At 36.2% G+C, this 124756-nt stretch overlaps 2 protein-coding genes across 7 annotated transcripts; both read left to right on the forward strand.

Moving 5' to 3' along the window:
- Nucleotides 1-6970: 6970 nt before the first annotated feature.
- Nucleotides 6971-36780, forward strand: SLC35G2 (solute carrier family 35 member G2). 4 transcript variants are annotated; one of them, XM_039837235.1, is made up of 3 exons: nucleotides 6971-7111; nucleotides 8240-8376; nucleotides 35336-36780. In XM_039837235.1, the coding sequence occupies exon 3, from the start codon at nucleotides 35354-35356 to the stop codon at nucleotides 36590-36592; it is 1239 nt and encodes a 412-aa protein (XP_039693169.1). In that variant the 5' UTR covers nucleotides 6971-7111; nucleotides 8240-8376; nucleotides 35336-35353; the 3' UTR covers nucleotides 36593-36780. The 4 variants fall into 4 exon arrangements, with proteins under 4 accessions (XP_039693169.1, XP_039693171.1, XP_039693167.1 ...); XM_039837234.1 differs by lacking the exon at nucleotides 6971-7111 and adding an exon at nucleotides 7152-7244; XM_039837237.1 differs by lacking the exon at nucleotides 8240-8376 and having other exon boundaries at nucleotides 6981-7111.
- A 5101-nt stretch (nucleotides 36781-41881) lies between these two features.
- NCK1 (NCK adaptor protein 1) lies at nucleotides 41882-118184 on the forward strand. Of its 3 annotated transcripts, XM_039837240.1 has the most exons (5): nucleotides 41919-42020; nucleotides 61276-61338; nucleotides 96262-96505; nucleotides 113779-114491; nucleotides 116621-118184. In XM_039837240.1, exons 3-5 carry the CDS (start codon nucleotides 96280-96282, stop codon nucleotides 116813-116815), a joined length of 1134 nt encoding a protein of 377 aa, XP_039693174.1. In that variant the 5' UTR covers nucleotides 41919-42020; nucleotides 61276-61338; nucleotides 96262-96279; the 3' UTR covers nucleotides 116816-118184. The 3 variants fall into 3 exon arrangements, with proteins under 3 accessions (XP_039693173.1, XP_039693174.1, XP_039693175.1); XM_039837239.1 differs by lacking the exon at nucleotides 61276-61338 and having other exon boundaries at nucleotides 41882-42020; XM_039837241.1 differs by lacking the exons at nucleotides 41919-42020; nucleotides 61276-61338; nucleotides 96262-96505 and adding an exon at nucleotides 98614-98783.
- The last annotated feature ends 6572 nt before the right edge of the window (nucleotides 118185-124756 follow it).

Consider the following 124756-nt stretch of genomic DNA (forward strand, 5'->3'; position numbering starts at 1 on the left):
TGCTTCTGTTCATCTAGATTCCAGGGGACTTTGGTTGCTGTTTGCTCCGCATTTCCATCCCAACTTTGATGTGGTTGCAAGAGGGAGGAACAAAGCCTCTATCATCTATGCTATTTGGTGGGGGGGGGCAGGCAGGCCCTTCTATTCCTTGTTTGTTGAAGGTTTTTCTTTTTAATCATAAATGTATTTACATTTTTAACAATCAAAAATTTTCTCACAAAAATTAAGACTCCTATTCCCTATTTAAAAAACAGAAGATCTTTCAATACCAGATTCACATTTCCTTATGTTCTCTGAAGCTAAGTTAGCAGATACTCTCTTTATATAGCATGCTCTTCAGACATGATCTCCATGTAGACTTTTTCACTCATTTTACTTATCCAGAGGTATTTACTTTTTGACCTCTGTAACCATAATAGCAAAAATTAATTTAGTGTTTACTTGGTGCCTGACACTGTCTTAAGCTCTTTACATATATTAGCTAATTTAGCCCTAATAACAGTCCTGAGTAGTAGGTTACGATTATCTGCTTTCCTGATAAGGAAGCGAATAAGTGGTGAAGTGAGTAAATGTGGTAATATACTTGTAAATTGTAATGAAGAAAAAAATTGATTGAGGGAAAACAGATATTTGCACTTATTATTGGTGCCCTTCATTTCATACACAATGTGAAGATGAAGGCAAGTGCTTGAACTTTGAAATAGCAAGTTGCCTCACTTATTTCAAGATTTGTGGTTGTGTGCCAGGTATTTGAGGTTGAAAGTAGTATGAATGCTTCTGAAATGGGGTGTTACTGTGTGCCTTCCCATGTAGGTATACAAACCAACTCTTAGTTGTTTAGCTCAGAGTGCTACAAGTACTGAGCTTTGTGTCTGATTATGAGACTGAGGTTGTGGTGGTGCTGATGGGGGAAACAAGTATTTTCACAATTGTAATCAGAAACTCTAGTAATGTCTTTGGTCTTTCAGGGATCTAAATTGTTTGCTGGGATCACAAAAGAGTCTTTATTTAAATAAAGGCTGTGTATATGTGGAAGCTCAAAACAAAATACATTTTAAAAATCTTTTCAGGTGCTCTTTCAATGGGAATAACAAGATATTTCACTTCATTTTTTAGGTTGAAATGTTTCCACTGCCTTGCTGCTCTTGTCAACGTGATGTCATCTTCAAAAAAACACACTAGTTTAGTATTAAAAATACTGAAAAGCAATATAAATCTTAGCTGAAGTTTCTTTGAGAGGTACCTATAGTCCTTTTTTCACCTGCCCATTATTATAGGTTTTTTTTTTAAAATAAGAGAACCCTGATTTTCCTTTGGAGAATGACCTCTCCGCAAGTCTCTGTCCCAGACTAAGGTATATGGTTTGATATAAGATCCAGAATTTGCTAATGAGACATACTCCCAAAATTTTATTGGAACTACTTGGAAATAAGTGTTCTGTTTCTACTGGAATGGTTAGGTATAAAGATGATATAAGTTGAACACTGGGGAAAGATGGAGAGATGGGAAGAAATCACTACATGAGAATAAACTTTTTGAAGTCAACAGAGAGTGACGTCAGAAGCATGGTGGAGTGAGAGATGTCCCCAGGACTCTCCCCTTGAAACGACAATAAGCTGAACATCTAAAACTTAACTAAAAATACCCAACCTGCACACAAGCATGTCTGAGCAAGGGATCTGTGAATAAGAGCTACCACAAGAATTGAAAAAACAACGACAACAACAACTAAATCAGCAGAATGAGATTTTTAGCAAGGAGATTGAAACCCTCAGAAAGAACCAAATAGAACTTCTGGAGATGAAGAACACACTGAAAGAGATGAAAACAGAAATAGCAAGCTTGGGAAATAGAGTCAACCAAATGGAGAGAAGGATCAGTGATGTCAAAGACAGAAATCTAGAAATAAATCAGAAAGAAGAAGAGAGAAATTGAAGAATGAAAAATAATGAAAGAGAAATACAAAAACTAGCTGATACCATCAGGAGAGGAATCATAAGAATAATGGGCATTACCAAAGGTGAGGAAAAGGAGCAGGGACTAGAAAGCATTTTCAGACAAATAGTGGACGAGAATTTCCCAAATCTAAGGAATGAGCTGGAGCGTGGAATTCAAGAAGTCAACGAAACACCCAATTATCTCAACCCAAAAAGGCCTTCACCAAGACATATTGTATTAAAATTATCAATGACAAAGAAAGAATTATCAGGGCAGCCAGAGAAAAGAAGACGGTAGCCTATAAAGGAAAACCCATTAGATTATTGTAGGACTTCTCAGCACAAACCTTACCCTGATACCAAAACCTGGTAAAGATAACAGAAAACAAGAAAACTATAGACCGATATCTCTCATGAACACAGATGCAAAAATCCTAAATAAGATACTAACGAACTGAATACAGCAACATATTAAAAAAGATTATACACCATGATCAAGTGGGCTTCATCTCAGGGGCACAGGGATGGTTTGACATATGCCGATCGATTAATGTGATACACTATATAAACAAATTAAAAAATAAGAATCAGATGATCATATCAATAGGTGCAGAAAAAGCCTCTGACAAGATACAGCATCCATTTATGATCAAAACACTTAACAAAATTGGTAGGAAAGTACCTTAACATAATAAAGGCCATATATGACAAACCCTCAGCCAACATTATACTTAATGGTGTGAAACTAAAAATCTTTCTTCTAAGATGAGGAACTAGACAAGTCTGTCCACTATCACAACTTCAATATAACATTAGAGGTCCTAGCGAGTACTATCAGGCAAGAGAAAGATATAAAAGGCACCCAAATAGGAAATGAAGAGGTCAAACTCACTATTTACAAATAACATGATTCTCTATATAGAAAACCCTAAAGACTCCACAAGAACACTACTAGAAACAATAGGCAAATACAGTAAAGTTTCTGGATACAAAATTAATGTTCAACTATCCATAGCATTCCTAAACTGTAATAACGAAGTGTCAGAAAAAGAAGTGGAAAAAATAGTTCCTTTTGCAACTGCAACAAAAAGTATAAAAATACCTAGGAATAAATTTAACGAAACATGTGGAGGACTTATATAACAAAAACTATAAGATCCTATTAAAAGAAATTGAAGAAGATACAAAGAAAGATATTCCGTGTTCTTGGTTTGGAAGAACCAACAATTAAAATGACCTTATTATCTAAAGCATTATACAGATTTAATGTAATCCCCATCAAAATCCCATCAGCATTTTTTAAGGAAAGAGAACAAAAAAATCATCAGATTTATATGGAAGCACAAAAGACCCCAAACTGCCAAAGCAATCCTGAGAAAAAAGAACGAGGCTGGAGGCATCACTCTGCCTGACTTCAAATTATACTACAAAGTGACAATAATCAAAACGGCATCGTATTAGCAGAAAAACAAACACACGCGTACCAGTGGAACAGAATCGAGAGTCCAGAAGTAAACTCATGTTTATATGGGCAAATAATTTTCGACAAAAGAGCTGAAAACATACAGTGGAGAAAGGAAAGCCTCTTCAATAAATGGTGCTGGGAAAACTGGAAAGCCGCCTGCAAAAGAATGAAAAAGGACTGTTGTCTATCAACGCAAACCAAAATTAACTCAAAATGGATTAAGGGCTTGACTATAAGACCCGAAACAATAAATTGCATAGAAGAAAATATAGGATAAGCTCATGGACCTTGGACTTAAAGAAGATTTTATGAATTTGACCTCAAAGGCAAAGAAAGTAAAAACAAAAATAAATGAATAGGACTACATCAAACTAAAAAGCTTCTGCATAGCAAAAGAAACCATCAATAAGGAAACCATCTGAATGGGAAAATATATTTGCAAGCAATGCCTCTGATAAGGGCCTAATATCCAACATATACAAAGAACTCATACAACTCAATAACAACAAAAAAACCCCCAAACAATCCCATTAAAAAATGGGCAGAGGACCTGAACAGACACTTTTCCCAAGAAGATATACAAATGGCCAACAAACATATGAAAAGATGCTCAACATCACTAGATATTAGGGAAATATATATCAAAAATCACCTGTTAGAATAGCTCTAATCAACAGGACAAGTAATAACAAGTGTTGAAGAGAATGCAGAGAAAAAGAAACTTCATACACTGCTGGTGAGACTGCAAATTGTTACAGCCACTATAGAAAACAGTATGAAGTTTCTTCAAAAAACTAAGAATTAATCTACATATGATACAGCAGTCCCTTTACTGCGTATTTACCCCAAAGACTTGAAAACATATATCTGAAAAGATATTTGCGCAGCTATGTTCATAGCAGCATTATTCACGGTAGCCAAAACATAGAAGCAACTGAATAGATGATTGGCTAAAGAAGCTGTGGTACATATATGCAACGGAATACTACTCAGCCATAAGAAGAGATGAAATACTGCCATTTGCAACAACATGGATGGACCTTGAGATAATCACGCTAAGCAAAATAAGCCAGACAGAAAAAGTTGAAAACCACATGATATCACTTATATGTGGGACATAAACCTAAAAGCAACAAACAAACAGGACAAACATACAGAGACTCATGGACATGGACAATAGACGAATGGTTACCGGAAGGTGTGGGGGGAGGGGAGGGAGATGGATAAAAGGGGTCTGTGGTGACAGAAAGAATTCTAACTACGGGCACAATGCAGTAATATATGCCTTACTGTTGAATTGTACAACTGAAACTTACTGGATTTTGTTAACCAATGTCACCAAAAAAAAAAAAAAAAAAAAAAAAAACCTCTGGAAAAAAAAAAAAAAATGAAGTCATCAGGAGAGAAAAGGAGAGACAATGCCCTGATGACATTGTTTTCACCCTGGATCCAGCCTTCCCCAAAGATATCTATCCATGGACTTTTCAGTTAAATCAGCTTGAGTTTGAGTTTTTGACACTTGCAAGAAAAAGCCCTCGGTTATAGCACAGAAGAATTCCACTTCTTATATGTAACAAACATCTAAAAATCCTCTCCCCTGTTTCTCAGTATCTCTGTCATTCCAAATAGCAGTTGTGCTAAATTCCTAGTCTCATTCTCTCAAATCTCCCAGAAACCTTCTCTCCTAAACTCAGATCACTCTACATATTCATTTTCCTTACTCCCATCCTCAAAGCATTTCTGGCTCTCTTCCTCTCCTACTTCCTCCAAGAGAAACAAAATCTAGCTGAGCTTTGTAGTTCAGTCTAGCCTTCTGAGGCCCCTTTTCTGTATCTCTACTCCTTATGTAGATCAGTACAATTAAGGTCCAGGATGCTTTCTGAACAGCAAAGGATCCTTCCTCTTCGAAAGGGTGATAGGCTGAAAATACATGTAAATTTTCTGTTCTGGTCTCATTTGTATTCCATACAAATAGTGTGTTTGCTTGGATATTAATTCTGTTTGCAAAAAGCTACTCCTGGGGTTCCCTTTGGGTATGTTTTGCCAAGATAGTGCCTTAGGGTTTTGTTTTATTTTGTATGCTTTTTGAATGTGTGTGTGTTGCGGAGAGGGGGGGAGGATTAAACTTGTTTGGTTGTTTTTGTAAGTCAGATACAGACCAAGCTGATACGGAGTGGTAGAGGCAATTTAACGACTGTCACTCATTCTATTGCCTTTTATTTCTCTCCTCTCTGGGAACATTCTTTGGGTTTTCTACAGAAATAGCTGGAGACTCTCATGGACAATTGCCTCACTCAGCAGCTTTTTCATAAACACATATTTTAGATACTGTGCCCAGGACTCTTTTAAGTGTCATAAGAATATTAACTCATTCAAAAGCAGCCTAGCTGCCGTTGGAAGAGTACCAGTACTAGCTCCATAAAGATCTAGATTGTCTTTTCACATCAAGAGGCATCCAAACTTTCTATTATGCTGGACACTCAGTTGATCCTCAGCCCCTTTGTGAATACATTGGTTCTGAGTGGTCTGAATCCCATTCTTGGGTCTACTCAATCTGTCTGTGGTGCCTTCAGGCTGGGGGACCCGTGGGGACACCACCTAGCATGATGGCTGCTTAGAGTCCAGGGAACTGTGTCAAGATGACTCTGGGAGACATGTCACCTTTTAAAAGCCCCATCTTTCTTTTACACATTTTTCTCCTTCTGCATCTTCCCAATCACAATAAAGTAAAATATATTATAGTGTCCTGGAATGGTAGGAAAAAGATGGGACAACATATCCAAGAATATTTGAGAAGAGTTTAATGAAGGTACTATTTTAAAAGGCGTGGATAGGGTTAAAGGCCACTTCTGGGAGCCATTACCAGTCCCAGGCCTGAAGGGGCAAGGGCAGAGAGTGGTAAACAGAACCAAGAGAGAACTGTAGGAGAGGGCCACAGGGTTGGAGCAATGGCATTCAGGTGAAGAATATAGCCACTGCTAAAAGAGTGGCCCTCTGGGCGTATAGAGGGTGGTCCTGAATAATACCCTCCTCTGTAATCTCCTGCAGGTGTCTCCCATTGGCCAAACCAAGTAAAAGTCTGCAGACCTTTAATGTAGCCCACAAAAGTCAGCCCTGAGTCACAGAGCAGGGTGGAGAGTGGATTTGGAGGGACAGAGGTAAAACCAGCAGTCACATCCTATCTTTTCCCACAGCTATCACCTTGGTTCAGGCCTCACCCTTTTTTGCCTGGTCTAGGGTTGTTCTCTTGATCCATCTAATCCATTGGTTTGATGACCAGGTCTGTTCCCAAGAGACTACATTTATTCAGCACGGAATTGGGGTATATCAACCTGCGTCCAGGAACCAGCTCTGCAGTGTCACTCTCTCCAAGGGTACAGGCCAAGGCGGCCCCAGCAGGCAGTTTCCCAGCGCCTTTGGACCCTCCCACCGCACGGGTACGGGAAGTCCCTCAGTCCAGGCACAAATCCAGGGCGCCCCCCGCGGTCTTCAACGCCTGCACCGCGGGGCCGGTAGGGAGGTGGGCAGTGGAGAGCGCAGGCGCAGTGCCCGCACCCACGGCCCCTCTCCCCGCCGCGCCTGGCATCCTCAGTAGCCACCGCCGCCGTTTTCCTGGCGAAGAGCGCGGAGCCCTCAGCGGGCTCCGAGGCTGTATTTAGGAGCGCAGCAGCTAGCAGCCCCGGCGTGCCTTCCTTGCCGGGACACTCAGGTAACCCGGCCCCGAGAGCCGATCGGCAGCCGCGGACTGGGACCTTGACCCTGCCTGCCCAGCCGCCCCACCTGGAAGGGGTGGGAGAGTCCTGCGAATCCCACACGCCCGCTTTTAGCCGTTGCATCTAAAGGTCAGAGTATCTCTTTCTGGGTTGGGCCAGCCAGGGGCAAAGCGCCCCGCCCTCTCCACAAACCTTTGTGGGGGACTGTGCTCGACGCCTGAAAGGCCGTGGGGACCCCACTTCCCTGCACTGGTCTTTTGGGGAACCAGGACTTGGGGTCAGTACGGTCAGCATCAGCTACGGCCTCTACGCCCCCACTTCCTGCCGCCGTCGCAGGTATGGGTCCTTCCCCAGCCTCTATGATAAAGGCCAAGGGCTATTGCTTTCCTCTCTCCTAGAAGCCCACCCAACAAGGGTGAGTCCCTATGGCGTCATGGGATCAATTTCAAATACAAACTTTTAAGAATGCTGAATGGTTTTAGAAATATGGCCAAGAATTAGTATTTTCTTTTACTCTCGTCTAATGTCTATGTTTCTCGAACGCATCTAAATGGGTTGAGATTTTCGTGGAGAATAAACGGTTCGTAGAAATCTTTCCCCAATAAAAGAGGAGGGCAAGGAGTAGTGGGTCAGGCTACGGCCGAGTATGGAAGCTGGAGGCGCAGGGCAAGTCTACTCAACCTTCCCCAGCCCACCGTAGAAAAACGGAATCCTCCCTGACCAGCCTCTGGGCGCTGTAGCATTTCTACGCCACGTGCGCCGGTTTGGCCTCTTTTGAGAGGAAGAGTAGATAAAAGGGTGGCGTGGGCCAGCAGGAAGACTTGTGTTGGGGCGAGTGGGGGCGCTGCACGGATCTGCATTTCCGTCCAATCTTTGGCGGGGCTTGGCTAGGAGCGGGAGGGAAAGCACGCTGCTGAGTGACGACTAAGGTCCCCGAGATAGTGACGCACTGGGTGGAGAGGGCTGTGGGCGGCTAGGGAGAGGGCGGTCTCCACTGGCTATTCCGCCGGAAAGGACTTTGATTGGGGCTGCCCGTGTCCGTGGTGCTGAAGTGCCTCAAGAGCCTCCGTCGGCTTACTTTGGGCCGCTGCCTGCCTCACGGTTCTACTCTGCAACTTTGCCAGAAATAGCCCATCTCCTAGGCCGGTGGCCAGAGTGGAGCCGGTCCAACACTGAAACCCTTTGCAGATGGGTTGATGTCGGTTTCCTGAAGATAACATAAAGGCAAATGTGGCTCGCTGATGCTGACCCTACATAACAGATTTGATTTTCTACATGCAAGTACACACACAGTGAGCATGAACATGAATCTCACATATGTATATGTAGGATACACATATGTGAATACACAGGCAAACATAATGCACATGTAAATACACTCCTGTTTTTAACGCCATCACACACTACAAGTCACACATTTTTCCAGAACTTTTGAGTAATCCATCGTTATTTTTTTTGATACCTCTAGTGTTTCTGATCTCTGCAGAACCATTAATTTTCATAATCATCTGTTCCCAAATCACAGAACCTGTGGATTAAAGTGCTTGGTATTTTGCCGAGCAATTAAGTATTTATACATGCAGTATTTTAATAGCAGAACAAAGACAGTCTAGAAAGATAGAAAATTGATATTTATACAAAATAAAAGATGTTCCTCAAGGAAGTTAAAAAGAATTAATGAAAAATTTATAGATAATAACCTTATGGAAAGTTATAATCTGAAGAAAGTATGACTGAGATGTATCATAATGCTGGCAATTTCAAATATACTGGTATTATATGGTTTGCGAACTTAAAGTTTACGTATATATCTTTCAAAACATTGATATCTGTTTTTTCTCACAAAATGTATGTTCATTGTAAGAAATTTAGGTAATAGAGAAATGCATAAACTAGAGAAAAACCATTGTAAATAGATTTTCTTTTAGATAAACACACATGCATTTTAAATGGATTGATCTTCTGTTGGTTGAATTTTCACTATAGAATTTATCATTAATGTCTTTCAAACCAATACACATAAAACTAGGTCATCATTATTAAAGGTTGAATAATATTGTACTATGTGGATAGAATGTAATTTATTTAAACAATCTCATAATAATGAACATTTATGTATTTACAATTCTTTGCTATTATAGACAGTTCTGCAAACAATATTTTTGAACAAACATCTGTTTACTTGTTTGACTATATTCTTAAAACAAATTCCTAGAAATGAAATTGATGATTCAGCAGGTAGATACATTCTATTTTTCATTTATTCGTTCAATTATTTTCTGTCTCCTCTCTTGTCTGTTTTATTCTTTACTATGTTCTCAGCATTTAAACAGTGCCAGTGTATTCAAGAAATATTTATTGGGAGAACACTATTTCCAGATTGTGCTACAGAAAAAGTGTACCGATATATACCACTATAAACACTGAATTAGAATGTCAGTATCCCCACACTATCACCAAAATTAGGTTATCAGATTTTATCAACCTTTTAAAAATATTTTCCAATTGAATAGGCAGAAAAGAACATCTTTTCATATATTTATTGGTTATACTTATTTCTTATACTATTTTGTGAACTCATATCCTTATTCAATTGATGTGCTTACATTTTTTCTTATTTATAAGAGCTCTTTGTTTCCTAAGGAATCGGTTACATATGTTGTAATTTTTTTTCTTAATTTTTTTTATTTTTAAATTTATGATATTTTATACTGTATAGAAAATTTCAATTTCTATGTAGTCAAATATGTATTTTCTTTACCATTTCTGTCATTTACATTAGTCTTTCACTTCTCTATAATAAAAGAAACTACCATATTTTTTATTTTATAAAAAAGATTACATTTTAAACTCTAGGTTTATACCCCCACTTCCTTTTTTAGTTAAATTCTTTTCATTTAGTAAAATTCTATTGAAGATGGCTTTAAAGAAGTAATTATTTATGTTTAACCCACACACATATACATAGGCTTGTCCTCCATGAGGAATAACATGTAACCCTTCGATGTGCTGTATTTAATTTCTAAATATTTAATGAAAGTGTTTTTACTTAAAATGCTGTTTAGTCTGTAGTATTTTTTAACTGTTAGTATGCAGTCTTTTTCAAAAGGAGCTATTCTTTAGAGTATTTTTTTGTAGATGAAAGAAAATATAACACAGTCTACCTTTAGCCAAATTAAGGAATTCATATCACTGAGGTTCATAAGAATGTACACAAATAAGGTTGGTCAAATACCTTAAAAAACAAACAGTTTTTTTTTTTTTTGACATCCATTATGGATCAAAATAACTCTTTCCAAAAACTAAAAGAATGATTATTCAGGCATTGATGAGCTATTCTGTAGTATTTTCTTTCAGGGGTTTAAAAACATTTTAGAACAGACAAATGGGAATAATTTTATTGTTTTAATAGAAGAAAATTTAAAATATAGCTGATTATAAAAAATGAAAACAACACCAGAATAGAAGATAAAACCCTCTAATAAGTCATTCTCCATAGGTAACCACGAATATTAATTTGTAACAAATACTTTTAGATCATTAAATTAATAAATAAATATACATTTCATTGAATGTAAGATGTTATTAATTGTAAGATGCATTTTGACTTGAGAAATTTGAAAAAAATGTGCATCTTAAATTTGGTGTATCATAAATAGAATCATATTATATCTATTTTTCTATTTTTCCACATAAGATATGGATATCTTCCCACCTGATAATATAAATATTGAATTAATCAATATTTAATTTAAGTACATTTAGATTATTTACAATTTTGGATAATAAAAACAATGCTTAGTGAATATTCTTTTAATATACCACTGTGTTATGGTGTTATTTCTTTAGAATAAATTCCTAATTGAAATTAGGAAATGGGTTAGGGAGAATGTACATTTTACATTTTGGTACATATTGTTTGCCCTCCAAAAATCTTGAACAATTTGCTCTGCAACCAATAGTGCATGCTGTTCTAGATTCTTCACTCACTTATGTTAGATATAATCAGCTTTTTCCATTTTCCTTACCTAAGAGGAAAAAGTTATCTCACTCTCCTTTTAATTTTTGTGTCTGTTTATAGAAATTGTGCATCTTTCCGTGTGTCTATTGGGTTATTTGTATTTCTTCTTTTGTGAATTACCTATTCATAGCCTTTGCCCAATTTTCTTGAGTTTTTAAGAGCCCATTTGGATGAAAGTCGTTGACTTTGTTGTTTTTAGTTTGTCACTTAAAATTATTTTTATTTTTATTTTTATTATTTGTTTTGCACAGAAGATTTAAATTTTCATGGAGTCAAACCTGTTGATCTTTCCTTTGTGATGTTTGAGTGGGATTTGACACCACTCTAATCCCCACCCCAAGATTATAAAACTATTCTCTAGCGAGAGAAAGAACATGATTAAATTTACTAAGGACTAGAACCTAGATTCTTATTGTCTTTAGATAGTCACCAATTCTGTTTCTAAACAGGATCTAAAAGGCTTTGTCTATTTGTTTGTAGACCTGCCAATCAGCTCTAGCTAAGGGGTGGGGTAGTTGCAAGTGGAGGGGCTCAAACTGAAGAGGGGCAATGATCGATCACACTGGCTGACTTATTTAATTAATATGGCTGACAATTCTGTTTTAGCTATTAGAAATGGGAGTTAGTGAATTTAGTCACATGAGAAAATAGTATTTGGGGAGATTGGCAGAGAGATTAACAGATTAATCATAACTTTTTTCATACTTTTACATAATTTAGAGTCTTTCCAAAGACACAGACTTAATGAAGTGAATATGTATAGAATATCTTAATTTCAAATGGATAGCTGAATTCCCTAATACCTTTGAACTTGGATAACATTGCTATCCACACCTCAGATCTCCTAGCAGATCTCAGCATTTGTTGGTCTATCTAGGAACCTGACAGTTTGTGGTTATTATAATGAAGATTAGACCTTCCCCCAATTATTAGGTCCTTGAGGAATCTTTACCTCCTGGTGAGCTAAGTAGAAATATACTCTTTCAGTCTGGGATTGGAATTTGTTGGTGAGGAAGAAGATGATGGCATTAATCATATTCTAACCAGGACCACTTTTTTTCTGAGCACTTTAAAATATTTTGCTGGTGATGAGAATAGTGCTTCATTGTCCTTGCTGAGGCCACCTTGTACCATGAATGATATTCTTAAACACTCTGATAAGTCACGGTCCCAGGATATTATGCACCACTGTTATATCTTCCTTCTTGTTTCATATTTCTCTTGCATTATTTTGATTATAAAAGCAAGCAAAGTACCCTTCTCTATCACTACACATTTTTTTTCCTGCCATTCTGCCCTTAGCATTAGATTCTCCAAGTAACCAAAGTGTTACATTAATAGTCACTGTCTGCTGGCCATTGAGTGTGAGAAGGAGAATGATAATCACTCTAGTGCCTCCTCCTTTCTCACTTTTTATCTATCTACCTTGTGGTCTGGACACAGGAAATACCCTTCTACGCGGTTGGAAAATGTCAAAGACTAACTGAGATCACAGAGCTTTTTATCTTCTGTGGACTAAAACTTTATTTTGCCTTATAAATGTTAATACATATATATAATTTTCAAATTTTGGCACTTATATAACATTACACATACTAAATTATTTATTCTCTCTTGTTTCTCTTATAGGCAGTGCTGTAGTGGAATTATGTGTGACCAATGGGCCTACTTCATGTGCAGTTAACACTATTCCATAGTTACGTTATATATGAACTCAATCCACATGCCTGTCATCTTTACTAAAATTTAATCGTTTTCTCACTTATCAAAGGCACTTGCTTTGTATCTCTTTTCTTTTATTTAAGACCCCAAACTATCAGCAACTTTACTGAACTCTGACTTTTACTTTAAGAACTTGACGAAGGAAAGTAGAAATCTAATTTCCTATTTATTTTGCTTCTGATCTCTGTGTAACTCTGGCCGACCTATTCTATGTGGGGGTGAAGATCCCAAAGGCGAATGAGGCTGCTGAGGGTGGTGATGAATTAAAGCCAGATACTTACTTTACTTCTTGGATTCCCTTAGAGTTAGGAGATAAAAGATAGAGTTAGGTTGCAGAATTGTGGCGATGAAAGGACTGCTTCACAACTACTTAGACCTAGAATTAGAGGTTCTCAGTTAAGAAGGTGACTTTCTCCAAAGCAAGCCAGCTATGCTAGAGGACTCATTTATTCTCTCAGCATTCCTTGAGTCTGGCAATGCCCTAGGACCTGTGGATACCAAGAAGATAAGGATATAATCTCTGTTCTTGGAGCAGTAACACTTTATCAGGGGTTAGTGTTACATATACAACTCACAGTGATACTGTATCAAGCACTAGAACAGAGCCCTGTAGAAACTGTTATTGAGCCCAGAGGAGGAACAGATTGTTCAGTGAGTAGTCTACCAGGATGAGTGTGGGTATGTGGGTAGGAGTTTGCCAGAGATTGCTTTGTTTGGTCTCAAATTGGGCTGTAAGGTTGGACAGCTTGGATTTGAAGCCTGGTTGCACCTTTGTAAGCTTCACTTATTGATTGATTGATTGATTGAAAAAAAAAAAGGTACTAATGTTAGTTAGTTCCTACCTTGTTTGGGTTGTTGTGAGATTAAGTAAGATAACACCTGTAAAGAATTGGTATAAGTCTGGTGCATAGTAGTCTAGTTGGATGTGTGAGGTTTTTTTTTTTTTTTTTGCCTTCCTATAAAGTTGAATGTAAATCACTCTGGATTATTGATCCTCTTGTCAGAGCTCTCAAGGTTAAAAAAAAGCTCTGTATAAATGCTTTATGTCTTCTAAATCTGTATGGTAATGCTAATCTGGGAGTTTCTCTTCTAATGTAGTTTAAATCTCAATCTGCAGCTTTTTGCCAATTCTCATGCTATCCCCCCCAAAATAGGTCTGGAATTGTCATTATTTTTGCTTTGCTCTTCAGTACTCTAATGTTAAAGCAAATACCTATTTAATTGTATAATTTCCTTCCTTTAATGTATATAACACTTATGTCTCTTTTGTGGCACTTGATACCATATTATCTTTTTCCCCAAATGAACATGTACGTCTTTAAGAGAAAGCCTGTCTTCTTAATTTTATTATAGGCACTCAATAAATACTGACTGAATGAAGGAATAAACATGAATGCATGGGGCTGCCATATTAGCTGGTGTGATCTCAGGCTGCCCTCATAGAAACAGAATCTCCTCAATAGGAGAGATTACAGAAACCAGTGTATGTTTAGAAAAGAGTGGTTAACATTGTGAGGAGATTGAAAACCATGATTATACATGGAATAAATGAAAAAAGGGAAGATTTTCAGTTCAAAGAAGAAAAAACTCATGATGAGACATCTGAGAGGATAGGAAATAAATAGTAGTTTCTGATATTGAAAGGTTGTCATGTGGAAGAAGGACTGAATTAGTGGAAATATGTAAGAACAGCCTCTGGAAATTATATGGAGAAAGATTTCGACTCAATGTTAAACATAATCTTATAATCAGAGTGACTCCCAGGTGGCTACCTTGAGAAGGAGTAAGTTTCCTGTCATTGTAGGTGTTCAAACAAACTGTACTATTTATTGGGAATGCTGTAGAGGATGTAGTTACTTGCAAAGGAATTGGAGAGGATGTAGTTACTTGCAAAGGAATTGAAAAGTTTTTTTCAATTCTCATGGTCTTTAATTCTATGTATATTATTATAGTATGTATATGGTTGTCCTATATTACATGTATAAATTATATATGTATATCTATAAAGACATATAGATATATATATGACTTTTCTATTCTCATTATCACCATTTTGCTTAAGTTAATGAAGGGCGAAAATTACTTTTCAAAAAATTAATCTCGATTATTTAAAAAATATTACTAACATGTTTATGCTTGAGGACACCAGTTTATAAAATACAATCCTACATGAACACTGTGTGCTTAAACTGCAATAAACAAGTTTAATAATGTTGTTAGCATTTCAAGTGCAAATAAGTATTATTTCAATTTCTAAATTAAATCTAAAAAGAAAATAAGTGAGTCAGAGTCCACTTGTCTTGATTCAGATGAGTTGTGGTTTAAAGTTCAAGGCTTCATCATTACTACTACCATCATTACTACCACCATCATCACTAACATTTATTTAGCATTTACTATGTACCTAGCTTTGTTTTAAGCACACATATTAACTCATATATGTCTCCCAACAGCTCCATGATAGATACTGTTATCTCCAACACATTTTTAACATTTTATTTAGAAATAATTTCAAACTTATAGGAAAGTTAAACTCATAGTCCAATTAATGTCTTGGGTGAAGGATAATTCTCATATATCCTTCATCCCAAGTTCTCTAATTGTGAACTTTTTTTTTGCAATGTTTGCTTTATCATTCATTCATATTCTTTTTCTCTTTTTTGAGCCAATTGAAAGTAAGTTGCAGATGTGATGCCTAATTACTCCTAAATACTTAGATGTTTTCCTTAAAGACAAGACAGTCTCCTGTATAATCACAGTATTATCATCAAAATGAGTAATTTAACACTGATATAATTCTACCATCTAACCCACAGACCTAATTCAAAATTAGCCATTTGTCCTAATAATTTACTCTTTGGGAAATGTTTATTTTTATTTTTTTTATTTCTAGTCTAGTATCAAATCCAAGATTAAGAATTGCAGTTAGTTGTTATGTCTCTTTAATCTGTAATTTGTGACAGTTCTTCATTCCTTTCTTGTCTTCAGTTGACATTTTTCAGAAGTTCAGGCTATTAGTTTTGTAGAATGTCTCTCATTTTGTCTGATGTTTCTTTGTAATAAGGTGCAAGTTATACATTTTTGGCAGGTATATGATAGAAATGATATTGTGTTCTTCTCAGTGTATCTTATTAAGAGAGTCAAAATTGATTTGTCTTTTTGCTGGTGATATTAACTTTGATGATTTGGTTAAGGTGATACTTCTCCACTGTAAAGATATTATTTTTCCCTTTGTAATTAATAAGTATTTTGTGGGGGGATACTTTGAGACTATGTAAACATCCAACAAACTTTCAGTCAATTATTTTATGATGATTTCAGTCAATTATTTTAGGATGATTCTTTCTTGAATATATTATTACTATGATGACTGTCAAATGGCAATTTTTCCACTTTCAACATTTATTTTACATTTACTAGTTGGTTCTATTATAAGGAAGAATTTTCTCTTTTATCATTATTCGTTTATTCATTTAATTATATCAGTATGGACTTATGGATTTCTGTTTTATTCAGTGGATTTAACTCATTATTATTATTATTATTATTATTATTATTATTATTATTGATTTTGATGCTGAAATTATGACATATTTGGCCATTGGAACTCCATTCAAGCTGGTTGTTGTGTTCTTTTGACATTTCTATATTATCCTTGGAGTACTTTCTGGTGTAAGGTGTTTTAGGCTCATCTCGTATTTTTCCTGCCCCAACCATTTTAGTCATTTCAAAAGCTATTTCTCTAAGGAGCTTTCATTCCTTTTAATAGAGAGTGTTAAGATCTGGGTGCTAGGTGTGGTCATTGCTATTGGGGTGCTGTTTCTTTTGGGCCATTGTAGCTGACAGAACCAGGAAACTGACAAACACATATAAACATATATCTCTACTTCTATATCTATTCATCTATTTATATTAAAACTCATGAATTTACTCTAATATCTCCAACTCCATTCCAATACTACAGGGTTCATTCTAGTCTTCACCCTTTTTTTTATTTGTAACTTTCTTCTCTAATGGGGAGAAATCTTCCATATATTTAACTATTTGCTCATTTTCCCTTTATGTAACCAATATCCTGACCTCATGGGCCACCTCCTTGGCTCAGGCTCCTCCTCAGACCCAGTCCTCTGACTCCACCAGCCTCCTTATAGCCTTAAGTTATACAGCTAGAAAGTGGTGGAGCAGAATGAATGCAAAGCTGCTAATTACTTGACAGAGAGCCCTTTATTGGGTCTTCAAGCCCAAGGGCATTTATTTGTGAAACTCTTCCAGTGAAGATGCTCAGGAAAATGGGCCCTTGGGCTAATGAGATAAAGATTTAACCAGCAGAGTGGCAGCCCGCAGGGATGTGCCTTTCCTGAGAAACTTGGAGAATGAAGGGTGGAGGCACCTGCCAAATGCTGCCACCTGCCAAAAACATTTTTCCAAAACTGGTACGGTTAGTTGATCAGTCAACCAGTACTACCAGTGCCACAAATATCCCACTAAGTTTTGATACTGTATGAAGAGCACGTTCCATTAAGAGAGGAACATATCACCGTGCTGTATTTCTAGAGAGGGAAATATCGCTTTTATTAGCAGCTTCTTAAATTGAAATTCTAGGAGATGGATGATAGTGTCTGTTTTTTTTTTAGTGTTGACATAATTTCTTAGTCCAGAAGATCAGAAATCTGTTCATGTTTTAGAAAACAGCATGAGTTCCATCTGTTCATGTCAGATTTTTCCACATTAACACGTAGATTTATGGAGTGGTAACTTATGTAAGAAAAAACAATGGTAATTATATTCTTTGCTGCCATTTGGAATCCACATTATTTTTTTTTTAGTCATGAAAATATAGTAATATGCACATACATGCACAATGAATTAATTCTTTCAAATACTATGTATGATAAAGGCATCCTCCTTAGTTTATGTAGTGTTTCACCTCTGTTTTGGTTTGGGTTCTAGACACCATCGATTCAAATCTCTCTGTAATATGGCCTGTTTATCCACAGTTTTCCTTTTGACAGAAGGCACAGAAATACAACAGCTACATTTGGCTTCCTAGGTGACTATTCTGGTCTGACTGAAGTAGTGTTGTTTTTTTTTCCCCCCTCTGATGAAAATAGCCTAATTTTTCCTCCTGATTTTTAAAGTAAATACATGCTTATGCAGAAAAAATTTTTAAGTAAAAAGAATATTGAAAAATTGAAATTCTACCATCTATAAGTATAGATAGAAATGTCACATAAATAGAATCATACCATGAATAGTTTTTTATACCTTTCTTTTTACTTAGCAATGTAACATGAAAATTTTTTTATGTCAGTATATAGACACATACATCATCTTTTTGGATGACTGCATAATATTGCTTTGGTGTTTTTATTTAACTAGTCTCCCATTAAAGGACAATTATTTCCAATTATTCATTGTGTAAAGAAAGCCATGATGAATATCCTTGCATGCCATCTTAGTGTAGTTTACTAGTGATTTCCTCAGGATATATTCCTGGAAATGGCATTGCTAGGTCAAATAGTTCATACATTTAAAATTTCGATACATGTTGCCGGTAAAATTAACTACTGACAAGATGGATTATGTGATGCTTGTCCTTCACATGCAATGTCTGTGCCAAGGACAGGACTTCATAATGTCTCTTTTCAGCTTTGCAGTAGTATTACACACACACACACACACACACACACACATACACACAAACACATTCATTAAAGGAGTGATTTTTTAATCTAGGTATGCCATTTAACCAACCAGGTGTTGTTAGTTTCATTCAAAATCTGACTTATGGTTTGGTCTGAAAAAAAGATGGCATCTGGTCACCATTTTTTTAATTGCTTTATCTTATTTGGGTTTAATGAAATGTGGTATATAGGGAGATGGGACTGAGATGTAATTTCATTGAGTGATGGATATAGTGTGAAGAATCAGTTATGATCAAATGAAACCAAAATTTTTAAATTCTGAACTACTTAATTTGGCATTTCCATAAATCTTGGCCTCAAGAGGGATTTCAGGCTTGGCTTTCTCATGGATAAACAGGAGCAGGAACAGGGCAAATGTGAGCAGGGGGTATATGTAGTGTTTGAGAGATTTGAGAGTAGACTGCTGATCCTGGGTATTCCTTTTTTGTTCAGGGATTGCTGCAAGTCCTGGGGGGGTTGGCAGACTTCTTTGAACACAGTTGGGCTGTTTGATCCTCTCTCATGAGAGTTAGGTAAAGGATAAACAACCAATAAGTATGACTTTAATAAGCATATCAGAACAGCCCTGTAATTTGTTTTATATTTAATTAGCACCTAACCTAATTGGTGATTTAACCACTTACATACCTACAAAAAAGATCATGGAAATAGAAAACGATCATTTTACTCCTACTCCTCCCCCTTTTAGCAATGACTTCTTGCTACTCTTAACAGTCACACAGCACGGCTGTATTTAAAGGCGCTGATTCACAGCAAACTGATTCTTTTTTTTTTTAAGACAGTAGGAAAGTGAGTGGTAGATGATAAATATATGTTCATTGAGAATGGCATATTTTATGCAAATTATAAGTCCACTACTTCAGAGATTAGAAAGGCTCTTTCCTGGAAGGAGAAGTGTCAATTTTAAATGGTGCAAGACTCTTGCATTCAGTAAGTTCTTAGCTGCCAGCCGACATGTTCATCATAGTGTGCCAGAATGGATTTTCAAATAGTATAACACAAATTGCCCTGCTCCAAATCTGGCTGCATTGCCTTCGCACAAGCCAAATCAACTTTCTTCTTTGAAAACTGTCGCATAAGGCTTCTTTTCAACCCCAGTTAACCTTTTCCAGTTAACTAGTATGCACAGTTTATTATAGTTTATTAAAGTCATTAACCACCTTTGAGTATAGAGGAGCCAGGCTTCTTGCTTGATTTTGCTTACACAGTAATAGACCCAGTTTCTTCCAAGCTGATGGCAAGAGAGAATGTTTAGTCCAGCTCTAAATGGACTGATAACTCCCATCCCTTTTCTACCCCTTTCTCTTTTCTACCTTCTGCTCTTATTCAGTCCTTTCCTTTTTCTCTTTGTTCCTCCCAGAGCCAGCTGTTGACTCCTACCATCTCCTGCACAGCTGACAACTCCTGGCTATCCATTCCCTAACTTTCCGCCCTAGATCTGTCAGCTGAGTCTCCAGCTCAAACTTGGACTAGGCCTCCTGTTTGGTGCACTCCCACTTCTCCTTCCCACAAATCCCACAACCCCCCACATATTCCACAGATCTCTCTCCTTCCCTCGCCTTATTTCCAAGTCCCTTAGCTATAATTCTCTCCTTTCCTATAATCCAGACTGACATAGCCCAGCAAAATCCTCAGGCCTCTCTCCCATTCTCCCACAGCCCAGCTTAGCCCAATTCTTTTTGGACCAATTAGACCACTTTCCATTTTGCTCCTCCAGCCTGGCCCACTCTAGAATCCAATACCACTGCCTTTCTTAGTTCAACTAAGCAGCCTTCATCCTCAACTCAACCAGCCATACTTCCAGCTTCAGCCTTAGCCAGCCCCATCAAGCAGCTCTGACCTATACCCTCTTGGGCAGCTTCTGCTTTTCAGCCCCAAATAAGAATTCTTTCTCACCTAAGTATTCATCTTTTTCAAGCTGATGTTAGCTAACATGCTGAGAGGCTTATTATTCAGCCTAGTATGTCCCAAATCTCTTCTAGCCTAGAATGGGTAAGCTGTTGTGAGTCCTGGTGTTGTTATGCATCTGTTAGCACTGCAGGGAGTGATCCTCAAAGAGGATGTCACCACTGACCTGTTACCAGCAAAGTACAGTGATGATGATGGATTTGGACTGATTCATCCACATTCCTCTCCATTCTTCTGAGTAAGAAGATGCATTTGCAAGATGGTTAGCAGGATCAGGAGGCTCATTCAATGGGTGTGGAAACAGAAGCTAGCTATTGCTACAATAATGCAGAATGAGCCCCATCTGAGGGCTGGATTATCAGGGTTAGAGCACCAAAACCAGATTCCAGAATGCAACAAACTTGCCATTCATTCCTCAGACTCAGAGTAAATTTTTTTCCCCCTCAAGATAAAGAAGCTCATGGATAGAGTGAAGGATTTCACAACCTACTATTTTTTTTAGCTAAATATCAGTTTCTTACTGGTCAATAATGTGGGTAATAAAGATCATAATTTATCCCTGAATACTCCTTTTAAATTGGCTATAGCTGGTTCCGCCCCCGCCTCACCCCGCCCCCCCCAGATGATTTGTGGATATGACTAACGGTGGTAACTCTTAGGTTTTTAGCTTTATTTCATCTTGGGTAAGTGATTCAGAATCTGTTTCAAATGACAAGGAGGTATGATGAATGAGGTTTCAAGGCTTTCCTACTTTTAGGCTGAAAGTTCTCTAGTGATGTAGCTCAAATGAAAGTTCTCTTAATCCAAGAACTTTGTAGAGATGCTGACCCCTCTCCTAGGAGAATCCTGGCTGGATTATTCTGCCAATCCTGGGCCAGCATGGGACCAGCATAGAGTCCAAGGACAGGCCAGACTAGGAGAGGGGTTCCTTAGGGATCTGGAACCAGTGTCCCCAGCACAGAGAGTCTGATTGCAGCCGAGGGACAAAGATAACAGTGTGAGAACAATTTCAAGGGTGAAACCGGGATAGAAATGGGAGAATAAATAGCAGAGACTGTGCTACCTGATAGCAAGATAGAACAAAGTTCAAGGAGAATTGTAGAAAGCAGGTCAGGACTAAGTCTTTAGTTTTGTTCAATCCATATTTATTAAATGTGTCTGTGTGCCAGGAACACAAATATGAATGAGAACTCTCTTGCCTTCATGAAACTCACCAGGCCACAATGGAGATTGTGACTTGGCATGCTCCCTTTAGATGGTGCTTGAATCTGTTGAAGAAGTGGACATAGCAGATTAAAGGAGCCACCTTGGGCTGTGCACAACCCAGAAAACTTAAGATGTGTTGACTAGTCCTATTCAGCAATGGTTGTGGGAGGAGGTGGAGTCATGCTATGAGGGCTCCTGACTTCTCTGTGAAGCACTTAATAATCAGCGGTCTAAGAGAATGTTAGTACTTGCCCCTTGGCCTGACATTTGCTGGATAGGCCTAGATGAAGATTTGCGTAGACAGGGTTGGGAGAATGGACAGTGTGTGCAAGGGAGTTAAATGAAAACAAATTTGCCTTGATAATTGCATTTCCAGAAAACTTAGTAATCACATAAAACTAAAAAGGTTCCTAGTAGAAGATAGCTTGAATGAGTTGTTCAGATTTTGTCCCAGTCGGCAGTCCTAAATCCATATTTACCACAACTGACATGCATTTCTTCAGTATGAGCTGTTAAGGACATCTTACGTTATTATTATCTCAGACTACAAACCAATCCTAGGACATTCTTTCAAAAATCTATTCTAGCTTTCTTGATAAATTGTAGGCTATGTTCCTCAATAACTACAGGACAAAATGTAGGCAAATTGTCTAGTATGAATTACTATTATACATCATCCTATCTCACCAAGGAAAGAGTTAATAGCAATTTAACACTGTTAGCAGAGATCACCAGCATTATCTCTGGTCTTTGATTCATTAGAACAACATTATGTGTGAATGAATACTCTTTTATAAATTTTAATGCAAAATATTAATGCTTTATTGGTATTTGTATTAAAATAACATCATTAAAAATAGAATAGGCAGGAGAGGTTCCTTGATTGATAGGATTCTATTTGAAATATTACACAGAATACCAGTGTGCTGTATATGACAAGGTTTAGTTGCAGATATAACAAAAATCACTCTAGCTTTTTCGATCAGAAAGAGGTATGATACAAGGAATCAGAAGGAGATATAATACAAGGAATTAGAAGTTTCTAAAGTCATTGAAAGAGCTGGAGGAGCAGATTTCAAGCTGGGCCTCCAGGCATATTTCCTAGAATGCGTGATTTTATCCTTTAAACATTTCCTAATCAAGCAATTTATACACTGTATATAAGCCTTCTTGCCATGGAAACAGAGCAGAGAGGAAAATAAGCATTTCTTCTATACTAATAAAATCTCCATAGTATTTGACTAATATGAAGGAAGCAAACTAGTATTTATTGACCACCTGCTATATGCCAGGTATTGTTCTAGGTTCTTTTGCTCTATCTTTTTATTAAACCCTTATTAATAACCTTTTCAAGTTGGCAATATCAACCCATCTTACAGATGAAGAAGCTGAAGTTTAGAAAGGTTAAGTGTTATATGCACAGGTAGATAATGATAGAAGCAGAACTCAAATTCAGATCTGCCGCTTCCAGCCAGAACTGATTAAATTTGCTGTTTAGCATTGGTTATTAATCCAAAATCCTATTTGGTAGCATCCAACCAAAGTTCTGATTCAGTATTTAATAGCTATATCCAGTAGGGCAGTTTACTCAGCCATTGAGAAATGTTTTCTCATTAACTTTTTTCTAAATGATCCACAAAGATGTGGTTCCTAAAAGCAGACATTTCGAACAGTATCATAAGGAGCAAGCAAGACATCAAGTAGTTTCTACTTCAGGCTGAAATAACCTTGTTGATATCACTTGACCCAGAACTTTGCAGTCTCATTCAGTACTTTTCTACATCTTAAAAAGATGAAAATTTCTTTTCTAGGGAAAATCATGGATTTACATACAGGCCATTCTTTTGTACACAGCTGTATGTAGGTTTTCTAAGAATACAAATTTGATCTTTAGATGTTCATAGAATGATGATATGAATTTTGTTTGCTGTTGTAACAAATTACAACAAAATTGGTGGCTTAAAATAACACAAATTTATTAACTTGCAGTTCTGTAAATCAGAGATCTAATATGGGTATCACTGGGCTAAAACCAAGGTGTGGGCTGGGTGTGTTCCTTTCTAGAGACTCTAGGAAAGAATCCATTTCCCTGCCTTCTCCATCTTCTAGAGGATGCCCACATTCCTTGGCTCATAACTCCCTTCTATTTTCAAAGCCAGCAACAGCAGGCTGAGTCCTCGAATTGGATCACTCTGACCTTGCTTCTCTTGTCACATCTTCTCTGAGTTTTCTGGTAATGTCTTCCATTTTTAAGGACCCTTGTGATTATATTGGGTCTAACCAGATAATCCAGGAGACTTAAAATAGTCTCCCTATTTTAAGGTCAGTTGATTAGCAGCCTTAATTCCATCTTCAAGCCTAATTCCCCTTTGCCATATAAGGTAATATATTCACGAGTTCTGGGGAATTAGGATGTGGGCATCTCAGTGAGGGGTGAGGGCATGGGGAGCATTATTTTGCCTACCTTGGATGGTTACTTTGCAGTATAGTACAGAAGAAAGGGCTTGGGAAGGGAGACTGGGACCTGACTCTTGTCCATACCATTAACTGGTTATGTTACCCACTAACTTGCAAGCGACCCAAATTCCTAGAACTTATTCTCTCAAATTAAAATGGAGATTATTATACCTACTTCATAGATTTGTTTTGACCTTTAAATGAGAAAATATAGTTGTTGGTTATCTGCCAGACACAGAGAAGGGACTAAATAAACATAGTTACCATTTTAATTAGAGAATGCAGAACCATATTCAGGACCAAGCAATCCAAGAGAGCATATCCCAGGTGCTTAGAAGCATCTGTGCTTGATATTTCCTGTGGTTTAATTTTTCCTTTAATTCTAATTGAATGGTTTCCTCAAATCCTTTCAAAACCAATGTATTGATCATAAATAAATACACAGAACATGAGTGAAGACACACTTTATTTCGCTTTTAACCTCTGCTAGTTTCCCTCCACAGATGACATTGGAATGTAGAACAAAGGGATAACATGAATACTCTTGATTTAGCTCCTATTTGTTTCTTCATAATCTTCCCCTGGCCATCAAAAATCATGTATTCATTTACATTCAGTGGGACAACTTCAAAATTGTTTTCTGTTCGTTTTCACATATATAGCTTTTCCTGTAATAATTATGGATCTATCCTTGCATAAAGGATTAGAAGCAGTTGGTCATCTCATTTGCCTTTCAGCATGCAGAAAGCTGAAATTAATGATTGACTATTATGTTCAAAGCCCACTGTTGGATCCATACTAACTAGCCATTAAAAGTGATGTTACAGAAAATTTAATAACATGGAAAACTATTTACAAAGTACCGATAAGAAAAATGAGAATGTTACATTGTAAGATATAGTGTTTGATACCATTTTTGGAAAAATGTTCACAAACAGAAAAAGGCCTGAAGGGGGTCAATAGTTATCTCTGGGTACTAGGTTTATGAAAGGTTTTTATTTTCTTTACTTCCCCACATTTCTGAATTTTCAACAATAAATATAAACTGGTTTTGCAGTAAGCATAAACAAAAAGTCTTTTTTTATTTAGAGATCTGATGGTAGTAAATAGCTCCTGAGTCAGAAGCTTGTCCTGAGCTAGCCCAGGGGAGCCTGATGAAAAACTGCTGTGGACTTAGTGGTGGGACTCACTTGACTGGGCCAATCTGTGCGGTGTGCACTGGGAAGCAAGGAAATAGCAAATGAAGTTCATCTCAGTGGTTCTGAAAGACATATAGCTCCAGCACCCTTCCTAATTGATTGAGAGTGGTTTAATTAAGAAAAACAGATAATATTACTTAAGGAACAGGTCCAGTTATACCTGAGGAATTTAATGTTAAAAGAAATATGGGAGACCTAGCAGCAGAAATGGACCTGGCAGTACAGAAGATAAATACACAAACAGCATAGCCTAATGTTTATTATTCTTGCAATATTATTAAGGACTTTAAAGTGTTTTAATGAACAAGGCTCCCTAGTTGAGTTATTAGCCACTTAAATCCATTATTTATATTATTTATATTTTTTTAATGAAATTTGCCACATTGAAAAAATAGTCCATTCATTCATTTAACAAACACTTACTAAACACCCATCTCATGCCAAGCACTGTGCTAGATGTTGCAAATTCAATAATTTGTAATATCTAATTTTAATATGTGTAGGCTTAAAACCTTCACAGGTCTAGTGGAAGAGACAGACAAAAGCACAGCTGCAATTCAATGCAATAAATTCTATAATTGAAGGTATAATGAAAGCACTCAAATGGGCATCTAACTCAGATTGGAGTGAGAGGTAGCCTAGGAGACTTTTCCAGGGAAGGTGATATTTAATCTGGGCCTTGAAGAATGAGTAGAAATTTATCAGGTGAAAAAGGAAGAGAGTATTCTATAAAGAAGAAACAGCATATGTAAAAACACAGAGACATGGAAGAGGATGATGTATTTAAAGAATTTCCTATAGTTAGGAATAGCCAGAACTTTTGTGCATGTGGAAGACAAGCAGAGAATGAGTCTGTGATGGTTAATTTTATGTATAAACTTGGCTGGCCAATGTAATTTTAGATGTTTCTTTGAATGTGTTTTTGGATGAGATTTACATTTAAATTGGTGGATTTGAGTAAAGCAGATTGCCTTCTATAATATCAATGGGTCTCATTCTATCAGGTAAAGGACAGAACAAAGCAAAAGACTGACTTCCCCTGAGCAAGAGGGAATTCTGCCCCAGACAGCCTTTGGACTAGAACTTTGGCATTGGTTTTTCTCTGGGTCTCCGGCAGACTTGCTAGTCTCCGTAATTGCATAGTCAGTTCCTTAAAATAAATCTCTCTCTTTCCTCCTCTTCTCTTTCTCAATCTCTCATATATACACATATACATACATCCTATTGATTCTTTTTCTCTGGATAACCCTGTCTAATACAGAGGCTAAAGGCAGAGGACAGGGAGAGTTCCTTTAAATATTTTTAAAGTTTGGATTATCAAAGGAAACTATAGGTTTTCAGTTACCTAAGATTACTATTGATTGAGCAGTGATACCAAGAGAGCAAATGTGGCTATCTGGGCCTATAAGATCTTACAGAAATATCAGTAATCTTAACATCATTCCCCATACTTTTCTATGTTTCTTTCTTCTTGGTTTTCAAATCCATTCCATTCCACCCAACATTTATTGAGTGCCAATATGTGCCAGGCACTGTGTTAGGGGCTGATGATATAATGGTGAGAAAGCCTGCTGATAAGTAAAATGAGAAAGTTACATTGTAAGATATAGTGTTTGATACCATTTTTGGTATCAAAAAGTATAGAAAGACAGTATATAAACACATGAATGCAGGGACATTGGGGCACAAAGATGGGAATATTTTGTAAAAAAGGAAACAACACTGAAAAAACCACTGAAGCACAAATGTGAGCTCTAAACATACACAAGAGGAGACTGGACAAGATGGCGTAGAAAGTAGAAGCTGTGCACACCTCCTCTTGAGACCACACCAACTATAACAAAACTACAGAGCAACCATGCATGGAGTCACTTGAGGTCTGGCTGAACAGAAGACTACAACTAGTGACAAAAATAACAGGTTACCTCAAAAAGGTAGGAGGGGCAGAGACATGAAACAACTGCATGTGGCTATCAGAATTGAGAGGGCTCTCTTGGCTACAGAGCCCCATCCTCCACCTGAGGAGTGAGGGATTCCAGCCCCACATTGGGCTCCCTAGCCCAGAGTTTCAGCACCAAGAAGACAAGTCCCCACAACCTCTGGCTATGAAAACGAGTGGAGGTTGCGGCTGAGTGAGAGGGAGGGCTTTGGGAGTTACAGATGTTCCTCTTAAAAGGCCCACTCCTGGCCTCACTCACTGATGGACTCAGTCACTCTGAGATCCAGCACTGGGGCAGCTGCTTGAGGAGCACCAAGGACCCGGGGAAGTGCTGAATTGTCAGGCTTCAGGACGAGGGTTGGAGGGGTGGCTTTCTCCTGGACAGAAGTGCTGGCAGTATCCATTGTTCCTTTGCTGAGACCTCCCCCTCCCATACTGCAGACACAGTCACCCCTGTATTTGAATTGCCATCAACCTGGATAACACAGGTCGCTCCATCTAGGGGATCCCCTGAAACTCTGCCTCTGCCAACTTGTGGGCCCACCCAAGCCTCTTCTAGTAGTTTATTCCACATAAATATGCTGTCTTGGCTCCTGCCGTGGACTTTCCTAAAATCTTTCAAAGGTCCATAACCCAAAGAAGCAGCATCTGCCCTCAGCGTGCCCAGTACCTCTTGCTGATCAGCCCTAAGCCCTGCACTAGCAGCAGCCAGCCTTGGTTTCTGACTTGGCCCCTTGGGGCACTTATAAGACCAGCATGGGTGGCAGCCACCCATGGATTGTTTAGTGACTCTTACCAAGTGGCTCCAGAAGTGCACAGACTGCAGCTGAACCTGGCCTGCAGCTGGACCCCTCCCTTGACTGTGCTACTGGGCCCCACAGCAAACCTACTACATAAAGCCACTCTACTAAGACTGGGAGACATAACAGCCCTACCTAATACATAGAAACAAACACAGGTAGACAGCCAAAACAGGGAGACAAAGAAGCATGTCCCATATGAAAGAACAGAACAAAGCTCTAGAAAAAGAACTCAACAAGATGAAGATAAGCAATCTACCAGATGTAGACTTCAAAACATTGATTATAAGGATGCCAAGGCACTAGGGGAATAGGAGATTAACTCAGTGAAAACTTTAACAAACAGATAGAACACATAAAAATTGAGATGATAAACATAATAGGAAACCAGTCAGAAATGAAGAATATAATGTCTAAGATGAAGAGTACATTAAAAGGAATCAACAGAGTGGATGAAGCAGAGGATTGAATCAGTGATTTAGAGGATGGGGTAGCCGAGGACACCCAATCAGAACAGCAACAAGAAAAAAGAATCCAGAAAAATGAGGATAGTTTAAGAGGACTCTGGGACAGCATCAAGCACACCAACGTTCGTATCACAGGGATACCAGAAGAAGAGAGAGAGCAAGGAATTGAAAACTTGTTTGAAGAAATACTGATAGAAAACTTCCCTAACCTGGTGAAGGAAAGACATACAACCCCAGGAAGCATAGAGACCCTCAAACAAGATGAAACCAAAGAGGTCCACACCAAGACACATCATAATTAAAATGCCAAAGGTTAAAGACAAAGAGAGAATCTTAAAAACAGCAAGAGACAAGCAATTAGTTACCCAAAAGGGAGTTCCCGTAAGACTGTCAGCTGATTTCTCAACAAACTTTGCAGGTCAGAAGGGATTGGCAAGGAAACATTCAAAGTGATAAAAAGCAAGGACCTACGAACAAGATTACTCTACCCAGCAAAGCTATCATTCAGAATTGAAGGACAAATAAAAAGCTTCCAGACAAGAAAAAGCTAAAAATGTTCATCATCACCAAACCAGTATTATAGGAAATGTTACAGGGTCTTCTCTAAGAAGAAGAAGAAGAAAAAAAAGATAAAAAATATGAATAATACTATGGTAATAACTACATATCTCTCAACAATTACTTGAAATATAAATGGATTAAATGCTCTAATCAAAAGACAGGGTGTCTGAATAGATAACAAGACTCTTACCTATGAAGGCATAGCTGTATCACATTTTATGACCTAGCCTCTTGCTGCCTACAAGAAACTCACTTCAGATTGAAAGACACATACAGGCTGAAAGTAAAGGAATGAAAAAAGATGAAAATGGAAACAAACAAACAAAAAGCTGGGGTAGCAATACTTATACCAGGCAAAAAAATTTAATGAGAAAATAATAAAAATAATTTTTTTTCCTCCTCCTCTTTACTTGATTTGTTACATATGCCTAAATTCCCAATTTGGGCATCCTTTCCACCTGGAAACCTCCTAAGATCCCCCATATTGGGGTTAGTTGCCCTTTTATGTGCTTCGGCAGTCTCTTGTACTCCATGTAGTTGCTTGCATTAACTTATTAACATATTAAATTTGACCTTACTTGCTTTCCACTAATCTGTAAACTCCGTGAGTACAGGGACTATGCCTGCTTTATTTATCTTCGTATCTATAGAGTCTAGCATGGTGCAGGGCATATGGTACCTCAATATTTATTGAAATTCTCACATGTTGAAAGATTTATATGGGCAAAAATAAAAGAACTGCTCAAGATTCCAAGTTCTTTTCAAGAATTGTATTAATGAAGCCTGAAATTAAATGAAAACTAGAAAGATTGAAGAAGATTCCTTCAGTGTAAGACAGTTTTGCATCAGTGGAACACAATATAATATTAATAGTGTTAAGAAATGCTGGAATATATTATTGACTAATCCATTGACAGAAATGAACAAAAACTGCGCAGTGCAAATAACAGTTTAAAGTATGCAGTTGGATTAGGATTAAATACACTGATGTATGCCTAACAGGATGTTGAATAAAACTTTCCTTTTACCTCAGAATTAGTATCCAGGATCCCACAATAGAGGACAAAATAGCCCACTTTCAAAATGCAATTAGCACCAGATATGAGGTCTTCAATTCACTGAGACCACTTCTCCTTCCCATCTTTAAAATACTGGAGAAGGCAATGGGCTGTACCTGTTACCGATGGCAGGTAACAAATCACCCTCAAGTTTAGTGGGTTAAAACAATGGCAATCGTTTTATTATCTGTTATGTTTTCTATAGATATGGAACTTGTAAAGGACTTGGCTGGGCGATTCTGACTCAGGGTCTCTTATATACTTAAAGTCAGATGGGTGGCTGGAGTTGGAAGAGTAAGGGGCTGGAGCAGCTGGGGGCTGACAAGGCATTCTCTCTCTCTTCACGTAGTAGTCTCAGAACCTCTCCAGTGGTTTTCTTTCCATGGGCTAGTTTGAGCTTCCCCAGAGCGTGGTGGCCTCAGAGCAGTCAGAGTGCCTAACTGGTTCCTTAGAGCTCCAAGTATAAGTCTTGCAGCTATGAAGGCATAGCTGTATCACCTTTTATGACCTAGCCTCAGAAGTCGTCATGTCACTTCTGCTATACTCTTGGTTGAAACAGTCACAAAAGCCTACTTACTTTTAATGGGAAGGGGATATAGACCCTTTTTCTCTACATAATAACATCAAACTCATTAAAGTATATAGTATGGGAAATACTAGATTAGTGGTTCTCTTTGGAAATAACAATCTGCTGCAGGAATCATTTTATCTGTTTTAGGTCTTTGGTCTAAGAATTTTGTCCTTTTTCCTTATGGAAGAGGAGATAGGGATGTTCTCCCTTAAAGTTGACTGAGGGTGAAGGTTTTGTTGTTGTTATGTGCTAACAAGTCACCTCTGACTCCTGGCGACTCTATGAATGAGTGATGTTCACTGTGTCCTGTCTTCACCAGCCTTGCTCAACTCCTGTAGACTCATGCTTATGGCTTCCTTTATGGAGTCAAGTATCCATCGCATACTTGGTCTTCCTTTTTTCCTGTTGCCTTCCATTCTCCTCAGCATTATCTTTTCCAAAGAACCCTACATTCTGATGATGTGCCTGAAGTAGGATAGCTTCAGTTTTGTCATTTTTACCTCTGATGATATTGCAGGCTTAATTTGCTCTAGGACCCATTTGTTCATCTTTCTGGCAGTCCAGGGTATCCATAAAGGTCTCTTGTAATTGCGACACCATATTTCAAATGAATCATTTTTTTTTTCCTATTGGCCCTCTTCATTGTCCAACTTTCACATCCATACATAGTAATTAGGAATACAAGTGTATGGATGATCTTAGACTTCATCTCTGACACATCTTTGCTCTTTATGATCTTTCCTAATTCTTCTATTACTGCCTTTCTGAGTCTCAGCCTTCTCTTGATGTCATGGCTGCAGTCTCCATTTGAATTGATGACTGAACCGAAGTAAGCAAAATCTTTAATACTTTTGATATCTTCATTGTCTATGTTAAAGTTGTGTATTTCTTCTGTAGTCATGATTTTTGTCTTCTTAATATTCACGTGTAGTCAGGGGAAACGTTACCAGATCATTATTTGCAACGACTGCATGTGCCTTCTCATTCCTCAATTTGAAGTCTGCTTAGACAGCACATTTTAATTTGACCTTTGCATGCTTGAGCTGAGAAAGAAAACTGGAGGGAAAGGGCAGTGGTGAGTGGCCTGAATAGTCATTGGAGTGGTAAGAGTATGTGAGTTTCAAGGAGCCAGATGAACACTGTTGGTGATTGCCCAAGAGAGTCAAGTAAGAAGACCAAGTAGCGAAAATCTGTGGGCCATAAGCTCTAGGAAAGGAAGCTTTCCTACATCAGGGATCTGTGCACCAGGGAAGCCCTACAGAATTTACCCAAGGTAGCTTGCATTACGATGCCTGCAACCTAAGTGGTATCGATGGCCTATCAGAGTTAACAGAGAAACAAAGACAACAGAGAGAGAATTCTAACATGTACCAGTCAGAGTTCAATCTGAGACAAAAACCAGTAGGAGATTAATTACAAGGAATTGGCTTATGCAATTGTGGAGGCTGGATAAACAACGGCAGCCAGGAAAAAAGATCAAGAGCATGTTGGAACCCCATGTGCACAGGCTGAAATTTGTTGTCTACAGGCAGTAAGGAAAGGAAGATCATGAGCAGGCTGGAACCTCGAGGGCTTGAACTGTTTGGAATCTCCAAGCTCTAGGAAAGCATAAGCCCACTTTTAAAGGGTCAGGCCCACCCAAGATAGTCTTCCTTTTGATTAACTTAAAAGTCAACTGATTAGGGACTTTTATCATACTTTAAAATATCTTGACTGTAGCACCTAGGTTAGTATTGATGAAATAACTGAGGAATGTAGTTCAGCCTAGTCCAGTTTGTACACCAAAAAGCCATAATATAACAGCAGCCAATACACCAGGGGAGCTACAACCTAGAAGAGAGAGCTGGAGGAAGTGTCTCATAAGCAGACCACATTGCCCTCCCACAGATTCTAAAGGGAGGCAATGGGAGAAGTAAAATAGCAGACCACATCCTCTCCCCATGCATGCCCCTGGAGCTACAAATCTGGCGTGCAGTGGGGAAGGGGAAAGCTTTTAATGGGTATAAGTCACAATTTTAACAATGGATAGCAAATGGTAAGTTATGGGATCTGAGATGTCATTAAGATACTTGCTGACCAGCAAGGAAAGGAGATTTAACATAGCAAATTTGTGTACGATGACTGGAGACAAAACTCCACTGAGTTGAGACAACTAAGAAACAAAATGATCAGATTACAAAATTAGAAGAGCTACTGCAGATGTTAAAGAAAAAATAAGTGGCTATAGTGGTCAAGGAAGGCCTGCTTCTAAAAGGCAGAATTTGGACTCAGCCCTCTTAAAAGATGAGCAGCATGTAGAAAGTTAGAACAGAGGAGAAAGTGAGAATAAAAGCTTAGAGAAATGATAGGTACATGTGGGGAGCGAGGAAAAGGGAGGACACTGAACTGATTGAAAAAAGTATATGTGCTAAGGAGGCAAATATTGAAAGGGGATAGACTAGGCAGGATCTTGAGAGCTAGGCAGAGGAGTTGAAATTTGATGAGGTAGTCAATAGGAAATCACTGTAGGTTCTTGAATGGGGAAAGCTGGAGGGAAGTTTTTGTTCTGTTTTGAATCTTTTAAAGACAGATTAATGACACAGTGGTATAATAGAGATGGATTTTAGGGAAGAAGGACTGGGATTCAAGGGGGCTAATTAGGATGGTGTTGTAATATTCTAGATAGGAATTCACAATAACCAGATCTAGAATCATGAAGGTAAAAATGGAATTGGAATTGGAGAAAGGGAAAATCTGAGAAATATTTCAGAGACAAATACAGTAAGATTGAATACCAAATGGAAATGTGATAGCAGAAAAGATAATTCAGAGTATTCCTTAGTTTCTAGGTTGAAGAATTGGAAAAATGGTGGTTGCAAACATAAATGAAGAAAAATACCTTTGGGAGACCAAGACTATTAATTCATCTTGGCATTGTTGAAGCTGAAGTCATGATTTGAAGTGGAAATATCCTGATAAAAGTTGGGGGAAAAAGAACATCAGATTAGCCTGATAGCAATATGTAGGAAAGACTGCAAGTGGGAGGTCCAGGCTAAGAAACTGAAAGGCTAGGAGGCATAGGTGGTCTTTTCTTTAAATGACTTCTTCCAACTAAAGGTAGTGTCCTTTAGAAGAGAACGGAGTAAATAGGAATGGAACAGCTGGCTACCCAGCTGGTATCGAAGAACAAAATAGGATTTGATTTCTGGATCATGGTTTAAGATCCTGGACCTGATGAGTTTTTGGCAAGGAACAGGGAGTATGTCATGAGGACAAAAAAAATTTTAGAGGAGAGTGAGGGAGGAAGCATTTGGAAGGAAATTGTTAGTGGATAGATAGATAACAAAGAAAAACTGAACAAATACAGGTTTCAATGAAAGAATAATATGTTAGAAGACACCCAGCTTTTCAAAAGGAAGCTGAAATTATTGTTAACATTTACTGAGAGTTTACTATATGCCAGCACTGTGGCAAATTCTTTATGTGTATTATCTCGTATAATCCTTACAAGAAGCTTAACGTTTTTCCCGCCCGACAATGTGTCATGGACATCTTTCTATGTCAATAAAAATCTACATTGTTGTGTTTAATGGATGCATAGTATTCCTTTGTATGAAGGGTCATTGTAGTAAGTAAGCTACAAAAGACTTTCCTATTCATATTTCCCCCACACTTTTTTGTATGCTCTTTTTCTTCAATAACAGATGCACATTTTGCTTTAGCTTTTAATTTTTTAACAATATCATGGTCCAAAAATAAAAATATAAAAAGCTATACTGTAAAAAGCCTTTCTCTCAGGCTTTCTTCCATTCTTGTTCCCTGTCCCACCCCAACAATTATTAGTTTCTTTGTATTGTTCCATAATTTCTTTGTTATATAAACAAATATGTAAATATGTATGTTTTCCTTTTTTTTCTTCTTACACGTAAAGTAAAAAGCATCTTGTGATCATGTCTTTAGGGTAAAATCTTAGAAGTGGTATTGATGAATTAAAGGGTAGTTTCAGTAAAATCTCAGTTAAAAGACATACATTGCTCAATTGCGCATCAGAAAGGTTGTACACACCAATTCATGAATGTCAGTAAATCAATTTTTTTGAGTATATCTATGTATCTGAAATGTATGAGGAGCCAGTATAAATGTTTAAAAAATCACTATCATTTATAACATAAGGCTAATTCTGGTACTATACAGAAGTGGTTACACAAAAGACTTTAGACTTACACATTTACATTTCTAATGTAGAAAATGGACACAATGAGAAGGTTTGATCTAAGTTGTAATTTATTTTTTTATTTTTCTTATGGGGGAGAGACAGGTAGTAATGAAAAGATGGAAAAAATATCAGTTGATTGTACTGTAAAGATAGGAAATAGAGCTGAATGAATCAAGAATAAGCAGAATGAAAAATAGGAGCAGACTTGAGAGTGAAAAAGGGTAGATTATTTTGTTTGGCCTCATACATCTGATAAGGCATACTGCCAGATCATTTTTCTCTATTACTTTTTAAAAAAACTTCTGTTACAACTTCTACTTCATTATTGAATTGATATATGTGATTATAATATAAATTAAAACTAAATTTCCACTGAATATGTACATTTGTCTTTTTTTTTTTCTTAAATAGAATTGATTATCTGAAGAAATGGATACTTCTCCTTCCAAAAAATATCCAGTTAAAAAACGGGTGAAAATACATCCCAATACAGTAATGGTAAAATATACTTCGTATTATCCCCAGCCTGGGGATGATGGATATGAAGAAATCAATGAAGACTATGGAAATTTTATGGAAGAAAATCCAAAGAAAGGCCTGCTGAGTGAAATGAAAAGAAAAGGAAGAACCTTTTTTGGAACCATGGACACCCGACCTCCAGCAACAGATGACCCGATGACCAATGAGATTGGACAATTTCAGAGCTTTGCAGAAAAAAACATTTTCCAGTCCAGAAAAATGTGGATAGTGTTGTTTGGATCTGCTTTGGCTCATGGATGTGTAGCTCTTATCACTAGGCTTGTTTCTGATCGTTCTAAAGTTCCATCTCTGGAACTGATTTTTATCCGTTCTGTCTTGCAGGTTTTATCTGTGTTAGTTGTGTGTTACTACCAGGAGGCCCCCTTTGGACCCAGTGGATACAGATTACGACTCTTCTTTTATGGCGTATGCAATGTCATCTCTATCACGTGTGCTTATACATCATTTTCAATAGTTCCTCCCAGCAATGGTACCACTATGTGGAGAGCCACAACCACAGTCTTCAGTGCCATTTTGGCTTTTTTACTTGTAGATGAGAAAATGGCTTATGTTGACACGGCTACAGTTGTTTGCAGCATCTTAGGTGTTTGTCTTGTCATGATCCCCAACATTGTTGATGAAGACAATTCCTTGTTAAATGCCTGGAAAGAAGCCTTTGGATACACTATGACTGTGATGGCTGGACTAACCACTGCTCTTTCCATGATAGTATACAGATCCATTAAGGAGAAGATCAGCATGTGGACGGCACTGTTTACCTTTGGTTGGACTGGGACAGTCTGGGGAGTATCTACTATGTTCATTCTTCAAGAACCCATCATCCCATTAGATGCAGAAACCTGGAGTTATCTTATTGCTATATGCATCTGTTCTACTGCAGCATTCTTAGGCGTTTATTACGCCTTAGACAAATTCCATCCAGCTTTGGTCAGCACAGTACAACATCTGGAGATAGTGGTAGCTATGGTCTTGCAGCTTCTAGTGTTACACATATTTCCTAGTGTCTATGATGTCTTTGGAGGGGTAATCATTATGATTAGTGTTTTTGTCCTTGCTGGTTATAAACTTTACTGGAGAAATTTAAGAAGGCAGGATTATCAGGAAATACTAGATTCTCCCATTAAGTGAATCTCTGATTATTATCATGTTAACCATCAGTTATTAATAGGTACATTGCCATTTTAATGTTTACCTATATCTTTTGTGTTGTATAACTGACAGAGTGCTATATATAAAATATATAATTAATATATGCAGATGTAGAAAAATTTATTCTAGTCTAATATATTAAAAAACAAATATTAAATATGTGAAATGTCACGATCCTGGAGTCTTTATTGTTATTAATAAAAGGTAACTGTGATAGGAGAATGGTAACTTTCATCACTAAAGAACATAGACGTGAAGAAGTGACTCTTTTTAGATGGACCTTCTGTGTTCTTAAAGTTCAAAAATTAGAAAAATGTTCATGCCCAATGCTCTACAAATGTTCAATAAAAATCCTTCAATATTCAAAAATCTTCATTTGTGAAAAGTACAGTATAAGGTGAAATGCTGAATACAAAGCCCTGTTTTGTTATTATCTATTTGCATTAGGAAACTAGAGGTGATTGGGCTGGGTAAGGGAACTTCAGTTAAGCAAGAAGGAGGGAACAAGAGAAAGGAGCTTCCCCTTGCTATGGTCACATTAGGCAATGCATAGGAAATGGAGGTAGGGAGAAGCCTGAATTCTTGCCAGCTCTACTTAGTCTATACCATTTGGTGCCTGATGGTGGGAGGCCTAATGCTGGGACAGGGTCTGCTTATCCTCAGTTATAGGATCTCTTCCAAAATTGCCCTTGTTTAGATTTTTGTAGTAAGTACATGTATGAGCTTCAGTAAAGGTACTCCATACCCCTGAAAAAGACATTAGCAGTAATCATAGTATAAGCAGAAAACTGTCAAAAGAGATTCTTGTCAAAAGGGATTAAAAGTCTATAAAAGCATATAAGGTGGCATTAATTTGGGTCTAATTTGAGCAATTTTGACTAAGCTCAAACCAGTGTTGATATGGTACTGGTTATTACACTATTGTTATTGAGCTATCTCAGCTCCAAATTTACCCTTCTATACTTTCCTCTGTGATGCCATGGTCAGACCCTGCAAACTACATTTTGCCTATGCTAGCTGATGCCTCGCTAGATTCCACCAATAAAGGGCATTAGAGAGTGACTGGAAGACAGGAGAGGGGCAAAAGGGCTTCTTCTTTTCTGATTGAAGTTTCTGTCATTGTTACCTTAGCAATAAGCAATGGTCCTTTGTTCTAGCAGGAGTGACTGATTTCAGCCTTGAGCTTCTTTTGGCTCATCTCCACCCCACCCCCACCCCCACCCCGAACTGGTCTCATCCTATCCTTCAGTAGGACCAGCTGGATAGCATCTTCTCAGGGATCTGAGCTATAGCTCAGCTGGGTCATTCCTCTGAGCTTTTGAGACCTGATAGTCCAACCTTGATTCCTCTTTTTCACTTGCTTTAGGGGAGGTAGCTGCTACCTCTGGCCTACTTCAGTGCTTCCTTTTTGCTTTTTCAGTCCATCAACACACAATACTAAATTCTCTGTTGTAATATCTTGTGCTTTCTAGTTTCTTGACTATTATGTCTCCAAACCTTCCCCCAAAGGAACCCATAGTCATTAGCAGAGTATCTATGCTTTTGGGAAAATGTTAACATTCAGATTTTCCAGGAATTACTAGATACTGGCTCACAAAATAAATTATTCCAAATTGAAGTACAGAAAGAAAAAGATTTGGAAAAAAATGAACAGAGCCTGGAATGACCTGTAATAAGGACTAAGAAGTCTGGCAAAAGTATAAGCATAGTCTCAGAGGAAGAGAGAGAGCAAATGGAGTAGAAAAAATAGTTGAAGAAATACTGGCCAAAAGTTTTCCAAACCTGATAAAAGGAAACAACAACAACCAGCAATCCACATATTCAGGGAAATAAAGGAACCCAAAGTGGATAAATACAAAGAAAAACACACCTAGAAACATAGTGTAACTGCTCATAAAGACAAAAACAAAAAACAAAAAACAAAAAACCCCCAAAAAACCAAGATCTTAAAAGCAGCCAGAGAAAATATGACCTTCAGGAAAACAATGATCATTACAGCTAGCTTCTCATGAAAAATGGAGGCCAGAAAATAATGGTATTTCAAAGTGCTGAAAGAAAACCCTTTGATGGCTTCTTATTGACTATAAGATAAAGTTTAAGGTCCTTAACTTCCATAACCCAATATTGCTTACATTTCTAGTCATCTTTTGCTCCAGCATATTATGTGATTGTGTAATACCTTTTTTTTACACAAGCTCCTCCATGTGGAAAGGCCTTCTTTTTGCCTACTTAATTGCCTGACTAGCCTGACCACATAACTCCCTTCTTCCTGAGGCTTAATGTCCCCTGGACATATCTATTGTTGTACTTACTCTATTAAGTATCTGTTTAAATCTCATTCTGACACTGGATTGAGCTCTTTTAAGACTGATCTTCAGATCTCCAGTACCTGTTGTAGTGTCTACCACAGAATGAACTCTTAATAAATTTAGTTGAATTATTTCTCATTAAAACATAACAACACTCAATCCAGAAATTAAATTTAGTTACCAGGGTCTACTAATTTCTATACCTCACAATCAAGCCTGTGATTAGTTACTTCTTGCTGATTAGTAGGTAGGGTTTTCTGTTGTTGTTGTTGTTGTTGTTGTTTTGTTTTGTTTTGGTCCTAAACGGTCCTGTCTGACAGTGATGCTAAACCAGATCATTGTCTCTAATCACTTCTAACTATAAGCTACCAAGAGTTTCCTGGGAAAGACCTTGAGACATGGAGGCTCCTTTTTCCATTCTTTGTCTTTTGAAATCCTTTCAAGATTAATGAAGTGAGCTTCCTACAAAAGTTTTTATCTGAGAAAGATTGGCTACCATATCAGAAGCCCCACTTCCATTCCACAGGTCTTAAATTCCGACTGAAATTTTCTTGTTGCCTGATTCTGGCTAGACCCTGGTCCATTCAGCACTAATTACCAAGGGTGATTCCTGTTTTGGTTTGAGTTCCGCTAGAAGAGGAAAAAGAAGCCACATGCATGTTTATATTTGGAAGTTGGGGAGACAGGGTGTGTGAAAGGAAGTCTCTGGAACAACTCCCACCACATAAGAACATGGAATTCATTCCTTCTAAATATACCATACTGCAGTTTCATACATGACTTTTGGCCTAACTACCCTTCCACCCAGTGCTTTCCTCTATTAATGCTGTTTCCTTATTTATCTTTTAATTTCTCTTTTTTATAAAAATTTTTAAAAGAGTTCCTGGTAAAAATGGATGAAGAGAAAACAAGGAAAACAACAGGAAAAACACATGTTTACGAGGAACTAAAACACTTTTAAATCCCTTAATTCTATTGCTTAAAGAGGTGGCAGACAGGAGTCGTCAAAAGATCTGCATCAAAATCTTGTGAAAAGTCTGTTCAGGTCATTGGCCCATTCGAAATATGTATTCCCTTACAAAATAAAATCCATGGCTTTAGTATATTTTTTCTGGGTTTATTTTCACCACTTAAGGTAGTGGTATAAGCTACCTGATCACAAAGACTACTTTACCTGTTGTTTGTATTCACACTCCCTGACCCATCACATGTTAAATATGTAACTAGAATTGAATTGAGGTAGATTTTGTTAACAGTTCACTGTGTGATTTTAGAGAAATAGTTTTAATCTCTGAATAATGGTTTTTCCGGCTTCGAAAATAAATATCTCGATCCATAAACTTTTTAAGATGTATCGACAAATAAAACTATTGTATTACTTGGCTCAGGCCGCCATAACAAAATACCACAGACTAAATGCCTTAAACAATGGAAATTTAATTTCTCAGTTCTGGAGGCTGGAAGTTACATATCAGGGTGTTGGCAAGATCAGTTTCTGATGAGAACTCTTCCTGGCTTGTATGGCTGCCTCCTTACTGTGTCCCCCCATGGTGGAAAGAATAAGCTCTCTGGTGTCTCTTCTTATAAAGACACTAATCATGTAGGATTAGGGCCCCACTCTTGTCACTTCTATCAACTTCAATTACCTCATAGAGCCTCTGTCTCCAAATACAGTCACATTAGGGGTGAGGGCTTCAATATATAAATTTTGATAGGACACACAATTCAGTCCATAGCAGCCATGATAAAATATGCAAAGGTATTTAGAACCTTAGAATAAATTCAAAATTCACTTGTATTATTCGCTTTGGATGCTAATAATGGGATGTAGACATGGAGTAGCTGTTGCCCAGTTTGATGATGTACTTGCACCACTCAACTTGGTGATTTGTGCTTGACTTTGTGATCCTATATATAGCAAGCAAACCACATACATTTATCACCACTCAAATAAGTAATTTTAAAGTTAAATACAAAAAAGTGTGACCTCTTGGGACTCACAGTCAGGACTAGGATTAAAGAAGGGAAAAGATGTATTAATGCCTTCAACAATATTTACTATCCATCTATCACGTGCTAGGCACTGGGGAAAAACTAAAAACTGATATGGCTCCTGACTTAATGGAGTTTACAATCTAGATAGGGATATGGGCAAACTATTTCAACAGCTTGTATAAGGAAAATACCCGTGCTCCAGAAAGAGTACCTAACCCAAGCAGGTTTCCCTGGGGAGGAAAGCCTAAGCTGAGCAAGAAAGATGGTTAGAAAAGAAATGAGGAATGTTGTGGGGGGCTGCAGCCCTGGCGTCGGGAGAACTAACTTCGTGATGACCCAGCAGGTGGCTGAGGCTTGACCCCTAAAAGTGGGCAGACCTAACACCCAAGGTCACTGTTCTTCCCAATAAGAGCATGACTACCGCAAACGAGACTGGAAGCTACTTATGCGCCAGAACACTTCGAAGACTCTCAGACTCCGCTTATTTCGGTTTGTGGCTCAAATGAAGCATACATCTTTACATTTTTCTCTCAGGTCACCACCATTTCCAGGCATTTTGGTTTGTTCTTTTTTGCTCCTCGCCCCTAAGAACCTTCATCTGGCGAAACCCTCTTCAGGTTAAGAAATCAGGAGGAAAATCCCAGAGAAGTTGGGGCTGACTTCGAGAAGCAGTCATTTTTGCCATGGAGTCTCTCCTGCGGCGCAAAGGAAGGCCCAAAGTACTCAACGAAAGAGAAAAAAACAACGTAAATCGGGCACTTCTTACCCTCTAACTCTCTTTCTGCCGCGCAGCCTCAGCTCGTTTCACGCCCAGCACAGCGCTCGATTGACAGTCAGGCTCGTCCAATCCCAGAGCGGCGCAGACCGCTCTCGCGTCAGAGATGGAAGGGAAGGGAGCAATTGAACCTATCAAATTGGACCAGGAGGGGGTTTCCTGCCCGCGCGGATCCGCCCACGGCCTCACGGCCAGTCGGCACTGCAACTCCGCCCGCCTGCCTTTCGCGCCCCGCCCCTCTCCCGAGAGCTACGCGGCGGCTGAGCGGAGGCCTCGTGCCGTAACGGCCATCGCGGCGACCGCGGCGGCGTACCGGTACCCTCCTCAGGTGAGCTGGGGCCGCCGGGGCTCGGCAGAGGGAAGGAGAGACAGCCCTGCTGGCAGGCAGACTCACAGAGAGCCTTTCTTTACGTTCACACAGCCTGTTATTAGCTGCGTTGCTTCCTCTTCCCTAGTGAAGTTGGCCCCGGGGGCGCCGTCTGCGGGCCCAGAGCTGAGCTGGAGGGGGCGGGGAGGCCGATCGGCCCCGCCTGGGCGTTTGCGCCGTGGCTCCGCGCGACCCTTCGGTCACTGCCCCGCGGGGAGCGGCCCCGCGGATTCCTTGTTCGGTACCAGAGCCCCAGGTGGGGATGACCGCCCCAGCCGGCGATCCCTGAAAGGCTGGGTGATCGAGTGTGCAGCGTGCCTGCTTCTCTGTTTCTTTTCCACTCGGGAAAGTCTTTTTGCCTGCTGTGGCGTAATGCAAAGCCAGGAAGTTAGGGACTTGTTAGAGGAGGGAAGGGGCGCGCTCACATCCAGCTGGAGAGATGGGAAGGGACCCTGGTCCTGTGCGGAAGGTGGACATCCTCGGGATGCGCCCTGTGCCCCTCCCCCACCCCTACTGTTTCTCTGGTTCTTGGTAAATCTGGATTATTTTAATTGTGTGGCCCTGCTGTAGATTCGTACGTGAGTTGCTTGGGCTTTGAGCTTTTGAATTGAATTGTAATATATCCAGAAAAAATATTTCAATAGATTGGTTTTGTAACTTTGTGTTTTCATAAAAGTTAAATTGCCGTTAGAAGCTTGGGGAACAGGGTTTTGTTCAGAGCTGAGAACCATAACATTATAGACGCTCAAGTAATGTCGAACTGATGAACTGATCACCTAAAAATAATTCTCATTAGATTTGGTAAGAAACCTTAGGAGTTAAGAAAGAGGGAAGGAGAACTTTCTAACCCCATCTTGGGTGATGAGCAAAGAAGCTTAGTGTCCGGTTAAAACGGGTAGGTGTTGCAAGAGCAGCACTATTCATTTTTAAAATCTTACTTTGGTAGGTTTGTGAAAAACCAACCATATATTAAGCACCTGGAAAGCACTGTTCCTGAAGTCTCCGTTTTCAGCAGGGTCACAAAGTAAATGGGGAAATAAGTCAAGAAGGTTTTGTTTGGTGGTTGTCAATAATGTTCAGTTTTTAAATAGACATCCCATTCACAGTTTGATAGTAACTGAAGAAATACGCATCGGTTGACTAATATTTTCATTCTATCTCGATTACAAATTCTTTCATTTTCTTCTTTGGGAAAACTGATCTGTAAGAAATAGCTATAATATCTATAAACACTATTTGCAGAGTGTTCAAGATACCTTAACTGGGCTTGTTCACGTTATGTTAAATTTTTGCTTTATTTATGTTAAATGTTTGCTTTATTTTTCTAAGCGTTATCTTTTAGTCCAGATTTTACCATTGCTTTCAGGTCCATGTAAACAGAACCTGAAGCATACATAGAATGTTTTGTTAAATATTAAATGATAATTTATGCCTCTGAATTTATTTTTCTCTTGGACCTTTGAGAACTTTCCTGTCAAAGTTCAAGGTAGATTTGATGTGATTGTTATAAATCACTTGTCAGGAAGACTTGATTTAATAAATACAGATGTACATTGTTTTCTATCATTGTTTAATAACTTTTACAATTTACTCATCTTTATAAAATGGAAAAATACCAAATTTTTTTACCTACACCTGAAGACTAAATGATTATTTAGTCAATACATAAAATTGGAGGAAACTGTGAAATCACTAAGGATTTAACAATCTTCATAAATATTTTGCTATGCAGTTTTAGAAGACAACTAACGGCAAAAAATGACAATAAAGATTATTTAATTAAGTCAGTAATTCTATTGGGATGACCCTATTTCAAAGGTAGAATTTATAGTCTTTCCTTCAAAACCGATTCTATATGCTGACTGTTTAAGTGATACTATGTTTTCAATTACCCAGTTTTATCATTGACTTCCTCAATCCACATAACATTGGCCAATTTTTGTCAGCCATTTTTTGAAAAAATTTTCAGCTATCTGTTCATTTTTACTAGCTTTTAACTAGGTTTTCAGTCTGCCTTTTCTTCCTACTCAGTATGTCCAATCTTCTGCCTAGTCTTAAAGTAATGCTTTGAACATATCCCTCGCTGTTAAACCAGCAATAGCTCCCCTTTTTTTTTTCTAATGACAGCACTATTTCTCTGTAGGAGCTGTCCACTGCCAACAAACCAGTCTCTCCTCATTTAGCCATTGTATTTTTCTACTTTTTTACCTGTTGAGATTTGAATGTCTATGTATTACCTGCCTATTCTTTAAAAGAAAAATTTTCTCCTAAAGTACTCAAGTAGCAAATTAAGTCAAATTTTGTTGAAGTTTCATTTTTACTCTTTCAGTACAGCTTTCCAGATCTTTCTGTTCCCTGTGTTGTTTTGTTTTGAACCCATAATCCTTACTGTTTTTGCATTCCTTTGATTTTTATTCTGATGTGGCTTGTATCATAATATCATGGAACAATACTGTGGGAAAGTTGGAATCTACCCTTCCATTTTATAGGTAGAGAAAATGCAATCAGTACGGAATAACCGCACTGAAATTCACACATCTTGTGATGGTGGCAGAGCTGAGACTCAGCCCTTGATGTCCTAACTCAAGTTCTGTGTATTTTTTATGAAACTGTACTACTCATCTCTTGCAATGTTATTTTGTGTTCTTTGCTTCACATTACTTTGCATTCTGTATATGTCTTCTTAAATTCAGAACTTTTATATGAGGGCAGGGGAACCTTCACGACTTGTTTAAATTATTTAAACAGTGACTTAAAAGTTTACATATAGTCTTTTTCTGTGTTTGTTAGAAGTATCAGCAACATTAACAAAAATAATATCTCTACAGTTGAGTCTTGTGACCCATTAAAAAGTGAATGAATATCTTATAAATTTTACTGTTGGAGTTTGAATTTCTCGATAAGGAAACTGAATCTTTGGGGGTCTTGAAAATAGATGGGAATAGTGTAATGGTTTGGGGGAAACCCCTAAGGGCTTATCAGTTAACTAAATTTAATGATTTAGCTAAATGTTCTTTTTCTCTTTTTGATTGTTAGAACGGTAACATTTTGCTACTTTATCATTTTGTTCATCTGTCAAGAACCAGATTATTGAGTGACTGCTTATTGAGCAAAACATTCTGAAAATCATTTGTTCCATTTGGGGAGTTAGAGCTTTTATATATTTGTTCTTCACATTTTTTCCCTCTTAACTCTAAATTAGTTTCTGTTAATAGCAGCAGCATTGAGTTGCCTTGGTATTTTTCTCATATTTATGTAGCAAAAGTTGAATGGTGTAAGACAGGTAGCACAGAAAACTATCAAGTGAAATGTCTCTAGAAGGAATGCTGTACTTTTTTGGTCTGAAACATGTTAGAAGCTATTTCTCTTTTAATGTTTGGTTGTTTATAATGGGTTGGTTTTATTTGTTTAAATAAATTATCTGCTAAAATAAACTGTTGAAATGCTGATTCTCTTTAATCTTGAAATTGTACTTCAGGATTCCTAAATTGAGCGTAAATATGGTATGGATAATTTCTGTTGTTTATTTATTTATTTCCCCCCCACACAGACCAGTTGAATAAAGCAGTAAGAATATGGCTTGGGGAAATCTTTAAAAAAATGGATGCATCTAAAAAGGGTGCTTTTTTTTGTTTGTTTGTTTTTAAAGACTCAGCCTTCCAAAAAATTTCAGTACATACTTTCAAATCATGTTGTATCTAGATCATCTCAAGTAATAGATAGAGCAAATAATTTATGGGCCTTGTACTTTTTAAGCATTCTAGCTGTATTAAAAAACGTTTTATTAATTAAACAAGGTATTGGGAAATTTTCCTTGGAAATACTCAATCACCTCTAGGTTTACATGTTCTTGAATAATAACATTTTTTATTTTTGAAAATATTTATAATACTTTGTGTACAACCTCTTCTCCCCAGAATTCTGCGCTCTAAGACTTTTTTTTTTTTTTTTTTTAATTGTTCTTAAAAAGGCCTCTAAGGCCTACATGTAGCTTCATCCCTTGCCATTTTTCTTTTCTTTTCGGCTGCTTTTTGGATCTTGAATAGTCAAACTCTTTTTTGCCTTGGAATTTGTGAACATGCTCTTATGTCTAGGTTATGGCTCCCTTAGGTTAATTACTATTAAGTTTGACTGCTAGTTAACAGATTGATGCTGAATAATAATTTTTCTCTCATACCAGAGAATTCCAGGGTTTGCATGGCATTCATTTATTGTGTTATTTCCAAGGTTTCCCCTGCCCCCCTTATTATAAGTAACTCTTGAAATATAGATCTTTGGGTATAATACCTTAAAATTTTTCTCCTTTTGGTTAATTTTTGTTGTGCAATTTAATTGAAAATCTCATTAATTTCTTTAAAAACTTGTTTTGAGAAAATATTGTTAATTTTTTTTTAAATTGCAGAGTGCACAAATTTTACTGTATACCTCAGTGAATTTTTGCATTTGTAGACATTATATACCCATCACCCAGATCAAGGTATAGAATATTTTCCAGTGCTCCAGAAGGCTCACTCATGCTTCTCTTCAATCAGTATCTTAGCCTACCCCCAAAAGTAATCATTATTGTGACTTTCATAGGACCATAGGTTATTTTTGCCTTTTTTTGAACTTCATATAAATGGAGCTTTTTTGTGGAGGGTTGCTTTTGCTTAACATCGTGTTTATGCGATTCACCGATGATGTTTGGTGTAGTAATAGTTCTTTTTTTTTCTTTTTGATGGTAGTATTCCATTGGATGAAATTTAAAAAAAATTCACCAGTAATGAATATTTGGTTTGTTTCCAGTTTTTGTTTTTGTTTTTGTTTTTGCTATTATGAACAAAGCTGCTATAAACATTTACTTAGAAGTCTTTTAGGAGACATACACACTCATTTCTTTTGGATATGTATACCTGGGAGTAGAATTGCTCTGTTCCTATCTACCAGTTTTTGTATCGACTCAAATCAGCTTTCTAGGTGATCCATAGTAGTTTCTGGGATTTCTCCTTTTACCATAGAACTGGTGACTCCCTTTGCCGGTCTCCTGTGTTAAATCTCCTTGTCTCTGTGAATCATGTAGTTCTTTGGGTTGACCCTTCCTTTTGATGGAGTATATTTTGTAATGGATTCTTGTGAAAGGTTAAGATCTTGCATTGATGATTTTTTTTTTTTTGGTCTTCACACTTGATTTGGTTGGATAATGAATTCTAGGTTGGAAATAATTTCCCTTCAGAATTCTGAAGGCATCTCCATTGTTTTGTACCTTCTCATCCTTTTGAGAATTCTGAGGACATTCTGATTCCCGATTCTAATGTTTTTTGGCTTTCTGGAATTTTGTATCTCTTGTATTATGAAATTTCATGAGGTTATGCCTTGGCATACATTTATTTTTGTGTGTTTTCCTGGATATCATCAGGCCCTCCAAATCTGCAAAATTATATTCATCAGTTCTGGGACCTTTGTTCTTGGATTATTTCATTGATGGTGATATTAGTTTTCTTGGGCCATCATGACAAAATACCACAGATTGTGTGGTTTAAACAGAAATTTATTTTCTTACAGTTCTCAAAGTTAGAAATTCAGGATCAAGGTGGTAGGTATCAGAGTGGGTTTTTGATGAGATCTCTTTCTGGTTTATAGACAGCCGCCTTTTCACCGTGTCTTTACAAGGCCTTTCTGGGGAGAGAGCAATATCTTGGGCTCTCCTCTTAGGATTTGGTCCTTTTAGATTAGGGCCCCACCCTTATGACCTCATTTAACTATAATTATCTTCTATTTTCAAATACAGTCACATTAGGGTTTTTAGGACTTCAACATGAATTTTGGGAGCAATGAAGTTCAGTCTATAACAAAGATTTCCTCTCCTATTTTTTCCTCTGTCTGAAACTTCTGTTATTTGTTTGGATCTCTTAGACTAGTTTTCCTTTTTTTTCTGCTGTTTTTCATCTCCTAATCTTTTTGCTCAATTTTATGTGGGAGGCTTCCTTAACTTAATTTCCTAACCCTTCTGTTGAAAATTTCACTATTGCTGTCAAGATTTTGATTTCTCAAGAGCTCTTTTTTGTTCTCAAAAATTTTTATAGAGAACATCTGTGCTTGTTTCATGGAATGCACTAATTTCTGAGGCTATAAATGACTTTTTTAAAAAAATACGTTTTCTTTTTTGCAGACTTTGTTTCTTCTATATTAGTCTCTAACTTTTATGTTGGAACCTTAATTACTTCAAGTGTCAGTGATCGTTGGATGTTATTTGTGACAGAAAACCCGAGTTGTGGGGACTTAAAGACTGAACTTCATTGCATGGTGATCCAAGTGAGCTCTTTTCTGAGAAAACCCTGATGTCTGGGAGGTGTTTCCTCTTGAATCAGGTTCATGAGGGGAAAACTCAATCTGCTTGAGGGCTGAAGTCTTGACCACCAGGTTTTTTTGTTTGTTTGTTTTTGTATAAGGGACTAGAATTCTCAGTCTCCCACTTTTGGTACAGTTTGCAGATCTTCAGTTATATCTGGTGACCTTCAGTTCAGAGTTGAGTAGCCAACTATTTGATTTGGGGAGGAAACGCCTAAGGATTTAACTGCTTCTCAGATAGCTTTCACCCAGTCTTCCTTATTTAGCCCTTTCTTCTCTTAGTTAAAGCAATACCAGGTGCTGCCAGTTCCTGAATCTTTTGTGAATTCCAAGGTGTAAATTGGGTTTTTCAACTCCTTTTTAGCAGTTAGGGTTAAGCTTTACCTTTCTAGAATTCACTAAATGAATTAGTTACTAGTTGTTCATTTGTCTTTTAGCTTCCAAAATTTTTTTAATATTGTTTGCTTTCCTGTAGGTTTTGCCCTGTGCTGATTTCATTAAAAAAAAAAAACAAAAAAGCCAACTTGTATTTAATCCACTATTTTAATTAAAACTCCTCAAAAACTATTTGTTCTGTCCTCAGTTAAGAATGATTTTACATTTTAAAGTGTTACAAAAAGTGAATATGTGATGGAGACTGTGTGACACTTTACAGAAAAGGTTTTCTTACCCTGCCTTTGTTATAAAGTTTCTGATTTCCTTAAAAAAAGCTGTTTCTGGCCAACTACTATTTTTACCTAGACTCAAGCTTTACAGTCTTGAAACTTCCTGGAGCTATTTGTTTTAACTTAGTCTAGTGCATATCATGGAAGTTATGACTAAGAATTGGTAGGATATACTCTATTATCAGAGGTGTGAGATATTTTTAATGTAGGAAAGCAAAATGTTGAAGTAAATAACAACACATAATATGTTTATGTATGCATTGTTTTTTGTCTTGTCATCTAAGTCCAGAATATAGGTGCATGTACTTTGAAGAATGGGGAAAGGGGCAGCTATCATATTGAGAACAGGCCCAAGTCATATTTTAAATGAATCCTTTTCATTAGCCTTCTCTATAGTTGGTAAATCATAGCTGGCAGAAAAAATTGGCTGCAGGTAAGAAGTTGTTCCATGCAGTGATATACACATACATATGTGTGCATGTGTATATATCCACATATATACACATATATGTATGGTTGTGTTTTTCTATCTGATATCAGTCAGAAATGATAGGGAGTATAAATGTGAGCCACATGTCAGAGTGGGAGAAACAGGAATTAATTGTCACAGGAAATAAAATGTCTTTTCCTTAAAGGCCTAGCTGTGGACAGACTCAATTGTGTTTAGACTTAATGTCTCATCAATGGCAGTATACATAAATTTAAGTATTGTGGAGTCAGCTTGAATTTCAGTATGGGCTTCATGCTTATTCGTTTGAGCTTAGGGTTCTATAAACCTTATTCTTCTCTGTGATATGGGATGATACCTAATCAGAGGATTATTATAAGGTTTAAATGAGAATTCATGAATCCATTTTACTGCCACACAGTACTTGGTGCACACTAAATGTTAGAATTAATTTCTAGATGTAAAATAACTGGGTTCAAAAATATAGATGTTTAAAATGTTGCTGTCACCAACCTGCTGTTCAGAAAACACATATCAGTTTATACCTTTACCAGCAACTAGTGTTCCTTCACTCTGCATCATCATTCTAATTTTTGCCGAAGTGGTAGACAAAAGCTGACAGAACTAAAAGGAGAATTAGACATATCTGTAAGCATAATATGGTATATTTTATCATACTTCTCTGAGTAATTAGAACAATAAGAAAAAAAGTTAAAAGAAAAGATTATGAACATAATTAACAAATGAGTCTAATTGACATACATAGAACAATTCACCCGGCACCTGCAGAATAGACTTTTTTTCAAGTGCCTATGGAAATTTTCTTCATATGCTGGGCCATAAAAAAGATGAAAATAATTAATTTTAGAGTGTGTGTTCTGACATGTTGAAATTAAGCCAGTAATTAATTATAAAAAATAACTAGAAAATTGTCAGCTCTTTAGAAACTAAACAGTGTACTCCTAAGTAACCCAGGGATTAAAGACAAAGTAACATTAAACTCTTTTGCCCTGAATGATGCAAATATGACATAACAAGGGATACAACCTTTAAGTCATGCTTAAAGGAAAGTTATAGTCTTAAAATGCATATGTTAGAAAGAATAAAGGCTTAAAATAATTAAAAGGACTTCTGGATAAAGATAGATAAGTGAAAGATACATTTACTTTTACTCCCTTACAAAGCCCACCATGATGATAATAAAGGATACTTTAAAAAGATTTGAACTACACAAGAACAGAGAATGGTATAAGCAATTAAATTTGGAAGCTGGAAAACAAACAGATTGATAGAAACTTCTTAGTAGAATTAAAAGAGTTTAATCCTACACTGGCAGTAGGAAAGTGGAAAAAAATCCTCAGGCTCAGGAATTGGTAGCATCAGGCTACCAGTTTTGTCAAAGAAGGAGTTAGAATGGTGCTAAAAATAGAATTGCTTGAAACTGTTTTAAGAAGCAGCTCAACCAATTATAATAGCCGGAAAAGAGGAAACAACCCAGATGCCCACCAACTGAATCCATGGGTAAATAAAATACATATCCACACAGTGGGGATATTACTTGACAATAAAAAATAATGAAGAACTGACACATGTTATAACATGGATGAACCTTGAAAACATTATGCTAAGCAAAATAACCAGTCACAAAAGAGCACCTATTGTTATGATTCTGTTTGTATGAACTGTCCAGAAAATACAAATATGTAGAGACAATAAACTAGCGATTGCCTAGACTGGAAGTAGAAGAGATTCTAGGGAAATGGGAAATGACTGATTGACTATGGAGTTTCTTTTTGCTATGACGAAAATTTTCTAAAATTGATTGTAGTGATGGTCGCACAACTCTGAAAATACTAAAAACCATTGATTTGTACACTTTAAATGGATCAATTGAATAGCATGTGAGTTATATCTCAGTAAGCTGTTACCAAAAAAACCCCTGCTTGAACCTAGATCTCTTTGGTCAATTTGTGTAGCTAAGTGACTGCCCTTTGACTGCCCTAGCAGAAGACTGGAGATTTATCCTCTTCAGGGGACTGCATAAAGTATCTCAGAGAGGAGCAGGAATTAGACATAACCAAAGGCCAGGTGTCCTACAGAAAATACTTGGATTAAATGAGTGTACTCAGTTTGGGGACCCTAATTGAGGCCTCTTCTCTCTGGCTCCCAGAATTCTGGTAATCAGATAGGAACTTAGAGGATGCTTCTCTTACTACCCCAAAAAGAAAAACTGTAAGTTATTCATAATCAACTTTTAGGGCCCTACTTTTAAATGTGAATAGACAGTTAAGGATCACCAGGTGCATGAGAAAAGCTTTTAATATAGGAGACTAAAATAAATAGAAAAAAAAGAATTTGGATCAGAACAGCAAAAAAAGCTCTTGAAAATTAAAGCATAATAGCAAGAAGAAAACACAACAGAAGAATGGAAGTTAAAGTAGAGGGGACCTTTCATAAAGTGCAGGAAAAAATGAAAAATAGGTGAAAAAGATAAAAAGGTCAGTTTAGGAGATCAACTTCCAAATAACAGAAGTGCCAGTGAAAGAGAACAGGGAAAGGAGCAGAGAAGAAATAGCACTTAAATATATATATTTCAATTCCCAGAGTTGAAAAGCATCATTATGAAAATTGAGAGCCCTCTGGGTACTTAGGAAAATTGTTCAAAGATACATACTTTCAGTCAAGGTCTAGTCAGGAAAATGAAGATCATGCCACATATTATAACAATTTCATAATAAGACTTGTTTAGCCAGATGTTATGGGTTGAATTGTGTCTCTCCAAAAAAGATACGTCCTAACCTGTAGTATCTTAGAATGTGATGTTATTTGAAAAGAGTCTTTGTAGAGGTAATCAAGTTAAAGTGAGATCATTAGAGTGTGCCCTAATCTAGTATAACTAGTATTTTTTAAAAACAGTGGGGAAATGTGGACACTGACACACACACAGAGGGGGAAGGAAGATGACCATCTATAAGCCAAAGGATGCCTCAGGATTCCAGAAGCTAAGAGAGAGGTCTAGAACAGATCCTTCTCTAGTGCCTTCAGAGAGCATGGCCCATACCTTGATTTCAGACTTCCGGCAGCCACAACAGTGAGATGGATTTCTGTTCTAAGCCAAATCAGTGTGTGTTACTTTGTTACAGCAGCCCCCCCAGAAACCAGTACACTACATAATTGGAGTACCGAAAAGGCAAGAAGGGAACACTCAGGTATGAACAGAGACAGTAACTGTAGGATGTATAGCAGGTCCTCAAAGTCATTGAATAAAATTATTTTGTTCAACCTTGTTTCCTTATAATGATGAGAGGTACTTAAGTCGTTTATATGAATTAGACTATGGTAAAATTGGTTTAGTTATTCACTTCACTTACAGAACTAATCAACTATGTTAAGTGAGAATTTACTGTAATTACTAGCCTGTAGAGCTGGGAGAACAAGAAGAGAATGGGATTATTAGAATTCAGAAGCTTGAAGAATGGCCCTGAGGAGCTGAAACTCAGACTTCTGAGGAGTTGCTACCTGTTCAGGAAGTAGATATCTTAGGAGACTTATTGAGGCTGATCTGGGAATGGCAGGAAAGACACAAAAGCAAAAAATTGCTAACTTATAAGCAATTACTTCTCCTGGAACCATTCCTATTGCCAGAGAGAGAGTTGTTGGTTGATGCTGAACTTGTTCCCTCCATTCTTCCATTGTCTTTCTAGTGTTCCTTATAGGCAGTCTAACAGGGAGCCATCTAGCAAAGGAGAAGTGTAATTTGCAGGGTTCCAGCTTCTCAGCATTACAAAGCAGAGTAGAGTGGGTTTGAAGCCAGGGACAATTGCTTAATAACCAGTACACACAGACACTGAGGTGTGTCATTGTGAAATTTTGGAATACAGAGACAAAGAAGATCCTGTAAACTTCCAGAAGGGGTAAATGGGCCACATTACAGAAATTCAGTATTCTCAACTGCAGCCTCACAAGCTAGAAGACAGTGAGCAATGCCCTCAAAATCTGAGGGAAAATGATTTCCAAGCTAGAATTTTTTACCCAGCCAAATTTTAAGCATTAGTATAGAATGTAGACATTTTAAGACATACAAGGTCTCCAGAAAATTTCTTTTGCTCACTTCCTTTCTCAGAAAACTGTTGTGTGATTTGCTCTACCCACTAAAAGGAAAGAGTAAACTTCAATGAAAGAGGAAGATGAGAGATACAGGAAACAGGAAATCAGATTCTAGAGAAACAAATGGAATCCCTTAGGTGATAGTAAAGAAGATTATCTGAATGCTGATTATGAGATTAAAAAAAAAAACAACAACAGTAAGACCAGGTTTGAACAGATGAGAAGGTGCTGAAATTAATTTTGAATGAAATTAGTAGTTTTTGACAATGAAATTAATAGAATACTTGATGTCTGTATAATCTTAATTTAGGCAATTGTCCAAAAGAGTTTGGAATTGAATTCGTGATGTCTTTTATTTGCTTAGTTTTTACATGGGAGTTTTAGAGCTTCATTATTCTCCCTTAGGTGATCTCATTCAATCCTATGATTTTAAATAGTATTGGTATGTGGCTGGTTCACAAATTTATGTCTCTAGGTAAGATCTCTGCTCTTAGCTCCAGTCACATATTGTATCCATTATCTACTGCTATGTAAAAAAATCACTCCCAAGCTGAGTGGTTTAAAACAATAACTTTTTTTTTTTTTGCTTTTGGATCTGTCACATGCATTTGGGCAGGACTTTGGTAAAGGTGGCTTGTTTATATTCCATGTGGTTCTCATGGAATAGAATATCATTATGCAGGCTAGAAGAATTCATTTTTAAAATGGCTTGCTTACATTATTGACAAGTTGGGCTTCATCATAGCATGATGGTTAGGCTCTAAGAACAAGCATCTCTGGAGTGTCTGGCAGAAGCTCTAACTCATTTTGTGCCAGCCTTTGAAGTTGCGTATCTTCACTTCTGCATAGTAAGAAGCTACCCAGATTCAGTGACTATCCCTCCATTAAGAAGTGGGGGTCTGAATCACACAGAAAAGCATGTACAATGGGGGATACTATTTCAGCCATCTTTGGAAATACAGTATGCCACACATATCAGGCTGTTTTCTTAATATTGCCACTTGAATATCTCAAAGATATTTTGAACTTAAGACAATAAAAACAAAGTCTTGATTTCCTTACTCTTAAACTGCACCTCCCACTCCCATTTGTCCATTCCTCGATCTTTCCCATTTCCTTAAAGGTATTGCCACCTATTCAGTAGCCGAAAGCCAGGTATCATATCTGATTCCTTTTTCACCTCTCACACTTCTAGTCCATCATCAAGTCTTGTCTCTTCTGTCTCCAAGTACCATTTGAATTCTTTAATTCTCTATCTGCATGGTCACTATACCACCCAAGTCCAAACTACCATCATACCGTCACTTGGACTGTTGGCATTGTTGACATCTTAACTGGTCTTTTTTTTTTTTCCCCTGGATTGGTGATTTGTTATATCTTGTCATTTTCATTTATTTTATTGAGATAACATTAGTTTCAGGTGTATAACATAATGATTATGTTAACTGGTCTTTTTATTTTTTATTTTTTTGCCTCTACCTCTCCCTATTTTTTAATTGTGGTAAAATATACATAACAAAAAATTTATCATCCTAACCATTTTTAGGTGCACAGTTCAGTATTGTTAACTATATTCACATTGTTGTGCAACCAGTCTCTGGAACTTTTTCATCTTACAAGACTGAAACTTTGTACCTATTAAACAGCAACTCCTCACTTTCCCATCCTCCTAGCCCCTGGCAACTACCATTCTATTTTGTTTCCGTGAATTTGATGGCTCTGGGTACCTCAATTAGTGTAATCATATGGTATTTGTCTTTTTGTGTCTGCTTAATTTTGCTTAGCGTGATGTCCTCAAGGTCCATTTCATGTTGTCTTGTGTCAATTTCCTTCCTTTTTACATCTGGTAATATTCCCTTGAATATATATATCATATTCATCTGTTGATAGACACTTGGGTCGCTTCCACATTTTAACTATTACGAATAATGCTGCTATGAACATGGATGTACAAATAAATATCTGTTTGAGTCTCTGCTTTCAGCAATAACTGGGTCATATGATAATTCCGTTTAATTTTTTGAGGAACTGTCATACCATTTTCCATAGAGGCTGCATGATTTTACATTCCCACCAAGAGTGCACAAAGGTTCAATTTATTCATATTCTCACCAATTCTTATTTCCTTTTTTCCTTCCTTCCATTCTTTCTTCCTTCCTTCCTCCCCCTCTTCTGTGTCTTCTCTCTCTCTCCTTTTCCCCTCCCTCCCTTCTTACTCCCTTCCTTTCTCTCTTACCTTCTTTCAAAATAGCCATCGTAATAGGTGTCAGGTGATATATCTCTTTCTGGTTTTGATTTGCTTTTTTCTTATCGAATTGTGATATTGAGCATCCTTTCATATGCTTGTTGACCACTTGTATATCTTTGGAGAAATGTCTGTTTGAGTCCTGCTTTTTAATTGTTTTTGTTGTTGTTGAAGTGGAACATATCACTTTTGCCCACATTCCATTTGTCAGAACTGAGTCACATGATCCCACCTAACTATGGAGGTGGCTGGGAAATGTAATAAAGCAGTGTGCTAATGAAAAAGAGAACACATATTAATGAGCACTAGCTATCTCTGTCACAGTGTGTATTGTATTAGAACTCCCTTGCTTTAAAAAGAAATCTTTTAGTAACTAATTGTTGAATAAAATTGGCCTTTGTCTTTGCCAACCTTACTTTGTACCACTTTCCCCCTTAGTGTTCTCAAGCCACATTAGACTAGATCATATCCCATAACATGCCAAGCTTTTCCCTTCCTAGAACCTATGTGTTTTGTATTTTCCTTTTCTTGGAGCACTCTGCTTTAAATATTTACACGACTGCCTCCTTTTCATCTTAGTGTCAGCCTAAAATCCATCTCTAACTAGAATCCCTAACTAAAGTAGCCCTCCTATTCTCTGTCGTTTATGATAGCACTGTGTTTATATCTATCACAGCATTTATCACAGTCTGTAATTTTATTTGAGAAAATTTTTGTTTGCTTTGCCTGTGTCCTTTGTTAAAAAGATATATCTTTCTCACAGTTATATCCCTGGTCGCACCCATTAGTCTTTCAGTAAATTTGCTGTACGAATGAATGTCTGATATAGAACAGACTAAAGTGGAGACACTGGATTGAATTATAACCAAGAGCTCTTATGATAATTTATGTGAATTGCCGAGGGTTTGGGTTTTAGTGGTGGCAGTGGCAACGGAACAGAAGAAAATGAACAAGACATTTTTCAAAGGAAAAAAACAAATTGCTGTGTGACTTAAAGGGAGAGTCTGGGTGAATAGGATGATAGTGATTTGTAATTAACAGATTAGTAAAGAGATTAGTAAAGAGGATGATTGGCTTTTTAGAGATAATGACCGAATTGGGATTGATGTGTAGGACATTCAAGTAGAAATGTTGAGGAATGGTAGCTTGGATTAGATAACACAATTGGAACACAATTGGAATTATAGATTTGATAGTCATCTGGCCAGAGTTGATAAAATGAAGTCATTCAAGTGGATGATCTTTTGAGAGAGATATATATTGAGAAGAGCAAATGGCTTAAGGGGAAATAAAAGAGGAGCCAGAAATGGAAACCAGGAGTATATGGAGAGCGAGGAAGGAGAACCAGCTTCATATAGGGTTAAGGAAACCAGCAAAGAGTTTAAGGAAAGAGGGATGGTTAGATTGGCTACCTCTAGTGTAGCTATTCCTTGTGATATGCATTTGAAGGTTCTGAAATGTTACCTTTTATGAAGTTTATAAAATGGTGCTATTAATATCTGCTTCTGTAAAGTTGCTGTGGGGATTATTAACATTGTACTAAATGCACTTGGCATACTTGCTCTGCACTAAGTGTCCAGTAAACATTTCTGAAGTGAAATATAATGAGATAATATAATTAGGCATCAAGAAGTCATTAAGTTAGACATTAAAGAGTTTGTAGAGGGAGAAAAGGCTTCTGGGCTTGTTGCAGCAACTTTTCTTTAGAGATAACATTCCTTTCAAATGTTATAGTAAGTTAGAATTGTACTAAAAACTATATAGAGGTAATATTTATGAATTTATTTTGAAATGTTTTTAGTAGGAATTTTATGATCTGAAAGTATACATAATCATAGCAGTACAATGGCAGTTCATTTGTATATGCTTCTTAACCACATCCTTTTACTGAATCTTATTCCGGAAGCATTTATAATGCAGGTGCCCCTGCATTATAGGCATTGTCCTTTAAAGTAGTTTGAAAGTAAATTCTTATTTAACATTGACATGAAATGAGGGTATATTTAAATATGGAAGTATAGTTTAATATGTCAGATTGGACCAATACCAACTTCTTAGAGCATCTGACTTTTTTTGGTAGTGGAACTTGGTTATGGATAGTATGGAGAAATTCCAGTTTCTCTTTGTGGGTGCCACAGGATTCTGCTTCCAGATAAACAAGTAAGAGAACCACCAACACTAGGGAAGGCAGGAGCTTTCTTACATTCCTTATCATTCTCATCTTTTTAAAATGTGTTCATCTTTTTGTTTAGGACACTTTGGTGGGTTAGCTGGGCAGAGTTTGAAACTGTCCCATAGTTTGCATGATCGACTTTTTAAATCTTAACATGTGTTATATTGGAAAATAAATTATTGTTGCCTTTCTCATAATCAACAACAGTCTAAAAGATTAAACAAAACAGTTTGGAATAAAGGATAAGGTAAAAAGGCAGATAGGTAAGGAAAGAAGTGTTTAAAAATGAAAGGGAGGAGAAAAAGTTGAGAGAAAATTGGTGAAAAGAGCTATCTGAAGTTGCCTTGGGTTTCAACTTGCAGTGAATTAGCAGTCAAAAATTGCTTTGTGAGCAGTATATAATTGCTGACTTTTAGGTTATTTGCTACCTGGAATAAACATAACTTCCTTATCATGAAATTCAGATGTCACTATCATTAAATTTATATTTCCATACAGTTGATGGTAGAATTTTTAGTATTAAGTAAGAGGATAAGGCAGGGAAGGACAGTTGTATAGTAGGTATTGTACTAACTGTTTTACATATTATTTTGTTTAATCTTTACAACAGCCCTGTAGGTAGATGTTACCAAAGCACAGAGAGGTTAAGAACTTGCTCAATGTCACATACATAATAAATGGCAGAGCAGGAATTCAAACTGTGGTGTTTCTATTTTCTTGTAGTTATCTTTTATTCATCCCTTTGTTTCATTTTATAATTCCATTCAGTCATTGAGTATTGTTGGCTTAAAAAAAGTGCTTTATTGAAATGTAACTCACATACCATGCAATTCTCCTATAAAATATATAATTTAATGGCTTTAGTATTTTCACAGAGTTTTGGAACCATCACCACACTTTAGAAAGAAACCTCACTCTTGTTAGTCATCCCTCTGTAACAGCCCCTGTCCCCCACCCTAGGCAACCATCAATCTACTTTCGGTCATTATAGATTTGCTCATTCTGGACATTTCATATGAATGGAATCATACAATATGTGGTCCTTTGTGAATGGCTTCTTTCACTTAACATAATGTTTTAAGGTTCATCCATATTATAGCATGTTTCTTTTTCATTCCTTTTTATTGCTGAGTAATATTCCATTTTATAGATATGCCACATTTTATTCATTGGGCATAGTTTATGGACATTTGGATTGTTTCTCTATTATTAGTACTGCTATGATTTTTTTTATTGTGGTAAAATATATATAAAATTTACCATTTTAACCATTTTTAAATGTATAGTTCTATAGCTTTAAGTACATAGTTGTACAGCCATCACCATCTATTTCCAGAACTTCTTCATCTTCCTCAACTGAAACTCTGTATCCATTAAATAATAACTTCTCATTCTCTCATCCACCCACACCCTGGCAACCACCATTCTACATTGTCTCTATGTATTTGACTGCTCTATGAACCCTATATAAATGAAATCATAGAATATATGTCCTTTGGTGATTGGCTTATTTCACTTAGAATGCTATCTTCACAGTTTACCTGTGTTGTAACATGTCAGAATTTCCCTTTTAAGACTGGTAATATTCCATTGATTATATATTTCACATTTTATTTACCCATTCATCTTTCGATGGACACTGGTTGCTTCTGCTTTTTGGCTGTTATGAATAACGCTCCTGTGAATTTGGGTGAGCAGATACTCATTCAAGACTTTGCTTTCCTTTCTTTTGGGTATGTACTTAGAAGTAGAATTGCTGAATCATATGGTCATTCTGTTTTTAATTTTTTGAGGAACCACCTGTTTTCCACAGTAGTCACATCATTTTACATTTCTACCAGCAGTGTACAAGAGGTCTATTTTCTCTACATCTTCACCGGTACTTGTTATTTTCTGTTTTTAATAATAGCCATCCTAATTGAGTGTGATGTGATACCTCATTGGGGTATTGATTTGCATTTTCCTAATGATAGTGAAGTTGAGAATCTTGTGCTTCTTGGCTATTTGTGTGTATCTTCACTGGAAAAATGTCTATTCAGGTCCTGCGCCCATTTTTAACTGGGTTGTTTGTTTTTGGTGGTGTTAGATTGTAAAGATTCTTTATATATCTGGTTATCAATCCCTTATTAGATACAGGCTTGCATATATTATCTCTTATTTTATCGTGTACTTTGATGGACAAAAGAGTTTAATTTCGATGAAGTCCAATTTTGATGAAGTCTGGTTTTTTTTTGTTGCCTATTCCAGATCTAAGAAATTTTGACAAATCCAGTGTCATGAAGCTTTTGCCCTATTTTTTTTCCCCTAAGAGTTTTATAGTTTTAGCTCTTACATTTAGGTTTTTGATGAATTTTGAATTATTTTTGTATATGGTGCAGTGCAAGGGTTTAACTTCGTTGTATGTTTTAATGTGAATATATGTTTTCATTTCTCTTGTTATGTAACTGGGAATGGAATTTCTGAGTTACATGATAACTGTGTTTAACCTTTGAGGAACTGCTACAAGTGGCTGTCCCATTTTATATCCCACCAGCAGTGTCTGAGGAGTCTAATTTTTCCATGGGTTTTTGAATCCAGACCACATTACCTTCTGACTGTCTTATTTCAACAATTTTTTTTGGCTGGCCTCTTTGGTGATAATTTCACTACTCTGTCTTTCTGCTGTCCTCTTTCACCAATCCATGATGCTGTTTATTGTGTCAAAAGTTTACAGGGGAAAGGGGCTATGGATAATAATGGAAGTCAAGCCATTCATTTTATAATTGATAAAACTTAGAGAAGAGATTTGACCTAAAATCCTACAGTAATAGTGTCAAGACTAGATAGATACCCTGCTATGTATATAACTTTCATTTTATTAAATCATTGTGTTTCCCTTTTCTGTCTCTAAAACTTCTTTTACCTGACTGTTTTATGTAGATATTCTCCCCATCTTTTCCTCTAAAATATAGTCTAAAAGCAAAGAGTTGTATGTAGGTAATTTACTTGGCAGGTGATCCTAGGGAACAAGAGCAAGGGACCAGGATGAATGAAACATGAAGAAAGCCAGTAGAAGAGTGTGTTATCAAGTTATTCACTGCTATTACAACTAGGACTCACTCCAGTGGGAACTTACGAGGATCAAGATGCATCTCAAATTGTCTACTCCTGCATGGGCAGGAGTAAACCATTATCATCTGCTCTTGTTCTCCACCAGTTGACAGTTGCCCTGGGGGGGTATAAATTCTCTCTCCTTCCCTCCCCCACTTTAGGGCTGCATACAAGAGCCTGCCAAGTGAGATCCCAGTTCCTGGGCAGAAAGCAAATGAATCACAGTGAGTACTATGGGGAAAGTAAATCAAAACTTACCTGGAACCATTAGCCTAAACTAATGACTAGTGTGGTAGGCAGATTAATGGTCTGCCAAAGTTGTCTACATTCTAGTCCTCTAAACCTGTGAATATGTTACCTTGCATGGCAAGAGGGACTTTGCAGATTTTCCTGGATTATCAATAAGCCCAATGCAATCACAAGGAGCCTTATAAAGGGAGGCAGGAGTATAAATCCAAGAAAAAGATGTGGCAGTGGAAGCAGAGGTCATGATCATGTGGCCAGGAGTTGAGGAATTAGACAGGGAATGGAGTTTCCCCTAGAACCTCCTGAAGGAATGCAGACTTTGATTTTAGCTCCCTGGAACCTGTTTGGACCTTATCTCCAGAACTTTAAGATAACATATTTGTGGGTTTTTAAATTAAATTACTTTCCAATTACAGTTATATTTGTTTTGTTTTGAGCCACTAAATTTTTGGCAGTTTGTTACATGGTAGTATGGAAGATATACAGCTAGAATCAAAGGAGAGGCCATTAGCATGAAGATGAAGTATAGCAGATTTCTAATCGGTCTGCCTCTTGCTGCTGGCCTCTCCTTTGATTCTAGCTGTATTAATTTCCTACTGCTGTGTAACAAATTACCATACATCTACCTTTGGCTCTGCTCTGATCTGGTTGGACCCTAATTTGATTCTAACCCATCACTGAGTCACTGTAATCTCTTCAACAGATTTAAGAAGGATTAGTGGTGTATTCTAATGCTACCTGCTGCTGCACCTGGTGTCAAGGCAGGAATTAGTATTCATCATTTTCTTCTTTTACAAATACCCATTTCAGAATTCTCTTATGCTGGGTCTGCAGTTCAGCTGCTCTAGGTTGCTTGTGACCTCTAGACTTTCATCCTTGAGGGAGTGAGTCCTTCATTGTCTTATGTTTTTTGGGTTATGTTTGCTGCAATTTCTTGTTTATTGTAGTACCAGGTATGGAAAGCCCTGAGTTTCAGACAGAATGCTCCCTACCCCCATTTTGTACAACAAGTCCTAATGATAATCAGAGTGAGTTATCACTGCTAGTATAGTTATTCCTTTCTTTGCCCGCTAGTCTATCAGCATTAGGAGCCCAAAGTGACCAAGTGGTGGTTGTAGCTTTTAGGCTCAGTGGAACCCATACTGTGTCCTCTGGTGGAAGCATTACCCTCAGGACTTCTAATACAGAAGAAGCATTACCCTCAGGACTTCTAATACAGAAGAAGCATTACCCTCAGGACTTCTAATACAGAAGAAGGTTTCCCATCCCCGCATTCCACAAGTGACTTACTGAGATTGGTGGTGAAAGGTTTTACCCCTTGGTTTCTGGATTCGTGCATTCTAGATATTAGGCATATAACACCACAGCCATTGATTCAGGACATATACTGCATCCTGGAAGACCAACAGGGTGACTTTTTAGTTGAGCCTTTAATATGCCATTCCATTATTTTATTAATCTGGCAGCTTCCTAGTAATGTGATCTATGGTGGGAGCAGTGAATGCTATGATCAGATGGTTATTACTACAGGCATACTGCATTTTATTATACTTCACAGATGTTGATTTTTTTTTTTTTTTTAAACAAAATGAAGGCAAGACCCTCCACCAGCAAAAAGATCATGACTTTATTGCAATATTTGCTTTATTGCAGTGGTCTGGAACTGAACCTGTAGTATCTCCAATGTATGCTTGTATTTCTCCTTCACCATTAAATGCGTCCCTAGGTTTAAGGTGTTGTTAAGATAGATCCGATTTTGATAAAACAAACATTTTGAAACCACTGGGTGGTGGTATGGGTCAGAAGTACTGTAAACATTGAGGAACACTTTGGTCAGGGAAGACAATCCCATTTCTAGAGTAAAGGTAAATTTTGCTTCTTCCCAGAATGCAAGAGTTCCAACCCCATCTTGCCACCTGTTCAGCTCTATGTCTGATAAGCTGCTCTTTGTATTCTGTAGTTATTCTGATCCTGCTAGAATTTTGTCTTTTTTAGTAAGGTGTTTTTATTTTATGATAATTTTTAAAAGTAAGTTAATGACGTTGTTGATAATAGGGAATATGACGAACAGAAGTTTTAAATTTTGATATGGTCAACTATGTGATTCCATATTTAAGGAATTTAAGAAAAGACAAACTGTATAGTGACTAGAGAGCCCATCAGTAGTTGCTATGAGGGAGTAGTTGTAAAGGGGCACAAGGGAAATTTTGGGGGGTGGCGAAAATGTTTTAGATCTTCATTGCGGTGCAGGTTGTACAATTTTATACGTTTGTCAAGACTCGTTAAACTCTACAGTTAAAATCGGTGAATTTTGTATGTGAATTAAATTTCTCAACTGATTTTAAGGAAAGAAGAGGATTTAATGTACTCATTTTTCAATCTTTATTTATTTATAGTTTCTGCTTTTTGATTCTTATGTTTGAGAAACTCCTTGGATTTTATTTTATTTTTTTACAATTTTTTCATTTTATTCTGCTTTTTAGCGTCCCTATAGTCTTAAAATGTACCCAGGATTTGTTTTAATCGTGTAGAGTAAGACACACAGACATGGAATGACTGTAATGAAGGAAAAAGTTTTTACTCACAGTTCCCTAGAATCAGGAGGCCACTGGAGGCCATGCCATGCCGCACAGGGCCATGTGGGGAAGCACCAAGATTGGTCAGGAGGTAGAAGGAGCAAGGGGATAACATGGGCTGGAGCCTTTATTGTGGTTTCTGTGGAAAGGAATGGATGAGGAGGGCCTACCTTTGAGCAAGGGTGAACAAGTTTAGGATTTGATAGTTTGAATAATTTATAGCTCTGGGTGATAGGGGTGGTCTCTAGTTGTGTAGTACCTGACCCTGGGGGTGAGGGCAAGGAGAATATAGGCTCTGGATTGGTTGGTTGTATATCAAAGATGTACTCTCAGGTAAGTTGGTTGCTATCTCAAGGAATTAGGTAACTAGGCGTGACAATCCCTCCCTAGGTGCAAAGAACCCTGCCATTTAAGAGCATCATAAACTATAGAAAAAAGTTATTGATGCACTTGTTTCCTTTAAGTTTATTCTGTTGTCTTTTTTCAGTTTCTTGATAGAAAATGTATTAGTTAAGCATATTCAGTCTTACTGTTTTGTTACAAATGCATTAAGGCTATAATTTGAGTTGAACACCACATTTTGATAGAATAGTATTTTTATTGTTATTTTTTTATTTTGTAATTTCTGTTGTGATTTTATTTTAATATTTTGTTTAGGAGTCCATTTTTAAGTTTACAGACATTTAAAAAATTTTTTATTGGTTAGTTCAACATATTGTGGTCAGAGAATATGGTCTTAAATATATGTTCTTTGAAATTTTTTTTTGTGTCTTTTGTAACTCTTAATACATGATCAATTTTTAAAAATATTTCATGTGTACTTGAAAATAATTATATTCTTTTGGGGTGGGTCTTGGAGGGTTCTCTATATAACTATTAGATTAAACTTACTAATTTTGTGGATCATGTAGTCTGTGTCCTTATGTTTTGGCTTTCTGATATGTCAGTTTCTAACATAATAAATTAAGAGGCTGCACACTGGTTAAAAATTGTTTTTCTTGTAATTCTATGACTTTCTGCCTTATTTTAAGAGTAAGATATGTATAAAGTTTAGGTATTTTTTGAAGTTTATTACTTTTGTTACTATATATCGTCTCTCCATATCTATTAATATTGCTATAATATTGTTTTATCTGATTAAAATGGTACATCACCTTTTTTCGTGTTGGTGTTTGCCAAAATATTTTTTTCCTTTATTTTCAGTTTTTCTGTCCTATAAGTAGCTTTAATTGAATTTTGTATTTATTTTTATGTCTAATCTGATAACTTTTAAAAAGTGAACTAAACTCATCTAATTTATGATATTGCTGAACCTTGAACAACATGAGTGTTAGGGGCGCCAACTCTTGACACAGTTGAAAATCTACATATAACTTTTGACTCCCCCAAAACTTAATTGTCTGTTGGTATCTACAAAGGATTGGTTCCAGGACCCCCACAGGTAACCAAAATCTGTGGATGTTCAAGTCCCTTATATAAAATGGCATACGTCAGTGCATGCAGTGAACCCTTCACATCTGTGGACTTTCAACCATGGATTGAAAAACAGTACAGATATTTATTGAAAAAAATCCATGTATCAATGGGCCCACACAGTTCAAACCTGTGTTGTTCAAGAGTCAGCTGTATAAGTAGGCTTATTTTTTCTTGTTTTGTTTACTACACTTTTTCTTTCCTCTCTTTTCCTGTCTTTTGATGAATTGATAATTAAGTACTGCCCATGACTCAGATATAACAAAGTAGGAATGTAGAATCTTAACTGTTGCCCCTCATTGCCACAGATATATCCATGTGGCATCAGCCTCAGTCTTGTATGCCTTATATGCTAGGAACTGATGATACAGTGAATATACAAGGGCAGCAACATCCTTGATCAAATATTTTGTAATTTAATTTCTTCTGGAATATCGTTTTTATCCTAGTACTGATGGTGTTCCTGAAAGTACTTGAAAGTAGAATTGGAAGTTTTTACCCTTCAAAAGTACTAAAATAAAATAAATTATAATAAAGAAATAGTGGATGATAGGTATGATTTTCAGGGAAAAAAGTATATATCTTTATACTAGCAAAATATTCTGTTAATTTCTTTCAGCAGTGTTTTGAAGTTTTTATTTTGCAAGTCTTTCACACTTTTGGTTAAGTTTTTTCCTAAGTATTTTTTTCTTTTTCATGCTATTGTAAATGGAATCGTTTCTTAATTTCCTTTTCAGATTGTTCATTGTTAATGTTAGAATGCAACTGATTTTTGTGTATTGATTTTATATCCTGCTACTTTTGCTGTGTTTATACCAACTGAACTTTGATAACAGAAAAACTGCTCCTGTACAGCTGCATTCCACCTCTTTTCAGTTATCGATGTCACAGAAATAGGTCTTTAAATATTGTGTGTCTGAAAACATAGACTAATAATTTTTTTAATGAATTAGTCTCTTTCATTCTGTAGAAAACAAAATGTGGAGTTACAAACCAAAGTTAAAATGATACTAGCTTTTAGACTAATAATTGTTTTTTAAAATTGTTTTTTATTCTCTTAAATCATATAAAACACAAAAAGTAGAATTACAAACTGAGGTTTCAATAATTTCTTTTATAATTGCTCATGTATTTACTTTTATTCATATAGCTTTCAGTTACTGTTTATTATCATTTCATTTCAACCTGCAGGAAGTACTTCCTTTACATTTCTTGTAGGGCAGATCTAATGGTAATGAACTTCCTCAGCTTTTGTTTATCTAGGAATGTCTTAATTTCTCCCTCAATTTTGAAGGAAGGCAGTTTTGCCAAATATTGCATTTAATTGACAGGGTTTTTTTTTCTTTCAGTATTTTTAGTGTATCAACGTTCTATATTCTATCCTGCAAAGTTTCTGGTGAGAAATCTGCTGATAATCTTATTGAGGATCCCTTGTATATGATGAATTGCTTTGCTTCTCTTGCTGCTTTTAAGATTTTGTCTTTGTCTTTCAGTATTTTCATTATAATATATCTCAATATGGGTCTCTGAGTTTATCCTACATGGAGTTTGGTGAGCTTCTTGGATGTTTATATTTATGTCATTCATCAAATTTGGGCTGTTTTCAGCCATTATTTATTCAAATAATCTCTTTGCCCCTTTAGTCTCCTTTTTCTCCTGGCACTCCCACAATGCATATGTTGATTCTTTTGCTAGTGTCTCACAAGTACCTTATTCTGTGTTTACTTTTCTTCAGTCTTTTTCGTGTATTCCTCTGACTTGATCATTTCAATTGCCCTATCTTCATGTTCACTAATTCTTCTATCTGCTCAAACCTATTTTTTGAATCCCTCTGATGAATTTTTCATTTTTGTTATGCATTTTTCGGTTCCAGAATTCGTTTTAGTTTTTTAGTTATTTCGAACACCTTCAAGTCTTGTGTAGATTTGTCCTCTGGTCTTTCTCTGGGACGGTTACTATTAGTTTATTTTTTCCTCTGAATGGGCCATACTTTCCTGTTTCTTTGTATTCCTTGTGATTTTGTTGTTAAAAATTGGACGTTTGAATCTCATAAATGGTAAATCTGAAAATCAGATTCTCCCTCTTCCCAAAGTTTGCTGGGGCTTTTGTTTATTTGTTTTGTTTTATTTTGTTTTTGATTGTTATAAGCTGTGTCTGTGCCAGGAATCACCCTGAGATAAAAACTTAAGCTCTTCTCAGGCCTTTTCTGAGCTTGTGCCTTTTTCTGAGTATGTATGGTAACTTTCTAAATTCCCCTGTTCCTACTTCTTTAATGTCTGGCTCCCAAAAGAGGAAAAAGAGAAAAATGAAGTGAGAAAGGTAAAAAGAGGCTGCAGCCCTTTAGATCTCCAAGATCTCCTTGAGGGAGAGGGGCTCATATAGTTCGTGGGGAGAGTGCATGCAGAAAGTGCCTGCCTCTGTCAGCACTTCAGTGATCAGAAGCAGCAATCAGCTGTCAGAATACAGATCCTTTATTTCCCAGCTTGGCTCCCATAAGCTACTCCTGAAACTAAGGCACAGCTGACTGGCATAGGACTGAGGGGTGGAGGATAGGTAGTCATTGCCAGGCTACAAGCTGAAATTGATGGAAATGAACCAAAGTTTATATACTAAGCCTTTCCCTGGAAGTTTCAACTCTTGGAATAAACTCCAGAGTTCTGACATAGTTATATCAGACAGATTTTGCTAGTATAATTGTTTATGTGGTGAGACAGGTTCTTAGTGCTTCCTACTCCACCATCTTCCCAGAATCTTCTCATGACTTAAAAAAAGTTTCATTATAGTTTAAAAGAGTTCTTCTCTTTTTCTCCTGATTTTCAGGAACTCTAGAACAATAAGTTCATTGTGATTCAAAGCAAATGCATTTGAGACCTTTCATTTATCTTTCAAGTCTAGATAGCAGGCATTTAAAGGAAGAAGTCATGTTTCTGATACTTTTTTTCTCCCTAAGAACAAACAGAAAGCTTCAAACTGGAAGAAGGTGAGACTGGAATTAGACTGCTTAAAGGAAGCAAATGCCTTCATTACTACTAAGGTAGTGGTAATGAGATTGGAAATAACTGGATTTATTTCAGTCCTATGAAGGAGGTAAAAAGGTCATGACTTGAGATGTGGGGGTTGACTGAGTAGGGTTCATTAATTCAGATAATTGGATTAATGGTAGTACTCTTTACTGAATTATAGAACACAGAAGCAGAAACTGTAGGGGAAATTAGTTAAGCGTGAGGTGCCTGTGGAGTAGACAAGCATAGTGCTTTACAATTTAGAAAGCATTTTTATGCCTAGGGATTTTGAGTAATAGTATACTGGTTTCCTATAACTCCAGTAGGTCTTGTGGTATGCATAGGCCAAAAGGATAATGGGAGGCACAATAAAATTTAGTAGGGCTAAGTGGTAAAGTCCTAAAACTATTTTTGAATAGAAATTAAATAAACACATGGAGGGCATGAGGGGAGATTAGAATTAAGTACAGCAATTAATGTGAAAAATACTCAAATGTTGATTAGTTGTATCTTAAATATATCTGGGATTTCAGGTGAACACAAGTTTGGTGTGTGTCAGGAGAATATGATTGCTAAAAGTGATGGCACGATCTAAACTTTATTTTTACTGTACAGTATGGAGAAATGATAGTTCTGCTGTTCTCAGTGCTGTGTGTATTATTTTGGGAATATGTACAACTTGGAGTGACACTTAAGAGATAACAGTAATTAGAGTATAAAAGAGTAAGTGGCTTGGGATAGCAATGGGTTAATATAATAAAGAAATTAGAAAGCACAATACAAATCTGGTTTTGTTTAGTTCAGAAAACTTAAGGGAGAACTTAGAGCATAGTTTTAGCATTCAAGAGAGACTTCTTGATATTATCTGATTCAGTTCTCTTATTTAACAGAGTTTCAGGGAGGTTGATAGGACATTACCTGGGTCATAGCTAATGGCAGAGCAGTGTCTGGAACCCAAGTATGTAGATAGAAGGGAAATTGAATGTATCATAAGCATATTTTATTTATAGAGACATTGAAGCACGGCTGGGACTAGGGTGAGGTAAGCAGGTTACCCAGGGTATATAATTGAAGGAGACAGTTACTTCTAGGTGCAGACTCTGTGCTTGCAAGATCTTTATTTATCAAAATAATATATGAGCATGGTTTAAAATGTCAAATAGCGCTAAGATTAAGGATAGCTGGAGGAACCTATATGCAGTGGCGGTAGACAAGAATTATCCTTTAAGACCTAGCCCTGTGTGTGCAGTAATCTAACAGTTGGCAAGAACCTATGGAGCATTGCTTCACTTTATCTAAGAATAGTGTGAGGTGTTCTGTTCTCAGGCCTGGTTCCTATTCTTTTTCTCTTGAATCAGATCTTAGACAGATTTTCTTCCTTTGTGCTTGTAAAGCTGTTTTTTAAAAAGAAAAGAAAGCTGTTTTCTCCTACACAGACCCTTGGGGGTTCTCTCAATCTTGGCTGAAGAGCTAGAGAATCTAGACACTCCTCATTTCCTCTACTTTGCAGCCTACTTAGCCAAATAGGGAAGCAATTTAGAGGTAACAGTAACAGAAATGAGAAGTGACCCTGTTCTTTAACTTTTACTGTCTTGGCCTCTGGTGTCTAGTTTCTGACTCCTATTTATTTTTAAGGATGGAGTCACCTAAATTGGTTCCATTCCCCTTAGGTAAAGGACATGTTTCTTTATGAGGGTTCTTTTCTCCAGTACTTAGGGGTTGGAGGCAATCTAGGCTGGATAAAATACCTACTTCCATGTCTCAGAAAATAGCTTGTATTTCCCAGAAACTCCAGGATAGATGACACTGGGAGTAGACAAGCTATCCTCCAAGTATTAGTGGTTCCCTTTTTGGCATTACCCTATCTGAGGAGAATAAAACCAAAATGCATAGCCTCTGTCTTAGAACTAATGAGTATAAATTTGTTTTGAAGCTTGTCTGGATCTGCCCTGTTTTATATCTAATACCTAGCTTGCCTCTTTAGGACCATTTTATATTTTTTTCTTGTTTAGGCCTTTGGAGTTCAAGACAGTCCATTTGTTTTTATGTTACATTTTAAAATAGGTGGATTCTGGGAACTAAGATTTTATAAAGTGAAAAGGCCGCTGATTTTATTGGTCCAGTCAGAGATAGTTAAATGTACAAACAGTAGCAGTACATTGAACCTAACTTACAGATGCAATTGGCATAGTTTGTGATGCTAATGGGAAGTGAATAAGTTTAAAATAAGTCAGCATTACAGATAAAACAGTACTAGCAAAGAAGTAGAACTTTGCCCACTAGCTCTTCCATGACAGCTTTAGCTTTGCGATCTGGATAGCTCATACTGTGCCTGGACAAAGTAGGACCTCAAAAAATTACTGGTAAACATGTTTGTAAGTGATAGCTTGATAAAAATCAGTGATTTAATTGCTTATAAACCCCACAGTGTTCAGTGTTAGCTTTCACTAAACCCATCCCAAAGTGTTTACACACACACAGTTGTTAAATTGGAAAATGTCTGTATTTGCTAGTTTTAGGATTTCCTTAGTCTCCAACTAGCTTTTTTAATCCTTTTTTTTTTTTGCTCATTTTTCTTCCATCTGCACTTTCTTATAGAGTATTCTTTTCTCCTTTAAATTCGATAGTCTTTTTTTCAGTCGTTCAGATACCTATTATCCTCTTATATATTGGCCCTATTTGTTTTTGTTTTAACAGAAAGTTATTTTTTTTTTTGTTTATGAAATGAGAAGTCCAGGGATAGATTCTGGATTGAGGATTGATTAGATTTGGGGGCTCAAAGAATGCACTCTAATCTCTGTTCACCTCTCACTTTCATTTTCAGGTTCTAGACATGGTGACATTAAAGTCTACATGCTCTGAGGTTTAAGTCTGTTGGAAAAAGAGAGTGCCTTCTTAGTAACCCCCATAGACTCTAGGAGTCTTTCTGAATGAGCAACTTGAGTTTTAAGTCCATTCTTGAACTAGTCACAAGAATTAAGGGAATTTAATATTCTGATTGGCCGTGCATGGATTGCATATATTACCCCTGAGTTGGTGGAACTACACCTGAAAAATGTCTAAATAGAATTGTTGGGGTGGGGGTGAGAGGATAGTTTCTCAGGAGGAAGTTGAGATACTGTTACAAAAAGAAGGGAGAATGATGCTGGTAGAGCTTACAAATCAGCTATTCAATATTTTGATTGAGTTAATTTTTTATTTTTAAGAGATCAATAAAGTGTTCTAAATTTTTTAATTATCAAGGTAAGATATGAAACATAGTTTAAAATGTCATATAGTGCTAAGAGGCCTGTAACAAAAGTAACAGTCCTTTGCTCTTTTCCACATTTTCAGCCCCTTTGCCTCATGAGGTTAATCACTTTCAACTTTTTTAGCTGTTTCTGAAAAATACCAGACAGCTAGAAAAGTTGAAAGTGATTACCTTTAAAGGCAAGGTGATGAGAAAAGGAGGAGAGCAAAGGACTGTTACTTTTGTCATAGGCCTCTTAGCATTATATGACATTTTAAACTATGTTCATATATTTACTTCGATAAATAAAAATATATGTCTGCATTATCTCTGATTCATTAATTTTAGACATCTACCTGTCTTCTATTAAGATAAATGAGGACATTTGTTTTCTTAACCTATTTCTCAGCTCCAGTCTTGATAAAATTATATATTCATATTCAGTATTTTTTTATTATGATCATATAACCATGCACATATTTCTTTATAGCTGACCCACCTCTTGTGATTAAATTTCCTTTCTCGTGTAACTTATTTTTTCTTGAAAGTTAAAAGAAATTTATAAGGTTCTCATTTAAAATTTTCTTTGTTTTCTTTGAGTTTATAGCTATGTCTTCTCATATTCTCCAATAATTCTATAAAATTTATATTTGTATAAATGTTCTCATAGTCATATCTGTCAGATAATTCATTTTTTTTTCTTTTTTCTTTTCCCCTGGAAGCCTCTTCTAATTTGGAATTTTTATTCTAGACCTGCTTCAAAGCTAAATTTATTTATTTTTGGCATCCTGGAATTTTGTTTTGCCTTTATTGGTTTCCCTGCTTCCTAGATCCTGTGTCTTCTTTTCTCTTGCTTTGCTCCTTTGTTTCCTGAGTTAAGGGTACAATATTTTGAGAATACATGTCTGAAAATAACTTTATAGGGATTATCGTTTTATGGATATAGAGTTTCAGCTTTGCAAGTTGGAAGTTGTCTGGAGATGGATGGTGGTATTTGTTGCTCTATTGAACTGTACACTTAAAAATGATTCAGATGAGAAATTTTATGTGTAGTATATTAATTAGTTAGCTAGGGCTGCCATAACAAAGTATCACAGACTGGTTGGCTTCAGCAACAGAATTATTGTCTATAAATTCTGGAGGCTAGAGTCTGAGAGAGAAAGTTGTTAGCAGAGTTGGTTTCTTCTGAGGCCTCCCTCCATGGCTTGTAAGTGGTTGCCCTTCTACCAGTGTCTTCATATGGTCTTTGCACTGATGTGTCTGTGACCCTAGTTGGCTCTTCTTATGATACCAGTCATACTGGATTAGGGCCCACCCTAGTGACCTCATTTTACGTTAATTATCTCTTTAAAGACCTTATCTCCAATTACAGTCATAATCTGAGATACTGGAGGTTGGGACTTTCAGTGTCTGACTTTTGGGGATGGGGATGGAATTCAGCCCATAATAGGTATTTTACCACAGTATAAAAAATACATATAAGGGAATATAGTCAATATTATAATAACTGTGTATGTTGATAGATGGGTACTAGACTTATTGTGGTGATCACTTCGTAAGGTAGATAAAGGTCTAATCACTATGTTGTACACCCGAAACTAATATAATATAGTATGTCAACTGTAATTGAAAAATAAATTTAAAAAATTTTTTAACAAAGAATGAATAGTGATATGAAGAACATTATGTATCTTCCAGAAATTGCAGTTAAGGGTATTGTCCATTATACTGTATAGAATATAAATATATGTATAATACTCAAAGAAATATAAAATAAAATGCCATTATAGTTAGTTATCAACCCATTTATGTTTAATTGCCATGTAGAACAATAAGGATTAAATAGTTAATGTGTTTGTTTGTTGTGTTAATTATGACATTAAATTCTTCATTATACTTTTTTCATAGTTGGTGGTTTATACCATAATCATTTGCTTATAATTTAGCAATATTAACAAGATTATTTTATTGCTTTTACTTTGGCTGTAACATATAATGGCTCATCTTTAAATTATATAAATTGGTGATATGTTCTTAATGTGTTCTTGGTGGAGCTTATCGTAATTCAGAGAGCGTAATAAGAAAAATTTTGTGAAATCTAACAAAGTAGTCATATAGAGAGTAATGCCTTGTATATATGATATAATTAAATAAGTTGTTGAAGAAATAGAATATTAGTTGCTATTTTTGAGAGCAGGAGTTTTGCTACATGTGCCTTTTCTTACTCTCAGGCCTTAGCTCAGTGTGCTCCAAGTCTGTAATAACTACTTGATAAAACATTCGTCAAATGAGTAAGTGAATGAATTTTGGTATGTACAGAACTTTTGTCCTTGTCATTTTGTGCTTTCTCACATTGGGGATGTTTTCAGTGATATTTCCAAAAGTGAATAGTATAAGGTGCATTTTATTTGATGTATTGTTTTTAAAAAGTGGAGGGGGCCTTGATTTTAAGTAGCATTTATTTCAGATTAGCCTGTAATTTTAAATTTTCCCCATGATGGGATTCTTATCCATGTTGTTTCAGTGGTAAGAGTATTTAATAATTAAAATGACTTGACAAAATAGTAAGGTTTTAATATTGAATGGAGTAAAATTATCTTAAGAATTGCCTTGTCTTTTTGCATTGCTTATAGCATATCGAAGTTAGTTATTTGGGGATTTTTTTTCCCTCTTAATTGTTTACTGAGAGATCTGTAGCCCAACCAAACTTCCGGAGTTAGTCACTTGGGTATTGTCACTTGCTGATTTTTATCAGAAACAGGAAATTGTCAAGTTATGTGTTAAAGTACAGCAGATTCTAAAATTGCATTTGTACTAGCATGGAGATTTACTTTTAGAATTTTTTCTTATCACTAGCTGGTTCCTTAACTTTTTCCTCAGAATATAACAACTGGTTTGCCAAAAATGGTGATATTTATTATGACCTATATACATAGCAAACAGTACCCTTCCTCACAGAGTACATATCATACACACTATGGTTGGTAAAATGATTTGGCGAACAGTGTCATTAATACATAGATACACATAATGAATTTCTATAAGAATGTTGAGGAAGAACATGTTTTTAGATGTCTGGCCTGATGTTATTCTCATATTTAGATTAGCAGTTCTATAAGGGATCTTAAAATGGACTTTTTAGGGAGTCTACAGGGCCAAAAACTATTTTCATATATTAAGATGTTAATTTTCATTTTCACTCTGGAGTTTCCAGAGGCTGCGTGAAATGCAAAGATATTTTATGAGATGTAAACATTTGAAAGATCCGCAAAACTCAGTGAACGTATATTATATGATGACACATGAATAAAAACAAGTCCATTTAAAGTATAAGACAGATCCAATGAGTGTTTTCTGCTGTATATTTATTTTAGTTTATATACAGTAAGATTCATACTTTTGGAGGTGTGAATGAGATTTGACACAGAATTATGTGATCACTACCACAGTCTAAATACAGAACAGTTTCTTCGCTCCCTGTCAAGAAAATAAAATTCCCTCATGCTTTTGTAGTCCCACTTTCCTCTTATCATTAATCTGTGAAAACCACTGATCTGTTTTCTTTCCCTATAGTTTTGCCTTTTCCAGAATGTCACACTTAACCTTTTGAGTCTAGCTCAATGAAATTGCTGAGCCATATGTTAAGTGTATGTTTAACTTTATAAGAAACTGCCAAACTTATCCATAGTCGCTGTACTGTTTTTGAATTCTCACAAGCAGAGCTTGAGTTCCAGTTGCTCTGCATCCTCATTGGCACCTGGTAGTATAAGGTGTTTTTGGTCTCCCTTCCCTTCTTTTCCTTTCTTTCTCCTCCCTCCCCTCCCCTTCCCATTCTCCCCCCACTCTCTCCCTTGTCTTTCTCCCCCTCCTTTCTTTTCCACCTCCCTTCTCTTTGTAAGCCATTTAATGGCTGTGTGGTGATATCATTTTGTGGTTTTAATTTACATTCCTGTGACTAATGATGTTTGAGGGTCTTTTCATGTTCATATATGCTATTCAAATATCTTGTTTGGTGAAGTATCTGTTCAAATATTTTGTCCATTTAAAAATATTAAATATTTAAATATTTTCCTCCCATAGCTTTGCTGAGTTCAGCCTGAGGCTGCTCTCCCCAGGCTGGAATCACATGCCAGGATCTCTGCTGGTCTGGCTCCCACAGCCTTGGGTTGAAACCCAGGTGATGAAAAGGAGGAGGCAGGCTTAATGATCTCTGAATTGCATTTAGGATTTTTCTTTCCTTGTCTTAAAGAATATTGGTGGTCCCATCTTGTAAAATCTAAGAAGGAATGTGACTAGCTTTTCTTTTGCCTGCTGTTTCTTAATAATTAACCATTTTAAAATAATCCTTATGCCTAAGAGATATTTCAGGGTGGCAAATTTTGCTCCTCTACAGTGATAATGTACTTTTTCTAGCGTGCACCTCCAGACTCTTCAAGCCTCTTCCCATTATAGAGTTCAAAAGGTGTTTCTACAGTTTTAGATATTTGTTACCGCAGTACCCCCACTTCTTCATATCACTTTTCTCAGTATATTTGGACTTCTATAACAAAATACCGCATATGGGTGGCTTATAAATAGCAGAAATTTATTGCTCACATGCCTGCTAACTGAAGTCTGAGATCAGGGTGCCAGCATGGTCTGCTGTGGTCCCTCCTTTGTGTTGTATACTTATGTAGTAGAAGCAAAAGGCTACAGAACTCTTGAGATCTCTTTTATAAGAGCATTGATCCCGTGAGAACTCCACCCTTATAACCTAATCACTTCCGAAAGGCCCTTCCTACTAATACAATCATCATCTTATGGGAGTTAGGATTTTTAATGTCTTTGGATCTCTAATGATATATATTCTCTCATTTCAGAAATTGGTAATTTGTCTTCTTGGTCATTCTTGCTAGAGATATCAATTTTTTTTTATCTTTTCAAAGAACGTCTTGGTTTTGTGGGGGAGGAAGAAATTTTCCTTTACTCTTCTAGGTTCTTCCAGCTGATCTAATAATTAAATCAACATGAGACTGGTTAACAAGAGAAACCAAATTTAATTAATTATGTCCATATGAGAAGCCCACTTACATGAGAGAGTCATGGACCCCACATACATGAGAGGTTCCAAAACAGAAAGTTAAAATCAAGTATATATGGTATTCTTAAGAGAATACAACAATCCTTATCCTTGGCCAAGGATAAGGTAAGATACCTTGGGGCTTCAGAGGTCATTTGCGGGATAAGAAGAGCAGATGTTCAGTAATTAGAAGTTTGCCCTGCCCTATAGATGAGTTATAAAAAGTTATTTCTGATAATAGCTCTTAGGGTGGGCAAGGCCCCGAATTTAAATTCTTTAAGAGATAGGTAAAAGTTTCTGGTAAACCTGCAGGGTCTCAGTTGCCTTCAGCTCAAAGTAATTCGCATGCCAAAGTGGCACATCTAGGGGAGACCTGTTGTGAACCCCTTCAGTTTCAACGATTATTCTCTTACGTTCTGTTTCAATCTCACTGATTTCTGGTCTTTATTATATCCTTCCTTTTGTTTCCTTTGGGTTTAATGTGCTTTTCTTTGTCTAGTTTCTTAAGGGAGAAGCTTACATTATTGATTTGGGACTTATTTTCTAGCATTTTTATTAGTAACATTTTAATGCTATAAATTTACTTCTCAGCACTCTTTTAGCTGCATCCAACAAATTTTATATGTTGTTTTCATTTTAATTCAGTTCAAAATGTTTTCAGATTTCCCTTGAGAAGACTGACACATGAACTACTTAAAAGTATATTGGTCAATTTCCAAATTCTTCTACTATTGACTTTGTCAGTACCGAGCTGATGGAGAAGGGAAGGTTCGATGGTGAGATGCCCAGTAGGAAGAATGCACAAGAGGCCGACATGAGAATGAAACGAGAGGCTGCAACTTTATTGTGGAGAGTGCAGTATTGCGTGTACTTCTCCTGCTCCCCTTCTTGTGCTGCCCTTCTGCTTTCCAAGGGACAGCATGGCTCCACACATAGCAGAGTGCAGTAGTGACTGGCATTCAGCCACACATGCGTGATACAATAAGATGAAATACGTTTACATATTTTAGGCACAGACGCCCTACAACACTGATGTAACATTCTGAATCTGGAGTCCTATTACTAGCCATGAGCTTGGATCACAGCCAGACCTGGAACCAGCCAGGCCTGGGACCCACAGTCTTCTAGTTTAATTTCATCATGGTCAGAGATCATATGCTGTGTAATATCATCCCTTTTACATTTATTAAAGTTAGTTTTATGGTCCAGAATTTAATCTATCTTGGTGAATATACCGTGTGCACTTGAAAAGACGTATATGTTGGTTGCTGTTGTTGAGTAATATAATGTTAGGTAAAAGTCATTTAGAGTCAGTTGGTTAATGGTGTTGTTTAGATCTTCTATATCTTTGCTGCTTTTGTGTCTACTTGTTCCATGGGTTACTGAGAGTAGTGTTTTAGTTTCCAAGAGTAATTTTGGATTTGTTTACTTCCTTCAGTTCTAATAGTTTTTGCTTCACGTATGTTAGAACTCTGTTGTTAAGTATACATACATTAGGATTGTTGTATTCTCTTGAGGAATTGACTTTTTTCTCATTATCTCATGTCTTTATACCTAGTAATTTTCCTTGTTCTAAAATCTATTGTCATATTAATAAAGCCACTCCAGCTTTCTTTTAATTAGTATTTGCATGATCCTTTCACTTTAATTTATATAACATGATATTTAAAATGGGTTTCTGATAACAGATTTGTCTTTGTTCATTTAATCTGACAGTCCCTTTTTTAATTTCTGTATTTAGACCATTTATTTAATGTAGTCATCGATGTTTCAGTTTTATTGTTTATCTGTTTCTTGTATTTTTGTTCCTCTGTTTTCCCTTTTCTTTATTTGAGTATTTATTTGAATGTATTTATTGGTTTTTGGCTCTATTTCTTTGCCCTTTTTTTTTTTGTGATTGCTCTAAAAATTATAATATACTACATATACTTTTCACAGTATATTTAGAGTGTATATTTTACCATTTCGAGTAGAATGTAAAGCCGTACAACAATATAGGTTTCATTGTCCTCCCCACTTTATATAATTGTCATATGAATTATACATATATACGTTGAAACCCCCACAACAGAATTATAACATTCCCTTTCAAGAGCTATATGTGTGTTTTAAAGAATGTAAGAGCTCTTTCTATATTCACACAGATATTTACCAATTGTGTTGCTCTTCATTCCTGAAGTTTCAAGTTTCCCTCTGATATCATTTTTCTTTTAGTCTTAAGAACTTTTACATTTCTTTTAGAACTAGTCTGCTGGCAACAAAGTGGCTTAGTTTTTCTTTATCTGAGAATGTCTATATAATTTCATTCCTGAAGGATATTTTTGCAAACATAGAATTCTGGCTTGGTGGTTGTTTTCTTTCAGCATTTTTCAGATGTGGTTCATGGTTTCTGATGAGAAATCCTTAGTCATTCAAATTGCCTCCTTATGTCATCAAGGTTTATCAACCGTAACACATTGAACTGGATCATTCCTTATTGTGGAGTGCTGTCTTGTTCATTGTGAGATCTTTAGGTGAATCAATAAGTGAGTTGGGAGTGAATGTGAAGGTCTAGCATATCACTTTACACCACCGAAGACTTTATAAACATTATACACTTAGGTTACACTAAATTTATAGAAAAACGCAAGATTAAATTAAACACAAGAGAAAGTGATATAATTAAGAGACATGGTAAACACGAGATGTATGAGGCTGCCACTGGTATAACACAGAATACTGTTTTGCAGTGGACTTTTTTTGTAAGAAGAATATACTAAAAAATTTAAAATTATAGTATAGTAAATTACATAAAGCAGTAAATAGTCGTTTATTATCATCAAGTATTATGTACTATGCATAATTGTATTGCTATACTTTTTTCAGTAGGTTTGTTTACACTAGCATCATCACAAACACATGAGTAATGTGTTATGCTAAGATGTTGTGATGGCTACGATGTCACTGGGAGATAGGAATTTTTCAGAGCCATTTTAATCTTATGGGACCACTATTACATATATGGTCCATTGTTGATGGAAACATCATGTGGTGCGTGACTATATTTCCTTACGTGGCAAAAGGTGCGATTAAAGATTTTGAGGGGTGGAGCTTATCCTGAATTATTTGATAGGTCCTAAATCCAATGACAAATATCTTTATAAGAGTTAGGCAGAGGGACATTTGATAGGCAAAGGAGGAAGAGGTGGCAGTGTGACCACAGAAGCACAGTTAGAGTGTTGCAGCCACACATGCTGATAGCCACTAAAATTTGGAAGAGGCAGTGTACAGATTCTTCCCTGGAGTCTTCAGAGGTAGTATATCCCTGTCAAAACCTTGACTCCAGACTTCTTGAATGTGTCTTTGATTGAGACTTTCAGATCTATGACAGTAAATTTGTTATTTTAAACCACCCAGTTTGTGGTAATTTGTTATAGCAGCCATAGGAAATTAATACAGCTGTCATCTTAATTCTGTTAATTCAGCCTCTCCATCGAAGTTTTTATTTGAAATATCATGGTTTTAGTTCTGAAATTTCCATTTGATTCTATTCAGTAGTTACTCCCTCTCAGATGAGATTTATCTTTCCATTTAAGAGTTCACCTTTATCTTATAGAGTGTGGTTGTAATAGCTGCATTAAGGTTTCTGATGATTCCAATATCTCAGTCATTGGTTGGCATATGTTGGTTGTCTTTTTCTTCCAACTTTTATTGGCCAGATTTTCCTACTTCTCAGTATGTTGGACAGTTTTAGATTATATACTGGACATATTGAGTTTTATGTTGTGAGACTTTAGATCCTGTTAAAATCCTTTGGAGAATGTTGATTTTACTGTTTTAGCAAGGATCAAATCCTATTAGGTACAAACCAGTTTTTACTTGCTTTTTGTGGGCAGTACCAATATAAGTTTGATTTTCTAAACCTTTTCTGTACTGTTTGAGTCTGTTTGCTGTCTGCACCAGTCAGGGATGGTCTGGGACTTGCGTAGTGTTTATTTTGTGACTCAGTTCTCAGTATCTTTGTATTGCTTCTTTGGCTGTTCTATGCATATCCATCTTGGGGAGCTCAGTACTTACGTTGTTTTATAACTAGATTTATAGATACCAAAGATTAACAAAGCTAGACACCAGTTTAAAGTGGTAAGGATGGATATTATTCAATAAATATTGCAATAGGGACAAGAGTCCAGCATGAACTGATCGAATTCAGCCTCATCAAAACAAGGCAGGAGACTTTCTGAAAGCTGGGGTATGCTGAGGCAGAGGCACCAGTTGGTGATAAAGGGGACTGGTCCATGTGACTAGGCCATCTGGTTATGTAATCAGTACTTAACTGGAAGAGAAACAAATTTCTCTTTATGACAAGCGGCAGTGGTACAATTTAGAGCAAGGCTTCCACCACAGTTGGACCCTTACCTTCCTACAGGGACTAGAAGCAAAAGCAAGAGTTATTATGGTGAGAGTCTGAAGTTTTTATAGGCCAAGTCAAGAAGAGGGCTCAAAGGAGCCTGACTAGGGTTTGGTAAAGGATAGAGTCTTTGTCATAGATTACCTTCTCCAGCTCTTTTCTCATGGGAGTTTTTCCCATATTTTCCAGCTCCCAGCTGGTTCTTTAGGCCAGAAAGATTGGATTCTCTTTTTAGATTTTCAGTCTCCCATATTGTTGCTAAGTTCTGTCCATGACTGAAGTGGTGAGTAAAGGGAGAGAAAAATGGTGGATATTACCCCCATACTCTTTGTACCATCTGGTCCCTTTTTCTTCCTTTATCCGGAGGGATAGGTTTTCTCTTGGGGTCTCGATGTATGTGGCATCTTTACTGTTGTGGCAGCAGTGCAGGTCAACCTCTGAGGCTAGCCTTGGGACAGGGCTGGAAGAGGAAGGAAAAAAAACCCACAGGGATTTAACCCCCACACAGTCTCTGGCCTTTTAACCCACAGTTTCAGGAGCCTTTTCCCCTGCGTTTTGGCCGCATGAGCTCCTCTTGAGTTTTTTTTCCTGACTGCACCTGCTGTACAAATCCCTTTGGGTCAAAGCCAGGAAATAAAGCTAGGGAGTGGAGTGGATCAAAAGGAAATTTATCATCGCTGTATTGGTCTTTTTTCACATTCAATTCCCTCCCCAGCCCAGTCTGCTTGCTGTTGTGTACTTTTCAGATTCCTTAAGTAGTTGATTCTTTTTATTTTTTTCTGGAGTTTTTAGTTGTAATCTCCAGATTGGAGAGAGAGATTGCAATGGGCTTACACCCATCTTCCTTGAAATTAAAAATACTTAGGCCAATGAATTTTAATATACTAGTATGGAAAAGTTCATTGATAAAGTTTTAGTTTCAACATTACAAAGTAATGTTTAAGAAACTACCACTTGTCAAGGTTTGGTGTAGTACCAAAAAAGAAAATCCACAGTTATCTTGAAAAGACTATTAAAATACTGTTCCTTTTTCTTTTCAGCCAAAACATTAGATATTAAATACAGAAACAGATATGAGAATCCACCTGTCTTCTATTAAGGTAGACATTAAAAAGATATGCAAAGACGTAAATTAATGCCACTCTTTTCACTAATGTTTTTGATTTGGAAAACAGTTTAAATGTATTAGATTAAATATAGTTATATTTAATTGAATTTTAAAATAACCTAACATTTTTTCACTTTTAATTCCTAATGTAAATATTATAGATATAGCTGACATGAACAGAAGCTCTTTGCGTCTTCAATTTATAAATATTTAAAGGGTTTTAAGACCAAATAGTTTGAGAATTGCTGATTTAGTAGGTAATTGGTTTTTATGCATTTTTAACATGTACACTGCTTTTCTGTTCTCCTTTCAAAAGGGAGCATGGTAATCAAAAGTACATGAACTCTGTGAGGAAGTGAAAAGAACATGCATTTGACTCCAGTTTCCGTCACTTATTTTCCATGGTTGAAAAGCCATTTATTTAACTTCTGAGTGTCTGTGTCATACTTGATAAAGTGAGGATAATACTTTAAAGGATTATTGTGAGGGAAATGCTAGGATAATAGCTGAATTATGGGCATTTAGTGAATATTCCATGGTATAGAGTTACATATTTTTTTTTAGCAACTCCTAGCCTTTGTGAGGGTGTAAAAACTTCTGATCTTAAGCCAGTGCATATTCTCCAATTCAGTCTGCTAATCCCTTTGCAATAATAAAGAGTATAATTTATGAAGAACTCTAGAATAATAAATTCCATATTGTCCTTAGTGACATACTAAAATGGTTGAGTTATTTAATTCCAGCTTTGTCCTATTCTTATGATGACCAGATCAGGAAATGACCAGATCAGTGAGTATGTATAGGTCTAGTTTAGGAATGAGATTGGAGGTGAATTTGAAAAACAGATATTAGGAAAAATAAGCCCAGGAATAAAAGACAAACAGGCATGTGAGTGCTATAAACTGGAACTGATATCACGTTCAAGGTCCAGGATTTTCATATTATCGGAGTAGGACAGAAGCTCTTTGTGATGGGAATCAAAATAGTTCAGATTCTATACAGGAAACCCAACTTCTGACGTCAGGCGGGAATCGGACTCAGGTGCCAGGTACGAGGACATAAAAACAAAAAGACTGGAATCTAGTTTCTGAAAACAAGAGTAAGGGCTATAGGAGCATCCAAGTGCAAATATCATAAGTGTGGGAAACAAGGAGCTGAATGAAGCTTTTATAGGAGAATATAGAATTTAATTGACAATCTTTACAATCAGGCTTCTGGGCTGGGTTAAAAGTACAGTGAAATCACTTCATATTTAATTTATATAATTTGAACCAAGCTTTACTGAAAGCCAGAGAGAAACGTTAAGATAGTGCAAATGTTTCTACCCATCATTTTACTCTGAGCATCTTCTCCAGAGTAAGCACAAGATGGGAAGCATTACTTTGTTTCGTTAGTTGGCCTTAGTTGCTGTCCTTCTAGTATAAGCATGCCATTTCTCAGTGTTTCTTGGTTTAAAGATACGTAGTTTTCCCTACTATCTGGACTCTATATTCAGGTTAGGTCTTTTATCTGGTACTTAACTGAAGAAATAATCGTCAAAGAAAAGTTAAATTATAAGTATTTTTTTTTTGTTGTTTTATATTCTAGTTATTTAGGTTCTAATTGTGAATATTGGTAATTGAAGTTGGGTGATGAATATCGAGTTTGTACTATTCTCTGCTTTTATATGTGTTGAAATTCCCATAATTAAAAATTTAAGACTATCAATTTTTGGTTATAGTACCAATAATGTAGTAGAATGCCTATTTTTGTATATACTGAGGAGCATTAAATTATATTGGTTTTCTTTAATCTTTTTTGTATGAGCTTTGATTGTTTAATGGGTATTATTAACATTCGAACATATGTAACAAATATTTCCTCCAGTTTAGTAGTCTCTAAACTTTGTGGGGTTTTTTTTTTTTTTTGATGTTGGTAATAGGTACAGTATTGGCTCCCCAAAGGTGTATATGCCCTAATCTCTAGAACCTATGAGTATGTTACCTGACATAGTTAGAGACTTTCCATATGTAATTAAGTTAAGGATTTTTGAGATGGAGATATATATTTTTTCAGTTAGAATTGACATTCAGTAACATTTTAAATTACTTTAAGTTTCAGTTGTACAGCATAGTGGTTAGACAATAATTTACAAAGTGATCCCCTTGATTAGTCTAGTACCCACTTGGCACTGTACATGGTTATTACAATATTACTGACTGTATTTCCTATGCTATACTTCTCATCCCCATGACTATTTTGTAACTATCAATTTGTACTTCTTAATCCTTTCACCTTTTTCACCCAGGCCCCTAAACTCCCACCCACCTGGCAAACACCAGTTTGTTTCTCTGTACCTATGAGGCTGCTTCTGTTTTGTTTACTTTGTGTTTTAGATTCCACATGTAAGTGAAATTATATGGTATTTGTTTTTCTGTGTCTGATTTATTTCACTTAGCATAATAGGGGAGATTATTTTGGATTATCTTTATTGCCCAACATAAATTATAAGTGTCCTTATGAAAGGAAAGCAGAAGATTAAAATGAGAAAAAGAGATGTGATGATCAAACTAAAGATTAGAGTGATATAGTTATGAGCCAAGGAATGCAGGAACCTTCTAGAAGCTGGAAATGGCAAGGAATGGATTTTTCCCTACAACCTTCGCAGAAGGAACACAATTCATTTCCCATTTCTAACCTCCATAACTGTGAGATAATAAATTTGTGTCGCTTTAAGTCACTAAGCTTGTGGTAATTGTTATAACAGCAGTAGGCATTAATGAACTTTGCTGTATAGAAGCTTTAAATTTTTTATTTTATATTTTTTAACACTAGAATCATGGTTTTAACAAAAGACTTCCTTGCACCAAGAATATGAAAATATTTCTGTATTTCATTTTGTTTTGCTTTATCTTTAATCAGTCTATTTTAATTAAACTTTAATTTTGAAATAATTATAGATCCACATGCAGTTATAAGAAATTTTCCCCTCAAAAGCAAGGGAAGTAAAAGCTAAAATAAATGAATGGGACTACATCAAACTAAAAAGCTTCTGCTTAGCAAAAGAAATCGTCAACAAGATAAAGAGACAACCATCCGAATGGGAAAATGTATTTGCAAGCAACGCCTCCGATAAGGGCCTAATATCCAAAATATACAAGGAACTCATACAACTCAATAACAACAAAAAAATGATCCATTCAAAAATGGGCAGGGGACCTGAACAGACTCTTCTCCCTAGAGGACATACAAATGGCCGACAAATATTTGAAAAGATTGTCAACATAGCTAGCTATTAGGGAAATGCAAATCAAAACTACAGTGAGATACCATCTCACACCTGTTAGAATAGCTATAATCAACAAAACTAGTAATAAATGTTAGAGAGGATGCGGAGAAAAAGGAACCCTCATACACTGCCGGTGGGAATGCAATTTGGTATAGCCACTATGGAAAACAGTATGGAGGTTCCTCAAAAAACTAAGTATTTATCTACCATATGGTCCAGCCCTCCCTCTACTGGGTATTTACCCCAAAGACTTGAAAACCCATATCCGAAAAGATATTTGCACACCGATGTTCATAGCAGCATTATTCACAGTGGCCGGACATGGAAGCAACTGAAGTGTCCTACGATAGATGATTGGCTAAAGAAGCTATGGTACATATATACAATGGAATATTACTCAGCCATAAGAAGAGATGAAATACTGCCATTTGCGACAACGTGGATGGACCTCGACATAATCATGCTAAGTGAAATAAGCCAGACAGAAAAGGTTGAAAATCACATGATATCACTTATATGTGGGATATAAACCTAAAAGCAACAAATGAACAGGACAAACAGAGACTCAAGGACATGGACAATGGACTAGTGGTTACCAGAGGGTAGGGAGTCGGGGAAGAAGGTAAAGGGGGTCAAATATAGAGGGTAGGGGAAGGGCGAAGTGAGTAAAGCAGATCAAATATATGGTAGCTGAAGGAAACTGGTCTTTGGGTAGTAAACACACAGTAGAATATACAGATGTCTAATTATAATGTACTCCTGAAAATTATGTAATTGTATTAACCAATGTTACCCCAATAAACTTAATTTTTAAAACATTAAAAAAAAAAAATCTTCCAACTTACTGAGATAGCCAGTGTATTCTTTACCCAGTTTCCCGCAATGTTAACTTCTGGCAAAAGTATAGTACAGTGTAACGACCAGGATATTAATATCGATATAGTCAAGATACAGAACATTTTTATTACCACAAGGATCCCTCATGTTGCCTTTTTCATAACCACACTCACTCCTACCCACTCTTTAATTCCAGGCAACCATTAACCTGTTCACCATTTCTGTAATTTTGTCATTTCAAGAATGTCATATAAAGGAATTATACAGTGTGTAACCTTTGGGATTGGCTTAAAAAATTCAGTGTAATTCTCTGGAAATACATCCAGGTCATTGCATGTATCAATCATTTTTTCCTTTTTATTGCTGAATAATATTTCATGATGCGGGGTTACCACAGTTTAATCATTCACCTGTTGAAAGACCTCTGGGTGGTTTAGGCAGTTACAAATAAAGTTGCTATAAACATTCATGTAAAAGTTTGTGCGTGAACATAAATCTTCATTTCTCTGGGATAAATGCCCAAGAGTACATACTATTGCTGGGTTGTATTGGTAGTCACATGATTAGTTTAATAAGAAACTGCCAAACTGTTTTCCAGAATATCTGTACCATTTTACATTCTCATCAGTTTATGAGTAATCCAGTTTCAACATATCCTTATCAGCATTTGATATTGTTGCTCCTTTATTTTAGCATTACAATAGGTGTGTGCTGTCTTAATGTGGTTTTAATTTGTATTTTCTTAATAGCTAATGATGAGCGTGCTTTTCATGAGCTTGTTTGCCATCTATATACTTCAGTGAATTGTCTCTTCACGTCTTTTGCTTGTTTTCTAATTGGATTTGTTTTTCCACTGTTGAGATTTTCCTTTTATGGATATTGCTTTTGGTGTCAAGTCTAAGAACTCTTTGTCTAGCTCTGTATCCTGAAGATTTTCTTCTATACATTTTCCTAAAAGTTTCGTAGTTTTATATTTAAGGTTGTCATCCATTTTGAATTAGAGTTTGTATAAAGCGTGATATTAAGGCAATGTGGTTTGTGTGTTTTTTTTTTGTTTTTTGCCTACTGATGTCCATTTGCTTTAGCAACATTTGTTGAAAAAGCTATTTTTCCACTATTAAATTACTTTTTGCATCTTTGTCAAAATTCAATTGGGCATATTTATTTGTGTGGGTTTATTTCTGGGTTTTCTGTTCTGTTCCATTGATACATGTGTCTATACCTTTGCCAGTACCATACAGTCTTGACTGTTACATTTACATAACGGTTTCCCCCACTTTATTTAAACCTTAAACATTGCTTTAGAGGGTGAGAGAAAAAAATGGCGTAGATGATACAGGCTCTGTTCATCCCTCTAGCAACAAAATCAGAGTTGTGACAGAAACAAGGAGCAGCAGCAAGGAAAAATCGCCAGGGATCTAGATGAACAAGCTATACAACTACAGAGAAATCCAAGAAAGCACCTGCAATGACAGAAGGTAGAACGGGGTGAGGATGCGGGACTTCCCGGTCCAAACAACTGAGTGAGAGACAGAGGCTGTGGCAGCAGCAGTGGCAGAAGCCTCTTAAAGGGCCTGGGTCCGTGAGTGGATTTTCATGGTGACAGACCTGCTCACTCTGAGCACCAGTGTCGGGTCACCTGCGCGCAGGGGCCACAGGGATTTACAGGGAGACATTGTCGGAGTGAGGGTCCAGGCGAGAGTCGCTCAGTACAGAAGTACCAGCGGTATCCATTGTTCCCTGTTGAGCCATTCCCTCTCCTAGTTCAAGGCCATTGCCCTGACCTCATCACACTGGATAACAGAGGTCGCTCCACCCAGAGGATTCCCTGAAACCCCACCTCCTCCTACTCGGGTCCCACCCAAGCCACATCCAGGTGTATGTATTCTCAGTGAGTCAGGTGCTCCTTGCTGAGACTCACAGTGGTGGAGGCAGCTGGCCTCGGTTTCTGGTGTGACCTTTTGAGTCAACTGTTAGCACAGCATCTGTGGATTGCTTGTTGAATCTTAACAGGTAACCCCGGAGAGACAGAAGCTTGGCTAAATTTGGCCTGCAGCTGAGCCCTTCTCAGGACTTTGCCACTGGACACCTACTTCACAAAATCACACTAATAAGATCGGGAGACTTAGGAACTTTGCTTAGTACATATAAACAGACAACGGAAGGGCAGCCAAAATGGGAAGACAAGCAGAAACCATGTGACAGAACAGAACAGAGATCCAGATATAATGGAGTCAAGTAATCTAACAGATGCAGAGTTCAAACCACTAGTTATAAAGATGCTCAATGAACTTTTGGGAAATGTAGAGAACTCCAACAAAGAGATAAAAAATGAAAATGGAAATTATAAAAGAGAACCAGTCTGAAATGGAGAACATATTATTTGAGATGAGCAGTATATTAAATGGAATAAACAAAGGAATAAACAAAGTGAATAAAGAGGGGGATCACATGCCCTATTTAGAGGACAGGAAAGCCAATCAGGACACTCAAAACAGAATGGCAAGAAAAAAGACGCCAAGACTATAAAAATAATATAAGGAGTATATGGGACAGTATTAAGGCTACAAATACTTGTCTGATTGGCATAAGTGAAGAAAATCAAGATATTCAACACCCATTTGAAGAAATAATGATGGAAAACTTCCCTAACTTGGTGAAGGAAATAGACATAATAAAACATCAAGAAGCTCAGAGGATTCCAAAAATCAGGGATCCAAAGAGGCCCACACCAAGACACATCATATTAAAATGCCAAAGGTTAAATACAAAGAAACAATATTAAAAGCATCAAGAAAAAAACAAGTAATTACATATAAGGGAACACCCATACGATTGGCAGCTAAGTTCTCCAAAAAAACTATGTAGGACAGAAGGGCTTGGCAAAACATTTGACAGGATGAAAACCCAGGTTATACAACCAAGAATAATTTATCCAGCAAAGCTATCATTTAGAGTTGAAGGACAGATAAAGAGCTTCCCAGACAAAAATAAACTAAAGGAATTTATCACCACCAAGCCAGAATTACAGGAAATGTTGGAGGGACTACTCTAAGAAGAAAAAACATGTATCAAAAACAGGAATAAAGAATGATAACAACTACATTCCTATCAATAAGTACCTTAAATGGAAAAAGAATTAAGTGTTCCAACCAAAAGATAGAGTGGCTGAAAGGATAAGAAAACAAGACCCCTACTTATGAAAAGGAAGGGAATGGAAAAAGATAATATTGCTTTGATGAACCTAGAAGGTATTTAAGTCAGACAGAAAAAGTTAAACACTATATGATTTCACTTATATGTGGAATTTAAGGAATAAAAAGAACAAACTAAACAGACTCACAAATATAGTGGACAATTTGGTGATGGACAGAGGGGAAAGAGTTTGGAGGGCTGGGAGAATGGGGTGGAGGGTTAAAGAAGTACAAATTAGTAGCTGATGGATGATCACCGGGATGGAGAGCAGCACAGCATAAGGAATGCAATTAGCATTAATACATTGGCTAGGTGGAAGGTCAGGGGAGGGAGGGAACAATTGAGATCATTTTACATTTAACTATATAGATGTTTAACCAATGTACTGTGTACTTGAAACTAATTAAAATTTTAAAAATAAAATTGTTTTAGATATTTTAGTTATTTTGCCTTACCGTATAAATTGTAGAATAATATTGTGTAAATATATATATAAAAAAACAACATTTCCTGGAATTTTGATAAGAATTACAGAAACCTGTAGGTCAATTTTGGAAAAATTGACATCTCTACTATGTTGAATCTTCCATTCCATAAACACTTTTATTTAGATCTTTGATTTCTTTTATCTTGTAGTTTTATTTTGTAGTTTTCAACATATAGGCCCTCTTGGTGTTGTCAGATTTGTACCTCTTTGATTTTTTTTCCATTTTTGAGCAATTATACATGGTATTGCATTTTAAATTTTGGTGTCCATGTATTCTTTGCTAGTATACAGAAAGACAGTTGATTTTTGCAAGTCGATCTTGTGTCCTATGACTTGCTGGATTCACTTAATAGTACTAGGAGGTTTTTCTTCTTGTTTGTAGCTTCCTTGGAATCTTCTATGTAGTCAGTTGTGTCATTCGCAAGTAAGCAGAGTTTTCTTTCTGATCAGTATGCCATTTATCTTTTTCTTGCCGTACTAAACTAGCTAAAACTTGCAATACTATGCTGAATAACAGTGGTGAGAGTGGACATCTTTGTCTTGTCCTTGATTTTAGGGGAAAAGCGTCTGTCTCTTTAAGTATTAAGTATGATGTTAGCTATAGGTATTTTGTAGGTCTTATCAAGTTGAGGAACTTCCCCTCTATTCTTGTTTTTTTGAGAGCTTGTATAATGGTGTTTTATCCAGGGTGTTGAATTTTGTCAAATGCTTTTTCTGTAACAAGTAATGTGCTCTTATGATTTTTCTTAGCTTGTGAATATGATATATTATACTAACTGATTTTTTAAAAAATATTGAACCAGTTTTGTATTTCTGGGAAAATCCTTAGTTGGTCATTGAGTATTCTTTTTACATACTGCTTAATTCTGTTTGCTAATATTTTATTAAGAATTTTTGCATCTATATTTGTGAAGGATATTGGTTGGTATTCTTTCTTTGTCCTGTCTTTGTGTAGTTTTGACGTCAGGGTAATATAAACTTCAAAGATAAATTGGGGATTATTTCTTCCTCTTCCGTTTTCTAGAACAGATTATGTGGAATTGGTGTTAATTCTTTAGATAGTTGGTAGGGAGACATCTGGACCTGGAGATTTCTTTCTCGGGGTGGAGTTTTTAAATTACTAATTAAATTTTCTGAATAGTTATAGGGTCATTCAGATGACCTATTCCATATTGGGTATATTGTGGTAAGGTTTTTTTTTTGTTAATGATCTTTTTCTTCTAAGTTGTTAAATTTATGTATGTAGAGTTGCTTGTAGCATTCTCTTATCCTTTTGATTTCTGCAGGGTCTGTAGTATGTCTCCTTCATTTTTAATATTTTTAATTGTGTCTTTTTTTTCTTCCTAGAGGTTTCTCAATTGTATAGATCTTTTTAAAGAGCTAAGCTCTTTTTTTCAGTGATTTTTCTTTATTTTCAATTTCATTGACTTTTGCTCTCTTTCTAGGTTCTTGAGGTAGGAGCTGATTACTGATTTGAGACTTTTCCTCTTTTCTAATTGTATACCTTTAATGCTGTCACTTTCCATCAGCATTGCTTTAGCAGTGTTCTACAAATTTCGATAAGTTGTATTTTCATTTTAATTTCAGTGTAATACTTGATTTCCCTTGAGACTTCCTCTTTGACCCCATCAGTTATTTAGACATATATGTTCCAAATATTTGTAGATTTTCCTGTTATTTTTCTTTTACAGATTTCTAGTTTGATTCTGTTGTAATCAGAGAACATACTTTATGACTTCAGTTCTTTTAAATTGTTGTGGTTTGTTTTATGGCCCAGGATATGGTCTATCTTGGTACTTGTTCCATGGGAACTTGAAAAACATGTATATCTTGCTGATTTTCTGTCTGGCTGATGGGTAGGAGTCCTCGCTCCTTAACTGGCCTTTACTTATACCACCAGGCAGAGATGTTGGGGTGCCTTGTTACAGCTTCTCGAGGGTAGTAAGCCTAAGTTTCCTACTTTGCCTTTGCTGATATGGGTGGGGCCGTTCTGTAGTGTTTGAATACAGTAGAGTGTTCTTAGGCATATCTTGTTTTATTACACTTCACTTTATTGCTCTTCATCATCAGATGATGCATTTTTTTTACAAATTGAAGGTAAGACCCTCCAAAGCAGTAAGATTATAACTCGATACTTGCTTTATTGTGGTGGTCTGGAACTAAATCTGCAATATTGTTTTGTCTAAAAGTTTTCTGTTTTGTTAGGCTGTCCCTTTGATCCATGGAGAGCACTAGAGAGCATTGGATTGATTGATTGATTGATTGATTGATTGATTGCCTGTGCGCATGGTATATCTAGGTTGCCAATCTTCAGCCCCAAGTATGTGATATATCAGGCAAAAATAAAACCTAGGGAATTTGCCAATGTGTTGTTCCTTGGGTACCAAGGTCCCTCCCTAGCTGATCTGCCTTATTCTCTTTACCTTTCAGAGTTTTCTAATGTTTGTTTTATATATAATGTTTAGGGATTTTAGTTGTACTTAGCTGAAGAAATAGAGAAAAGTACAACTACTTTGTCTTCCTGGAAGTAAAAGTCCTCTGTCTAATTTACTTTTATATATAGCGTGAAGTAGGACATGATTTTTTCCCCAGATAGGTAATAGTCCTGGAATTGTTTATTGAGTAACACATTCTTCTCTAATGATTTGAAATGCCACCTGTTACATATAAAATTCTCATATATTTGCATGATTATACACACAGAAGTTTAGTTAACTTGACTTATCTGATTAACTAAACCTTTACATATGAAACATAAAACTTGATACCCTTGATATATTTCTACTCTTACCAAGATTCAATTCAGTCTACTTACCAAGAGTTAGATGTACTGTTTCTTTCAGGTGTGCTTTCTACTATAATTTTATATATTTTATATAAATAAAAATTGTGCTAAAAGAAAGTTGTTTTATGAAAACTAAGTTGATTGCTTTGGAAAGACTTAATCAAAGGAGGTCGCTTTAAAAAATTACTTGCTTTTGCATTAGGTATAGATGAGACCACTGTAAATCTTTGGAGGAAAATACACAAAAATCCATTTGTAATAAGTGCTTTGAAGTATTCTGTCTACCTTAAAAAGACCTAAACTAGAATGCATAGCTAGTACATTAGAGAAGGGGGCTTCTAAAGCCACCTATGTGTGTTTGTTTCTGAACCTCAATCTCTATTTACTGGTCTATTTGATTTTGCACCAATATCATATTATTTTAAATTGCCTTAACATTTTAGTGCATTTTGATATCTGATAGGGTAAGTTTGCCTATAGTGGGAACTTTCAGCTAGAAAATAACAAAAACTGTCTTAACATAATAAATTTATTAGCTCAAGGAACTGGAGGTTTTAAGAGGGCAGTTTTCAGTGCTTATTTTAGCAGCTGTCCTTTCTCTTGCTTGTCATCTTCATTCTCCAGCTCATGACAGGATGGCTGCAGTAGTTCTAGGCCTCACATCTGTCCATGACAAAATACAGTAGTCTTCCCTTATCCATGGTTTCATTTTCCACAATTTCAGTTACCCATGGTCAACTGCAGTTTGAAAAGATTAAGTGGAAAATTCCAGAGATAAACAATTCATAAGTTTTAAATTGTGTGCTGTTCTGAATAGTGTGGTGAAATCCCGCACCTTCTCACACTGTCACTTTTGTGAATCATCCCTTTGTCCTCTGTATCCACTACTTTGCCTGTTAGTCACTTAGAAGCTGTCCCGGTTATGAGATAAACTGTTGCAGTATCATAGTGATTGCATTCAAGTAACCCTTATTTTCTTAAATGGCCTCAACGCACAAGAATAAACTTTATCATAGCGTTGTATGTATAAGAAAAAACATAGTGTATATAGTGTTCAGTACTATCCATGGTTTCAGGCATCCTCTGAGGGTCTTGGAACATAGTCCCCTGTGGATAAGAGGAGACTACTGTACAGAGGCTTTTACTATATTTCTCAAAAGCCAGTCAACTTTTCCCTAAAGTTCCCTTACGTGAGTTAATGTGGACGTATCCAGCAAGGGAGAGATTGTCATGATTTGTTTAGATGTGTTCTCAATCCTGGCTGTACATTGGAATCACTTGGGTAGCTTTTAAAAATACGAATGCCTAGGTGACACTCCAGACTGATTAGTCTCTAAAAAGCTCTGTAAGTGATTCTAATATGCAGAGAGGGCTTTTGATTAACCCAAATACACCTTTGTGAAGCTAGAGTCTATCCCCTAAGTTGCATGGCTAAAATAATATTGAAATGGCAAGTAGAAGAAGCATAGCAGGGATATTGCTAGGAAAAGAGAAAATGAATGCTGGGCATACAACCTATAGTGTCGTTATACCAACTTATTTTTTCTAAAATATTTGCCAGTTTTATGTTTAGTTTTCTAGGTAAATTTTAAAATCAGTTCTTCAAGTTTCAGAATAAATTTCATTGGGACCTTGGATTAAATTTCATTAAATTTATATTTTAATTATGGGGACAGGGGTGTCCCCACAGGGAAGGAATCTGAATCAGTGCCCAAATATCCCTGAAAAAAATCTCTTTGTTTACTAGTGTCTCAAAAAGTCTATCACTCATTGTTGTAATTTTTTATATCATATACCAGCAATTATTTAGACATGGTTATAACTTTTTATTTGGAAGTAATTTCAAACAGGAAAGTTGTAAAGATACAAGTTAATTTTTCTGGTTTTCTCTGTTTATCATTATTTCATGATTACCACATCATCGTCCTTTTTTAGCATTATGAGTTATTTTGCTGCTGTATGTATGGTAGTTTTGGGGTCCTTGCACTGCCTCCAAAAAAGTATCTACTTTGTAGATACAAAACTGTCTACACTTGAATGCTAGTGAATGTTGAATTCTAGATTTAAAAGCATTTCCCTGAGAAAGTTGAAGAACTTGCTTCATTGTTGAGAAAAAAGAATCCAATATGCAAAACCAAAGACCGGTATTTATTAGCTTGCTAAACCAGGAGTAGCTGTTTATGTAAAATAATCTCTATAGAAAACAGCTGACTTAGGTTCAAGAGAGAGTTATTAGGTTTGTAATTTTCCTTTGTTTTAAGAGTTTGTATAAATTGGAATTATTTGTTCCTTGAATTTTAATAGAACTTGCCTATAAAACCATCATGGGAAGATTTCTTAATGACTGATTTAATTTTACTACTTTTGTTTTTATTTTCTATAAATTTATATGTTTTACTTGTTTTCAGATTTATTGATAAAGTTTATGATATTGCCATGTCTTTTGACTGTCTATATCTATAATTATGACTCCCTTCTATTCCTGGTATTTGGATGTGCTTTTCTCTTTTTTAATGCTCATTCTTGCCAGAACTATGTCCATTTTGTTAGTTATGACAAAGAACTACCTTTTTGTTTTGTTGAGTCTTCTATATGTTTATTTTATTCATTAAATTCTGCTTTTTATTTGTATTCCTTTTTATCTACTTTCTTTATATTCTGCTTTTCTGACTGCTTAAGGCACATGTGCAGTTCATTAATTTATTTTTAGCTTTTCTTATTTTTCTGATGTAGCTATTTAAAACTAAGAATCTTCCTCCACATACTCCTTCTGCTGCATCCCACAGGTTGGCAGTATAGTCTTTATTATTTTCTAAGTATTTTTGAAATATTACTATTTCTTTTTTGACTCGTGAGTTTTTAGAAGTTTCCAAACATATGAGGTTTTTTAAAAGCTATCTTATTGTTATGGTTGTCAGACACTATGGTTGTCAGATACTAAGTACACGAAAATTGTTGAGACTTCCTTTATGACCTAGCGTTTGATCAATTTTTGTATATGTTTTGTTTGTATTCTGTTTGGAAGTAATATTTTTATATGTTTATTAATCAAACTAAATGGTTGTGATGTCAGTTCTTTTCTAGCTTTACTAATTTTTTGGTCTCCTTGATTTATTACTGAGATAAATATGTTAGAAATTGTCCTCTGCAACAATAGAGTCGTCCATTTTTCCTTATAGTCTTATCAATCTATTTTGGAGCTATGTTATAGGTACATATAAGTTTAGGTGTTATATATATTGAATAAAACCTTTTTATTATTGTGCAGGGAACTTCTTTGTCACTAGTGATGGTTTTGCCTTAAAGTTCTTTTGTGCATTATTAATATAGCTACACCAGTTGTGTTTTGATTAGAATTTACCTGGTATTTATATTTTTTCCATATTTTTACTTTTAACCTTTCAGTGGTCTTAGGTTTTTAGGTGTATCTCTTTTAAAAAGTATGTAGACTACCACTATGTAAACCTTATAAAACTATTTTCTATGTGGTTATAGTGCTGAAGCTGCTGAAAGATGGCAGAAGAAGTGGTGGTAGTAGCCAAATTTGATTATGTGGCCCAACAAGAACAAGAACTGGACATCAAGAAGAATGAGAGATTATGGCTTCTGGATGATTCTAAGTCTTGGTGGCGAGTTCGAAATTCCCTGAATAAAACAGGTTTTGTGCCTTCTAATTATGTGGAAAGGAAAAACAGTGCTCGAAAAGCATCTATTGTAAAAAACCTAAAGGATACTTTAGGTAAGTTATTTTTGTATTAAAACAGCAACAATACTACTTTCTTTTAAGTAGATACTAGAGCTTGGTTCTTTGTACAGAATTTTGGGAGCAGCGGGCAGAATTGACTAGAAAAGGCCAGGACTGGAATTTCAGCTAGACAAGGTAAGTTTGGATTGTAGCAGGTTTTCAAGTCAGGAGACCAGTAAAGGTCTCATATGTTAATGGGCAGTTTCTATAAATCTAGCTAGTGGATCTGATTGGAATTCAAGTATCAAGCCAGAGTCGTGCTAAGGAGCAGAAATAACTCTGATCAGGGGCTCCTTGAACCATGAGTGACTGTTGGATGTTAGGCAAATTCTGCATCTAAGTGAGACAGGGATAAATTAGTGAGATGAAGAATTGCCTTCTTGTCATTAAGGCAATTTATTTTGCATGGCACATTGCTTTAACATCTAATGGCTTACATTTTGAACTTCACTTTTAAAAACAAATTGTTTTCTTCTTATATTGGATAAAACAATTTTAAATTGTGGATTGTTACTGTAATACTGATCTCTCGTATTTTCTTTTTTTTCTCCTTCCTCTAACTGTAAAGTTTGTTTTTACTGGCGCTCCATTAGGGTCAGAGATAGTGGAATCTGCTTCACTCTTGCCTTGGCAGAGCTGATAGGAAGGAAATATGCACAGATGAGGACTAGCCTCTTTTTTTTTTTCTTTTTTTTTAAATTAAACTCTCCCTGGTTGACAGGAAGGAATTGGGAGGGACAGAACTTCATGTTTTTTGTATTTAGGCAAGCATGCAAGCATTCTATTACTTAATGGTTCTTTGCAAATATGTAGAAGAGAAAGTAAAATTGCTCTTTGTGGAGATAGTTTGGGAGTAATGTGGCATGACTGACAAATATATTATTGACTAACTGCTTTACATTAGTTTTGATTTTTTATTCAACATCATTGTCATTCTAGACTAGAGTGTTCTTTCAGTTGTCAGCAGTAGAAGACAAATCTCTTAAGTTTTTAACCATTGTAAGATAGTAAAAATTAAAATATAGTTCAATTAAAAGTAGAGTATAAAGTATGGGAATATTGGTTTCTGAGCTAAAAACATTTCCAGTATTCTAAAGGTAATTTAATAAATTAAGTTATTACTCTGAATTTTTACCATGACAGTTAATTTTTGTATGTACTTTTTTTTTTGAGATTTTAAGGTTTTTGCAATTAAGACCGTTATTATTAGTTTTTAAATGTAAGACAAATCAGAAAGATTTTCCTTAAATAGCTGAAATGACCAGAGTTAGAACCAGGAATACTTCTTATTTTGTAAATACTGGACATTTATTCAAAGCATGTTGAGTAGAGGTATTGAGGAAAATTAAGGTAACTTCTATCAAGAAAGTATGCTTCACAATGATGAAGGCACAGAAAGGACTAGGAACGCACCTAGATAATACTTTTCTGTTCCTTTTTATAAGGATGCTGGTATCCTGGGACTAGAGCAAATGCGACAGTAATTAACAAAAGATAGTGAAAAAACTAATATAGAGCAAAAAGGAAGAATATCCCAGTTTTATATATTACCACATATAAATTTTAAAAGCCCAATTAGATAAAATTTTTATTATTTGTTAATACTTGCACAAAATCTTCCATAGCATTTTCTGATATTATTGAGTCCTAGGATATCTCTGTTAACTTTATTTCTGTGTTACAGTTACTGCTGTCTACATTCCAGGGTACTTGGGAAAGTTATTTTAAGTTAGCGATGTAGTCTGTATAATGATGTAAATCCAGCTTTTCCATCAGACAGCCTTCTCGCCTTTCTCAGAATTTCTGAACCCCTTTTTGGTAACTTAAATGTCCCGTATAATTAAAGGATTTGTTTCATAATGATTGTGCTGATGGAGACATTGTTTGAAAGTTAAGAAAAAAAGGAGAAAACAAAGGAAAAAATGAATACATAAATATATTTTCAGCTATTGAGAATATATATGCTTTAAAGCTTCTTCAAAATAATTCTGAATAATAAGGTCAGATTTGTGGCCTTATGCTATACGTGTTTTACAGGTTCTCTTATATTGGGGGTAAAAAAAGTTTTGGAAAGAGAGAAGCCTCAAAAAAACTTTTTATTGCTTGGGTGTGGGCCAGGTCACATGGACTGGGTGTGGGGAGTTTCAGTGTTGCAGAACAGACCAGGAAGCTCACTGGGAATTATCCTGAGCTGTGCTGACAAACCTGACAAAAGAAAACACAGGATTTTTATTCAACATGGATTTGTTAAACGCCTTTAAAGATTTTTTCAGTAAGTTAATCTGTTTCTTAAATCCATAGTTTTCTTGTAGTTTTCGAATTAGATTTTTCACTTTTGTAATTAAAACTGTAGGGAGGGAACCTGGTGAGTTTATATAGGCTGGTGCTTTATGTTGATGAAACATAAGCTAAATGGTTTGATACATCAAATAATATTAGTTTTGACTTGATAAGTAAAATAGTTTTTAAATGTTTTAGTATCAATATTTAAATAACAAATAAGAAATGGATAGAAATAAATGATTTGAGTTTGATAAAGTTCTAATTCAGTAACTTTGAACTTAGCACAGACAGTTGAAGTGAATTAAATAAATCGTAAATATATTAACATGATAAGAGGATTAGGTGAGCAAATTCCTTTAATCTCAACATGATTTTAAAATGATCTTCAACATTTGAATTAACATGATATTGTTTTAGTACTTTTTACTTACCTCTTAGAAGAACAATGTAGATGACATTCAATACAGGCACCAGCAAAGAGAATGTTTTGATTTAATCAGTGAAGGATTGCTAGAAATTGATGTTTTGGTAGATATGAGATTTGATAGTTTGAAATGAGTTTTGAGAGCAGCTGAGTACAAAGAAAATGAAAACATTGAAAGAAAATAATGAATTCTTTGGCTTGTTTTTGAGTTCAGGTCATAAAGTAATACTAACTTACAAGAGCCTAATCTTTCTCTCTGCTGATGAACTTTTTATGATCTTATACAGTGAAGTTGATTTGGTCTCAACATTTTCTTGGTGTTTTTTGAAAAATGAACAAAAGAATTGTTGTAGAAGTCTTATGTATAAGGAGTCTAAGGAAACAATGAGTTACCTATCAATTTCTGGGGAACGTGAAATGGAAAAGGAGCAAGCACTTTATTGAAAAAGAATGTAGTAATTGTAATATTAGGACTCCTTTGTTTCTTTAGTTAACTCTGGTGGCCAAGTGAATCCTGGACTGTATCTCTTGTTTACTCTTTGGGGAGTTATAAAACTTTTAGATCTGCTTTTTGGGTTTTCTTTTTAAAGAGCTTATTAATTAATTAATTTGTTTTGCAGCATATTTTTATTGAGAGCCTACTGCAAGCCAGGCAAAAAACATACAATGAAAACTAATACTAACTCTCACAGAACTTAGCACTCTTTTGGGGAGGAAGATGGTGGTGGTTATTTATTGTTAATAATACAGTAGATTTCATATATAAATTTGGTCATAAATAATGTTGATGACAAATCAACCAGAAAGGGTATAAAAGTGATTCAATATATGTCATCAATATAATGATAAAATTATTCTCTCTCTTGAGTTTTAGAAAGTTAGTTGATGGTTAATCCTATGTGCATTAGTCGGCTCAGGATCAGGATTCAAGATTCGTAACCAAAATATGCCTTTTCTCACTATCTTCAGCAAGTCCACATTTGTATTTATTATGCTTCGCAGCTTGTCAAAGTAGAGACAGGCTATTCACCCACCTATTCCCTGAATGTACTTAAAAAATAGAGGAAACAGTATATCTGCTCCTTGTGTGATACCCTTTAAAACAAAAAATGCACAATGTTTTAGATAAAACAGAATAATCAAAACCAATAATTTATCTTATTTCATGTAGATGAACAGATAATACAAAAATTGAAATTAAGACCTGTAATGGAAAGAACACCATATATTCGTATTTAGAATTCCTTAGTTCTGCTTCCATATACCAGTTATTAGCCATGTGGCCAAGGGTACATTACTAAACTTTCCGGATTTCCTATTCCTTATTTATAAATGAGAGAGTTGGGCAAGACCATATGACCCTGGAAAGTCCCTTTGAACTCTAAAAGTCTTATACGCCTGATAAACAACTGATCAGTTACATGTGCCATAGAAATGGGAAATGGGGGGAATCCATGAGAGAGAAACTGGTTTTGAAGAACTATGACCATAAGAACAGAATTATAGTTCCCTAAAGAAAGAAAAATACTTTCTTTGACCTCATTCTATTGAACATTTATTTACTCAGTGATTTAGATGGAGGAAAAATGACATGCTTAACATAAAGAAGACCTAACACTGGAAGAATAACAAATACTTTAGGTTCAGAAATATATCTGAAGGCTAAAATCTGATATAGAAATAAACAAGATGATTAGGGACAACATTAATTAAAAATTCTACATTAAGTTTTTAAAAGGAGTTGAAAAAAATTGCTGAGAATCTGGCTTGCCAGCAGTTTACATAAGTAAAAAGACTTAGTAAGAACTGCTGTAATAATGTAGATGATAAAAAAAATGTCAGCATAGTTCATAATGTCATGGATTCAAATTTATGGGGTACTCAGGTGAAAGGATGCAATAGCTTCTTTATGTGTTTGCTGGCCAAATAAAACATGGCATAGTTTATCTGCTTTGGATAGATGTACTTTAACAATGATATTGAAAAACTCAGATGCTTCTAAATGCTAGCATGCAGTAGTATATCAAGGATTTGAAAACCAGGTTACATAAGGAATAGGTATGGGTATAAAGATTGACCTTAAGAAGAGGACAACTATCATGTGAAGATGGAGTATTCACAGTGCTTATTTTGAGGAGTTAATAATACATCGTTTTAGTCCAGAAACAGTGCTGTAGGAAGAGAGAAGTAAGACCAGTGGTTGGGAGTGAGGGGAAGATTAGAAGCTGTACTAAATAACACTTTTTTTTTTTTTTAAACAAAGCTAACAATAAAAATGACTGCCTCACAGTTGTGCACATCTTCAGTGTTTAGGCCTGAGCATTTCTCTTCCAACCTTGGCCAGGTCCAGATGTATAATGCTATAATAAATTTTTAAGTGTTTTTGAAAAAGTAAATGCCAGAAACATTAGGGGGTAGGAAAGTAATAACTGCCATTGATTAAATGCTTGTCATGTGCTATGCACTATACTGAATGCTTTACATATAAACTTTAAAAAATTTTTTATAAAAACTTTATTTCATTTCACAAGCAAGAAAACTGGAGTTTAAAGAAGATTGAATAACTCGACCAACATTAAATTAACCAGTTAAGTAGCAGAACTAAAATTTAAATTTAGGGTCTATTTTGTAGAGTTTTCTTAGTGTACCCATTATGACTGAATAGTAGAGAAAGAATGAGAGTCAAATAAGCAATGAATTAGAAAGATTTAATGCAAAAAGGACTAATTGGGATTAGGAGGATTGTAGTGAACTAACTGAAGTTGGGAAAAATTTAGAAAAAAATACATTGACCTGAGGGAGTCGTCTGCTTGTTGTAGAATGATCTAATTGTTGCTGATTATAACATAATTGAGAAATTAAGAGATACTAATGTTTTATATTTGTATAATTTTATAAAATACTTTTGTATCAACTCTCATTGATAGGAGGTTACAAGGACCATTTTTAGCAATAGAAACAAATGGCAATAAATATTCCCTTTCAGGGGAATTATAAGCAGGGTAAAAAAAAGCTAGTTATTGATTATGCATGCATTTGTCAGTCATTTACATGAAAAACAGTAATAGAACACTTAATATGACCAGGTTCTGGGAATAGATAGGTGATTAAAAACATGTTTGATCTCAAGAAAGCAAATATTGGTGTGTTGAGCATAAAGGAGGAATGCATCACTTATTTTGGGAAGAGATAGGGAAATCTTTAGAGAGAAGATAACATGACTGAGTCTTGAAGAATAAGGATGGTGAGTGTTTTAGGGCATAAAAATATCATTTGCATAAGGCTCAAAGCCTTGAAAAGGCATGGGATTTTTGGTAACAGCTTGTATGGCTGTAGCATTAGTTTAACAGGTATGAGGTTGAAGACATGCTCACAAGAGAGATCACAGAAGGCTTTGCGTTATATAGAAAACAAATATTTTGAGTTTATGTTCTTTTGATGAAATATTTCTGGCCTCTAAGATTAAAGTAGGGGTTTTTTGTTGTTTTTTGTTTTTTGTGTGTTTTTGGTGTTTTCCCACGTGGGACTTTAATTGTTGGGTTTCTCCAGAAATTCCTCATTCTTTTTTTTGACAGTGTATAATTGTATATATTGTGTATGAAGTCTTGGCGATTTTCTTCTTCAGAATTAAAAATGTCATTTCATACAAGCTTTTTTTTTTTTTCAGTTTAAAATTTTGTATTTGCTTTTATAAGTATTTAGTTTTAATCGATTTAACCAACAGTTATTGCTGTGTACATAGTTCAAAGAATAGAAAATGCACAAGACCAGTGGGACAGAATGCTCTTCTCTAGGAGCCTTATATTCTAATAGAGGTGCTTAAAAGACAAACAAGAAATGCTATCATACGAGGACCTCAGAAGTACAAGGTGATAGGTTGCTTAAAAAAAGGAGAGTGTACCTTCGAAACTAAGCAGAGTCGGGCCTGGTTAGTACTTGGATAGGAGACCACTTAGGAAGACCAGGTGCTGTAGGCGTAAAAAATAAAAAAAATAAGGGATCATAAGGTGACAAGGTCCTTGTAATCTGTGAGGTCAACCAAGGGTTGCCTTGCCTTAAAAAAAAAAAAAAAGTGTACATATCATGGGGGTTGAGGGTGGGAAATGAAGGATGTTGAGAAACATGGAGTGGGAAGATGGATAAAATAATAAAGTTATTTGAAATGTCACTTCTTGAATGGGTAGATTTTTGAGAGGTAGAAGTTTTAACAGAGTTTTGGGAAGAAACTAGCAAACAAGGTAAACTAAGTCATGGAGGTGGAAATATCTATTTTGAGGATTTAAGTGCCCCATTTTTATTAAAAATTTAGCATAGTTTCAGTGCAGGACATTATAGAAAGGTGCTTTTGTTTAACATTTACTATATGTACTATATTACTTTACATTAATTTATTCCGTTTTTACAACACTCTCATGGTTAGTGGTATTTTCTCCATTTCTAAGCTCAGAAACATGCAGTAGTAGCTTGCTTGAGATTCAAGTTAGTAAGTGATATAGCTGGAATTTGAACCCAGAGTCTGATTCAAGGTCTGTGCAGTTTTCCATAGTCCATACCATAAGCCTAGAAAAGAAGACTGAGGACATTCTAAAGAGGGCTGTAGATTCTAAGCAGATTATTTCTCTTAATTTGATAGGCAGTGAAGAGCTACTGTTGGCTCTTGAACAGTAGTGTCATATAATTGCAGCTGTATTTATAAGAAGATTGGACTGGATGATATGAATGATGGGTTGAAGTGGGACAGGTTGGATCAGTAAGGAAACTAGTTTAAAGAGAGTATTGAAGGCTCAAGCACAATATTATAGGCCTGACCTCAAGTGAGTGAATAGTGGGAATGGGAAGTCTTGGCAGAAAGGACATGCTGATTCTTAAGGATTTGATTTTAGGGGGAAAAAATTATGAGAGAAAATTTATATACAATTAACTATTTTAAAGTGTATAATTCAGTGGTACTTAGTACATTAACAATGATGTGCAACCATCCCATCTGTCTAATTCCAGACCATTTTCATTACCCCAAAGGAAACCCATTCCTGTTAAGCAGTCACTCACTCTCTGTTATCCATTTCCTTCATCCCTAATCTTCCTGTCTATGTAGATTTACCTATTCTGGCTATTTCACATTAATGGAATTATACAATATGTGTGACCTTTGTATCTGGGGTGTGTGTGTGTGTGTGTGTGTGTGTGTGTGTGTGTGTGTGTGTGTTTTCACTTAGCTTTTTTTTTTTTTTTTAGATTCATTCATGTTATATAGCACATGTCACCATTTCATCCCTTTTATGGCAGATATGTTACATTATATGAATATATCACTTTGTCCATTCATATGTTGATGGACATTTGTGTTGTTTCTGCCTTTGGTTTTTGTGAATAGTGAGTCTGTGAACATTTATGTACAAATACTTATTCGAATACCTTTTTTTTAGTTTTGTGGGGTATATACCTAGGAGTAGAATTTCTGTATCATATGATAACTCTGTGTTTAACATTTTGAAAAACCATCAAACTGTTTCCCACAGCAGTTGGACCATTTTACATTTTGACTAGCAGTGTAAGAAGAGTTACAATTTCTTCATATCTTCACCAATACTTGCTAATTTTCTTTTTTTTTGGTTTGGTTTGGTTTTATTATAGCCATCCTGCTAGTGATATTTCATTGTGGTTTTGATTTGCATTTCTCAAATGACTAATGATGTTGAACATCCTTTCGTGTGCTTTTTGAGCATTTGTATATCTTCATTGGAGAAATGTTTATTCAAGACATTTGCCTCTTTTTGAAATAGGATATTTTTCTTTCTCTTGTGTTCTGAGAGTTTTTTTTAATATGTTCTGGATATGTATGTATTCTTATAAGGATTATGATTTGCAGATATTCTTTCCTAATTCTGTAGGTCGTGTTCACTTTCTTGATAGTGTCCTCTGCACAAATTTTTTTTTATTTTAGTAAAGTACAATTTATCTCATTTTTCTTTTTTTTTTTGCTTGCTTGCTTTTGATGTCACATCTTAAGAATTCATTGCCTTATCCAAAGTCGTGAAGACTTTGTTTTCCTCTGAGAGTTTTCAAGTTTTAACTCATATTTTGGTCATTGATCCCTTTTGAGTTAATTTTTATGTGTATTGTGAAATAGGAGTCCAACTTCATTCTTTTTCCATGTGGATATCCAGTTATCCAGGCACCATTTGTTGAAGAGACTGTTCTTTCCCCCGTCAAATGGCCTTTGCATCCTTGTTGAAAATCATTTGACCGTAGTGTATGGATGTATTTCAGGACTCTCAATTCTTCCATTGGTCTATATGTCTGTCTTTTTATGCCAGTACCACACTGTTTTGATTACTATAGCTTTGTAAGTAAGCTTCGAAATTGGGAAGTGTGAGCGCATCAACTTTGTTTTGCTTTTTCAAGAATGTTTTGGCTCTTTGTGGATCCCTTGAAATTCAATATGAATTTTAGGATCAGCTTTTCCATTTCTGCAAAAATATGGGTTTTGGACCTTTGGTAAGGATTGCATTAAATCTGTGGATCACTTTGGATAGGATTGCCATTTAAAACTCTTGTCTTTAAATCTATCAATACAGAATGTCTTTCCATTTATTTAGATCTTCTTTAATTTCTTTCAGTAATATTTCAGTAATATTTCAGTGTGCAAGTCTTGCACGTTCTTGATTAAATTTCTATATATTTTATTCTTAATGCTATTATAAATAGAATTGTTAATTTTCTCTCAGATTGTTCATTGCTAGTGCATGGAAATACAACTGATTTTTATGTGTTGATTTTATATCTTGCAATTTTGCTAAATTCATTTATTCCAACTTTTTTTGTGGGTTCTTTAGGATTTTCTCTACACGAGATCATGTCATCTATGATTAAAGATTATTTCTTTCCACTAAAGGAAAGGAAATTGTGTTAAGGAAATTCCCTTCTAGTCCAATCATGTTGACTCTTTTTATTATGAAAAGGTGTTAGATTTTGTCCAGTGTTTTTTCTGCATCAGTTGAGATGATCATGTGTTTTTTTTCCCCCCCTTCATTTTGATAATGTGGAATATAATATTGATTTTCATAGGTTCAACCACCCTTATATTCCTGGGACCGATCTCACTTGGTCATGATGTACAATTCTGTTAATATGCTGCTATATTCAATTTGCTAGTATAGGTGATCCTTATTTTCTGCAGATTCTATATAGTGAATTTGCCTGCTTGCTAAAACTTATTTAATTTGTAAGCCCCAAGTCAATACTTGTAGACATGTGCAGAGTATCAAAATATTTGAGTTGCCCAATGTACATGTTGCCAGCTGAGGTTGAACAAGATAATGCTCTATTTCTTGTTTCAGCTCTCATACTGTAAATAGATGTCATTTTCACAGTCTGTTTATTTACTGCAATGTTTTGTTTTGGGCTTTCTGTTTTTTGTGTGTGGTTTTGTTTTGTTTTTTGGGTTTTTTGTTTGTTTGTTTTTTTTTGCATTTTTGTGCTTTTTTGGGGAATAATTTTTTTGTTTAAATGGCCCCTAAGCCTAGTGTTGAAGTGTTCTCTAGTGTTACTAAGCTCAAAAACAAAAAAAAACTGATTTGCTTTACAGAAAAAAATACATGTGTTAGGTAAGCTTTACTCAAACATAAGTTAGTGATGGTGGCCATGAGTTCAGTGACAATGAATCAACAATTTATATAAAGTGTTTTTAAAAAAGAAACACATGTAAGACAAGGTTATGTATTGATTGGTAGATAAAAGTGTTGTGAGCAGAGGCTTGTAGGACCTAACCCTGTATTTCCTCTAAGAGCCAGAGGTTCAGTATTTGCTAATTCAGTTACTCATGGTGACTTTATAGAACACAATTTCTTTTTTAACCCATCACTTGTTTGAGTGTGCTGAGTAATTTTCACATTTTTAAATCCATTCATTCATTTGCTGCCATTTAATCCAGCCTTTTAATCCACTTATATTTAAAGTAATTACTATTACTTTACTATGAAGGCCTTCAGATATTTTGCTTCTTGTTTTCTGTGTGTTTGATACCATTTTTCCCATCAATTCCTCTATTACTGCCTTCTTTTGTAATTGATTTTTTCCCCCTGATTTACTATTTTGTTTCCCCTCTCATTTCTTTTTATATACTTTTTTTTTTTTAGTTTTTCCTTAGTGATTACCTTGGGGACTACAATTAATGACAATTAACATAACTACAATTAATATAAACTTTGCTTCAATAGTAGATAAAACTTTGCTTCTTTACAGTTCCATCTTTATACATTGTGTGCCCATTAACCTAGATTTGAAATTTTTGTTTCATACATTTGCAAAGTGGCTTTTATATTTATCAGTGGAGCTACCTTACCGTTGTTCTTTATTTCCTCATGTAACTTTACATTACTGTTTGGTGTCCTTTCATTTAAGCCTGGAAGACTCCCTTTAGCATTTATCTTACAGCATAGGTGTAGTATGACGAACTCTTTCAGTTTTTGTTTATCTGGGAGTATCTTAATTTTTTCTTCAGTTTCGAAGGATAGTTTTGATAGATATAGAATTTTTTATTGTTTTTTCTTTCAGATTCTATACCCTGTCTAGGATTTGTTGCTTCTTATGGCGGGTTGTTTTTGCTTGTTTAGTGACTTTTAAACTATTTTTTTATAAAATCTGTATTCTTTGTCACGTGTGGCCACTGAAGTATGATCCGTTTGCTTACTGGTCAACTAGTGTTTTGACAGTTCTCTTAAGCATCTGGAACCAAAAGAAAAAGAAAAAAATACTCTTCTAACTCTTAACCAGACTATTTATAACTCTGCCTTAGCCATCACTTACTGAGTCTTCAGAGCCTAAAGATCAACCTAAGTGAAAGCTTAGGGTCTTTTAGGACTTTACTAAGCATATGTCCAGTCGTAGCGATGTGTATGGCATTCTTGATTCTCTGTTATACACAGGAGTTTTTAAAAGCCCTTATCACCCTATGTATATCCTATCACAAACTCTTCCTTCCTGGGGTTTTCAATATGTCTGTCTGTTACTTGTCCTAATTGCTGTCCCTTGCCCTAGGCTGCTGCATCAATTAAATGATTTCAGCTAAAGACACTCTAACCCTGGGAATATTCCAAGTTGGGTGAAACAGGGCAAGCCATTGTGCTGGTCCTTCAAGTAGCTGCCAGATAGGTTGAAACCCACAATCATAATTCTTCAAGAATAAGATCTGTGTTGCTCCTTTTGGCATTAGGAGTACAGGTTGTTATCCTCACTTCCACCAGGATGTAAGAAATGGTAGGCAGGCAACTTAAAATGCCACAGCGCTTTCTTACTACAAAGCAGCAGCTTCTTCACTAAGCCTTGCCCTAGTTTTTGTAAGTTTTTTACTAGATTCCAGAGTTCTGCAAAAGTTGATTCTGACTGTTATTTGTCAGCTCATTAACTACTTTTTTGGAGGGATGGAGGCCTTGAGTTCTCTCTTTTGCAGAAATCCCTGATGTGGGGATTTTTCAACATGATGATACCATTAATCAGAAATAAGGAAATTGGGAGGGAGGAAGTTGGTTTATGGATGTTTTATTTGGACATAAGTGTTTGTATTTGAGGTGCTATGGTACAATCTGTAGATGTCTAGTAACAACTGGAGTTGTAGTGCTTGAATTCCCGAAAGAGCCTAGTGCTGCAAAGAGACCTTAAAACTTTCTATATAGAAATTATAGAAAATGAAGATATATGATTTCCTTGAAGTAGAGGATAAGTCCAAGCATGGTATCTTGAGAAACACTTTTAGCTAAGGAATCCTTCACTTATTCATTCAGTAAACATTCACTTTGTTCCTACTAGTGTAGATACTGCTAAGCACTGGACAAACAAGGTAATGAGATCTAATTTATTGTCCTTAGGAAGCTCATTCTCTTCTTAAGGAGTTAGACAATTAAAACAAATAAAATACAATTTTATAACAAGGTGTAGAGGAGCCCAAACAGAGATACCAGGAATATCTAAACAGGTCAGTAGGCAAAACAGGAGACTCTCAGGAGAAGATCTTGGTTGCTGCGTAGAGTTTGAAAAGATTGAGTACTCTAAAAGGAACTGATTTGGCAGTAAAGATATGACATAGCTTTATAATAACGGTTTAAATTGAGTAGTTTTAGTAGAATGGTAGAGATAGGTGACCAGATTATAAGTGTTAGGAGTGAGTGAGTGATGAAAAGTTGAAGGATAAAAGACGACTTTTTAAATAATGTCATAGTTTACAAGTAGTAGCAGAATTGAAGTAATTTTATTTGAGAATAGAAGCAATCTGAGTGTGTTTTTAGAAACAGGAGAGACTGAGTAAGAGGGAAACGAGGATGGCCAAGAGTTTCAAAGGAGGAAGGAAAGATGGTAGCAAGAACCCAGAAGGGATTCCGGTCAAGATGGCATGGAAGTAGATGCTGTGCTTGCCTCCTCTCACGACCGCATCAGAATTACAGTGAAACTACAGAACCTTCACTGGGAGTCACCTGAGGTCTGGCTGAACAAAAGTCCTACAATTGGGGACATACATAAGAGGTCACCCCAAGACTGATAGGAGGAGGAGAGATGCGAAACAAACCAGTCCCACAACCGCGTGTGGCAATCAAGAATCGGGAGGGTTATCATGGCTCTAGAGTACCCCACTTCAAGGAGTGAGGGGTCCTAGATCCACACTAGGCTCCCGAGCCCAGGGTTCCAGTGCCAGGAAGAGAAGTCTCCACAATCTCTGACTGTAAAAACCAGGGGAGATTGTGGATGAAAGAGACAGAGGACTGCAGGAGTAGCAGACATTCCTCTTAAAGAGCCTGCACATGTATGGACCTTCTGAGTGACAGACTCAACTTGCTCTGAGCTCCAGCACTGGGGCAGTTGCTCAAAGAGTGCTAGGGACACATGGAGAGGAACAGAGTTATCTGGCTTTAGAGTGAGGGTTGGAAGGGTGGCTTTCTCTCCGACAGAAGTGCAGGCACTATCTGTTGTTCTTTTGTTGAGCCCTTCCCACTCCCAGCATGCAAATGCAGGTGGCCACCGTACCTGAGTCTTCATTAGCCTGGTTAACACAGGTCGCTCTGCCAAGATGATTCCCTGAGACCCCACCTCTCCCAACTTGCAGGCCAACCCAAACTGCCTCCAGCGGTTTTTTCCATACAAATGACCTGTCTTGGCTCATGCTGTGGACTTTACTAAAATCTCTTAAAGGCTCACAATAATACCCAAAGGAGCAGCAACCGATCTTGGTGTGCCCTGAACCTCTTGCTGAGCAGCCCCAAGCCTGGCACTAGCAACAGCTGGCCTTGGTTCCTGGTTTGGCCTTTTGAGTCACCTATAAAGCCTAGCATAGGTGGCAGCTATCTGCAAATTGCTTGGTGACTCTTACCAGGTGGCCTTAGAAGTACACAGGCTATGGCTGAACTTGGTCTACACCTGGGCCCCTCCCAGGAGGCCCTTGGCCTGGCACACCCAGTGGCCTCTTTTGACCAGTGCAGGAGCTGGAGTACCACCCAGGACTGCATTTAGGAGGACACACCCAAAGGACAGACTGAGCAGGCACCAGAGCTCTCCTAGATTGAATCCTGCTCTGTAGGGTTAGCCCCTCGCTGCCAGTCCTCATAACCAATCAGCCTGAGGGTCAGTCCCTCCCACTGACATGCAAACAGCTCAACTACAACAGGAGGGCACACACAACCCACATGAGGGACATACCTTGAGCACCTGGCTTAGATGACCAGGGAGGACTGTGCCACTGGGCCCCACAGGATACCTACTATATAATGTCACTCTCCTAAGACCAGGAGACTTAAGAGCCCTACCTGAAACATAGAAACAAACACAAGTAGGCAACCAAAATGGGGAGACAAAGAAACATGTCCCACATGAATGAACAGAACAAAGCTCCAAAAAAAGAACTCAACAAAATGGAGACAAGCAATCTACCAGATGCAGAGTTCAAAATAACTGGTATAAGGATGCTCAAGGAACTTAGGGGAAGAGTAGATGAACTCAGTGAGAATTTTAACAAAGAGACAGAAAACATAAATATGGAGATGGAAAACAAAAGGAAACCAGTCAGAAATAATGAATATAATATCTGAGACGAAGAGTACATTAGAGGGAATCAACAAGTTGGATGAAGCAGAGGACTGAATCAGCGATTTAGAGGATGGGGTAGCCAAGGACACTCAATCAGAACAGCAATTAGAAAAAAGGAATCCAAAAAAATGAGCATAGTTTAAGAAGCCTCTAGGACAATATCAAGTGTACCAACATTTGCATCATAGGGGTACCAGGAAGGGAAGAGAAAGCAAGAAATTGAAAACCTATTTGAAGAAATAATGATGGAAAACTTTCCTAACTTGGTAAAGGAAATAGACAAACAGCTCCAGGAAGTTCAGAGAGTCCCAAACAAGATGAACCCAGAGAGACCAAGACCCATCATAATTAAAATGCTAAAAAGAGAATCTTAAGCAGCAAGAAGAAAACAGTTACCTATAAGAGAGCTCCCATAAGACTGTTAGCCAAATTCTCAACATAAACTTTGCAGTCCAGAAGAGATTGGCACAAAATATTCAAAGTGATGAAGAGGAAGGATCTACAACCAAGATTACTTTACCCAGCAAAGTTAAAGAGCTTCACAGACAAGAAAAAACTGAGGGAGTTAATCACCACCAAGCCAGTATTACAGGAAATGTTGAAGGGACTTCTTTAAGAAGAAGAAGAAATGTATTAAAAATATGAATAATAAAACAGCAATAACTACCTATCTATGAACAGGTACTTCAAATGAAAAAGGAATGATCCAGTCAAAAGAAAGAGTAGCTGAATGGATAAGAAAACAAGACCCTTACATATGCTGCCTACAAGAGACTCACTTCAGATTGAAAGACACATACAGACTGAAAGTAAAGGGATGAAAAAAGATGTTGCATGAAAATGGAAACAAACAAAAAGCTGGGTAGCAATACTTATACCAGACAAAATGGACTTTAAAACAAAGGCTATAACAAGAGACAAAGAAGGACCCAGTAATTACACTTCTGGGTAGTTATCTAAAGAAACCCAAAATACTACTTTGAAGGGATATGTGTATCCATATGTTCATTGCAGCATTATTTACAGTAGCCAAGATATGGAGACTACCTGAGTGTCCATCAATAGATGAATGGATAAACTGGAGGTGGTACTTATATACAATGGAACATTACTCATCTATAAAAAAGAATGAAACCTTGTCATCTGCAACAACATGGATGGACCTAGAAGGTATTGTGCTGAGTGAAGTAAGTCAGATAAAGACAAGTGCTGCATGATTTCACTTGTGGAATCTAAAGAACGAAATAAAAACAGAAACAAACTTAAAGATAACAGAACATTTTGAGGATTAGCAGATGGGAGAGGTTTAGGATAAGTGAAAAAGGGGAAACGGATTAAGACGTACAAATTGGTAGTTAGAAAATAGTCATGGAGATGTAAACTATAGCATAAGGAACATAGTAATACAGTAATAACTTTATGGTGTCAGGTATTAGATTTATTGGAGCGATCACTTTGTAAGTTATGTAAATGTCTAATCACTGTGTTGTACACCTGAAACTAATACAATATTGTATGCCAACTATAGTTCAAAAATAAAAAATATTTTTAAAAAAAACCCTGAAGGATCAGTGCTTAGAGAGTTGGGTGAAGAAAAAGAGTGAGGTAATGAGCCTTTTGAGAGTGAGAAGGTATTTGAGAAGTTTTACCGAGGAATGCCTCAGTTTTCTCGATAAAAGTAGAACACAAAGTCTCGTGCTAAGAAATGAGCAGCAGTGGGGAAAAAAAAGAAAGAAATGAGCAGTGGTGAAAAGGCTCATTGATGTAGCATACATTTGTGATGATAGTACCATATGGTGATTTTCTCATTTCTTTCAACAAATATATATTAAGCATCTACCGTGTGAGATTCTTAGAATTACATGCATGAACACAGACAAAATCCCTGTCCTTGTGGAGCTACATGTGAATGGAGTGAGAGGAGGCAAACAAGTAAATAATATATTATTTTAAAATAAACATATGAGGTAATAGAACAGCCTGGGTCTTGGAACTTAGCATAGCTACAATTTTATATTGCATATCAAGTTGTAATTTAAGTTATTGTTTTATTTCTATACAGCTAATTGTAGAATTTAGGCAAAACAAGTAAGACAAAAAGAATATAGGTTTGGTAGAGCCTTTATGTAATTAGATTGTAGCTATGAGAGAAGTCTATATTTACATTTAAAATTAATTTAGGACAACTTTATAATTATGTTATGCAGTTATTTCAGTGCTTTTGACTAAAAAGATGAGAAGGTAAACTGTCATATAATTGTGGTTAAGTGTTCGGTTTTGAAAAGAATTTGTGAAGGGGTTGATTGAAAGATAAAAATTTCCAGTTATAAATAAGTCATGGAGATGTTAAAAAAAAAAATTATTATCTATGTTTAAAGTGTTAAAAAAACTACAGAGTTTTGAAGATCTTTTTTGGATAGTGAATAAGTTGGGGGTTTTTTGGTTATCATTTTGTGTTCTCTTCTCATTACTCCTTTTATTTAAACAGGCATTGGGAAAGTGAAAAGAAAACCTAGTGTGCCAGATTCTGCATCTCCTGCTGATGATAGCTTTGTTGACCCAGGAGAACGTCTCTATGACCTCAACATGCCTGCATATGTGAAATTTAACTACATGGCAGAGAGAGAGGACGAATTATCATTGATAAAAGGGACGAAGGTGATCGTCATGGAGAAATGCAGTGATGGGTGGTGGCGAGGTAGCTACAATGGACAAGTTGGATGGTTCCCTTCAAACTATGTAACTGAGGAAGGTGACAGTCCTTTGGGTGACCATGTGGGTTCTTTGTCAGAGAAATTAGCTGCAGTCGTCAATAACCTAAATACTGGGCAAGTGTTGCATGTGGTGCAGGCTCTTTACCCATTCAGCTCGTCCAATGATGAAGAACTTAATTTTGAGAAAGGAGATGTAATGGATGTTATTGAAAAACCTGAAAATGACCCCGAATGGTGGAAATGCAGGAAGATCAATGGAATGGTCGGTCTGGTGCCAAAAAACTATGTTACCATCATGCAGAATAATCCCTTAACCTCAGGTTTGGAACCCTCACCTCCACAGTGTGATTACATTAGGCCTTCACTCACTGGAAAGTTTGCTGGCAATCCTTGGTATTATGGGAAAGTCACCAGGCATCAAGCAGAAATGGCATTAAATGAAAGAGGGCACGAAGGTGATTTCCTCATTCGTGATAGTGAGTCTTCGGTAAGTTGGTTTTCAAAGGTAAATAGAAATAGAGCTCTGGGTATTAAAAAAATAATTAGAAAATTTGAGAGGCTTTACTAAAATTAACCAGGTAGTATGTTGGGATATAAGCATAAATGTTCTGAAGCTAAAGGCAATGCACTTTCCAACTGTATTTATTTTGAATAAAATATAGCCCTAGTGGGGAGATACTACAGTGGATTATTTGGCCTTGTCTAGTTCTGTTGGTTTTGCATTTCTGAAATATTTTCTGTTATGTTAAACTGAAAAACAGAGAAAATTTAATGCTGGCTTCTTCATTGAGAGTAGAATAGTGCAGTAGACTAAACTGGGAAAACATTTCTTAAATTGCATTTTGGATGCACTGTCCTTATAAATGAAGGAAATCTCTAAATTTAAAAAATCGGTATTTAAGTTTCTTCATAAATTGGTTGTTTGGAAGTTGAAATACTTTTCTTATATACCTCGAAAAGCTTTTTTAACAGTATTTAAAATACATTTGCAATAAAAAGATAAATTTTATTCTAATACTTATAAAACAATAAAACTATAACACCATAAAAATTGAATAAGAAAATAGTTATATGGGCTCTTTTGGGTACTGTCTATTTGATGATACTCATTTCCCTTAAAAAACGGCCTTTATTTTTCCTTGATAAAGGAAGAATGCTGTTTCCATTTTCAAATCATTATAAGTATTGGCTTTGTGTGTATTTAGTTATACAAAAGTGAATGTGTGATTGTACAAAAGGTTGAAAAAAAGTCAAGATTATCTTAGGTGATGCGAGTAGTAGGGGTGTGTGTGCGTGTGTGTATGTGTGTGTGTGTGAGAGGGAGGGAGGGAGGGAGGGAGAAAAAGAGAGAGGAAAGAGATTGAGATTAATTGAACTGCCAATGTATGTGAAGTTCAGGAAATCAGGCTTCTATATAACCCCTCAGGAAGAGCAGATGGTTGGTTAGGAATAGTGGTTGGATTTGTTTTCTTTTACATACCTGACCTGGCTCTGCTTTCCAGGACAAGCAGTGGGCAGAGGGGTTAGGAAGGGAGTGACCTTGGAGTGGGTGGTAAAGTAACTATAAGTATGGGATGTTTTGAAGAAGCCCACTGTTTGAAACTCTGGCAGTAATTGTATAAAAAGAGGCTTTTGGATTAATACAGATTACTCAAAAAGAGTTAGGTTTAAAAAAGTCTGATTGGAGAAGTAGCTTAATTGCAGAATACTGTGTATTTTCTTATAAGTAATTGAGTATAGATGGTAGCCAAAATATACCATTATTTCTAGCAGTAAAATTTTTAAAGTAAAGGTCATAGGCGTATTTTGTTTAAGCAGAATGTTTTTTAAACATTTGAATTTATTATCAATATTTAGATATTGGGAAATATAAAGATTCAGACATCAGATTCTCTTTTTAAAATAGGAAGACCTGTCATCATTGAGCCAGTATGCCTCAAGGCAACAATCATAGCTAAGTGGTCACCTCCTTTAGACTAGGGCTTAAGCATAGCCCCTCGGGAAGCGTAGGTGGTTGATGATAGTGAAGAGTGGCACTGTAGTTCCCTCTGTATATCCACCCTGTCAGTTGTTTACTTTTTTGTTTGTTTGTTTTTGGCCCCTTGTAGGCGTATGAGTTTATGACCTAATAAGTTTATATTAGTTCTCATTTTTGTGTCCTTCATCTTTGAGAATTCAGAATATTATCAGCTACTCTGTAATGACAACTACTGTTAGCTACTAATTTAAAATCAGTGGATGTCTTGGATTTTCTCATATGTTTCTCCAGTAGTCTGACTGGACAGAAAATAGCTGCTTCCCATGTTAAACTAAAGGACTTGCTGTGGGTGTTAGGTAGAACATGCTAGTTAAGGGACTTTGGAGTATGACTGTTTGGGTTTGAATCCTGGCTCTTTTGTGGCCTAGACAGTTGATCTTGAACAACTTAGCTTCTCTCAGCCTTGATTTTCTCAGCTGTAAAACGGATTTGTTTTCAGGCATAAAGGACATAATCTGTTTAAATAATTTGGCATAGTAGTGCCTAGTATTTAATAAATGCTCACATTTAAGATGTTATTTAATATAAAATGTTAATGTCTTTCAAAATGTTTACCCCGAATGTTTTTTCTCTTTTAGCCAAATGATTTCTCAGTATCACTAAAAGCACAAGGGAAAAACAAGCATTTTAAAGTCCAACTAAAAGAGACTGTCTACTGCATTGGGCAGCGTAAATTCAGCACCATGGAAGAACTTGTAGAACATTACAAAAAGGCACCAATTTTTACAAGTGAACAAGGAGAAAAATTATATCTTATCAAGCATTTATCATGATACTGCTGACCAGAAATGACTGCTGCACAGCTCTAATTCATCATGTAATCGAGGACTGAGAAAATGTCAGTCCAGTCATGCTAGATTGGATATTGCTGTTCCTAACTCTATATGAGAATTGACTATAATACATAAGTATTTTTATTATAACTCATTCCATACCTATATACTACATATGCAAAACATCTGCATAGAGCAATTCCTTATCCTTAGTCTTCTGTTTTATTGTTTCCTTTGCTGTTTTTCTCTTTGCTTCTAATACTAAGGTTTATATTTTGAAAGAAAAATCTTTATATGGAAGAATTTCTTCATTGCCTTTCCTTTATTTCCTTGTAAGGGCACCATATTAGTCACTGCCTCAATGGTTTCTCTTCATATAAAATTATTATATCAATATATGGCATATGCTAAAATAAATTTCTTGGAGAGTGTTAATCTTTTCTGTGACTAAATAGCAATAATAAATGGAAAATTAGAAATTATATTGTATCTGCCACAAGCCATTGTAAATATCAAGTGTCTTGTGTCTGCCATTATTTTAAAAAATTCATTCATTGTCTTCACTGTAAAGCAAAACAAATGGGACGTAGGTTAGAAAATATATCTCGTACAATTTTAATTTACAACTGTTGGAAACAAAAATCTCCAAATTTCTAAGAATTTTTGGTGCTTCTCTCTCATCTGTTTATTCAAGAGGACAAAGCAGTCTGGGATATTTAGCTTTTCAATGGATGCTATAGAATTATTTTTTTTCTAGTGTTATTTTACCAAAGCATTATATATTAGGATATTTTATCTGTGCCAATGTGAAAAAAGCTATGGCCAAATTTTGGGGAAATTGGAGGCCAAGTGATTTCCCCTTTACCCCATCCCTAAATATCAGTAATTATTGGGCATAGTATTTCTACTATTTTCATTTCCTCCTTTCAGCTTTGAGTTTTATTGACTGGGACACTAAAATTTGTGTATACCTAAGGAAAAGGTGAGATGTGTTCATGGTTACAGAAAGTATTTTTTAAATCATATATTTTTGTAGGTGCTTCTATTATGTTTTTGTTTACCAAGCAGAAGTTTGGGTGTATGGACGAGAGGCTGCTATAGAATATCAAATCTACTTCTGTAGGTCACAGAAGAAAACCAGTTGTATTTTTATGGTCATAGCTTTTCCCCCCATTATAAATTCTGGAGATACAAATTTAAGCAAAGTAACCTTTTGTATTTTAATTGAAAATATTTACTAAAACTTAGTAAACAGTAAGAAGTCATAAATATCTTCTAAAATTTCCACAATGCAGCCTAGGCAAATGAATGTTTCTATCCTTAATGTTATAAACAGACATTAAATACACCAGAATTTCTGATGTTAAAATTGAAGTCATCTAATTCATGAGGTTTTATTTTAAATATATATTCTTTATTCTTTAAATCTTAAAATCATTTTAAAAGACATTGCCACTGGGTGGCAGCCCTGGCTTCTTGCACTGAGCTATAGGAGTCAGCAAATACAATTAAGACATTGATGTACAAATTTTCATCTTTATAACATCTGCTTTTAAAGCCTTTAAGTTTATATTCCATTATCTTTCTCAGTTCAATTCTCCTTTGTTTATTAAGATGATTGTTAGTAGATAAGTTTAATGGAAATGAAAGTTTTGTATGCTTATCTTTTTTGCTGTAAAATCATTTGAATATAAATTGAAAAAAGTTTTAAAGTGGTTGTAAAATGACTAGGTAGTAAACATCTTTTTATTTAAGTTTAAACAAACCTTTGATGATAGTTTCTTTTCTCCACCTCTTTGGTTTTTCTCTCCAATCTTTAAAAATAGAGATTTTGGGGGTTTTTTTAAAGGAGAAATTAATACTTTGTATAACAAACATGGACTATTTATATATAGCAAACCCCACTGAGCTGATGTTAAGAATTTTGAGAAAGTAGCTAGGATTGGACTAGCACTGGAAGTAGAATGCATATTTCTATGCCATTAGATTTCTGTGTTATTAGATTTATAATAACTAGAGAGTTTCCAGATAGCCCATGTGTGCCAATAATGTCTACTGTATGCTCTTCTTATTATGTGATGAAAACCTCACTGGGAACTACTTAATTCTGTACTTCAACATTTTATCAATTTTTTAAAAGTCTTAAACCAATCCTTATACCAATGGCTGTTTCTATAAGCATGAATTATTTAAATACACATAACACATCTAACTGTGCCCAGCCCACTTCTACAAATAACTTCTATAAAATCTTGGAAGGAAGTTTTCCAGAACTTTTTTAAAAAATTTCATAACTAAAAGCTATTATAGCTGTATCTGTTATATTTGGTCGTAAATATTTAGGGTTCAGCTGAATATATATATATAAAACATCTTCACTATACACAGTAACGCAGGTACCTGGCACTATTAAAGACAGTGTATAAAGACAGATATATCACTGAACAATAAGAAAGTTAAGTGCAATCCATTGCCATTGCTGGAAGAATAAAAAGGCCTAGCAGATGAGCTGCTTGGGTTGTCAGAATAAGGTCATCCTTAAAGATATATGGCACATAAATTATCTCCAGCTTTAATGCTCTAATTCTATCATCTGATCCAGAGATTGCAAAGAAGCAGGGCCATTGTGTCTGTCAGGTACCTTTGTGAGAATAAAGAAAAGGCACCCCTCTGCCCCCACCCCCACCCAGCTTCAAGCCCAGCTCCTCTAGAAGTCTGAATTTTACCACCACCATTTGCAGCCTCCCCCTCCCCGCCATCTTGGCAAGGTGCCCTGTTCAGGGTACAGCCAAGTAGTTTTATCTATGCATTGCTTAAAGAAAGTAATTGTTAATATTTAAAAATTGAGGGATTTCACATAAAATTCATAGTTCTGGTTTCTCCTGAAAAATGAGAAGCTGACAGCACTGGAGATGAATTCTCACAGGTGACTATCATATAGAACTCAGTGTGGATGGTCCCCTTATATTTACTAATACACATGGTATAATTAAATTCAGTGTGAAAAAAAGCCTTCCTAACCCTTATCCTCCTAGTTCACATCTCCAAATGCAGTTACTGTTGCTCCCTATTTTACCTGTAACATGGAGAGTTCAGTTTGGAATCTCGAAACTCCTTTATCAGAAACACTTCAATGCAATGTCCAAATCATTAAATTAGGGATGTAGCATTACAGCATGCTTTAACAATTTAAAATTTTACAGGCATATAAGGGGGTCCTTTGTAGTTTGTATTTATGTAGATCTTTTAACTGTTTCCAAATGACTTCACAACTGTAGTCACTTTTGCCTTAAAAGACATTTGATAATGGGATAGATGACATTCTAATTTTATTTTCTGAATAGCATCCAGTGGACTCTAAAAAATGCCACATTACTGCTTCTGAGGAAACCCATCATTTGATTCTATTGCAAGGCAAGATAGGAAACTCTTCTTCTGATAAGTTGCTTCTATTGATTTAGCAAGTTTATATGACTCAACACTTACAGAACAAGCTTACTATGCATACGACACGCCCTAATTTCTTGCTGTTACATGACCTAAACGAGGGGGCTGAGGAGCCAAAATATATTTTTCTAGTTTCTAACGATGTGTTCTTTTGACCTGAAAGTATATACAGTTTGCTGAGACTTTTTGTTTAATGAGTAGCACCTAAAGTTTTGAAGAGCAGAAGTTTTTCAGTTATATAATTGGCCATGTTCACAGAGGTAAATGTTTTAAACCAAAGTGGGTTTTTGAGAATATGCCAGCCTGAGCACTTTCATTATCTCGGATATTTCACAATTGGTCAGATTCCTATAGTTGCTAACACAATTTTTAACCTGCTGGACTGCCTGATTTTTAAATGTTTTCACTCACATTACCTTTAAAGCTCATGGGAAAGCTAGTCTCAGTATTTTAGAATAATGTTTCAAATTTTATTTGTAGTTATAACTACAGAAGGCAAAAATACACAGTACTCGATATTCTTTCTATGTTTTCTTCTACCTCATAGAATGACAGTGACTTTCAAATATGAAAACAAACAAATGAAAATAGACATCTAAGGTAGTTAAGGTGTTTAGTTGCCTAAATAAATCTTTGGGCTCAGAGAATTTATATCTTAGACCATGTATAAAATTTGCAGATAGCCTTTGGGAAATTATGCAGACAAGTGGATTCCTGAATAAGACGGAAGTGACTATTTTAGGCTAAACACAGGAATGGTCATTAAATTGACACTTTTGAGCCCCTATGGAAGGAATGAGTAATCCTTGAATGTCTTTTCTAGGAGCAAATAATGCCAAACACATTTACTCGTTTGATATGTTTTCTAGATTATAAAGTGATGTTATAGAAAACAAATGTTGATTTCATTAGGACATATGCTAATCACTTGGTGTCAAGATGAAAAAATACTTTTTGAATTGTTCTGTGTGCATGATTGTATTTAAATAGCTTTTAGAGATATTTGTCCATCAACCAACCAGCTCCCTTCAAGTATTCGATTGCTCCAGGTGCCAGACTGTTCTAACCTAACAAATGATAGTGAAGAAAACGAACAAAGTTGTCCAAAAGCTGTTATTAAACATATTTCTAGTGATGTAATGCCTAATGGGGAAGTGCTCTGAAGAAAAAATAGTGCGAGTTGAGGAGTTTGGAGAGTGAGGGTGTTAATTTATGTAAAATGATGAAAAGAGGCCTCGGATAAAATTGACCTTTGAGCATATTGTATGCTCCACTTAAAAGAATTACCGAGGACTAGGATTAAACCAGTGATTGAATGAAAATACAGCAACCAAAATCATTTGAAAATTATGTTAAGTAAGATCTTCAGTATTATAGAGCATTATTTCTGATTTTCAAATTTTAAGTTGAATAAAATGGTATTTGTTTTATTTAAATGTGGAAATTTTAACTAGAAAGGGCTATTCTGAATAAAGCCTGATTCTCCATCCTAAGAGTTGTCAGGGAATGTCACATAGAAAAAAACAACTATAAGAAGGAGGACAGTTTGACAGACGTAAGGGTTTTAATGGATCACACTCTATGGAAAGAATTGAGATTAAGGGAAGTTTAATACCTGATGCTCTGCACTGGAGGCCAGGTAATAAACTAGGGAGGAAATTAAGAAACTATAAAGTATGTTCTGGAGGTGATAAAGGGCTACTAGAACCCTGAAAACTGGAGCTTGAAAATGTGTGAAAATTATATCTGGAACAGACTCAGTGGAAGCGGCAGTAAGAAGAATCTAAGACAAGGGGAATCCCACTGCTTAAATTCTCATATTACAAAAAATACATAAGATAGTAGGTTATACCTAAATGTCAGATGTGCTAAAACAGGACATAGTTAGGAATCTTGGTAAAGGCCAAGGAAGGGTTATTGGAATGAAGTGATTGATCATGTAGTGTGTGCTAGAACACCAGGACCTATTCTGCATTTGCACAACTCTTAATTAGAGTGCTTCAAATTTTGTGCCCTTGTGCTTTCCTTGCTTCATTCTAATCCCAGCCATATGAGTCTCAGAGGGCTCTCTTTGGCCATCAAACTTATCCCTCCCCACTGCCTCTTTACCTTTCCATAAAAATCTTTCATCTTGCTTTTCCTTACACAATTCAATATAAAATATTTAAGCGGCAAATAGTGAACTAGGAAAAAAATTGCTATTTCTAGACTACTTGCTTATTAATAGGAAATGTATTTGTTTTTCAGAAGTTCATATTCAGACATAGAGATGATCCGTCAACTCTGGAAGGCAGGGGAAGTTAACCTGAGAAGTGCAGGCAATAGGTTAGAGGATAGTTTGTTGCTGGCATGTTGTACAGACAACCATGGATCACAACCAAGTGATGAGAAGGTACAGAAAGAAGTACCTCAAAGCCAGAAGAGAGAATATCAGAGTTGGGAATTCCAGGCAAAGGTACACACTAGCAGATGAGGCACAGCCCTCCAGAAGTCTTCACCCAATGGCATGGCCCATGCAGAGGTGGGTGTCTGAGTTCCTTGTTGAGTCAGAAACCAGACATGAGGGACTGTCATGCAAAAGCTATGATGGTAGGCAGGTAGCATTACCCTTCAGTGCTCCTTGAGGTGTGCGGAGCCCAGGACAGAGACTCTCCTTGCAGTGGCTTGTGAAGGATTGATAGGCAGCAGGGTAGTGCTAGGCAGGAGGATCTTGGCAGGGACCCAAGCCCAGGTAGACTTATCAAGACCCCAGGGCTTGGTGAACACTCTCTCCCCGACAGCATAACTGAATGAATCTTGTTCTTTCTCCCATTCTCTGTTTACTTAACCTCTCCTTTTCTTCCTCAGTCGGTATTCTCAACTTTTCCATCCTTGGGCCTTGCTTATGTTATTCTCCCAGTTGAAGTTCTGAACTGTGAATGCATATCTCCTACCCAAATCTAAATGAGTACATTCTTGGAGCTCCATATTGAGGTCTGTCTAGTCTCTAAAGCTTTTTCTAGTTTCTTGGATCACTCACTCTGTGCCACTCAGACACACTGTGAGTCCTCCTTTGGTGCAAATTGGGAGACAGTAAGGTGAGTGAAAAGAACTTGGAGTTAGGTAGACCTCAGTTGGAATTCCTGTCTCCATCCTTGACTAGCTCTGTAATATACAATAAATCACTTGCTTTGAGTCGTGTGTCCTCATCTGAAAAGTTGAGAATCAAATATTACATCACAAGTATGTTGTATAATATATGAAAATATATAATTATGGAAAACCTTTAGGACAATTCCTAGCACATAGTAGATACCCAATATACATTGGCTTTTATTGTTAGCTTTTAACATGTTGAAAACTGGGCAGAAGTGCATTTAGGAGAGAGGATTAAGGAAACCAGGACTGGGAGAACAAAGGTAAGATTGGGGACAGATGTTGAGGTCAGCTGTATGAAGTACTCCAAGTTGGGGTGTGTCCAGACCCAGAGGCAAGGGGAGCCAGGATCAGACAGCAGGGGAGCAGTGAGAGACTACAAGGAGCTTGTGACTAGAGGTCAAGACACAGATGTGGCCACTGACTCACAGGGCTGGAATCGAGAGCATGCACCAAGTATTCTGGATTATAGTGTAATAAAGAGATATACAGCTAACATTTACTGTATAATTACTTTGCCAGATACTATTCTAAGTGTACCATCTCACTTAGTCCACAACAACCCTATGAATTGATGTCTCCAATTTATAGATGAGGACACTAACACAGATTGTTTAAATGACTTGCTTAAAAAAACACAACTACTAAGTTGTAGAGCCTGGATGCCAACCCAGACAGTGGCTCCAGAGCCCGTGCTTTTAACTACTAGTAGGTATCTCAAACTGGAAGTCTTTTTTTTTTTCTGATCCAGGGGCCAAACTGAAAGATGGGGAGCCCACAAAGCCAGCCATTCAGAGCAAATTGTCCCTAATGTACTTATTGTTAATATTATTATTAACAAATGGTTAATATGGCATTTGTGAAGACCTACTGTGTGTTCCCTTCACTGGGCTAATATGCTTTGTCTGCATTCTTTAATTCTCATTACTATTATGCAAGGCATCATCATATCTACTCTATAAATGAAAGAATGAGGCTCTTGGAACTCCCCTTCACATCAAAGTGCACTACTTTTCCCGTGTACTGCTCATCCTACAACTCTCTGCCTTTTGATTCAAATTCTCCATTCAAACTCCTCTTACTGAGATTACAAATGATCTTCCAGGTGCTAAGTCCAGGGGACATTTTTCATTGATAACTCAGTGACTCACTCTTCTGCACTCCTGCTGATGACCACTCCATCTTTCATCATGTCCAGGATCACAGTTTGTTCCAGAACCACCTCTCTAACCTATTTCCTCCTGTATCTCCCTATTTCTTTTTTCTTATGCTGGTTCTTAAGTGTGGGTCTTCTCCAGGAGCATATCTACATGCCTCCTTAATCTACATACTCTCCTTGAATGTTTTCACTCACTTCCT

This window comes from Pteropus medius, unplaced genomic scaffold (genome assembly GCF_902729225.1).
Source record: "Pteropus medius unplaced genomic scaffold, Ma_sr-lr_union100, whole genome shotgun sequence".
Classification (NCBI taxonomy): domain Eukaryota; kingdom Metazoa; phylum Chordata; class Mammalia; order Chiroptera; family Pteropodidae; genus Pteropus; species Pteropus medius.

Coding starts and splice junctions, on each gene's coding strand:
- SLC35G2 (XM_039837235.1), top strand. CDS start 35,354: ATGGATACTTCTCCTTCCAAAAAATATCCAGTTAAAAAACGGGTGAAA.
- NCK1 (XM_039837239.1), top strand. CDS start 96,280: ATGGCAGAAGAAGTGGTGGTAGTAGCCAAATTTGATTATGTGGCCCAA. Junction 96,506..113,778: donor AAACCTAAAGGATACTTTAG/GTAAGTTATTTT, acceptor TTATTTAAACAG/GCATTGGGAAAGTGAAAAGA. Junction 114,492..116,620: donor TTCGTGATAGTGAGTCTTCG/GTAAGTTGGTTT, acceptor TTTCTCTTTTAG/CCAAATGATTTCTCAGTATC.